The 144179-nt window shown below is 35.6% G+C and overlaps 7 protein-coding genes and 2 non-coding genes across 9 annotated transcripts in view; 4 read left to right on the top strand and 5 right to left on the bottom strand.

Annotated features, from left to right (window-relative positions):
• Positions 1-31863: 31863 nt before the first annotated feature.
• On the top strand, positions 31864-44100 carry Smp_123570 (hypothetical protein; the record flags this gene model as incomplete). Its single annotated transcript, XM_018799368.1, has 7 exons — positions 31864-31913; positions 33045-33190; positions 38008-38136; positions 38936-39122; positions 40957-41063; positions 42648-42789; positions 43698-44100. The coding sequence occupies 7 exons, from the start codon at positions 31864-31866 to the stop codon at positions 44098-44100; spliced, it is 1164 nt and encodes a 387-aa protein (XP_018651164.1).
• A 134-nt stretch (positions 44101-44234) lies between these two features.
• On the top strand, positions 44235-45571 carry Smp_123580 (hypothetical protein; the record flags this gene model as incomplete). Its single annotated transcript, XM_018799367.1, has 2 exons — positions 44235-44394; positions 45414-45571. 2 exons carry the CDS (start codon positions 44235-44237, stop codon positions 45569-45571), a joined length of 318 nt encoding a protein of 105 aa, XP_018651163.1.
• Positions 45572-47698: 2127 nt separating this feature from the next.
• On the bottom strand, positions 47699-53793 carry Smp_123590 (hypothetical protein). The gene is made up of 5 exons (XM_018799366.1): positions 53749-53793; positions 48295-48358; positions 48172-48261; positions 47894-48143; positions 47699-47856 (listed from the first exon to the last, which is right to left on the bottom strand). Exons 1-4 carry the CDS (start codon positions 53790-53792, stop codon positions 47976-47978), a joined length of 366 nt encoding a protein of 121 aa, XP_018651162.1. The 5' UTR covers position 53793; the 3' UTR covers positions 47699-47856; positions 47894-47975.
• Positions 53794-63605: 9812 nt separating this feature from the next.
• Smp_123600 (putative RNA-binding protein) lies at positions 63606-68622 on the top strand (the record flags this gene model as incomplete). The annotated part of the gene is made up of 2 exons (XM_018799365.1): positions 63606-63940; positions 65767-68622. 2 exons carry the CDS (start codon positions 63606-63608, stop codon positions 67751-67753), a joined length of 2322 nt encoding a protein of 773 aa, XP_018651161.1. The 3' UTR covers positions 67754-68622.
• Positions 68210-121724, bottom strand: Smp_123610 (serine/threonine kinase; the record flags this gene model as incomplete). Its single annotated transcript, XM_018799363.1, has 20 exons — positions 121567-121724; positions 115154-115246; positions 113644-113839; positions 112396-112722; positions 110697-111076; positions 106597-106657; positions 103111-103292; positions 101436-102038; positions 94877-94931; positions 93147-93380; positions 89730-90172; positions 88413-88665; positions 80764-80977; positions 79401-79470; positions 78345-78755; positions 76529-76820; positions 74886-75207; positions 72404-72645; positions 70018-70439; positions 68210-68507 (listed from the first exon to the last, which is right to left on the bottom strand). The coding sequence occupies exons 1-20, from the start codon at positions 121692-121694 to the stop codon at positions 68210-68212; spliced, it is 5226 nt and encodes a 1741-aa protein (XP_018651160.1). The 5' UTR covers positions 121695-121724.
• On the bottom strand, positions 77929-77998 carry Smp_tRNA_00449_Pseudo_TTG.1.1. The gene has a single exon. It is a non-coding gene (tRNA).
• Positions 106175-106244, bottom strand: Smp_tRNA_00425_Gly_CCC.1.1. Its single transcript has one exon. It is a non-coding gene (tRNA).
• An 883-nt stretch (positions 121725-122607) lies between the features above and the next one.
• Smp_123620 (C85 protease (C85 family)) lies at positions 122608-126734 on the bottom strand. Its single transcript, XM_018799362.1, has 2 exons — positions 126541-126734; positions 122608-123802 (listed from the first exon to the last, which is right to left on the bottom strand). The coding sequence occupies exon 2, from the start codon at positions 123704-123706 to the stop codon at positions 122825-122827; it is 882 nt and encodes a 293-aa protein (XP_018651159.1). The 5' UTR covers positions 123707-123802; positions 126541-126734; the 3' UTR covers positions 122608-122824.
• Positions 126735-140811: 14077 nt separating this feature from the next.
• Positions 140812-144179, top strand: part of Smp_123630 (ubiquitin-specific peptidase 44 (C19 family)) — a gene marked incomplete at both ends in the record, with an annotated part of 5928 nt that continues 2560 nt past the window's right edge. Inside the window, 8 exons of the mRNA XM_018799361.1 lie at positions 140812-141000; positions 141035-141075; positions 141111-141269; positions 141305-141361; positions 141394-141451; positions 141490-141617; positions 141657-142609; positions 144140-144179. The exon at positions 144140-144179 is cut by the window's right edge and continues 312 nt beyond it. Coding sequence (XP_018651158.1) covers positions 140812-141000; positions 141035-141075; positions 141111-141269; positions 141305-141361; positions 141394-141451; positions 141490-141617; positions 141657-142609; positions 144140-144179 — 1625 coding nt within the window. The remainder of the gene's footprint in view (positions 141001-141034; positions 141076-141110; positions 141270-141304; positions 141362-141393; positions 141452-141489; positions 141618-141656; positions 142610-144139) is intronic.

Raw genomic sequence — 144179 nt, 5'->3', positions numbered from 1 at the left:
TCAATGTAGAAATACAAAGATGAACATTTTTAATTTCTGTCAAGTTGTATGACTTTTATTCAATCTGATTGGTGTTTTAGAAATACCGTTCACCTGGATAATGGATAACTCAAAAATTTAAAATCAAGGTAAAAAATATATGCTTTGCACTATCTTCTCTAACTTCATGTTTTTTCAATTAAGAGAACCTGTCATGGAGTTTCAGTTTATAATTAAAAGTTCAGTACTTAACTCGAACACTTTATTATTGTGAATTTGAGCTAAAAAGATCAACACACTGCATCCAATGAGGATGATAACCCTTAAAAAGAAAATTGTTTGCAATATTTTTAACAAACTAGTAGATGTAATTTACAAACAAATGTAAAATATTATACGAAATGTAGGTCAACGTTTTGAGAACAACCTTCGTGACTTATGTACAAGGCGATTGATTACTTGTCTTAACACCAGTACATTATACATTTATCAGTAATTTAGTTTTCAAGGGTGTGTCAAGTTATCTATGAATTAAGTACTTCAACAAATGAAGATCCTCGTGTAAATAGTGTCTTTTAATTTAAATTGTCAGCCTATTGCAAAGCTCTAGAAGCATCTATATGTATCTTTGGTTTCCAACTATTAACCATTAACATGTCTAATCCAACTTTAAGGCAATTTAATTGATTACCTGATAATAACTTTTCAAATTTATGTTTATCTTTCTGTCTATCTACTATACTTTCTTTTACTACATTCTTAATTCTCAAAGGTAAATTTCAAGTTTTAATGTGAATTTTAAATGAATTTAAGTAGTAATGGATAATTTTATTTATTTTGTATTTTAAGTTTAATAGTCAATATACTCGTATTCATTATAAAAACAGATCTACATTTGAATAAGGAACCAAATGTTAGAAGGCAGACTAAAATTGATGAGCGGGATTTTAAAGAGTCAAAAGAACCGTAAAAAAGAAAAGAAGAAATAACAAAAATAGTGAAAATGTGTTAAATGTTTCTATTTTTTTCTTTTAGCAGTAAACTAAATTATTTACATAATGCTACTACTACTACTAATACTACTATACCTGATCAGTAAGTTAGAACGTTTTAATGTGTAGATTTGTTCATATAGATGTAAATAGATTTTCACAAGTGATTTTAAATATTTTTTTTCAATGGTGAAATATGAAGGAACAGTAAAAACATGTATTAAATCAAAAAGCGGCACTTTATATTCCGTTAGAACTACAGAGAAATAAAGAGATTTATAGGCACATTATAATCTCTTATAATATGGCTGAATCATCATGGGATTTTCATACATACTTAGTTCCCCTCCCCTACTTGTATTTCATTGTTTCGCTACCTTTCCCCCTCCATATTTGTATTTTACTGTGTATTTATTTTTCTTGTTTTTACCTTTTGAAAATTTTGTTATCAAAAAAAAACATGTTTTCGTTTTTTTATTAACATTGAAGGAAAAAAAAAAGAAATATTGTTGGTGGTCACTTGATATTGAACTAATGTTAGTGTCTTTAAACAGATGTTGGGGGAAAAGAAACGTTAACTTAGCAATATATGAGTTAGATGAAAATCAATTCTTCAATTTTTTTCAAAGTTTAAAATCTTGTAAACGTTATTATTTGTTTATATTTTCCCATATGACATAATCAAATTTTACTAGTTTACTGCTTAATTATCTTCATTTGATAGTAACAAGAATAATAGTATTAGTATTGCCGGTAATCATAATAGTAAGTAATGTATGAAGTAAGATAGATAACAGAGGAGAAACTAAACATCAGCAAGAATTATTCTTGTTCCCTTCTTCGAATATATATACATATATATTCCATTGACTTTTTCCATGTTTTAACACTCCTTAAACAACATAAGTATAACGACAGCAACAACACAAAAACCCCGTTTATATATATGTATATAATAAACTTATGCAATAAATATACCTCCCCAATGTATGTATTTGACAGATAGATTGTTTTGCAAGATGATTTACTAGTCTTTCCTATTTTCTATTTTTCTCTAGTTTCATATACAATACATTTATTTCTCTTTATAATATGAGGAAAAGGGATTGGTAGAAAGGAGAGGATGGGGAAAGAGGAAAATTGAACAATGAACCATTTATCATTTAACTGTTGGCATTTTACTTCCTAACAAATATATGCATATTGTTTTTCTGTAATTTATTCTCCCCATTCATGTTATATCTGTTTGAAAAAGATTCTAACTAACTATGAGAAAATCACATGACTTAGTCATTACTATTGTTTAAATAACTAATAATTAAGCTTAGAAACCAATAAACCATACTGATATAAGTTCAGTGGTATTGAAGATAATAAGCGGTGAAATATAAGGGTCACAATTTCGTACTCATATAGTGTTGGCATGACTTTATCCCATTCAATTATAAATAAATCAGTTATAAAATAAAGAGTATGATAGCACCGCCCTACTCTCCAGATTATTACTTTTTCCACTTGTACAATACAGAATATGGTGTCAATCTAATTATTATCTTTGGATTCTCAGTGCCTTTAATAGGAGTTTTAACCAGACGGAAATCAAAACGCAAACTTAATTATTGAGAAATTTGATGATTGAAATATGTATCATCGATAGACAATGTCATTTTTCTGAACTAAAATACATTCCAATGTACCATTTGCTAACTAGGTCAACTTCATACAAGGTTTTTAGTTCATTTTGATCTAGCTAATCAACAACATTGATTTATCCGTATGGTTTTCGATATATTGCTTGAAAGACATAAGTTATGTAGACCTCCTGTTCACCGTACTGATACTAATATCAATTTCAAACAGACTATGCACAATATTCAAATCAATTTAACTACCTCAGGGAATCATACTGGAATGTATTAATAGGGTTTCACCTCGACATGCAGGGCATTCAACTAATCGTTTAAATTTAACGGCATTAATCAATGTATACTTTAAAGAATCAAATAATAATTGTTTACAAATATTGTTCAAATGTGGATTTGCCGATATATACATATAATGATAGGATAGTTTGAAAACGTCCCAACGAATTTCTCCACCCTGATGGCACTTCTATAGATTTCCATCATATCATATGCCTGAAAACAAACAAAATTCATGTTTCCTAAAACAATCTGAACTTGAGATAATTAGGTTAACGCAACCACTGGTGTGTCTAACCACTGATGTAATCTATTAGATCATTAGTAATATATATATATATATATATATGGCCTTAATTAATTAGTAAAGGTAGTCTATGAAATCAAGCAACATAGAACGAACATTTGAGATAATCTCATCTTTCTCAGTCCATCATAAAGAACTTGAAACCTAGTACAAATATACTTTGGGCCAAGTAGCTAGATAAAATTAGTGCGATGAGATTAATACAAAAAGATGAATTATAAAGGAGATCCAAAGAATTAGGATCATTCGATAACGAGAAAAACTATAAATTGAAGACATGGTTACAAAAGACAATGAATGGGTATGTATAGAGTGAATACTGCAATTCAAGATCGAGAAGAAGGTCGATAGTGAATGTATCTACGTCAGTATTACCAATTCTTACATATGTAATCCAATGCCTTTAACCACTAATTGTGATTATTGAGTAAACCCCGACTAGGTAGTCTGAAGCTGCTAATTTGGCTCAGATCATTTGCACCATGATAGTTACCTGCTACTTGAAACAATGGGTTGTAAGTTTGGGTTTAATTACCAATCTAAACATCGAGTTTTAGGTCTATTCATTTCCCAAATATGATGATCCACTTATCGTGTACATCACGACTAACCACTACCTAAAGAATGATAGTCAATTGTATTCGTAGATACTCTCCTGACAGTAATATTTTAGAATTTAAAAATATGTAGTTTTAAGATAACAAGTGGTGGTTCATATTTAGCGTCCCTTGGGTTCTATTTCCTATTGCGGGATCGTGGATTTGTACTGATAAGGAGTTCCATACTAAGACGAAACGGCAGTTCAGCTCTTCCAGATTTTCAATAGTGATCTAACATTGGTTGGTTCATGGTTTAATAAATTCATTGACTTTGATATCATAGTTAATTTACTAGTCTTCTTTAATTAACTATCCAGTCAGTCTTTCAACTTAAAATAGTTAAACCCTTGTTCTTTTCTATTCTTTTCATTTAATCTATACCACTATCAGCCAACATTTTAGATTTTTTCTTGTTTAATCATTTAAATAATGAAACAAATATTGCCTATTTTGTTGAGGTAATCATTTCAGAAGTGTAAGGAGTAATTAGCTTAATAACAGTAAACACTATTATTACTATGGTCACCATTACAACTGTCAATGTCCAACCATGAATGAAGTAAGAGCTTAGCATCTGAAAACACATTATTACTATTATTATCATTATTCTACATAAACCATATCATAATGAAATGTAATTACTGTTTATTTGTAATTTAAAAACTTATTTAGAAGGAATGGATTTCACAGACTTGAAAAAGGAACATATTAAAATATATGGAAAGTAGATTACATTAATTCAATTTTAGGTCAGTCTTCTATGAGAGAAAAACTTAATATATATAACTAGTTAGTTAGTTAGACAATAGTAACTATGTTTAAAGAATCGAATTGACAACTGTTAATATTGTAACATACAAATCAAGGTTACAACGTTACTTTCACTTCTATAAAAAAATATATATGTATGTAGTTGTCAACATTAGCATCTGATTAACCGAAGATTCTGAATACTGCGCTTCAGATACCATGGCGGGAAAAAAACATCGTTAAATGATGTATGTATATACACATATATATTGGTTGATTGGAGTTAATAGGCAGTAAGCCCAAGACTCAGGTTTCGCGCTAGCTGACACCTGTCAACAGGATGTATTCGTAATCTTGCGAGAACAGATGATGATGTCAACTAAACACACTTGTATATATTGGGTTCATATATTGACCCGCAATACTTTTAATGATTCATAAATTAACAATTTAATTATTTGCCTACATATTTTATAAGGCTGACCTTGTTTAATAACGATGCATGTTATTCTTCCCTACTCAAATTATTCCAGTCTGTACTGAGACTCCGTTTAGACAACGAAGTTTGTTATTTCATATCAATGGATCAATAAAGATAACACAATCAACATTATTGTGAAAGACTAATTTGTCTAATAAAGTATTAGCGGTAAATAAACTTCTGTTTTCTCTAACGATGTCTTATTTAAAACGATATTTTTTTGGTTTTGCGTCTCAATAGAAGCATCAACAATCTTATCTGCATTCTTAATCATCTGATAAGTTACAAAACATAGAACATGGGTCTTGGGATTTTATTGGGCACTATTATTAAATACAATCAGAGTTCAGTGCATCCTACAAGTACCAGGAGTAGGCTGTCACGTTCACTGAAAATAAGCTATCAGTCATTTTGTAAACAAGTAGTCTGACAAAAAACATTTCTTAAGGAAACTGAAATCATTTGATGTAGTTTTGTTATTTTTTTGTTATAACTAACACAATATTAGAAATTTTCATTTCGTATTGTCAGTTGGAATAAGAAGAAAGAAATACATGTCAAGTCAATAAACTGCAACTTAAACAGTAATAATTCTACCTTTTGTGATACCCCAATAAGTAGAAAATTGTATTTTCGACATTCTGTAACTTAATGTAAGTTACTTCCTGAAAGCAAATAAAAAACAGTCTATTTGAGAGTGTCGTGAATAAAATATGTATATATGGGTACGTCTTTAAATAATCGTTATGTCGGTGTTTGCTTCAGTAAACAACCTGTTATTATTTGTGGAGGTTGATATGGTTTATTGATAGCATTCATTGTGAGCCAATGTCAGCTCATAAAATAGTGAAAACTAAGCTTCCGAAGTACGGATCCCTAACTCCAGGCATGATCGGACCAAGAAAATTGAAGTCCAGCAGTGAGCGTAATATCCCTAGACAAGTAACTGAAAATTCAGTAGTTTAGTTGACAACCATCCCATTGCATTTACAATATCACCTTATCCTCGTTCAATATAATTGGTAAGTCACTATCTCACTCTTAATCTGGTTAGACAAACAAGTGACAGAATTCCACTGGAGATCATGGGCTAATTTTCAAAAAAATATTCACTAGTGATCAGAGCAGATGTGGTTGGTCGTTCATGAACCTAATCACTGTTAGATTAAAACCACTTTATATAGGTTATCAGATAAATGAAACTATAAGATCCAACAGTTAACTGGATCTCAGTTTCATTCCATTAATGAGGCTAAATCAGAATAGATGCACATTTTTTATTCATATTCTAATCAAGCACAGTGTACGACAAATAAAATGGAGCAACGTTTCCTGAGTCCAACCTTCAATCACCTAACACAAAAATCATCCACACGATATCTAATCATATAGATTAGGGGATACATTATAAATTGAACGATGGAACCCCAATAGCATTATAAACTAAGGAAACATCACATTTGCCACTACTTAAAGATCAAACAACACAAGACACTTGGATAATCATCCATCAGTTGTCCTAAAATTTAAAGAAACCATTGTTTCACAACAATATTCTTTATGAAAATCTTTTACAATTTAATTTAATCTCCCTCTCGGTTCAGAAAATACTTGTTATAGTTCATTTTCTTAAAGATCTATTCAAATGACCATAACTGTCTATCATTGATGAATTCTAGATCATGACAAGATAACTTTCCAATGTTTCTTAATTCATCCATTATAATTTTGCAATTTTATTGATTTTTTAACAAAAATATTTTTTCATATCTTTATGAGAATGAGTAACTAATTCAGTAGTATTGATTATTATTATTATTTGATTGTAGATCATGCAATGAATGACAAAATGTAAATACTAAATAAAGATCTATAACTGTTCTTCTCCTCTTTTTTTCTCTGGAAGATATTCATATTTCAATCTTATATTATATCTGAGAGATAGAGGGGAAAGTGTAGGTGACAATAAATGACATATGGAGATATTTTCCTCTTACTTAAGTATTCATTTGTTTGTCTATACTTTTTTTGGTAAAAAATCTGCTCTCACTTACTTTCTAGAATGTTTTTTTTTCCAATGAAATTAAGGAAAAAACAAATGAAAAATAATAATTTGTTTTGTTAGTCAAATTATTTTATGATATTAGAATGGGGATTTATAGAGATAGTTAAATTCACTAGTCACTAGACCACCATTGAAAACCTGAAAGCAATGGACGTCCGTTTCGTCCGAGTTTAGGACTTCTCAGCAGTGCACATCCGCGATCCTGCATGTGGAATCCGAACCCTGTACCTTCGGTCTCGCGCGTGAACGTAAAACCTCTAGACCACTGAACCGGAATCCAACAATTTTGATGTCTAACTCCAATGGATTTATGATCTTCTGTAGCCTTTCAACTATTGTCTCAGGTGGATAACTGTCTCACACTTGACACTGATTAGACTCCACTGGTCACGGCTTCCGACTAGAACTCCATGAAACCCATCTTAAAGTTAGTCACTAGTGAGCACATGATTACTGTCAGAAATGGGATCTGAGGAGATAGTATTAAGTTTAATAGTTGAGTTCATGAGTTGATCTTAGCTAGACCACCACTGAAAACCTGGAATTTCTTTAATGGTAGTTTAACAATAAAATTAAAAGTAGAAAATAATCAACCTTATGTTGTTCATATTCAGTAGTGAAGATCACCAAACCATATAAAAAGGAGAAATTTATTTATAGTTTGAATTCGTCACGTCGATTTCCACAAAACCCCTTCATCTAAACTGAAATAGCCTGCTCACTTATGATTTACTTCAAAATGTTCCTGGAATCCCTGTGAGAAGATTTGATTGTTGAAGTTCAGATATCCTGAAAGTAAAACACTTGTCTTCAGTGACTTTAAGTGATCATCACTCTGTATCGAAAATGGATTTAAATAGGAGTTGCAATACTGGATGGTAACTTAGTGCTCCTAATGGTAAGGAGTTCACCAAGAGACTTGAAAATCCTGAGTTTTATTCTGGATGCGTTCTTTGGTGAACACCTGTAAGAAGTCACATGGTAGGGTAAAACAGATATCCAATGCTTCTTAGTTATTGATGTCATCTAAAATGAGATCAGTACGTTGAAGAATATTATCTGGCAATTAAATCGATCTCCTTGAAACTCAACAAAACTAGAAATCGATTTGTTGAATATACTGAACCTCCACTACATTGGATGATTCGTGATAGATTAAGTCTATAGACTTAAATGAGTCATGTATTCGTTTAGAAAATTTTCATTAGTGATCGAATCTATTCTTTACTTTTCCTTTTCTGTTAAGTTTTTTTTTAAAATAACTGAATAATGTGTAAAAAGTTGTTTTTTCTTTCACTTCAACTTTTCTCAAGTGATTATTCATGTTACGTAATGATATAAAAAAGTCTAGGCGACTTTCATAAACTTGGAGGTTCTCAGTATGGGGTTATGGAGATTGTTAACTTTTTAGTTGAGATCATGAATAGATTGGTGTTAGACCAACATTGAAAACCCGGAAGCAGTGGACGGCCGTTTCTTCCTAGTATTAGACTCTACGATACCGATCGCGAGATTTATGACCTCAATCACAAAATTAACAATCTCCGCAACCCCACACTGATAATTACCATGTACTCGCTAGTGACAAGCTTCGGGAGGGAATTCTCGGGGTTCTTGTGAGGAATCGTGACCAGTGGAGCTAATCCATGTCAGGTAGAGACAGGTATCTACCTCAGTACAATGGAAGATGGTTGCGCGATTCCGTGGATTGGTAGAAGTTAGACATTAAACTATTGGACGCCGGTTCAATGGTCTAGAGGTTAAGAGTTCGCGCACAAGACCGAGGGTCCTAAGCTCGAATCCCGAGAGCATGACTGTGGATGTAAACTGCTGAGTGGTCCCATACTAGGACAATGGTGGTCTAACGCAAGTCGATTCATAATCTCAGTCAAAAACTTGAAGATTATTAGGTTATTTTAGTAAAGTAACTGTTTTAACTCTTGATAGTTATAATGGTGTGTTTACAATCCATTTTATGCAACAGTAGACTAAGTAAGACTATCATAATAATTCCTACATTCTGTTAGTGAGCACGATACTTACGGAACCCAATGAAGGTCATATAACATTGCAGTATATTGTTCTATTTGATGTTATTATGATTATTTCACTCATTGGATTTTGATCAAGAAACTAAATACCGTAGAAATGTTTCAGTGTTTTTTCACAAATAATATTATTAAACAACAGATAATACTCATCTTATTAAGTAATTGGAGGTAGTCTCAAGAAACTCCTAGACCTAGGCCTCGTGTACGATGACACTCGTCAGTAATACAAACCTGAAATCTTGAGGGATTGATGTTTCCCGGTGGATTCGAACTTGGTTCCTACAGGTTTATGATTTGAGATATTGTCACTTGGTTATTCAGAATGACCTATTTCAGGTGATTAGTGGTGTTTACTTTATTAAAGTTAATTCATTAGATACCGTAGCCAAAGATGTATACAGATTCATAGTCGCCTTACCTTACACATGTATGATATCAACAAAAATTAAAGCATTAGTTTACTTTTATTAATGTAAGTGAAATAACTTTTCTCACGACTAACTGAAGTCAACTAACCTTTCTAATGTAAAGAATCAAAAATATAAAATATGACTAGGCGAATCATTTATATCAGCTGAAGAATTATTGAAATCAACCGATAGTCGGAAGTGTACAAAACAATAAATGGTTAATACCGCTAGATATGATTTAGAAAATGAATGAATCTAGAAGGTATAAATATAGGCCAAACTGTAATGTGTATCATGCTTACATTAAAACTTAAATGTTCCTCATTCGACCACGTTTGGTATAGTGTATTAGCATTGCTGAGAAGTCACCATTTCCAGTTTCAGGTCAACTTCGGAAAAGGTGTCATTACGTAATATAGCTCTACAGGTTTTGCTCCATGAAACTATAAATTACTTCAGATTACTCGACAGTTAAATATAAATGAAAGTATTAACTTGTTAAAATGTTACTAAGTAATTCGAAGATTAAAATATTCATAGTGAAGAATTATAATGGTCCTACTTTAGATTTCTTAAAAATTTATGAATACAGTTTGCTACCAAATTATCGACATAATTTAATACAATTGTCTATCAGCCTTTAAATCAAACTATTTTGAAAACTATTTATATATTTTAATCCATTTTTGTATTGGTTGTTCGAATCTTCCCATTGACTTTTAGGACTACAATTGATCAGTCTCTTACTGGCATATTTGCATTCTGTGCTGACTGCTTTGATATTTTCTTTAAATCACAAGCATTACAAGCAGAGATGGATAATGGTTAGCAGTGGAATAACGCGAAGGCGTTTGAAGCTAATGATACTGTGTTCGAGTCCCGTAGTGAACATTAACTCTGTGATGTAGATGCACCCGGCTGACGAGTCCTAAATAAGACGAAACATACGTCCTGGATTCCACTACTAGCCACAATCCATCTCTACTTATTTAAATGTTTATTATCAGTTTCCTTAACTTGTCAACTGTAAATGGTCTGTATTTTTCCAGTGAATTGATTATCTAAAAATATAGATTTACGACAATTGTTTGCAGTTCATATTGGAATCAAGAAAATATATATTTGTAGTTACTACTTTGAATTTGTCATCTAAACATGTAGTATACATATATTGGGAAGTGTTAGTAGTTAAAGCATTCAACTCTTTATTACTTTCCTCGATATTCATCATTTAATAATTCATTCTTCATAGAGTCAAATAATCTACAGTGATTTACACATCATTTAATTCTTTGTTTTTCTAAATTTCTTATCTTTGATTTGTAATTATTAGATAACTGAACCATAATAAAGTTAGATCACAGTTGGAAATTGAAAAGGTAAAGTTGATTCATTCATAACTATATAGTTGATTAGTTTACGTGAATAAAAGATAGATGTTTATTACATGAACATTAGTAACCATTGAAATGAACAATGTAAACAAGTATAAAGGGAGAGAAACAAAAGTAATCATTATTCACTAAATATTAACTCTTAATTTTTACTGACTATTGTCTATGATCATCTCAGTATTATAAAAGAGTTAATCACTATGTCATTTTACCATAGCAACTTAATATACAAGTTGAATTTACGGTTGATTAACAAGGATTTCTATTCTTTCTTTTTTTCATTTGTTGAAGATAAAAAAAAGCCGATAGTAATAATATTATTATTATTATCAGTTTGGAAAGGTGACAAGTTGAAAGATATAAAAAGAAGAAGGAGAAACAGTTATCATTGACAATTCATTCTTTTTATATTTCGATGAATTGAATCTAACGAAATTCATTATATGAATTGATTTAATGAATAAATGCGTGTAGTAAGTGTGTGTATGTGTGTGTGTGTGTTCGCACTCATTTACATGTATGTATTCTTTCATAAATTGTCAACATGTAGAGAATATTAAGAGAAAAGATTCAATGCTCTACTTTTTTTTGTTGTTGCTTGCTTCTCATTGAAAAAACATTCATGATTCTCCCTATTCAGTTTAAGATGCTTCAAACAAAAAAAACAAACAAATAATGAAGAAAATTTTAAAATAAGGAGTTCAAATAATAGAACACCAAGTAAATTAAAATAATCACTAGGCTACTTTGTTCTTAACATCTTTTAATTTATTATCATGATATGATTATTTCCAGTGTAATTTTAAATCAAAATCTCTTTCTACAGTAATTGAGATTAGTGTTAATATATATAAATGTTTATAATAATTTTGTTAGAATAAGGAGATTTGTAGGGATTATAGAACTTCCATAGTTTGAATCACGAATCGATCATAGTTAAACTACGGTAAAAACAACCTGGAGACACTGAATAGCCGTTTCGTACATCCATGAACCCATATCCTGGAATTGTGAATTTACATGTGAAAATTCTACACTCTTCACAAATTTTTCAATTCAAATAATAACCCTGTGCTCACCAGTAACTAACTCCAAGATGCAACTCCTGGAGTTCAAGTAAAAAGTTTTGTTCGGTGAAGTTGAACCGTGTCAGGTATGAAATAGTTATTCATATCATTCAATAGATGATGGTTGTACAATATCGTGAATTGATTGAATTTATACATTTACACTGCTAAATGCCGACTTAGTAGTGTAGAAATTAAGCGTTTCCTCGTAAGGTTGAAGAATCTGGGTTCAATTTCATGTCACGGGGTCGCGGAAACTCTCTTCGGATGATTAACATGATGGGACGAAACGGCCGCCCAGTGCTTTCTGGTTTCCAGTGATGCTATAGTTAAGATCAGTTCGTGGTTTAAACTATAATAGTCCATTTGAATGAATATTCTTTTCATTTGCTTAATAATAAGCACAGACTTTAATGTGATTCAGTCTTTGACTAAGTGTGTTGACCATTAAAACAAGCAATTTATGTAAAGTCATGTTAAATTCATGTAATTACACTGAATATATCCCGTCATAAATAAGTAAGTAATGGTGTAAATTGCACTGGATGAATTAAAATATATTTTCTTCTTAAGATACATCCCTATAATCTATAAAGTGTTATGACGTAAAACTTTACTTCTGAATATTCATTTCTAGTGAACCAGATGACTTGATACGGGGTCGAATGTTCAAACTTTAGCTCTCAGATTAAGCACAGAACATTAACAATGGTACACATTCATAACTTGTTCATTTATAATATTAGTGTGATAGTCATTTAATACTACTGGTGATATTTATTTTACACTCTACTTTTGTTACAACTAAACTGATGACTCCTACATCTCTTTATTTGATTGTTTCACTTAAATCAATCAAACAGTAGTCAATCAGAAATAAGAAATGGGTAGTATACGATCATGATTACTAACTGATTATTTTGACTATGACTTTTAACAGTTCTGCATGTTTCCATGTCTCTAAAAGACAATGTCAATTAATGAAGTTGTACATATGATTGAAACAACATCAGTTTCCTTAAAGTTTTTTTAGATGCTAATACTATTGGATTAAGAATGAAACGTATATTCTCTAGGCGATACTGATATTCAGCAACTAATTATATCCATGGATTATGTAGTAAATGTCTAAGACTTTACGAAAATCAAGCGAAAAACAGAAAACAACCTTGTTTTGTCACTGTTAATGTTTTTGTTTGATGAAAGGATATCGTATATTTTGGTTACTTATTAATACTAACGTCAAACTTGACGTGTTTTGTGTTTATTTGGTTCAGAAATAAAAACACAGAATTATGCCGTATTTTTTATTAAAAGTAGTTAGATTACCGTGAGTAGTTAATTAGACTGTTTATATCATAGCGAATAGAATGAAATTTGAAGACAAGTAATTAACGTTGATTATATATGTGTGTATGAGAACTTCTATAAAGATGATCATAACTTAAATGTCATCATCAAGATGGAATTTACTGCTTTGAATTATGAGTAGTCTTTTTTTGTTAAAGCAAGGAATTTGTTATATTGAAGATATAATGGTCTAAACCATGAAGTAAATCCAACGTTTCGCCTGGCGATCTGGTTCAAGCTTTTTCAAGGAAAGCTTTTCTTCAAATTCATTCTCTGAGATTTTACATATACATTATTCTTATTTAATGTCTTACATCGACTCGGCGTCCAAATACTGTGAAACTATTCGCTTTAATTTAGACGCAAATTCCTATATAAAGCATATATTTCATTATTTCCGTTAATCAAATACAGACATTATCTTTATTTTCAAAAAATAACAATGTAATATCTGGTATTGAATCACATGCTATTCACCATAATGATCAACATTTGCCTATCGACACATTACTCATATTAGCATCTTTAAGAAGAAATTAGCTCAAAACTAAGGTTGTTCTACTGAACTGGTAAGTTTTCATCAGAAATATAAACTGGAACATGAAATTAACTTATAATCATTAAATGATATCAATCTATGTATATGACCTCAATCATGTTTAAATTAAAATAATTGTTTACACTAAATCTTATCATTACTTCTTATTTGATTATATGTAGTCAAACAAGTATTTAAATCATCAGTTTAGTTATGAAGAAAGACAAAATTTTGACTGGCTTTCACTCATTATATTTCTATCCTGATCGATTGCCTCAGTTACTTTCAGTGAGTAACAAAAGGTGAATGGGAATTATCCAGAATTCAACAACCCATTCTAATTCGTAACACGCAATATATATATAGTATGATCAAGAAGATAATAGGGAACAACGGTTTTGATTTTGTAAAAGAAATGATATTAATTGTTGTTTTCAATTGTATTCAAAAGAAATGAAATGCTGTCGATCTGATTTTAACAATCAAAACACCAATTATCATCTGATTTCATTTCCATTGTGTTGTTGTTGTTATGGTGATATAGGTATACATTACCCTACTTATTGATATATGTTGTTGAAAGCTGATGTTTTTTGATCCATAGTGACTTTTTATTTTGAATGAAAGAATTAAAAAAAGACAAAGAGACATAAATATGTTTACTAAGAAGGAGAATAATAAACACTTTAATTTTAATAATATCATAATCCTAATTGACAAGTGAATGTTAATGATACTCAGATAGTTTTAACCTCTACAACATTGCAGATACGCTTTGTCAATAAGTGTCAACTAAAAAGACACTTCAATCTAGAGTTTCCTTCCTACTAATTCCAATTATCTGATAAAAAGATATAGTTCGAGAGATAGTGAGGTACTTTGATTTTCTATACAAATTAACAAAAATGAATATTATGTGCTAAAACTAATTAGTTCTTCGTTATTCATTCCCAATTAAGAACAGGCTACTGTATAGACTTACTTAATTTTCAATGACAAAATACCAATATATGATTCCAATCTTGTAAATAATACTGGTTAATGCTAGTTTTATATCTCACGTCTGATGAAGCGAGAAAAGCATAACAAATGAAAATAAATTTAGTCATTAGACAGAAAGGTATATACTTTTTATGAAAAGTGGATAGATTTACTTTCATCATCGAGTCCCAGAGTGAACATCAACTCTGAGATGTAGGTACATCCAGCTGACGAGTCCCGAATAGGACGAAACGGGCTTCCTGGATTCTACTGCCAGCCACTATCGATCTTTGCTTACCATACTTATGAATTTAGGCTATATCGAGGCAATACGCACAGTATGCACATATGCCAATTAGAGACTAACCAGTTACAGTCCTAAAACATCAATGGGAAGATTCAAACAAACAATACTAAGTGAATTACTTCCATCTCATTTAAAGATTAAATATGAAAAGTCTAATTATTTCTGAACAATGTTGTAATTCATTTCATCTTTGGATACCACTTTCATCTTCAATTTAGACTTGAAATTCTACTTTTCAGTGAATACTAAAAAAAAACTTGAACATTCTAATATCCTGTAGCTTTACTTCATATTTTTGTTTACGACTAAGACAGGATGTATTCTATCGAATGATTCCTTATCGATTTCTGTGATAAAAGTTTTCAGAGAACTTACTCAAGGTTAAAGATCTTCAAGCCCTACTACTTAGTAACTCTGGGTTATTTAACAAACAACTCAATCCAATAATATAGCTGCATTTTATAATAAAGCCATGAGTTCATCTAAGATATCATCGAATATATCTAAGTTAAATTAGAGTTTTAAACACAGGATCTGCTTAGAAGTCATTGTCCCTTATTTCCTGTTCATTTCACTACACACATATCTATCTCTTTTTTATCAATGACCTACATATACCTACATATATATATATATATAGGTGTGATAATGATCTAACTCAAAATAATGCTGTCCACTTGTACATATTGTTGTCAATTACTACTATTACTATCATTATCTATACTATTACTCAGTTAGATAAGACAAGTACAGAATACTACGAATGCTAAAAACTCTCGATAAAAGATTTCACAGTACAACTTCATATGACGATACTAATAAGTAAAAAAATACAAATCCGTTGTTCAGTGTTTCCTTAGACTCTTTTTCATCTTGTCCGCAACCACGTGATGATCTGAAGCTATGTCAGCTCTTCTCCTGGTTTTCACATCTTCCATTGTCCTTCGGAATTTTTTGTTCATACAAATATGATCTATCTGGTTCTGTGTAGTGTGGTCCGGTGAGATGCATGTAGCTTTGTGTATGCGTTTGTGTGGAAATTTTGTGCCGCCTATAACCATTTTGTCGAATGCACATAAATTTACAGATCTCTCCCCATTTTCAGTTCTCTTCATTAGTCCATGTCGTTCCATTATATCTTCACATCCTGTGTTGTTTATTCCGACTATGACGTTTAGGTCTTTTCCCGGTCACTTCGCTATCACTGATTGCGGCCTCTCGCAAAATTGATCTTTGTTGTCGTCATTGCTATCATTGGTGGGTAAATAACATTGGATAACATTCATTGTAATTCCCGCCTTAGTTTTGAATGATGTTTTGATGATTCTGGGTCCATGAGGTTCCCATCCTCTAAGTGCTTTACATGCTCCTTTGGACAGCATCAGAGCAACTCTCTGAGCATGCGGACAATTTTCTTCTTCGTGATCAGAGTACAACATCTCTCCCATGTCTAGCCTTTGTTGTCCAGCTTGTGTCCAATGGATTTCATTGATTCCGAGTACTGACAAGTTGTATCTCCTCATTTCCGTTGTTATTTGACTGATCCTCCCGGTTCCCCACATTGTCCGGACATTCCTTGTACTTAGAAAAATTGTTGCTCTGGTTGTCAGAAGAGGCATCGGCTTAGTGACTTCTGAAGAATCTCGACTTTGATCCTGAGGCGTCATAGTTCTTCCTTCAACTCCCAGGGAAGAGTTTAAATGGTTTGTTTTTTTATTCTGGTTAGGAATTTTTAGCAAGGTTGTTTTCTACGGGATGGGGTTGCCGATCCCATTCTCAACCCTTCTCCTTTACCCGGTTTTGAGACCGACAGTAACTCTAGAACTAGATAATCCTAACCTTTAAAAATTAAATTAAGATTATTAGAATTTATTTTCTGTATTTGCTTATTACTGTTATTGCTATTATTATTACCACCAATATCAGTAATGGTAGTGGTAGAAAATGTGTCACCAAAAAATTTTTGAGTCAAGCTAAAAATATGCTTGCATTATCCTTTTCTTTATTTGAGCATAATGACAAGATGTTTGAGCATATACTAGAACATGCACAAATGGGTAGACACACACACACGTGTACACATAGTAATATACTCACTTGTAAGTACATACACTGATTCTAACAAATTATTCCGACTTCTAATATGCTAACTAAACAGATGACTAAAAATAAAATCACTGAATGATGATATAGTCAGTTTTACAACAGATGATTACTATCCTATTCGATTTCAATTAAACACTGCACGAATCAGTTAAACAACATCATTGTTTAAATTGAACAAATTTGGATACGCCATATGATTTTTACATAGCTAGTAATATTTTCAGTGTAATACAACAGACAACAAGTTGGTGGTTCGCTTCTTCACTACCCTCCTCTTGCTTCCTTTATCATCTACTTCCCTTTAAAGATGGGTGTAATCTTTTGGTAGACAGTTTAAAATCAACTACATACACCTGTAAAATCTTATCTGCATATATATATATATATATATATATATATATATTTGCAAAAATCGGGTTTTATCTTGTTGTTCCAGGGGTTTCCTCCCTCTCCTTACATGAATGTCACATCCATTTACCTCGCTCCATGGTATCTATACTTCACCCTATCTCCTATCTTATGTCTTTTGTCTCAATTTCAACTACCGCCACCCTGAATATATTTACTCAAAAAAAATGTAATTGCGTGTCTGCCAATAATAGTATGATAAGTAGTAAATTGACCTTTAAAACTATTCTATGACTATTTTATTCTAAGGAAAAAAAAATGAAAAACTGAAAAAAAAATAATTAGAACGATATCGAGTTTTCTATGATGCTTATATCTTCAACAAAAATTTCATTTTTCTACTTGTTCTGTGAAATCTTATCAAGACGATAATATTTCAGCATTGCTTCTCTTTGGCACACATACTCACACTCTGTAGTAATATCAGTATACTTTTTCTTGGATGTTGTTGTTGTTGTTGTGTTGTGTTGTTTTTTTCTTCATTCAAGACAGTTGTGCACGACTTATTATCTAGTATGTTATATGACAAATGAATTTTAATAATTTCTTATTTAAAATAATCAACTATATCATTGGTATAATATCATATTGCATTAAATAGTTTCAAGATGTACACGTAAACAACTTATGTACATTGTTCAATAAATCTATGGGAATAAACATACCCACACACACACACACACACATCTATATATATAGATAGATAGATACATAGAAGAATATGAATGCAGGAATAAAGAAAAAGAATTCTGAATTTTTCATAAATTATTTTGATAAAAATACTTGATTCCTCAAATTTTTTTTCTCTTTTTCTTTTCTTTTTGGACTTGTTGATGAACATAAGAAGATAACTAACTGATTTGTTTAGAATCTGTCTTGATATTTTCAATAAAGAAATTATATGAATAATACGATACATAACTGTTAAGAACAACAACAAAAAAAGGTAATTGAATGTTATGAATTAAATCAAGTTAGGTTTCAAGTATATTGATTGTTGTTGTTTTGTTTTTTCTGATATTAGCTAGAACCAATTAAGATTATCAATTCACTTGGTATTGTTTGTTTGAATCTTCCCATTGATGTTTAGGTCTGCAACTGGTCAGTCTCTAATTGGTATATGTGCATACTATGTGTATTGCCTCGATATAGCCTTAATTCACAAGCATTGTAAACAAAGATGGACTCAGTAGCTGAGTGGATAACGCGATGGTGTTTGAAGCGAAAGGTACTGGGTTTCAGTCCCAGAGTGAACACCAACTCTGAAATGCAGGTACATCCAGCTGACGAGTCCCAAATAGGATGAAACACGCATCCTGGATTCTACTGCTAGCCACTATCCATCTTTGCTTACAATTATGTTGAAAAATCACTATTAGTCGTTTGAATTAAAAGAATTCATATAGAAAAGGTACAATCAAAATTTACAGACCAGGTAGTAATTTACATTCTGAGTCTTATTTTCACGTATAAATAATGATTAGTACTATGTTTTGTTTTTAATTATTTTTTTTCAATTATATGCAAATGTTAATTGAACCGAATTTTTTTTATATACTGAAGTATAGACCTACCGGTTCCATATAAATTCCTGGAAAAAAATTGTGCATTCTTTTATGATCAGTACTATGGAAAGTATTTGATTTTGCGATTTGTATATTGCCCAGGGTAGGGTTAGATAGAGAGTGCTGGTGGGCGGCCTATGTTTCTCCACGAGGGGTAACAAACGTAAGTAAGTAATATTGTTCATTGGACCATAGAAATGGTTATGAAACACAAAAGTTACAGGTTACGATTTGAACATTATATATTCAGACAACTAAATATCTGTTAATGTTCTTGACCCATATTTCTGGTTCTAATAAATCCTCGATATATGAATACATTCACAGATCATGGCCTTACACTGGAACTTCAAGAAATTTATCTTATTGGTCACTGTGAGACATGAAATTCAAAAGCTTTATCCATTGTAGAGTGGTCAGGAAGTACTGTACAGGAGTTAAACGTTAGAATAACAATTCTTTAATATATATTGGTTTTTAATGATTATTCAATTTTGATATTGTTTTGTGATGAAAATTAATCTCGAATAGTGTAAAATATTGACTAACAATAATTCATTTTATATTTCAGTCAACACAACTAAATGGATCTTCTATTTCTAATTATAAAATCCATAATCTTTTTTCCAGGAATCTAAATGGAACTAGTAGAGATAACAGTATAATATAGAGAATTGATTAAAACAACTGCAGTTAATATTCAGCTAGTTTTTAGTCAAACGAAAACCAGCTTTTGTAAATAGATAAAATTAGAAAGTGTAAACAGTGTTTACACAATTAATGAAGGATGTATAAATTCGTCCTTATGAATATTGACTATCTGTTTTTCTTGAGCCCTTAAAACGATCTAACTGAACTATTTGGTGTGTGTGTATATATAGTTTGATGTTAGGATTCGAGATTTATAGTTAGTACTAGGAGTTTAGGGTTATAGCTTTCACCACTAACTGAAAATGCTTTCTAGTCATATGAATGGACGAATTTCTCTCAAAAATTCAAAATTCGCTATTTAAATTATTTGTCTATAAACTATGCTACTACCAGGTAAGGTTTTTTTTCGAATTTAGTGTTTAGGGTTAAGATGTAAGGATAGTATTGATTTACCTGTTATATGCAGCCTAAAGAGACAGAATTGAACATTTTACACGTTTAAAACTATTATTTTTAATTTGGGATGGTAAAAACCTTTTCTACTGTCTTTCTAAACGTTTCGAGGAGTACGCTAAGGCATCTCTATTGCTCTTTATAGGTGGTATTTGAATTTTGTGCTAAAATCTAGAAGTCATGTTCTCCATTCTGACTGGCTCATTCTTATGCTACACTTTAACCCTAGTAGATTCATACCTCAAAGTATAAAAGAAGATAGTTTGATTAACAATTGGTTATAAATAAAAATAATATTTTATGATAAGATCCAAAATGAGCCAGTATTTCCTCAGAAAGTAAATTATCAAGCCAAATGAAAATAACAAGTTATGCTTCTGTTTGCATGACAGTTCACATAAAAAGTACACATTTATCATTAAAACAATTATATTTTTAATGATCAACACTTTCGCCCCATCCATTTTATTTTTCCTTATTCCCTCGAATCCGCTTATTTACCTACCTACATGTTAAGCTTTATGATAAATGGGTAGAAAGGTGTTTTAAATTCTTTGGAACTTCAATAATATGAATTATCTGTTTTTCAAAAAAGAATGGAAGAAAGGTCTATTAGTTGAATATTTATGTCTATTATAATCCATGATTTTGTGACATTATTCTAAATATTTTTCTCCCGGAGTAAAAAAACAAGTAAACAACAGTACTTCATGTTTACCAGTCGGTAAAAAGGGAAAAAACACTGACGAAAAGAACAAAATAACCTGTTGAAATATATATATCATCTTACTTTAGTGTATATTCACCCATTAAATCAAGTTCTTACATGAATTACCAGATAAGTAGGGGTACGAAAAATATCAAGAGAAGACATTTTAAGAAACAGACCAATTTGGTAATGTTTGAATATATCAGTATGCTCCTGTGTGTGCATTTGTGTGTAGGTGTTGTACGCGTTTTTTTTCAAATAGCGAAGGAAGTGAACAATGAATGAACACAGAAGTAACCAAAAATAAGAACAGCAAAAAGAAAACAAACTATGTAATCACTTTAAAAACAAAATAATAAATGGGTTCGGTTTAGATGGGAACGAACCGTTAAGGAATAAATCATAGGAAAAGAGTAAAATCTAGTAGGAAATCTAGAAGTAACTAGCATCAATAAGTGAAATGAATAACAAAACACATGACTTAACACATATGTATCCCCTCCACCACCACCACCACCACACTGAACCTCTGTTGAATACAGCTGTTTAGTAGAATAAGTTGTAAAAATTTACATAAATTTCTTTTCTTTATTTTGTACTCTGACGAGTGATTACTACATGCTCTGTAATAATTTATGGGTTTTTACAATGAAATATTTTAGAACATTAAAAGTCTCTCTCAGTCATATATTTAAAAATACATTTTAACATGTAAGTTCTAAGAATGATTATGTAGGTAATTGAATAATAATGTATTTAAGAGCTGGTACTTATTAGTTTGTCTCTTTTATTTTCCTAAAAAAAGATTATGTAATATAAAAAAAGAGTAAGTGAAACCCATTTATTATTATAGTATTAACGTTATGAGTAATGATGGGACTAAAGGTTAATTATTCATTTTTAAATAGTGACAGTTGGGGTCGATTAATTTATCATAGTTATTACAGTGTGACTTAATGAACACTTCTTGGTAGCAAATCGATTGATGGAGTAGTGAAACTTCATCAGTTGAGATGCCTGGGACACGTGTTACGTATGCTCAACCACCGACTGCCCTGACGAGCGATGTTTTATGGTGTAGGAGTAGGTTGGAAGAAAGAAAGTGGTAGCCAGACCAAAACGTGGCACAAATCCATGAAGTCACTGACAATTGGACTGAGCCATGTTGGTGGATGTAGACTACCTGGTTAGGATCCGCGAGATGATAGTAATCGATGGTTAGAGACCTTGAATGACATGACTCAAAATCGTTTGCAATGGCGCAGGTGCATCCACTCTTTGTGTTCTACCAAATTCTAATCCTCTGAATTCCTCATGTCCCTATTCTTTTTCTCTTTCCAAATTTATTTCACTGTACTATACTACTTGAATAACATCTTCAAACCCTAATCTTTCACATAATGCTTATACTCTTACTACTTCTACCACTATGGGATTCGAATCAACAACTTCATCTCTGTGCTGATGTGGTATGGCAACTCGAACTGATGTACGAAGTTCTACGTTTTGACTGACTGACTGAAGTACAAAGAAATAATTATTTAGTATAAATACCGCACATAGGAAAATCTAAACCAAGGTTCAATCATATGCATTTTGTCAAAAATGACGAACATACATCAAAATATGCCTGCACAAGTACTGAATAAATGTAAAGATATACGAAATAAATATGGAGGGCAAAAATTCAAAGTAAAATGGCTATATTGTAAAGTAGGACACGTAGATCGCTAACATAGGTGATCTGTGTTAAATGATTGGATGCCTTCTCGAGCTAGATGGTAATGGTGTGAACAACCAACTAACGTCAAAATCACACATCATAGTTAATACCCAAAGTGGACTACTTCTTCATCCTTTCCAGGTATTATGGCTACTTTGATGACTGCAAAACGTAAACAACTTTATTACAGAAATATACGGGTAAGAGTAGACACAATAAACACAGTGCGACCACTGGCGCATGGGTCGGTCCATAGTGTGCAATTAACTGACGTGCGTTGCTTGCCCTTGACCTTGATGAGGGTCGTCGAACTGTTCGACATTCATTGACTCGACTGCTGGATGATTTGGTTAGGGCCGAGTGACATTTCACTGTCCCTTCAAGCAATTTGTTGGGATTCCGAAAATATTTATTCTATCACTGTACACTTTTACAATGTTTTAGTCGAATATTTTGCTTGTTTTCTTAAAATATGGTGATTACGTGAAAAACACTTACTTCACTTGTAAATGTTTGTAAATGCGTTCGCTACTGAAGACTTTATAGTGGATATAATGATGTCTTTTTGCTTTTGATTTTCATTGGTTATGCTGCGTAGATCATAAGTAATTTGACGAAACAGTTATTACTTGTTTATAATCTAGACAAATCTAATCAGCTTTGATAAAACTGATAATCGCCTAGAAGTCCATTTACTTCAGACATCTCGTCGGTAATAATCGTTATTACCAACATGCCAGTCATAAATTGAATACCCTCGAGAAAGGACACCACAATATGGAATCTAACATAACATACTTCATTTTAAATTATTGGTTTTGAGATTTACACACATGACTAATTTCTTAGATTTATTAATCGAAAGGATAGATGAGGCTGGTTGTTTTTACACTTCCCTAACTTCTGTTGGATAAGCTACGGAAGTGATCTATCTAGAACGCTATTCAATCCTACAAAAGGTGCGTCTGAAGGATGAGATTGACAAGGAATCAACCACAGATAAAAGTTGTTTGTGTGATGATGATGATTCATTAATGTTTATTAGTCAGAATAGAATAAAAAACTGAAGAATATTTGTAAGATCATGTTTGGAAGTTCTTCATTGTGATGATCTATTCCTTTTTTATTATATTGTTTAAACTGACTAAAATAGCTAATTTTTTCGGTTGTGAATTTAGGCACACTTCCGGAGCCCGAAATAGTCAGTGTTGTAACAAACTTAAATATTGTTTTCCGAACAATCTGGTCTATCCAGAAAGGATAGAATAACATTCGTGTATTAATATTATTAGCCTTATTAAATATTATATTTTTGGTACAATATAGAATTCTGAGCACAAAGTAGGGAAGTTTATTTGTCGAACTCGATTTGATAGTTGATTGAGTAATTATTGGTTAAATCACTGGGTGGTAATATTTGTTCATAACGTTCTTCACCCAATCATTTTGTTTTGAATTTCGACCGGATAACAGCATAGGTGTCTAAACTAACCTCCACATTTGTTTATCTTCCTAAACTGCTTGAATTTGGAGGCTACAATATCATCATTCATGAAATTCTCATCTTCCTGAGAACCGGCTTTAGCGTTGATGAAATAGCAATAGACGAAAAGCTATACCGTTAAAGAAAATAATCTGTTATCAAACTAGCTTCGCTATGTTAAAAAAATTTCACGTTTAGGTGGTCAAATAGAATTAAATCATCTGCTCATGTCAACTCACGTTTTTTTGTCTACCCGTTTGCATGTAAGTACCAAAGCATATCCACTGAAAGGACAAAAATCAAGGTTACTGTTCATAACTTTGCCCAAAGTTTAAAAATATTGAGAATAAAAGGACAGTATACTTTTAGTAAGGAAACCAATCATCATTCTTTCGGTAGTGAGTACAATGATAATGTTTCAAAATATTTCAATATAATCAATGATCCAGTGACTCCAAAGTTATTGCCTCCTGCTACTATTATTAGTCTTATTTCGTTCAAGTAACCTCGAATTAAATCATTAGTTTCATAATTATGAATTCCTTTTGCCTCCTGTCTGCTTTTCAGTTGGATTTCAAACAATTAATCGATTTTGTGTAGTTGATATCACGTAATTTTTGTCTGTGTTTTCCATTTCTAAAATCCTATTTCCATGTTTTTGAAAAGAGCGAAAATAGCATGAATTCATTTTATTTCGTTGGTTCTCGTCAGCTGCTTGTAACATGAAAGAGTTTAGTTGGAAGTTATGTTACAAGCAGCTGACGTGAATCAACGAAATAAAATGAATTCGTGCTATTCTGTTAGAATCTTTGTTCTTGCTATTTTCGAAATAATAAAAGAGGACTATATGTATGAAACTACATTGTTTTCTCAATTTTATCTCACAAAATATTCAACAGCTGTTATATAAATAACCAAACATATAAATGGTTCCTTCAATTATCGCTCATTTACTAGGTTTTGTTTACTTATATCTATGTCAAACCCCAGTCTTAATAATTATTAGTAAGCGTGATATAAAGTGTAGGGCCAGTGAAATGTCACTGGGTCCTAACCAAATCATCCAGCAGTCGAGTCAATGAATGTCGAACAGTTCGACGACCCTCATCAAGGTCAAGGGCAAGCAACGCACGTCAGTTAATTGCACACTATGGACCGACCCATGCGCCAGTGGTCGCACTGTGTTTATTGTGTCTACTCTTACCCGTATATTTCTGTAATAAAGTTGTTTACGTTTTGCAGTCATCAAAGTAGCCATAATACCTGGAAAGGATGAAGAAGTAGTCCACTTTGGGTATTAACTATGATGTGTGATTTTGACGTTAGTTGGTTGTTCACACCATTACCATCTAGCTCGAGAAGGCATCCAATCATTTAACACAGATCACCTATGTTAGCGATCTACGTGTCCTACTTTACAATATAGCCATTTTACTTTGAATTTTTGCCCTCCATATTTATTTCGTATATCTTTACATTTATTCAGTACTTGTGCAGGCATATTTTGATGTATGTTCGTCATTTTTGACAAAATGCATATGATTGAACCTTGGTTTAGATTTTCCTATGTGCGGTATTTATACTAAATAATTATTTCTTTGTACTTCAGTCAGTCAGTCAAAACGTAGAACTTCGTACATCAGTTCGAGTTGCCATACCACATCAGCACAGAGATGAAGTTGTTGATTCGAATCCCATAGTGGTAGAAGTAGTAAGAGTATAAGCATTATGTGAAAGATTAGGGTTTGAAGATGTTATTCAAGTAGTATAGTACAGTGAAATAAATTTGGAAAGAGAAAAAGAATAGGGACATGAGGAATTCAGAGGATTAGAATTTGGTAGAACACAAAGAGTGGATGCACCTGCGCCATTGCAAACGATTTTGAGTCATGTCATTCAAGGTCTCTAACCATCGATTACTATCATCTCGCGGATCCTAACCAGGTAGTCTACATCCACCAACATGGCTCAGTCCAATTGTCAGTGACTTCATGGATTTGCGCCACGTTTTGGTCTGGCTACCACTTTCTTTCTTCCAACCTACTCCTACACCATAAAACATCGCTCGTCAGGGCAGTCGGTGGTTGAGCATACGTAACACGTGTCCCAGGCATCTCAACTGATGAAGTTTCACTACTTCATCAATCGATTTTCCATCCTTACCTTGTACCCGTTTCCTAACAACTACGTTACTTACCCGATGGTCCCAGGATATACGAGCAATGCCTCTAAGACACCTATGGTCGAATACTAGCAGCCTACGCATATCCTCTACTCTTACCGACCATGTTTCACTGTCATAAAGTGGGACGGAACGAACTGCTGCTCAGTAAACCCGTTCTTTGGTTGATAGATGGATATCTCGCCTGCGCCATAAATCACTCAAACAGACGAAAGCTAATCGAGCCTTCCGTATCCGTGTTGAGATTTCGTCACACACCAGACCACAAGGGCTGATGTGACTCCCAAGATACGTGAAGCGATCAACACGTTCAACTACTCCACTTCCTATCGTTAGTTCAGGTGCAGATGCAACCCAATCCTGAAGTAACATTTTGCATTTCGAGGGAGAGAATCGCATCCCGAACATGCCTGCATAATTGCTTATAGTGGTTAGAAGACTCTGCATTTTGTCAGTGTTTTAATCAAATAGAACTATGTCAAAAAGTGAGTCTCCTGGCAAAAGTTCAACTCCTGGAGGTTTAGATGATGAAAGTGTTATCTCTAAAAGCATGTCAACGACAAAGTTAAACAAGAATGGGGAGAGTAAACTGCCCTGACAAACACCACTTGAGGTAACCAATTCTGATGTCAGTTCGCCGTAGGCTCTAACTCGACTAGTTGTGTTCGAGTAGAGAGCCTTTATGAGGTTAATGTACTTCTTTGGTACTCCTTTCACTGACAAACACTGCCATAGAACCTCACGATCAACGGGGTCAAATGCCGCCTTAAGGTCGAGAAATACTATTATTGTGGGACGTCTGAATGTATGTCTATGTTCTAGGACCTGACGTAGAGTGAATATCTGGTCTATACAACCACGTCCAGGTCGAAAACCAGCCTGGTTTTCTCTAGTCCGCTCTTCACGAGCTTTGGTTAGGCGACCTAGCATTATTGAAGCTAATATTTTAGACACTATATTAGTCAAACTGATCCCTCTGTGATTGTCATAAGAGGATTTTTGTCCTCTCTGATAGACCGGCACAATCAGTGATTGGGACTAGTCAGATGGAGTTACGTCCGGCTCCGAGATTCTACCTGAGACCTCAGTCAATCTCGCTGCTAGTATTGGACCACCATCCTTAAAAATCTTAGGAGTAAACCTGTCAGGACCTGCTGCTCTCCCTCGCTTTAGATTTCCTATAGCCTTTTCAACCTCGTAGAGAGTTGGAGGACTTACATCAATTTTCCATTCAGGACGACTGGGGATCGTGGGTAACTGAAGTGTGGCTGAAGGCCAGTAGTACTGGTCCTCAAAGTGTTCCGACCATCGATCCAATCTCCTGGATTGAGAATGAATGATATGTCCATCTTTCTTCAAGATAGTTTCGCTAATAGTTGGGTTCCTAATACCGGTTTCTTTACCAAGTCTGAACAGTTGTCTGCTGTTGCCTATTGCCACTGCCTTTTTCATCTCTCTTATTTTCGCTACCCACCACTGTTCACGATCATTGTATTAGCTTCTTATTAACCTGCGCTTAAGCTGACTCCACTCTTCGTTATGTTCAGAGTCAGGTGGGATGAGTTTTCGAGCATCAATCAGTGCGGTAGATGCTTCTGAGATCCAGTGTTTCTCCATAACCTTATGGTTTACCGTACTAGTAGATGTCACTGCTGTTTCCACAGCTTTCTGGATGTCATCCCACGCTGCATCGGGGTGTGCACAGCTTACATGCCTGCCTAACTGCTTTTCCAGTTGTTCCTCGAATATATTCTTAGCTTGCACATCACAAAGTAGAACCCCAAGAGGCTTCCTTGAAGCGTCTTTCCTATGTCCAATAAGACGCAGAGAAATACGGACTCACACTAGAGCATGATCTAAATCTAAGCGTGTGCTCCAAAACGAGAAGTAGTCTTCTATCGAGCCCCTCCACCAGTGACTGATAGTGATGTGGTCTAGTTGAGTCCAACATTGGGGCGAATCCGGGGGTCGCTATGTCAAAAGATGCTTCTCCTTGGGCTTAAAGTTAGCATTTGCTAGAAACAGGCAGTTATCTGAGCATAGCTGCAACGTACGGTCGCCATTATCTGTTCTTCAGCCACGACACCATAAGATCCACCCAGGTGTCTTTTCCTTTCGCTTAGTTTACCAACTTGAGCATTAAAGTCACCAGCCACTATTACTACATCAGAGTGAATAACTTATCAGAGAAGGTCTGAAAGCTTTCTGTGAAAGTCATCGTTTACATCATCTGAGCTGCAGTCAGTGGGAGAGTAGGCATAGACAACGAAGAGGCAACTATGAGTGTCCCTATCTTTCCTAGTCCTTAATGTTCCATTTAGTCGGACAGCGCACAGACGACTGTCTACTGGGATCCAGTCTAAAAAAACTAGTTCTGCCCCAGGACTCAATGCTATACCTTCGCCAGCGAGGCCACAGGAAGCAGCACCCGGGCTTCCAGAGACACGAAGTGTGAATCGAGTTGGTTCTTTATTCTGACATGGTGAGGTCAAATGAATGACGCTACTCGGATCCTGAATATGCATTCCGGAGACGCAGCACACATCGATTGTGTGAGATTCTGAAGTCCTAGCTAAGGAAGCCGGTTGTCTTATTAAGCACAGTGTTCAGACGCTAAAAGCTCCTACACATAGTTTAGAGCGTGTTTTCAGGAGACCGGGAATATCTTTACGCGTATTCGGATCGTTTGCATGACTGCGTGATTCTGAATACAAAATACGATACGTTATTTTGTGCTCATTTATTTCTACTCGCTGCAAATTGTATTTTTTGAAAAATTCCTCATTCTTATAGTAATTGAAATACTCTTAATTATTACAAAACGATTGCTGCATTATATGGTTCTTGAGAACAGAATTTCGGGTACATTCTATTGAGAATATCCTCAGATAACTGACAATTGCATTTAGTGACGACATTTTTTGGCGTATAGTAAGTTGTTTCGGGATAGAGAAAAGTTCGACCTTATTATGATCGATTGGTATAATGAATTTATCCTGCATTGTTTGGTTAAATTTGTGGGGATGGCACCACAGATTATAAAGCATTTTAATGTTTATTGAGATCGTTGAGGTATAATTGTTTACTGTAAATGACTCATAAAGTCTTGTAGACTACAAGAAAGCTAGTGGATTGACTGAATAAAATTAATAGTGGTTTCCTCATTTGAACAATTATATTTGAACTTTGGTTGTTGCATATACGGCTACATATATACTCTCGTCGGACAGAAAACGCCTCTAATACGCAGGCCTAAATTCACTCAATCTAAAAAGATCAGCTCAGGTGATAAAAATGGATTTCAAAATGCTTGCTTCATATTCGTTAAATTGGTACGTAATATACATAATGTATTACAACAGTTTTCAAAAGGATAATCTAACATCTTTGAAGAAAAGAGACGATACTAGTTTCCATGTGTCTACCAGCGATTTCTACCTCAGATATACAAGGAAGAGTGCTCTGATAACAATGAGGGAATTAATTCTCAATCAAGTACAGACAAAAAATGAGAAACCTCTAGGCTGGCTGTCTTGAGAAGTAGATGTGTTTCTCACAGGTCCATTTTGTAATTTAGAAGTTTGATTTACCAAGTGCGTTTTCCCTAATAAATTGTGCATTAATTTCAAATGCTTGCAAAAGCACTCATTTAAAGTATTTTTTACAAATAAAAATGCGTCCTTAACACATGCACATATTTTCTTTCTCTTAAAGACTGTTACGTACATTCACTCCGAACATCAACATTGAAAGGTTTATACAGTGTGCATGACCAGTACTTAGAATCAGGTTGTAGCCACACGTCCTACTATCTTAGATTAGTTACATTTAAAAGCCTACTATTGGTTATTAAAATTCAGGTTTTTTTCGAAGACCTTAAATAGGGAATTAACATTGTCTACAGCATACATATTCAATTACTAAGCCATTTTTATCTCATCCTGATTCCTTTACATAAGCCCCTTGATAGTCCATCAAAAAATGACTCACGATTTGTTACATTCTATCCATACGTATTAAAATAACTGATTGTTCCAAACTAACTAATATTTGGTATTGAATTTAGAAGAAGGTCGTATTTCGGCGCATAATTAGACCATCTAGGTCGAACCGGTGCTAAGTTTATTTAGTCTTCAGATTAATTGACTGGGCTCTTGTTATCCAGTGAGTATGTTCATATAAGAGATCTTTATGTATTGAGAACTTTTATTGAGCTAGTTAAGTGACATTTATTTACATAAGCTGTCGACCTCTTGATACAGAGTACTGTTACTATCTCCGGATAATTAGAAACTTAACTTTCAAACACATATTTTCTACCGTAATACCATTTTCCGTTTCTTTTGACTTGGTGAGCAGTCAGATATCCACTTGTTTATCGCGTGGTGATTACGCAATGAAAGGATGCTGCAACGGCTGTGTAGTTTTCCCATATTCGTATGCACTTATCTTTGCTTCACATAATAAATTAAGACTCAGCAACATATTTTCCAAGGCTAAGTGACTTTCAACCTTATGTTCATTCGTCTCCTATGTCAGCCCATTTTAAACGTGTAGGCCAAAATATTTGTAGACAATCTATGTAGTACGTGACGGTGTCTTAAGAAATTTATCACTAGGATCTCAGTATTAGTTGTTTTCAACCATTTAGTTATTTGCGTTTCACTTTTCGCCTAATCTTGAATATCTCTGCTAACATTTTCCCAAGTTTCCACTGGTCAGTAAATGCTTCATTTGTAAGCTTTCTAAAGCCTAATGTGCGCTAAACTGACTAGTATTGGTGATGGTTGGAAGAGAGTTAGGGGCAGCTAAACTAAAACGTGGCATCCCTGCTTGAATTCACTAACCTCTAGTCCGAGCCATGTTGGTAGATGCAGACTAATTTGTTGGGGTCCGCGTGACTGTCGTAACCAATGTGTGGAGACCCTGTATGACATGGCACAGAATCGATCACAATGGCGTAGGTGTATATACCCCTTGTCTCCCCTTGAAAAATGAGATTGAAATTGCTTCACACCTTTCTTTCTGTACTATATCCTTATATACAATCTTTCCTTTATATATTGCCACCATTAAATTAACTACTATGAATTTGGTGTTCATCTTGGTGTGCTAATGAGGTGTGGCAACTTGGACCGATGCATATATCCGTGGGAGATTCATTAAATCCCAAAGATAACACTGCGCAATCTCTTGTTAGTTCATTGCCTCTCTACAGTTTTAAAAACAAAATATCATATCTAGCTTATTGTTCGTATTATATGTTAAATTAACCAAATTTTATTTCTCGCGTAAAAGTTTCATATCAAACTGGTAATTCTTATCTCTTCGCTTGAACTTTTTTAAAAAAACAAACTTACTTATATAGCCAAAATTTACACCTCTAAGGCATGGAAAAGGGTCAGACGTTTCGTAAACAGAATAAAGAAAAATTGCAAAAGTAAGACGTTTTTTTATTTCTCACTCTGTAAATATTGTTTAATGTGAACTTATGTACTAACTCACAGATTCAAGAGGAATCTTAATTTCATTTCTGTGCATCACCTACATTTCACCTGTGAAATATAAACTCCAAAAGATAGCAAGCTTTAATTATAATCACATTATTTCGAGTTGTGTTCTATATTCTACTCAATTAATCTAGAAAGTATTTAATGAACAGTCAGTTGGTTAATCTGTTCGTTCCTTTAGTAATCAGATAATAGATTTACAACTTTGATTCAGTAGGATTTTGATTATTTTCTAGTTTTTACAAATTTCTTGTCATGTATGGTTGGAATATCTACTTCTAAACGGGATCCCCTTCTCTTCCACATTGTATTTTTTAGCTGTCAATAAAAATCTATCCAGAAGAAACATTGAACTCTTCATTCCTTAATTGGACACATAATGTGTTTTATAATTTATCTTCTATAGATCAGACAAACTAATGTTTGTAGGAATTATTAATTGTATGACTTAAATGTTATGGGTGTAGTTTTTTAAGGTCTTTAAATGGCCAAGAAAAGTGCAGTTCCTTTTAGTTACATCTTTATTTGTTCATTTTATTTATTAGTATTATCATTACTCTTTCGCAACAGTATTACTTCATTTCTCCTGTTCTGTATCCTGACATTATGTTATAAGTTTATTCTGTATGTTTCAACCACTCATTGATTACTGTATAAATTATTTACTCTTTATTTAGTGTTTAGTTCTTATTATTGAGTTTTCTAGTTCATTCAATAACAATCCAACAGACGTGCCTAAAATCAATAAATAATGAAATAGTTTGCTGAGAATTTACATTTTAATGTCTAGTGACATGCTCTGTTTTATATATATATATATATATATATATATATATATATATATATGGTGATGCGTGTATGTATATATCTACTTGTCTATGATCTCAACACATGACAAGGGAAATCCACTTTTAAGAAAGTGTATTATTTAATAACTTGAAACATGCAAAGTTTTATTAGTCATAATCATTCATTATATTCACCACTTATTTTATTATTATTATTATTATTATTATTATTTGGATGTTTAATTTCTTTATTATGTCGTTTTTTTCATACAGAGAAAGTCACAGTGAAATTGAGAGGAAACGACGTGAACGAATGAAATTAGAAACAGAATTTCTACACCGTCAAGTACCACATTCACAATGTAAAGATAAATTATCCATTTTTCTTGCTGGAGCTGAACGACTTATTCATTATAACAGTATGTTTGGTGTTTATCAATTACAGTAGTAATTATAATGATTATTATTATCATTATTGTCATTATTCTAAATATACTGTATACTTTGTTTAGATAAATTGGGGAAAAGGGAATATATCATCAATGATGAAGAGTATTCACGAATTGTTATCAATGTAAGACTTGTTCATTTCACTTGTTTATCAAATATATATATATATATATATATACATCTTTAATACATATATACTATTAGACTATTAATGGATTTGGTATACATGTCAAATGTTCCAGTGGTGAAATATTATATGAAGAAAACTCTGAAAAAATACTTGGTATTCCTCAAGTTAGTTTTTCAATGATTATTTTCATAATTGTTGTGAACTGTATTATTGTTGTTATCAATTTTAACGAAATGGAGTTCATAAGCAAGTATAATGTATTTGAAAATGTAAACCTAGTCACATAAGTGTTTAGATTAGCATAGTTTAAAGAGTTGACTCTCAAACACCAGGGTCACTAGTATTTTTTTGTATCCACCCCGAACTATTTCAGTCCGAGTAACTTCCGTTCAATATCCTATGTCTTTACATAATAGTTATATGACTTGACACTCATTGAATATGAAACTGTACACATGATCACTAATAATAACTTAATGGTCTAGATTGATCCTAGAATTCACTTTATGGCTTTTATCTAGTGACTGTTTAACTGAATGTACCATAGTGAGTAGTAGCTTAACCTACAATTATGCGAATGAAACTTTCGAAATGAAATTCCCAGGAAGAATCTAAGTAAAAACTATCAATTTATGAATAAATAAAACGATGATTCCTCAATCAGGTCTACTTTTACATTTTAAGGTTGCTAATCTAAAAACCAGTGTTTTTTCTCTAATATTTTAAGTGCAAATCCACAGTTTTCAGTAATACACAGTAACGTGTAGTGATTTTCGCGTCTACATCAAAAAAAGTATTTGTCTGACAAATAGCAATTTTCTTAAAGAAGAATAAGGGTAATTCCACGTAGAAAATTTCCTTTTCGACGATCTCATTTTCTTCGCTGAATCTCCTATCTTCTTTAGTGACACAATGGGTCTTTTTCGTTATTACCCATTTTCTTGTTACAATTTAAATGACTATTCAGGAAATAAGTTACGTTTTATTTAAGCATCAAGACCTGGTACAATATTACGACGAAAAATACATCACACAGTTATTTAGCATCAGACGGTCGTTTATAAATAAAAAAACAGTCAAATTTTACTGAAAAAACAATCCCACTCTATATTATGTCTAGTTATTATAGAGGATCATCGGCAAAAATAGAATGTATTACAATTAATCCCTGTTGAACATACATTTTACCTGTACAAATTCGAATAGTCTATTGAATGAAACTTTCACACTAGTGATTATGTACCGGTTATCTACAACCGCACAGGCTTTTAGACAGTTCTGTTTTTACAATATGTCTCATTGCAAGATATGGATTTCGGTCACAGTATCGTGAAGCCTTTGTATTGTGTGTTTTACAAATGAATATCAATATAATTGTGTCTTTTTCCTCCGATGATCGGTGATTTAGTGGTTATAACATTCAATTTTCAGCCGATCAGTCGTAGGCTGGAATCTCGATTCATCCACTTCATTTAGGGTAGTTGAATGCAAGCTGACCGCAAGCTCACATACACACAAATGTGGCTTGAAATAAATAGAGAAAACTATATGCGATTAGTAATTGATATAATTCTTACAATAAATGGATAAGGAAGAAAATGTACTAACTAATATGATGTTTCCGCTTCATAAACTTAAATATTTAGCATTACGATAAGTTATAAGGTTTGGTGAACTCATGTTTACATTATGAGTTGAAAATAATTAATTCGTTAAAACAATTCGTAAATCGAAAAATATATTATTATATTTAAGCAATTGAGCAGACTACTGAAATCAGATCAGATCATGATCCGAAATTAAAAATTATTAAGTTGCATATGTTTTTCGCTAGTTATCATTAGAAAATGTTTTTTACCATTATCAATAAAGCTATCTGACTACCAATAATTTTTTCAATTGTCTTATATATTATGCTAATATTATGTACTGTTTGCTTTTCATTTTGTTCTAGAGTAGTTTTCTAGGCAAAACAATTTATGATTTGGCTGAACCAAGTGTTAATACAAAAAGGATTATCACTGATAGCCTCATGTTTTATGGTTCAGAAATGCAACAAGCCAGAGATGGACGTAAGTAATAGTAAAATATATTTGTACCATTGTAAAATATGTATTCATATTTAAGTTGTTTTCGTGAATATTCTATTTTCTCTAATACTGATGAGTCTCGAACGAACCAATGAAGCTCTTTTTTCCTAGACTATAAGCTACAGATTGTGTAACATTTTTATGTAATCTAAACCTATGATCCAATGGTTATGTCGTTGAAATACAGGTCTGTTTTAACACAAAAATTTTTCACCAAACGATGTTAGTATGTCTTATTTTCCATACTCCTGTTAACATACAACGTTAATTAAGAGCCTTATTTTTACTGACCTGATTGATACGAAATATCAAGTGAATATAAACAAAACCTTTCAAATCATATACCGGATTTCTTTGAATTTAGCTCACAGTTTACGCATACATCTTTCATATATATATATATAACGACACACTTTTTTCCTAATGTTTTTTCCGCAAAAATTCCTTGTTTTTTTTTTTCCGCAAAAATTCCTTGTTTTTTGTTGCCACAAAACTGTAACATTCACTTCACACATATGTAACTGGTATCAATATTCGACTTATCAGTCCTCGTAAAGTATTCTCTTATATTATATTATTACTTACACCTGTTACTCTTCATGGGGCATAAACTGCCGATCTGGATTCTACAACTTACTCTATCCTGGGCTCTCCCTCCCAGTTGTTGCCAAATGCTATTCATTCTTTTGATTTCTTTCTTGAATTCTCGGTGCAGTATGAGTTCTCTGGTATGCTTCCTCTCCTTTTACTCTGAGGATTTCAAGTTAGGGCTTACCTCGTGATGCAGTTCGATGATTTCCACAATGTGTTTCCTATCCGCCTCCAGCTTCTTTTCTTAATTTCTTCTTCAGCCGGAATCTGTTTTGTTATTTGCTTCAGTAGGTTGTTGCTGTTATATTATCTTATGCGATGAATCAGCTCTATAACTACATGTGTGTCAATTCATTCATTTAATAATTATAGTATCTCTCTGAATAATCACCACCGTATCCACCACTCCATCTTCCAATTAATTTGTCAATCACTCAATTATTTTCGTAAACACATTGTTATTATTATTATTATTATTATCTAATACTACCAACTTGGAAATCGAAACTGAAAGTTTCGAGTGCACTACTGAAGTAAGAGCAGTTAACTGTTTTCGAACACAAAATATTGCATAATAGATTTCGTAACCTTTTAATATTGAGAAATAGCACAGTTCAAAAAGTTAACACCAAAAAATTAGAGTAAGATAATCGCTTTTTATAGTTATCTGAATATTTATATGTTCCATAGCTTAAACCACGAATTGATCTTAGCTAGAACACTATTTAAAACTAAGGGACACTGGACAACTGTTTCGTCTTAGTATAAGACCTCTCGATAGTGCACATCCACGATGTCTCCATAGGGGACAGGAACACAGGATCTTCGGTCTCACAAACGACCACTCTACAACTGATTTGGCATCCAATGGTGTACATATATAGCATCAATCAACTTACAATGTTACCTTATCATCATCCATTGCATGCAGTGGATAACTGTCTCACGCTCGATATTGTTGAACGTCGCTGAATGCCTGGAGTTGTATCTTGAAGTCAGTTATTAATAAGCATATGACTATTCTCAGTATAGATAAAATCATTCAAATGTCAGAGGACTTTCCGAGTAACTTAGTCCAATGCTACTAGGTTTTTAGTGGTGGTCTAGTTAAAATCAGTTCATGATTTAAAGTATAAAGGTTCTGCAATCTCCACAAATCCCTCTACACTGATATTATTCATAAGTGTTTATGATTTATAAATGTATACAGTGTGCAGTCTCAGAAAATTAAATAACTCATGTGTATGTGAATATTTTCCAAAGAAATTATAAACTTAACAAATTACCATTCAGTGTGTTGCGGTTAGATTTGATGGAACAGTATTTAAAATTACATTGAAACTCTCTACAAGTTCGAGAGGTGTTTTTTTGCAAGTAAAAACAACTGTTGGTCTAATTTTTAAGTTTCTTGCGGATTTTTTAAATGATATTAGTCGGTAAGAAAAGCTTTCCTCAAATTAATCCATTTTTAAAAGCTACCGAATTGGCTAGTAACCTACCTTTTGTCGATTAGTAATTCACCTAAGGAAATTATTTTTCTCAATATTGTTCCTAGAAATTTCGCTGTGGGATCCAGAAAACGGTCAATCTACAGTAGATGTTTACTGAAATAAAAAAAAATAAACTTTATGGTTGACCATCGATCTGTTCATCATGACACCCAAAAGACATCACTCCATTCTCTTAAGGTATGGATGCCGTACATCACATAGTACCGCTGTGTCTTGGTTGTTAATTTTTTCCACTCTACTTTATTTATCTTGGTATATGAAAAGTTTTCAGATAGTTGTTTTATAAGCTGAAGTAATTCAAAACTTATTTTCCCTAAGATTCGATAATAAATGACTAGTTACACTAAAAAGCAATGCCTAAAAATTTTAATATTCAGTGCGTAACTGTAAACAACAAATTCATACATTTGCTCATTCTCCTCTCGTTCTAGACATTATGAATTTCTATATTTACGCATTTATAGACCTTGTTTCACGAAATTTCATCATTGCCATGCGTTGCGGATCTAGTATTCCAGTAAAACATTGTATACGCGGTTGTGATGGTCAACTATATCGGTTTATAGAATTCTGTGGGGACATTGTTTATCAAAGTATGTTATTGTCTGTTCAAATGCGTCACTATCTTTTGAAAAAACCAACACATGTTTCTGTTTACTGATAGATTTATTTTTCTTGTTTATATTTTCTCCCGAAAATCATTTCGAACCATTAGGAGATAATTATTATAATCCAAAAAATGTGGCCAGGTTTGAGGCAAAGTATATCGTTTGAATATCGTATCATATGAATTTAGGATTGTTGAATAGAATACAATTGTTAATGTTGAGATGACTAACTTCCAGTATTAACTTGAACCAGCTTATACGTTAAATGAAATTATGAGATTCATTAACAGAATAAATATGGGTCAGACAGGATGAGAGAAATAATAATACAATTACCAATTCAATCCAATCTCCAGTGGAAGACTATATTGTGTATAAAGTTATATGAAAGCAGTAAGAGGTGAGTGCTAGGTAGATTAATCATGTGTTCAAGAGAATAATAGTAATGTCAAACCAATAATAATAATAATAACAAAGATGTGTGAGTAAAAATAACGAAGGGTATCATATCTAAGTAAGAAAAGCTGTAAGTAGATTGGTCAGATTAACTAATTCAATAGTTAAGATTACTATTAATTAAATAGCCCTGATGTTGGTCATGGTAAGAGAAGAGGTTGAAGATATTTCTTTCGTACACACAACTACGGTTTTTTAATCCTAATTGCTTTCGCTTCTGCCGGTTGATCAAATTTGACTTTATGCATTCTAAACTTAATCATAATGTCTATTTATTATAATTATTGTCGTATTCATAATTTTCGAATTCTTACTCCTGTAAACTTAGATGTTAATGATTGTTCCGAAGCTTACTATTTATTCCGTGGTGTCTGTCGCCCTTTGGATATAGCCTGTCCAACTGTTCCCGATAATTCATTTGAGAAACCCACATCACGTAATAAAACTATCAATTCTGATCACGTTACTTTACGGATTGGAGTGAATACTTTTTCAATAACAGAAGTTGTTGGAAAGTAAGTACTATTCTTCTTCTTTCTTATGAATAAGTTCTTGATTGTTTTCATTTATTAAATAATAGTGTGATATAATCAATAAGCATTAGGTCTGATGGTCGAGTTTTAATTAACTGCAGAGTGAAAAACCCACAGAGCTGAACCTGGAGGCGCTAGACGGCCGTTTTGTCCTAGCATCCACAATCCTACAGGCGGGACGCGAACTAAGGACCCTCGGGCTCGTGCGCAAACGCTTAACATCTAGACCACTGAGCCGGCATCTAACGGTGTTAATGGTTAAATTCGATCGATCCATGATCTTGCACAACCCTTCATCTATTGTCTGAAGTGGATAACTGTCTCACACCCGACACGGATTGGACTCCACTGGTTATCGATTCTGAACTCCAGGAAAACCATTTTAAAGCTAGTCATTAGTGAGAACATAATTATTGTCGAAATGGGGACTTGAGATTGTATTTTTAAAGTTGAATTCGCGAGTCAATCTAAGCTGTTAATATATTTGATATACAAGGATATTATTCTATTAGAAAAAAAGACTTATTCGTCTGATTAGTAGTCTTGTCTTTAATCTCAATTCATTTGAGGGCTCATATCATTAGCTCGGTTTTTTCAGCAACCATCACTCGGCCGTATGGTATCACGGAGTATCACCTATCAGCAACCATTCTATTTATTCATTTTTGCAACCGGAAATTCGTTTATCAAATCAAGTTTTACTCTTAGTTACAGTAATGTAGAAATCAACTGTTAAAATGTGGATTACATTGGATAAGTGCAAATAATTATGTATTTAGTTAATCCAATCCCGAATACGACTTATTAAAACACTCCTAAACAAATCTAATTCTGAATACCCCTCATGATGTAAAATAAAATGCAAATGAAACTTTCAGTTCATGCAAAGATACCGTTGTATAACCGCTTTTTCAAAAACTGCCACAGGTCCTGCATCTACTTTAACTTGAGTGTCAATTATCCAACAAGTAAATACAAATATTATTTTCTTCAAGCTGTACTTAGAATGAATAAAGAAAAACGCATTTAAATTCCCTACAACACCGAAACAAATTCGTCTACAGTACACTTAGATTCATATAAACCTATTTCAGCTCCGTAACCGCAAATCAGTCCGCTTTTAATGTTAAATTGATACACCATAAGTAAAATGTCTTTCAATACAATAAATCATATACAGCTGTCCTCTAGTTAGCTGGAACAATTTTAGATCACAAGGCCTTTTTGCAGCATAGCCTAGTTTTATCATAGTCCAGCCCCTTCTAGATAGTTTAAAACGTTTACCCAATATAAAGTTTTACCAGTACACTCGACCGACATCAATTTATCGTCAATACCATTTATTTCACCTTCTTCGGAAAACGTGTTGTTTTGAATATAAACTGTTATCCTGGTGTTTGTTCATTCACCGCTAGTTCGTCGATATTACCAAGTGTTTGTTTAAAGCCCCTATACTTTTGAATATTGTGATTTTCCATCATCTCTCTGTAGGCCTGTTTTATGCAGTGCTTCGTTCTTGCGTATCTCGGAGTGGGACTAAACATTGAAACTGCATACACTACACTACCATTTAATAATTGCTCTCGGGGTAGAAATACGGTAACAATATCTAACATTTTTAACACAGCTTCCTGAGTTTATGTTTTTGAATAACTCAACCATCAATGTTCAGTGTATACAAATTAGACACATTTCTTATTCACTTTCCCTTGAGTTTTTTCAACTACTTCAATTCACTTTTAAACATATGTACGTGGTTATTCCTGATTGTATTATGTTTTCCATCCTATATTTATTTTTGCCCAAATTTCCTCAGTTCACAATCAATACTTGGTTGGGATGCTAAAGATTTGTTGGACAAACATGTTGAAGAATTTGTTACCATTCCTGAACAAAATATTGTCACACATGCAATACAAGAAAGTAAGTTACAGCCCTTTATTTACGAGAAAATCTCTTATATTTTATGGACATAAATCATATGTATCACTATGGATACCGAGTTATCCTGACAATTCAACTATGTAACTGACGAAAATAATGTTGAATGTAACACAGTAAAAATTAGTCTGTAATGCTATGACGAAACAATTGACTTGATAAAATACTACAATAAGGTGGGCTGAGGTAGTAGTGTGGTGCGTACTACTTATGCCGACTGACATAAGTAGTGTATAGCAGCAGTCGGAAGGGGGAGCAATTGGGGTAACAACAGAATTAAGAGGATTATGAAGTACGTAAAGGGCAACTAATGGAAGATGTGCAAATGATGTATTTATAGTTCACATATTTTACGAAGACGCTGTAATTCTGCTTTAAACAATATATTGGTTTCCCCACCAAGTCTTGTTTACTACAGTACGACCACTAGGTAAGCACCTAAATATATGTATTACAAAATCAAAAAGCTATCATTCAATTATAAATTATTCAACTAAGATAGTATAATTTATAAGTTAAATCACAGATTATAGCCATGGTCAAAAAGCATTCACTTTGAAACGTCTTATCAAATGGCTTCAGATTTTCGTGAATCTTAAACAGTCAGCGAGGAGTTAAGTAAAGAATATAATTCAGATAATTTTGGTTGAAATAACAGTGAGCTATTCAATTTATTACAGGCTTACATACTTTGCTTATCTCATATTTCAATATGTTAGTTTTGTGTATCCTCGCTCTAACCCATCATTACACTATATATTATACCAGAGTAATAATGCCGACCGTCTGCATAAACTTGATAATACTTAGTAGACGATAGGATTCAGTAGCATCGGTAATCATGAACTGCCAAAGTTTGTATTCCGTTGGGATTACAATGAAAATCGATGTATAGAAATATATAAAAATTTAACTTTTCTCCCCAAAAACTGGGTTTTGTCTTTCTAACAGTCAAAAATTATTAAAATAAACATCATTGACAAAGGGCACAGGACGGATGTGCCTTGCCACGTCAGCACGATGAGATGGGAACAAAAAACGGATTGTAGGAGTCTGAAGGGATATGGTAGTAGTGAAAGCCAGAATGACTAAACACTGGAAATATGGTTTAAAAAGATAGCGGAAAGATATGTATTGACGAATAATGGGATTCAAGATCCAGAGGGAGATAAAGGGTGAACGCATCTGTGTCATTGTGACAACTACTGGCCGCGGTTATCATATGGACTTCAATCAGGTAGCCCGCATCTACTAGCATAGTTTAGACCAACAGTCAGTCATTTTATGGATTGATATTGTCTTGGTTTGGTCTTTCCAAAATTTCCTCCACCCTACTTTCACCAGCTAAAATAACTCGTCTTGGTAGACAGTGATCAACCACACGTAACACATATCTCAATCAGAGAAGTCTGTGAAGTTACTGATGGTTGGTATGAGCCACGTAGAGGTGCAGAATTCGAAACAGTAGGAAAATTGTAATCCAGACTTGGGAAAGAAACCTGAATTTCACTGAGTATTGAACTTGCTTGCATTCATTAATTATAATTAACTTTCTTACTATTATAGCTGTTAAAAATGGTTTGTCTACAATATTCATTAATTGGTTAAACTATGGGAAAACAAAGTCAGTGTACTTGAGAGCTGTGTTTACAGCCATCCAATTGAATACCTTTCTTTACTGTATTACTTGCAAGCTATATTCAACTGAGTAAGTTACTCTTCTTTCTATCAAATATGTATTTAATTACTAATACGGAAGTTGAAATCAACAGAAAACACGGATAACTGTATTATTGTAAATAGTAAACTTTAAGTAGATAAACCAAAACTTGTATTTTCTATTCAAAATTAACCATGTCTAGAATTCAGCCTGTTAATTTGTATTGTTAATTATACAATATGTGTACTTGTGTTGTATGTATGTGAATCGAATCTTTATAGCCTAATTTATTTAAGCTCACATAACACTTATTCTCAACTAATAAGCAATTTCAACTATTGGGTATTTTTGGAAAGTGGTCCAACATATATTTTGTCATTATAAGATTATATAGATTGTTGAATTTCATTGAAATCACGAACTAATAAAAGCTGGTTGTTTAACTTCGATCGCTTCGTGATTTCAATATATTTTGTTTTCAGGTATGTACTAGCAGAAAATGTCTACACTCCAAAAGCTTCGTATTTATTATTAACGAGACAATTAACACGCAATTAACATCGTTCTATTTATCAATCAGTTATACTCACAAATTAGTTGAGTGCCATTGTCACGTTTTGGTAGGCTGATCAGTTTCTGTGACAAAAGGTTTCCGTTCTAACAGTGTGAAATATTTTTCAGGATGACTCTCGGACCTGTAGAATTTTTTATGACAACCGTACTTTGTCTAAAATCTTCTAAGCAATTGAAAATCACTATTCCAATGAAATGATAACCTAGTGGTTAAGGTATTCAACCTTCAATCGCTGGGTTATGAGTTAGAACCCTGCCTCACCCATTTTATTTATACGAAGTATTGCTGAAGGACGAATGCATAGACCTGTATATGATAAAGTTACATATAAAACAATAATGAAGCAAAAAATATTTGAATAGTATACATCTCTCGTTGTTAGATTTCCTGCGTTAACTCAGTCCGAACCAGAACCACAGACACCGGTTTTCAAATCACCAGACTACTCAAAATTACAAGTAACTAATAACGAAACAATTGCTCCGTTTGACTGGAACGATTCATTTAACTACAACACTACAACTAAAATAAAATCAACTGAATTTTCATTGGGACCATGTCAGCATACAACTAACAACAGCATTAACAATATACCAATCTGTAGACCTGATACACTAAACGTTACGGATGGACATCATATTGATCTAACGAAAACCAACGGAAATGGACATTCTCATACTTTGGATGTTCCTCATAGATCTACGCAGGTAATGAAATTTCATTTGGTCCTATATAACTTTAATAGAATATTAATGATTATTAAGTTAAAATACAATTTGGTGTAAATGATAATCTAATAATTATAAATCACCATTTCTGTATGTTAGTTTTTAGCGTTAAAATAGTAAAATGCATTTTAAGAATATATTTTTTAATATTACTTTATTAGGAAACAAATGGACAATGTTCAGTAATTAGTATGTCAAATAAAAGTGACACAACGCATATTGCTCCATCTACATGTACTTATGGTGAACATTTCGAAACACTTCAACATCCTATTTTCTCTCTTGATGCAGATGACATGATTCCTGTTGAAACTAGTCAAACAAGTGACTCCAAATACTTACCAGATAATAGTATGTTTTGAAAAATATCTATGTTACATCAAATTATTTATATTTACATGTAAATACTTTATGAACCCATATAAAACGAACTGAAATGCAAGTAGCTAATAAGACCGTATAATGGACAGCCTATTCTTGACATTATAATTTTGTTATTTAAAAGGAAGATCAGTGTAAAAGATGAAAACTGCTTATCTCGATTTTATCATTCTAAAAATATGTGGATAGTTTTCTAATTAGCGATAATGCATAACAAATGTTAGTGCATAAACTTTTCAAGTTTAACATACAAATCAATAAAATGTTCTTCCTTTTAAAATAACCTCACAGATATATGAATAGTTTTCTTGAAACTGACTCCATGTAATGTAGTACATTCATCATTAACAAGTAAGGTAGTAAGAAACCATTGATGAAATACAGACTGTTCGACCGTGAAATTAATGTACTTTAAGTTTCATTTTGTTTGACAAAACATCAGAGTAGCTAAAGTTATCGAACTAATAAGTTACCCATGAATCAAATGACAGGATTACTGAGCGACTAACTAACTTTAGTCGAGGATAAAAGTTGTCAATTTTTGCGAAACCCATTGGATGATAAAGGATTGACCAAGAAATAAAAAAAATACAAAGCGACTAACGATTCGCGACTCTGGACTAATAAGAGTATACACAAAATATCTTTTAAACTCATGGTGGTCATATTTCTAATAGTATATTACAGTAGTTAATTAATATGGTTACTGCAGAAAGTCATCTTATCCTAGTGCCCTATAAAGTATTCTAGTCTAACCGATTATTCTGAATTTCCTGGGTCCTATTTTGTGCGAGCACGCTTGAACGGTCCTAAATTAAGATGAAACAACTGATCTAGTACAACCTGGTTTGCAGTGGTTTTCTAGCCGATTTCAGTAGTATCCTCACATTTGTTATTACGTTTACGTTTATATGAATGACTCACTGTTCATCTTATTCATTGATAATTATTTGACTCAACTAACTGAACTAATTCATTTTTTAATACAGTAAATTATTCAAAATATAATAATAATGATGGACAAGACTGGCGCCAACTTCCATTGAATACTAGTTTCAGTAGTATGCTTTCTGAAAGTGGACTACCTGAATTATTCAGTTCTGATTATATAAAAGATTTGATCGAAGAAGATGTGACCGACCTATGATATGTTTCTTTTCAATAATTTCAAAACCTTTACTACCTATGAAGTATGTGCAATCATCCTTTTTCTTAAATTTTAAAACTTGATTAGAGAACAATCATTATTTTTCAAATGACTGATTTCACTGACTGCATAATTATTCTCTGTACAACATACAAAAATATTCTTATGAAATGAGAATTTTTCATTTGCTAATATATTTTGTATAAAATGATCTTATGGGTGATATTTGCAAATCGGTTAAATGGATTAAAAACAGATTACCTTTACTACTGTTCTATTGCCGTATAAATGTTGCTACTAGACTTGAAGAAGTATGTTTAGTGCTCTTCTGGTTATCTGACACATGTAATTACTATAGATTAAGAGGATAATGATTGATAGGCTCGAATCCTCAAAATCAGTAGAACATGGTGTAAAGAGGTTGATTAGCCAACGAAAGGAAGTCTACGAAACAAGGTCAGTAGTAGATGAACTTTCAGAATGACTAAGAGTATGAAATGTGGCAAAGAAGTTGGATTAGTCTCGATGGTTTTACTAATCTGTAAGCTTGACTGTTAAAATTAAGGGAAGACTAGTTCATGTCAGTCAAGCACAAAATGCTGGTGGATACTTATTTGATTCTGAACCACTAAAAAGCGACCATGATCTTTCCATTTACCCTTTACAATATATATGGCAAACACTAACAATCTTACCGGAATCATAAGTCAAAAACATATCCAGTTCATGGGAATTACGCACTGAAATATTTCTGCAGTAAATTTTAAATTTCGATAAATATATTGGTAATCCCTGAGCTGGCTCAGGATAACATGTCAGCTTTGCAGAATTTGTACTCTTCAGCTAATGACATGGCTCAAAACCGTTTGCAATGGCGAAGGTGCATCCACTCTTTGTGTTCTACCAAATTCTAATCTTCTGAATTCTTTATGTCCCTTTCTTTTTTCTCTTTCCAAATTTATTTCACTGGTTTATACTCCTTGAATAACATCTTAAAACCCTCATCTTTCCGATTAGTGCTTATACTCTTACTACCTGTACCACTATGGGATTTGAATCAACAACTGCATCTCTGGGCTAATGTGGTATGGCAACTCGAACTGATGTACGTATGTACGAAGTTCTACGCTGTGACTGACTCTTTAACTAAGTTTTACTTCTAGTCATAATTTCAAAAATATTTCCCACAGTTCTTATAAAATATTTTGATAGTGTAAAGTGCTAATCATACAGATAAATGTTATCTCTGAACACAAAGACCAATAGTTTTATACATCAAAACTATAGTGACTGGCTTGTGAACAAAAATGCATTAAATTAAGAAAGGTTAAGAGTCACAAAATTGGACGTGGTCCGCATAAATATATTTAGAGAACCTATTCTAGTGGATGCAAGATTTAATAAAGACGAATCATACTGCCATTAAATGTTTAGGAGGGACTGAAGCCTTCTACACCACTAAGATTGTTGGAATCTAGTTGCACAAAATGGAGGGTGAATTTAAGCCTTGGGTGGAAAAATGACCTTAATGAAGTCTCAACTTTACGACATACCAACTTTTGGTTTTTATCTGTTGCTAAAATCCTTGGTTACAGCACCCAGAAAGTATGCAAGAGAATGTTTTTTTAGAGATTCATTACCCCATAGGATAAAAAAGACATTATTGAGAATCCAAGTGACCTAAAGTAACCTGCTACTGCCGGTTCGTTTTAGAACTGTTTAAGACACAAGCTTCAATGTGCAATTATTCACACTGCATCAAAAGCTTACTTTATACACGCCTACCCACAATGTTAACTGGCAAATGGTTAAGCTTGATACCTTACGGACGTAACTCGCGCAATATTTGGAGACCCTGGGAAACAAGATTTGAAATAGGTTGAAGTGGGACAGATGCAATCATTTAACTTCGCTCTAAATCTCAAGTTTATTGTTATCCTAAACTTTCCACCTCTCAATCTAGTTTGCTCCTTTGGAAGTAATTTATTACATTTAGCTTTCAACTCCAAATGTTATTATCCCTTCTCTTCTTATTCCCATCTGGTCAATATCCTATTATTGTGTTGATATGACATGTGGTCATTTAGACTGTTATATTTTCGTTGTCTAAGACTGACTAGGACGTGAGTACTTTGAAAAATATAGACAAAAGTAAGCAAAAATGAAAAGTTACCAACTGTAAAACCCCTTTGCCTGAGGCGTTTAAATTTGACTGTCTCTAACAAACAAGCCTCTGTTTATAATAAACCGTTGAGCGTGATGCAAACCTAAACATACTAGATATACTTTAATTGCATTTACATATTTAAGTTGAACACATACGACTAAAGCGAAGTTTTTTCTGTAAATTACGAACCACATCGGAGTGTGAATATGTATTATATAAACCGTCGTTTGTCCGATACTACAATCCTTCTGATTTTAGTGTGATAGTAGCAGGATCTATCCCCACTTTACTTAATATTTCTTGTTCAGTTGTTTTTTCTCCAGAAAAAGAAATCAGTTCGTATAGTGCCTTCCAAGCTGCTTGTTTCCATTTGTTTGTAACTGTTTCTAAATTTGCCATTTCATTCTAAAGTAAATTGTTGTTTGTAACTTACCTCACTATCGTATCGACACAACAGTTGTAGCTTTCTTAATACTTCTTTTTTATCATCGCCGGATATCCCTCTGATTCTTGGATTAGCGTACTAAAAATAAGTTGAATATATACGAGTGATTACTGGTTGCTTTTTTGCACTCGTCATATTTTGGTCACATGTGTGATTAACAGATTTAGACTGGTTTCTAAATGGAAAAAAAATTAACCGAAGATGACTTTGTACTACTCACGTGAATTTGATGTAATACTTAAACTATTCATATTACACTAACGCAGAGAGCAATTACGATAGATTTTAAAATAAAAGCGATGAGTGGCTACATGTGAATTATTGGTTTGAATAATCAACGAGAACAATGAAATTAAAATGAGCTTAAAAGAAACAACAATTCGAAAAGAAATATTAAGATATAGATGAAAAGGGCGTAGTAGAAGCATCTCGATTCCTCTGTCTTCTGAGATAATTACATAGCTATTCTTGCTACTTCATTATCACAGTGAGACTGTCAACTCGAAAAGCTATACCAGAAATGATTATTTATTATTTTATTTATTTAATCACATATATATTGGTACAAAGGGCACCGGATACATATGCGCCACACAACATAATGAGAATGGGAGGAGAAGGAAGAAGATGCGTATATATAAAGGAAGGAAAAAAGAAAAGAAGAGTAATGATGGGGGGAACTGAAATGTACAACCAGAAGAGCTCTCTCAGTTAGGAAAGTTATAACTACTCTTTATGAAGAAAGTAAAAGAAGGTTACAGCAGGATCGCCACTGGCTTCTATTCTGAGCCATATCTGATAACGTCTCTAGCCACTGTGTTGCACCATCTCTCGGACCCCAGCCAGGGAGTCGTGAAGGACCAACAGAAGCTAGCCCTTTGCAGCTTTCTTTCATACCACGACACCATGCCGTACACTGACCTCTCCGCTTTTTCCAACCAGTCCCAGAGTCGGCAAATAATGCACGACGTGGAAGTCTCTGGGACGACATTCGTAAAACATGTCCAAGCCACCGAAGTCGGTGTTTCAAGATGGTGACACCAATTGAATTATCGTCTCTGCGCCCGAGCACACGATGCCGAACCTCTACATTACTAACATGGTGTTGCCACTGAATGTCAGCAATCCTTCGGAGACAACGATGATCGAACACAGAGAGACGTCTAACATCCTCAACTCAGAGAGGCCAGGTTTCACAAGCATAGAGCAAAACTGCTCTCACCGACGCGTTGTAGATCCGACCTTTTACAGCCAGACTAACATCACGAAGGCGCCAAAGATGGCCCAGATTGGCATAAGTCGCTCTGGCTTTCATTATACGTGCATCAATCTCATCACTCACGCCACCACCAGCACTTATGTAGCTACCTAGATACACGAACTTCTCAACTACTTCAATCTGCTCACCATCTAGGGTGAGTACAGGATGAGAATCCTGCTAGTCTTGTAGGAGTACCTTGCACTTGGAGGGTGTAAAGCACATGCCGTACCTGCGGACACTGATTGCCAACTGATTGAGTGCGGATTGCATGCCTTGGGCATTATCGCACAGTAAGACAATATCATCCGCATACTCAAGGTCGAGAAGTCGTTCTCCAGGCAGCAGATCCACACTGCCATTACTTACATCCATCAGAGCTGTTTCCAGGATGTCGTCGATGGCAAAGTTGAAGTTTCACTCACACCAGACTTCTTGCTGCCAGTGGCTCGGATGAGTTGGAAGAGCTTCCGGCAGTTACCAGATGCAGCTGCTGCTTCCATCTCATTAGCACGCTCCGACCACCAGGCTTCTCGGTCCTTACGCAAGCTTTGCCCAATTTCACTACGTAACTGTCTTCGTTTGTGGTCAAACTCACGGTCACCCGGAGTAGACCGACGGGCTTCCATCAGTTGTAAGGAGCCAGAAGAAACCCAGTGCTTGTAAGCGGGACGTTTCGCGAAGCCGCAAGCGGCTTTACTCGCCATTTTCATGGCGTCGTGAAGATGTAACCAATGCTCATCTATACTTTTCGGTGGGATGGTAGCTAGCCTAGAAGCTAGCTCCGCTCGATACTTACTTGCAACAGAAGTTGCAACCAGTTTACTAACATCGATCCGTTGATGGCGGTCAATCCTTCGGCCACTGAAAAGTAAGGTGAGATTGGCGCAGACCAGGGCATGATCAGACTCCAGATAGGTACTCCAAAAGGAGCGGCAGTCTTGTACACAACCACGCCAGCGGTAGCTGATCGCGATGTGATCAATCTGAGTCCAGGCTTGGGATGCAGAGGGAGGACGCCAGGTGGCACACCGGCGATGACTGTGCCGGAAGTTAGTGCTGGCCAGAAACAGGTTGTGGTCTGTGCACAGTTGCAGCAAACGGTCCCCGTTATCTGTCCTGCGACCAACAAGTCCCCATCGGCCAACTAAACGAATCTCTTCTGTGCCTAGACGCCCGACCTGTGCATTCAAGTCTCCGGCTAATACTACAATATCTGTCGAACGCGCTTTCTGGAGAAGAACTGTTAACTGGTGGTAAAACTCATCCTTGATTGCATCCGGGCTGCAATCTGTCGGGGCATAGGCGGAGATAACGAAAAGACACCGTTTCTCACGCCGGTTTCTTCTCACTTTGATGGAACTTTCTAATCTAACAGCACATAAGCGACTGTTAATGGGGATCCAATCGATTAGTGCTGCCTCAGCTCTAGCGCTTAGTGCAACACCAACGCCAGCAAGACCGGACGAAGATGCCACAGAGTCCCCGGATAAGCGCACGTGAAACAAGCTTTTCGAGGCGACAGATGGAGAGCGGATTTGTAGTACTTCACTAGAGTCTTGAATACGGGTCTCGGATAGACAACAAACATCAACATTAAGACTTTCTAAAGACATAGCCAGCCCCATCTGTTGTCTGATCTGCATTAGTGTGCGAACGTTGAAGGAAGCCAGCTTGAACGGCGTACGTGGTTTCAGAAAGACTGCTTCAGTATTCATAATCGGTGGAAGCATTCACTTTCAACCAGATAGTGACTGGAGATCGTTTAGATAGGACAGATTTTCCACCAAGAGCGAGCTGCTGCATAAGTTGAAAAGTAAGGTTACACAAATTGGGGATAAAAGGGGGTGAATTAGCGATATGGTAAATAATAATAACAATAATAATAATAATAGTTTAATTTTTCTTGCTTCTAATATGAGCGAGAATAGTATCGTCAATAGAATTCATCATTTCATTTATTTGTGTATGGGCTGTGATACTGCCCGGGTGCCCAAACCGAAGCAGGTGGTTTTCTTAGGGGGCCACACCCCGAGCCTTTGACATAGAGGTCTAACCTACAAGGCAGTGGAGCATCGTGAGGAGATGCAGTCCCATGGTAGCCGGTGACCAATAACTGGTTCATTCGCCATTTGCTCCCTCAGGATACGGGAGCCCATGTGCACCATTGGTTTGGAACCAGGGTTTTCCAACTCCCCTAGGTGGACACTCCACATCCACCAACTCGGTTATAGCGCCTGACATTCCAGAAATCAACATGATAATAATAATACGTGAAGAGTAATGGATTCAGATTAAGCCATTTCTTAAAAAGGAACGTCTCCATCACTACTCACTTCTTACTAACAATGATCGAAAGTGATTGACTTACTGACAGAAAGCGTTTTAAAAGATCCTACGTTACGGTTAATTCTTGCTTCGAGTTTCTTATTAAGCATAGGGTCTCTGCATATTATATATGGGAGGTTTTCTAGGTTTCTTTATTTTATCTACTGAATTAACCCCAGTATTTATTTAGTCATTATTAGATTTTAGTATTTTTTGGAGAACAAGGTTAAGAAGGGACTGACTCTTTACTTCCTTGTCTTGTTCCCTTATGGATTGTACAATATAGTTCGATTAACTTAGGAATTGCGTTATAAAGCTTATCAGCGCGGTAACGCAAACGACCTCGGAGACGTCGGCGAGAGTTCTGGGAAAAGTTCTTTTTTCTTTGTTAGGAGTGCATCCACCCCCTGGAATCGGATTGCCCGGAGATAGGGAGCTAGCAAATAAATAGCCCTTAAATGCCCTGGTGCGGCCGAGAGTAGGGAAAGTCCGCTCTCCCTCTCAAAATGCTTTCACATGGCCACGCGTATATAGCCTCTGCCAGGGAAGACCTACTCACTGCCTTTTCGTGACAGGGTGTTGTTTACGAAATTGAGAGGACGAAAAACGAATGTCCGGCCCGTTAACCGGGTTGGTGGAAACGGAAAGTTCACCTAGGGGAGTTGTAAAACCTTGATTCCAAACCGATGGTGCACACGGGATCCAGTATCCTGAAGGAACTAATGGCGTTTGAACCAATTGTTGGTCACCGGCTACCATGGGACTGCATCTCCTTACGATGCTCCACTGCCTTATATATCAGACCTTTAGGTCGAAGGCTCCGGGTGTGGCCCTTTAATAAAACCACTTATTTCGGTCTGGGCACCCGGGCAGTATCATAGCCCCCACACAATGAAATGAAGTGACAACTTTTTGTGTGGAGCATATATATCTGGTGCCACCTTGTACCAATATTTATGTGTTCAAACAAATAAATGAAATTGCTAACCTATGGTCCGTTTACACTGCGCGTCCTTGTTTGTCTACCCGTTGTATGACTGTCATTTATCAAGTTTCAAAACAATTTGTCCCGCAGACCTGTCAATAGGGCAATGATAGTACTCAGGAAAACTACAGCATCCGTGTTGCACATAACTCATACCCACCTACGATCCGACTTGCTGAGTCTGTTGTGGGCAATTGTTGTGAGATCTGTGCACGCTTTGTGGAACCAACCTTTGCAGTTGTCGCACTGCATGCCAGATGTAACAGCAAAACGGTATTCAGGTCGCTTGCATGAATTTTTCATGACTATAATGATATAAACTGTCTTATAAATACATGCAGAAAGCCTAAGACCGTTAGAAGAAACAGTACACTAAAATGGGTAAAAATCGATAAAAACGTAGAAAACTGAAAGAAAAAACCGAATAGTAAGCTGAAGCAAAACCACAGTTAACTATTAAGTTGGGTGAAAATCAAAGAAAGTAATCTACCGAACGGATAGATCAAGGTACATTCTCTGGATCAGAAATGGTACTTTTGTGCGTAAGAACACGGCAAAAGTTTGACAAAGGCAAACTACGTTGTAAGCAGCTGATGAGAAACCACGAAATATAATGAGTTCATATTATTCTGCATCAATATTTGTTCTGTCTTTATTCAAATTACGCTAGGTCTAGACTTCCCGTACGAAAAGCACACTAATACAAATTCCATATGCCTATATAGCATTCTGGCATCACAGCTAATGTAACATCGTCATAAAAACACTAAAAGGGATTCGCGACACTGAAGTCTTACTATGAATTCTGACCCCAAACTCTCGACCGTTCCAAGTAGGTGAATTCCTCAAGTTCACTTTTAAAGCGCACGAAGGTCGTTCGTAAACAATCTCACCAAAAGAACAAAAGGTAAACTGACGAGACAACTTTGTAAGTAAACAAAATGTGAACGATTGACAACAATTATAAATGATACCATCATGAGACTAAGATAACCTGATAACCAAATTTAGGTGTCGATGATGTGGGATTTTGGACAATTTCAAATAGTTTCCCAAACTTTAAGGCTATATGGAACTAAGAATTAATAATATTAACAAAAAGTGAAAAGTTCCCATGTTCAGTATTTTCGGTATGAGCTTACCTCGTTCTCGGATCTTGGTGTTAAGGCAAGGTTACAAGTATCTCCCGATCACGGTTACTAAGATTTCCAATTCCTTTGTCACGAAGGATTTTTAGTGACAGTATAATAACACTGTTTTCAGGTACATGACCACTAAAACTGAATATATTCTAGCTTAAAGAATAACCTTTGGCCTATGGATAATGCATGATAAATGAGAAGGTGAAATTAAGGGCTGTAATGGAAACATTATCGAGACTGTCGGCAACTCCAAAATGTTATATGTGCTATGAAATCTACTGTATTAGTCGAGTTGTGATACATGACCTGTCCCTAATAGATACGTTGATTTAAGTTTTATTCAAAAGAATATAATCGATCATAGAAATAATGGAAAGAACAATGTGAAAGTTATCTCGTTTTTTGGAAGCTGATTTGTGATGATAAACCTGTGGTCGAGATGTTCCAGTTCCACTTTCAGGTGGTTAAGTGAGACAAGAAGAGTAAGGGCATGTGAGAAGAAAATTCATCACTAATTTGGAAACTGTGATCAAGTCACCTCCGGTCCTTCTGTATGGCAAATGGAATAGGCTTAGTTTAGCCAGTCTCTCGTTTTTGCGTTTCAAATTAAAACATAACAAAAGTCCATGAAGTAATTGGAAGTTGGACTTAACTATGCTGAAATGTGTAAAACGACACCCTTGTGGAGACAGGACTATAAAACATATTTCGTAAACAATCTTTCATAGTTTTGCATGTATTTTGTGTATTTTCATATTCTGTACATTTAGCATTAAACAATTGTACTTGTTGTTTAAGTGTATTACTTTGAACACTTGTAATTTGACTTCCCTCCGTTTTGAGTACAACATATCGCGACATTGTTACTGCTCCCCAATAAATACACTCTAACTCACATCTGCATCGTTCTGCCGTGTCTGCTAATATGTTAAATGAAATATTAATTGCATACCATCTACGTTTATAGACAATTGTGACATTCTTATTGAATTCTACGCTTGGTAAACCCACTGGATCTATATCGTCCATATTGGGATTACTAATCTTTTATAATTGTGGATTATCTGGACCAAACTCAGCTGAACGCGCAATAGCCTGAAGAATTAAAAAAACGTCCCTTATTTTTATCTGTGTGTAATTAACTTATTAACTGTTAATTGATACATAAACTTTAGACGTAATATTTTTGTTGCTACTTTTTTGGTTATCATACTTTTGGTCCACCACACCCTTTTGGTTCGTTTGATTATGGTTACCAATGGTTAGAGACTTTTATTATTAAGGCTTGAAGTTGTTTGAAATAGTGCAGGTGCATCCGTTCTTTGTCTTCTAAATCTTGGAATTCCAAGTTACTCATAACTGTTCTTCAATAATTTATATTTATTTCTGTAGTGGAACGTTAAGAACCAATGTAATAGGGCTGTAAAATGTACAAACAGGAGAATAGTTTGACAGATTTGTCTTTAACTCATTAACATGTAATCTCTTTTGAATAAGCCAAAACTAAAGTTTCTCAGCTGTTAAGTCATTGTGGCTGACAACTCGAAAGTATGAAAAGAGAAGATTCGGTGGGTATCTTGCAAGAAGGATATGCAATGTCACTCAGTTAAACACTTAAAGACTATAAAATATGTACGAAGACTGTACATTTAGGAAGAAGACCGATGATAATAAATTATGCGATGAAGTCGTTTGTTGGACACTGAAATATCAACCTGGCCACTCCACAGTGTGCCTTTCACCCTTTCGCCTTTCAGTATTAATTCTTCAGCACACAACATAATCGGTTATTTACTTCACAAACACTAGTATTTATCATGTGTCCGCAGTTAGGTGCAAATCAGTCTTATGAACAATCATCAATTCGGTCCTATCATAACTATCATTCGGCTGGACCTTAACCGTAAAACTCTTATTATCTGAAGTTCTCTAGACTTAATAATAATAATTTATTCTCAAATAACAGATTTTTACATGAGGAATGCCAGTTTACAAGCAACATCAAATTGTTACAGAAGCTACAATCTTCATTTTAGCAAATTACCCAGCTGAATTGATATTTCATAAGACTTTAGTATTAATGGTTTTAGTAAGAAACGTATTGCAAATATCACAATTGACGCACTTGATGAAGGTTGAGTTGCAACATGCAACTGGTTGTCGTGTGAAGTTGGGGGCTTCTAGAAACCGCGACCTTATATACCTCTTGATTATCTGAGGCTTTATTAATGGTGAGGGACAAAGTCACCCGTTCCATATCTATTTTCAGTGGCGTATCTCAAGGGTGCTGAAAAAGGGTGTAAGGAAAAGAAGTGACGAGAAGCAGGAATAGTTAAAGTATAACCACTTAGTCTATTTCTCTGCTATTAAGGTATCTATTAAGCAAGAGCACTCTAATATGGTAAAGAAAATAGGTGAAACCAGGTATGAGTGAATAAGGAACCATATAAATGAAGGTGGTCCAGAAAGAAGCTTGAAGGTATGGGATTATGTGTATTTATAAAATATAGTGCTCAGAACAGTATTCTGATATACAAATGTCTATCTCCCTTCTTTGTCGAAGCTATTTAAGCCCATTTTTTTGTTTCTAGAATTAATATGGTATTGGGCAGGCTTTGTTTTTAGCGAATTGTCTAGTTTGCTTGTAATAAGATTACTGAGTAGGAAGTGAGACCGATTCAGCATCTTAAACACGATTTAACAAGGTATTTTGAATAAATAAATCCGCACTTGGTTCGTGGCATCCCACTTGACATAAGGGGCCGTAAGTTAACATATTCCGCCCTATAGATACGGTGGATTGAAGTTATCCCCCCACCGTCATGTTTGCTGGTCAGTAACGCCACCCTCCCTCCTCTTGTGATGTTAGGCTCTCTTATGTTTGTGGTCAGTATGAATATTGCTTTAATCAAGGACCATAGTTGGAATACACTGTCTCTACTAGTTCCATATTACAAGCAAATCAGATGGCCAAATCATTTGTATTATGGGTTAGACATCCACTAATTATATCATACCGCTATGAAGGTAACTAATGTTATAAACTATAAGAGACAGGTCAGATTATATGCGGTTAAGAGATGGTAAGAATTAATAGCAAGTCCAAGGATATGGGGGTAGAAGATTGTAAAATTTTCAGGGTTGGGAAATTAAAATACTGAGAAACTCACAAGAATTTAGGACATTTTGAGCTTCTTTTGATCGGCCTTAGTTGATCAGCATCCATAAGACTAATGAGTTAGGATCAGAAGGTAATGATTAATAATCAATGAATAGTAGAAGAGGATAAACCACGTGCCCTGTAATTTGGTTATATTCATTCTAACAACAATGGGGTTCGTTATATTCTTGTCCCGTCTAGATGTTAGGTGGTCCATAATAAAGTGCCTTAATGGTGGACGGGAGCTCAAGGAATAGTTAATGAAAATCTTTAGAGTCTGGCAACAAGGTTATTAGCCTTTTGAATTTGGTGAAAGTGTCACAGTTGCGGATAGGTATTGGCAACCTGTTCCACAATAAGCTGTACCGCACTGTAAAAAACTTCCAACGCATTTGTTTTTGGTGTTCTACGGTAAATAGTGTATATGAGTTGTTTCTTAGCCTATAAGCTGGGTCATGGATCAAAGTTGGGCAGGAGGTTAGGAATGGTTGTCCATTTATTGCTTTGTAGAGAAATATCAGATTGCTCCTTAGCCTACAGTGCAATAAAGGTTCTAAAGAGAGATGCTTACATCTGCCTGCGTAATCGAGAATGGAGTCACTTCCTAGCAGTTGACGTGTGAAGCGTGTTTGAACATCTGCTCTGATTTTGTCTGTAGTATTCATATTAGAGAAGACAAAAAGGCAGTATTTTAAGGAAGTTCGTACACATATTTTGTAAAGGGTAAGCTAATCCCCTGTTGTGAAGAAATTTTTCGTCATGAAACCAACTAGCCGTCTAGCTTTAGAAATAACAAAGGAGGTATGTTCTTTAAAGTTTAGGCCTCCTGCGTAATTAATTTCTGGATCATGTACTAACTTAACTGTCTGGACTTCACTTTTATTTGAGTAAAGTTCATAGGGATGCTTTCCAAAATGCATGATCCCGTACTTGTTGAGGTTAAATGGTAACTTCTTGTTCGTTATCTTTCATTACGTAGTTAGTAAGTAGTATGAACAATAAACTTTTCTTAACACTTGGCCTTCGCCGATGTCGTGAGATTGTCATGCAACAACTAGGGCTTGCTAGAGAATAATAGCAATACAAACCTGTTCGTAGATTTCAGCGTGATCTATCGTAATGTGCTTGCTTTACAGCAACATGACAGCCTTTTCTGGTTTTGAGAATCAGAAAAATTTGCACTGTATCGACCGAACACAGAAAAAGTAATAGCAATCCAATTTCAATTTAGCGTCAAACACAGACGTCACACTCTCTTTTCTTAATTTTCTTTTCCTGGGTGTGACCGTGAGCCACTCATCTACTTTAGTTTGTGTCGTGATCACATCATCTATACCGCTCAGACTTGGCTCCCCCAAACCTTGTTTTGTGTTGAGATGTAAATCTGAAAGTGAAACCGTAGATTTGCATACCTTCGCACTATCTATAATTAATTCTTTCTCCGCACGCTTTTCTTTTTACTTGTGACAATGCCTACATCCGTATGTTTGTTATCTGCTTCCCTGACGGGGTCCACCTTAATGGTCTCACTCAAATCCAGAGATGGATTTCATGATAACATTCTCTATTTCCTCCAAGGCGGAATTCTTCTCATCTACTGCTGCCTGTTTATCAGAGGGAAATTTTCTAGTTATGTTCAGAAGCTCAGTCGTTTCTAGAATCAGCACAGGCTTTGTAGAACAACACGCTTTGCACAGCCAACGTGATAAGGACTTGCAACACTTTTTGTATTCAGCTGGTGTGAGTCCGGCACACACATTGTGATACTACTTATTGCAGTTGCCGTGTTGCTTTCCATCACCGACACAGAAATAGCATGCAGGTCTGCCGCAACGATGTTTTACTTGCTCCGTAAATTTGTTTTGTGATCTCAAAGCGAAAACTGATCTTTTGATAAAGTGTATTTTAAAGCTTGATAGGTGATAGACACCAAACACGAACAAAAACAGAGGATGGTTCACAACTGTTGACATCAGTGGTTACAAAAAAGACCTTGACACCTATGGATACAAACAATACTCAAAGGTATACTCAACGAAGAAAAATAAATACCAATGCCCCTAGTTTTTTTGTATTTGTACTGGAAATGTACATACGATCGACTTCTCTGGAAAAAAAGGCGGTACTTTCGGGTATTACTTTAGCTGAAATAAATTCAGTTAAACAGAACACAGTAGTCTTGATGCGTAATTTGACGATCAATAGAATAATATATACTCAGAGGGCAAATACCACAGTCTTTTTTCAATAGCATCTCTATGTCAAGTTAATAGATCACCAACGTGAAATATATTTATGGTTGTTTTAGGTCTACTTCAGATGGGGAAGAATGGTGTGACTCACTAGGTGCTTATGTCAAAATCAAGCTTCGCGGTTAATTCTTATTGATGTTTAGCCGAGAGTTAGCAGCTGTTGACTTACTAAAACTGTTAATAACGATACCGAGAGATTACAAGCTGTCAAGTTTTTGAAATTACTTATCATCACGTCTTTAACCCTTTTCAATACATGAGTCTATTCATTCTTGTTATTTTATTGATCGGTTAAAGCGGGTTAGAGCAACCGAAGGTCATTCCACAGGAGTCAGATTTGTGTAGTGAGGACAGAACCCCTACAGCCTATGTCACTACTTCTCCGGTAAGCTTCTGAGAGTGTCTAGTCTTTGACTGAATGAGTCGACTAAACAGGCGAACAATACTTCGGATAATAGGTTCCGAAAATTGATGACGGCGTGAAAACTTATATACCACGGGCACTTTGTTCGTTCTCGGCTTTTTTACTCTCCTGTTACTCCCTCTGAGTTGTTCTGATCCGGCAGGACGAAAATCAGATTACATCTTATGAGGTCCTAAGCTCCCTATTTTGAGAAAAATGTCATCCATTTTGGGGAACTTTTGGGTTCTACCACAATATTCCTCCAAAACTTTGTGGATCTCCCCGATATTTCCCCAGAATCTTATAACACTGAGGAAATCCGTAGACATTCCAGACAAAACCCTGAACTTTTCCACAATTTCGGGGGAATTCTCTAAAATGTGTCATTTTAACGCAATATTTATCCACAATTTTCGACAGATATCACAATAGCCTGGCGATTTAATAGGTACCCAAAAGTTTCTATTAATGTATTCCGGTTTTTACTGTCAACTTTGCACAGTAAACATAGTGCCAAAGCCAATTAACTACAATTGATAACGAGAACCGACCTGTCGCCGTAAAAAAAGAGACTGATTCGTCACACATTCAAATGTTTATTGAAGTTTAATAAAGTACGAACTATCCATTAATACATAACTTTGGGGAAGGCCGTTAAACTCTGAGGATTCCCCCCGAAATAGGAAGATTAGGGTAATACAGAGTAAAGATGTCTAGCTCACCAAGCCGTTCTTTGTGTGGTGAACACTGGAGTCCTGGAATTACAAGGGTATCTACTTTTTCAAGATATACTAGTCACCTTCCAATTTTGGGTGTCATTAAGTTTATGTATACTGTAGTGAACATATAAGTTTCTTATTTGGTAAATGTCCGTCTTAAAGCCTATATTGTTGTAAAACCTTTAGCTGCTGCCACACTGTAGTGGGCTGTAGTCTTAAAATTATGATTCATTGTCGCCCCAGGATCATTGTGAGGCCGGACTGCAGGGACAGACTCTTCACCTATGCTGTACCTACTAACCTTTGTATCCCCAATGTGCAAGCAGACACACTTGGCTTTGCTGATAGACATTAGTCAGCGTCTGTAATTTAGTTTTGAGACTTCGTATTAACCTACAGAACTCTGGTTAAGTTCATAAAACAAGATATGCACTCAAAGTAACTAGTATCCATTTTATTTGTCTGTTTATTTTAACACAAACATTAGTACAAAAAGACAAAATATATATGCACCACACTTCATCGTTCGATTCGTATGAGGGCTGGGATACTGCCCGGTCGCACAAACCGGAACAAGTGACCATATCTCGAGTTTTTGACCCACAGGTCTAATCCACAAGACTGTGGAGCAAAATCAAGAGATGCAGTCTCATGGTAGCTGGTGACCAACAATGGGTTCATACGCCATTTTTTACCATAAAACCATGGAGCCCATGTGCAGCACTGGTTTGGAATCAGGGTTTTCCAACTCCACTAGATGGACCCTCTGTGTCCACCAACCCGGTTAATGCGCCGAACATTCTCTTTTTTTTCCATTCCGCAAACAACACCCTCGCTGATAAAAGGCAGTGAGTAGGACTTCCCTATCAGTGGCTGTATACATGTGGCCATCTGAGAGCATTTCGAGAGGGAGTGCTGACTCTCCCTATTCTCAGTCGTACCAGGGTATTTGAGTACACCTGTTCACAGTATATAGAGTGGTACATATGTGACCATAGAAAATAAATTGGAAGATTGTATCCAGCTCTGCATTACGTGACTTAGGTCAGAAAAGGCCATTCTAGTGCAGGGACATTTAATCCTTATCTTTGAATCTTGTATCCTAGCATTTATTTTTATCCCCTTATTTCACGTTTCAAATATATTCTCTGAGTCTTTAGACTCGAAGTAAAACTATATTTTCTTGCACATTATACCCAATTTTCTTACAGAAATTCATTCTCTATGCTAGTGTATTTCGAGGTCCAGAACTCTCTGGTATGCTAGGATTATTGCATTTTCAATCGGTTTTAGGAGCTATCTATAGTGGTTTTCTCTTCTGGTAGATCTTGTAGAACTTGGAACTTGTTGATGAGATCTATCCTGAATTTGTATTAATACAACAACTGCAAATGGCGCGTTTCCTTCTTTGTGATTGGAATACAACAACCTCTTTCTTGAAGTCAGTCTTTTTTGTCCAACTTAGTCAAAGAGTCGCCTATTCTAAACACAGCCAGATTTTATCCTGGTTGTATCACTTCTTGAAAAGCCGTCGCTGCGCCTCACGATTTCCGGACATTTCATGTACTTATTTTTATTATTGCTCTGGTTATCAAAAGGAGGGTCGGGCTTGTGACTTCCGGAGATTTCTAGCTTTCAGCACAAGAGGAATCATAACTTCTATATAAATTCCTTGCAACTCTCAGGGAAGAGTTATATTGTTTACCTCTGATTATCGTTTCTTCAGAAGTTTTCACGAAGTGAGGTTACTAACTCTAACCTAACCCTACTTTACGCACTCTTGGGTCTGACAGCAACCCTAAACAGTCCTTAGGCGACATATCTCACATATGATTAAATTACTCACTATTTTGCTGTTTAATATTGTCAGAGGATTTAACTACTGGGGCTACTCACCAAGTGAAAATTTGCTCAATCCGGAAAAACATTCTGTATCTGAACTGTTTTCGGGGTAAATGAATCACGTGGTCAGAATTGATATTTATCTGTATTATTACCGTTCCTTAATAATGCTTCTCATTTAATAGACGAATTCTCAAAAGTTTATCAATAGACTCACTCGAAATAGATACTGTAGGATTTAATTTGCCTTACGGATATTCTATTAGAACTGTAAACAGAATTCAAACTGTTGATCTGGAAGCTGGGTATATGCTGAATCTTTCATTCGGTTGTACAATATTGTTGAATTTTTTTTCCCGGTAATGATGGTAGTGTGATGCATCTGTAGTTCACATACTTTATGGAATCTCCATTTCTTGGTATTTTTATAAAGTATCCTTCATTCCAGTCTGCCGGCACTTGTTCTTCTTCCCAAATCTTTCTAGATAGAATGTGGATCATGTTTGAAGTTACCTCTAAGTCTGGCTTTAGTGCCTCGACTGGTATGTTGTCAGGTCCTGCTGCTTTCCCACTCTTGATTTGTCTGATGGTCATCTTGATTTCTTCCGTCGTTGGTGAAGTGACATCTATAAGAAGGTCTGTAGGTGCTGCTTCGATATCCGGTGGGTCCAGTAGGGCTCACCTATCCAAGAGTTCTTCAAAGTATCTTACCCATCTGTCCCTCTGTTCTTGAATCTCGGTAATTGTCTTGCCTTGTTTGTCCTTTACCAGTCTCTTTAGTTTACAATACTTCCCCTGCTAGTTTCTTCGTTGTGTCATATAGCTATCTCATGTTTTCTTCTCTTGCTGCTTTTTCCTCTGTCGTCGCCAGGTGTTCCACATATTTCTGGTTTTCGACTTTAATGTTCCTCTTCACATTTTTGTTTGCTTCTGTAAATTTGTCTGACTTCAGTGCTTCAACTGTTATGTTGTCTGGTTCTACTGCTTCTCCACTCTTGATAGATGGTAATACGTAAATCATGTAGTCATTTTGACTGTCATAAATTTTTCATATTATTAACCTACAGTGACGGCTGTAGCGACGTGCCTCTCATTCATTAGTAACGTTATTTTGGAATATGTCTTGTTGACTCTCACATTACTATCCAGATTACTATTATAGTCGGTAATTTATGCGTATTATATACTCGTTATTTAAGTGCTTTTCAAAGGTCAGGATAAATTCACTGGCTATCTTGAAGTGGTAAGGTGTCTTCAATTTTTTTTATTAATTATGCCACTGTGTTCTAACTTACCCCATATCTGTGTCTGTTCTGATTTAGGCCTTAGTGCGATGCGAAGACATGGAGATCAGGACTTTTCGCCACCGTCGAAGCGACACAGAGATAGATCAGGATATTCAGAGAGACATCGATCAGTATCTCGAAACTCTCCTAGTTCGAGGTCTAAGTATTCTCTCTCAAATAGACACTCCTCAAGACCAAAGAATTCAGAAGGAAGGACTCATGGGTTAGATCATTCCAGAACTATATGTGTAAGAAACATTTCATCTAAGTTAAGTGCCGATGTTGTTGAACAATGTGTGTACCGGGAACTAGGAAAGTATGGAGATCTTTCTATTAATGTTGGGCATTTGGGTGGCGAACGCGTCGCTCTGGTTACCTATCAGTAAGTTTTTCAGGTACACATTAACTAATTCACATAAACAGTGGTTTTTTTAAACATTATTCTGAATCTATATTGTTTTTGACGGTATTTTTTTCGTTTCCGTACTACTTCAGTAAAACTGGTCCAAGGAGCCTTTTATAACGTAGGTGTATTGTTAAACTTTTTTGGATCTTTAGCAAAATTGATTTAGCTTTAGGACTGAACCATGATGAGTTTAGTGATAAACGTTGAGCTGATTAAATTTCTTAATTCCATTCATTTGAAACTCATTTATGAGGCACACGTTTATGTATTTGGCTTTAAGCCATGCCGTTTGCGTAAGCGGTAGTTATACTACCTAGTTGTCTAAATCGAAGTAAATAAACAGAAACTTGAACAAGTTTCTAATGGTTGAAAGTCAAGCACCTTAAACATTAAGCTACTACTTTACAGATTTCTTTTAAGATACTTTGATGACTATTGAAAACATGATGCTTCTTCTGAAATGACAAATACACATTCAACTTTTTATTCTATATATGCCTTATATATGTTAACAAACTTACTGTGTTATCCACTCGTGCGTAATCAGGATAGAGATAGTTTGTCATGAAATTGGCTACTGTACAGCGGTTATTCGACTCGTCATTCTGATTGACTTAGCCAAGTGAATTTGTAAACTAGCTGTGAATCAAGTATTAAGTGGCAAAGTGAATATCCCTCTGATAATATAATTAGATAAAGTAATTACAAATCAGCTACTTTCCAGATTTATCCTGAGATTTCATTACTAGTTTGTTTTCTCTTACTTTTGTAACAAATAAGATAGACTTGCTCATGAGAGGAGAACCTCACAAACACAAATCATTCTACTTGTGACTAAGAGAGTGAATAGGGAAAAAATGAAATACATACCTACACAAAAAATATGGACCAAAAGCGAAAAATATCTAGACCTAGAGTGTTTAATATGTAGGAGACAAAGAGTAAAAGTATTCAGACCACTATAAACGGTTTGTGGTTTGTCACCTAAGCACTGAAACCACTAGTTTCTGCCACTCCCTTTACGTTTGAGAGCGAAAGTCAGTGATTCCACAGGCAGCCATCGTGTCTTGTTCTGCCTACTTTTAATCCTTTTCCAATCGCATTCTACTTCAACCAAAATCGCTTGTGGTAGACTGCGAGCCGGGGTAAGTAAAATGTTATATTAGTCAGCCATTAGGTTGTTCATCTCGACCACGCTTCAGCTACTTTAATTTGGACAGCCAGGTATTGCCCGTATTCGCCACACAGGAAGTGTGATTTAAAGTAAGTATAAAAACCTGTACTTTATTAAAAATGTAACCTACTGGATATCAATACAAGTTATATATCAAGAGTTGAATGACTAGTGTAAGTACTTTTAAAATTATAGGATAATTCCACTGGTTGTACTACAGTTACGACTGCAAACAATCGTGGTACGAAGCTTCGGAACAACCGTTTGCTAAATAAACGATAATTATAAAAGATAATGTGTGTAATGCCTAAAGGTTTAAGATTCAATAAGGTTTGTGCTAACTAACCATATATGTAAAGGTACAGAAGAAAAAAATAACCTCTTTAATATTCATGTTTGCATTGTTATCCTTACGGGTCACATATGGACTGATGTAAATAAAGATTTCAATTATTTAATAAATGATTCTCAGCATAAGACTCGGAGTATACATCGAACTCATGCATAACATAAATTACGCTTCACATAACGTCCCAGAATAGATATAATTAATTTCTATTAGCTTATCGTTATGAAAATTGTTATCGCTACTTTCCTGTGTCATGTATTATTAACTCTTCATCTTCAGATATTCTGAAGACGCACAAGAAGCGCTCTGTGATAGCCCAATAATTTACATACTTGATCGCCCTGCAAATGTTACCTCATTAATTGATATTGCTAATGAGGGTGATACGCGTAAAGTAATTGCCAGTAAAAAACGTCAAGAAGGAATGGAAGCTGAAGATATTAATGACCGACGACATCTTATGCACAATATCCCCGGCAAAGTAGAGTCCACTTTCCCCGATTTTTTACCTAAACCAGCTCCACTAGGTCCATCAGGTACTACAAGCTTACTTGGTATGCCTGGAATGGCATCTTCCGCCATGATGGCTGCTGCTGCAAAGGCTCTTGGTCTGAATGCTGTCCCTGGGGTGTTGCCACCAGCGCAGTTAAATACAATCACTTCTCACAATCGTTATGGCTCTGCAAACCTTCGACACTATGAACATAACAGAAGTGGGTTCTCTCCTGGAGCATCCGATTCAGAAAAAGAGTCTAAAGCTACAAGGACTTTATTTGTTGGAAGTTTAGAACCAGATATAACGGAGAAAGAGGTACTCTCAGCTTTTGAGAGGTATGGTTATGTTGAACAAATTGATATTAAGCGTTCTCCGAAACCTGGTGCTCATTCTTATGCATTTGTGCGCTTTCAGAATGTTGATATGGCCAGTCGTGCGAAAATTTCCATGTCTGGTCGTTTTATTAGATCCCTACATTGCAAAATAGGTTATGGTAAGGCAATCCCATCGCACTGTCTGTATATTGGTGGATTAGAATCGTGGACTTCCGTTGATTCACTACAGCGTATGCTCTCTCGTTTCGGACAACTAACTTATCTTGATTGGTCTCCTAGACGTAAATATGCAATCGCCGTTTATGACAGCTGCGAATCAGCACTCGAAGCTAATAGACAATTAAAAAGTCTCTCAGCAACCAGTCGTCCGAATTTAAGACTTCGTGTAGATTTTATAAACCCGGAATTAGTCCAACCAAAGTCACAGATTTTAAACAAGACGGACTCTAACACAGAAGGTGACGGTCAGGACAATCAAATGTCAGAATCACGAAATGCTATAATTAGGTCTGATAATGGGATTCCTGTAACCGCAAATAACTGTCGTATTCGAACAAATGATCATTTTGATGGGGGACCGTACACGACGAACCAGTATTACATAGAAGATCCCGCCGGTGATAAAAATCTCACTACTGTACGACACTTACCTTATGTAAAACCACCTTTTCATATATCTAATCGATATCACACATATAATCGGAACACATCTCGCTACTCGGACAACCACGGTATACTCAGTCCAGTAGAAGATATTCCATGTAACCTGAAATCGATCGTCACCCTTCAAGAACTGGACCAGTATCTACAACCGGATTTGTGGAAAGGAAAGTTCTTATTGAAAAATAACCATTTTTATTTTCGCTGTTTGATGTTAATCGGTAATAAAGATATTAGTCAAGATTTACTGGATTATAAAGACAATAACAGTAATTCCGAACAACTAACTAGTCCAACTTTACGTATTTCACGCCGGGGCACTCTTGATGCTTCATGGATGGCCGAAGCTACGCATCGTATTCATAATGTACTATCTACAGCACGTCATAACTTATGCCTCATGCTAATATTACCCGATACGGAGCAAACTAATAAGTATCTGCACAAGGAATCTAAACTGAATAATCAGTCGAACACTGAAATTACGAATGTAAAATCAACAATAAATGATTGTTTTTCACTACACGCTTTAATTGCTTATTTAAAATTAAAACAATCAGCTGGTATAATCTGTCCAAAGGAGGAAAAAATACAACAAGAATCATTGGATAATAATTCCGAGAAAACAACCACAACACAACGTTCATCTTTGATAGTATATTTATTTGCACCAAGCAGTTTTGCATTAAGTTTATTAAAACAAGCAGCACCTTGCTTAAGTTCAGACTTGGCAACAACAAGTGATTATATGATCCTTTTAGCACTTAGGCGGTAATGCAAAAAAACAACACACTTTGATATCTTATTTTCTTTATTTTGTACAAATTTGTATGTATTCACATGTTTATTTATATTGTTATGCAGTTCGAAAAAACAAACAAATCGTTTTTGTGAATCACAATCCTATTGCGCTGTATGTGTAACAATTTGGTGTTTTTTTGTCTTTTTCGGTTGAAATAAAATCGAAAATAACGCTTAGACTAGTGTTTAAAGTTCAACTTTAATAAAAACAATTAAGGTTTTGACAAACGTACACAACTTCAAATTTAGATAACTGATATTTAAGCAAAATTTGCAAGTATGTTTCATTTATGTTATAAATATATAAAATAAAATAGTGTACAAGTAGTTTGTTCTATCATCATCATAATCACAATCTATAATAATTAATAAATTAATGAAATCAATTGATAAAAAAATACTTTATGAATAAATTTATGATTGGTATATATTATCGCCAAATTTTTATCACACCATCCATTGAAGCAGAGACTAAAAATGCTTGACCTGCTTGAAGAACAGTTAAATCAGATATAATATTCTTATGTCCTTTGGTTGATTCACGTAATTCTAAACGTCCTGATACAGGGAATGCACTATTTGATACTTCTGTTATATTACTTGATGATTGTAATTTTTGTGATACTTCTGTGTACATTGTTTTTGTTAACAAACTACTTGATGTATCATTAACGGAAGAAGTATCAGTTTGTTCAATTAAAATATAGACATCATTTACATATATTGACCTATTAACAATCATAACAATAAAGGAAAATGATCAATTTTCGAAAAGCTTTTTTAGAAGAAATCTGTGTAATATTAGTTCACTTTTAGTGTGGTAATGAAAATATAGTTATGTAGAGACTTTTTTTTGTCGAAAAAGGTAGATTATTTTGTCATCTTGGTTAGGAGGGTGGGAAAATCAAAACGCTGACATCAGTCCATAAATCTAATGAGTCTTGGTCTAAATCATGCTAGTAGATGCAGACTACTTGGATAAGGTCTACACAATAACTGCAATCATTGTGGTTGGACACGTTGGCTGACATAGCTCAGAACCGATCACAGTGGTCCAGACTCACTAGTTCTTTATCTTACTCAGGATTTCTGGTCCCAGTATTATTCATTTATACATACCTTTACATCTTGTTTTTCGAAGCAAATTCGCAGTATTTAGTTTTTTTTTTTCAGTAAAACTACGATAACGTGACTCGTCACCAATAATCTTGTCGTGATAGTAGGGTATAACAACTTGGGCTAACAAATATTTGTCCCAGGATTCATGTTGATTCTAACTATGGAATGACACTGGCACCATTCAGGTCACATTTTAGTGAAATAGTTTACATCCTATTATTGATGATAAAATCCCAGGATACTTTTTTGTTGCAAAAGTATTCACATTTTCTGTCTTAGTTTTCACAGGCAGTAAAAACATTTTTAAGACGAATAGCACGATACTATCGCCATTTGGTTCGTGATTTGTCAACCAAAGTTAATGCGTACCAAATTATCACCTCCATCAATAGATCCCAGTGTTACACTGATTGCCTAGCGGATGTAGTATTCGATACTATTAAATCATCAGTTCATAATTTTAGTTAAACAGTACGACAATGCGAAATAGAAGTTCGCAAGTGAAGTGAATGATATCGATACGTAAAACCAGTGTTGGCTTTGTTTAGTCATTACGATAAGTAGAATTTCCATGTAGAGATTTCAGCTCGTGTAAACAACTCAACCAATTTATGGGCTCTTATTCAAGTAAACTGTGGCATACTATTAAAGTACTATGGTTCAGTGATCAGTTCTTACATCATAGTGTATGGAACCCTATATCATAACCAAGCTTCGATGACTTAAATCTCACTTACGAACTGTGGTGCCAAACAGATAGTGCAAAACATTCAGAACAAATGAGACGAGATTACACTTTTCACAATGTATATTTGTTAGCATACTTGTAGCTACTTCTCTGCTTGAAGTTGTGGGATGACGTTCAGTCTAACACAGCGAAATTAGAATCGATCAACTAAAAATGTTTTCATAGAGCTGATTTTCGAATTTTTTAAAATTCAGACGGATTGGTTAAGATTATTTTACGGAGTACAGAACCTTACGTTAACCCAGAAGATACATTCAGCGTTGTTAGTAGAATGTATGAACATTAATGTCCACATCAGCGTTTTGGATATACGCTCAATTTCGATGAATGTCATCGTGTCACTGAATATAAAAAGACAAAAATAAATTTACCGGTAGGTAAGTCGAGGAGGGGTAGCTTCATCAATCCCAGCCCAAACTAAAACACACGAATCCTCTGGTTTTCGGAAGTTCCAATACCGTAAACGTGCATCATTACCACCGGCCACTATAGCTGGTAAATGAGTAACTTGAGAATGGAGTTTGTTATATTCATTAAACTGCATAACACTGTTGTTAGGAAGGCACAAAATTGATCGGACTGATCGATGTGGTAGAGAACTATCAAGAATAAGGGGTGTTTTATTGCCTGGTTGAGCCCATGTCGAAGCTAAACATCCTGTACTGCGAACTGGTGCAAAAGAACTGGGAAGTCCATAATTACAGGATGAAATGGCTGCAGATGATGACGCTGTGGCTGAGGACTCCAAGTCCCAAATTGTCACTTCATTATGATGATCGGTTGCAGCGATAATCTATTAAATAAATTTTTAGAAGTCAGACTTAAGACTAATATAAAAAGTTACAAGTTACTGTAAATAGGGCTTTAAAATTCCAATAAGACACGTCGACAAATGAAGGAATCCAACCCTTAATCATACAGTTCTGAACAGACTATTTGGCACTGCTTCACCCATTTTCATTTTGTATTGTTTACAAGCAGATGATTTAATTGTGTTCGTATCCCATATAGGGATGACAAGAACGCTGACAACGAACTAGTAAGTTTGAGGATCGAACGTAGAGTTGATGCATCGTGTGGGGGTAAGGATTTTATTGATAACACTGGATATTTCCAGGATCAGGGTAGGATTCTTAACTACCAGTCCAAAATACTTCACTAATCGTAAAGGTAACATTTTTCCTATCGTAACCGGAATCAGTGTTTTTTTTTGATGAGATTTAGTACAGCTGTAGTTCTGCTAGTCATGTCACCACAAGTGTATCATCCAAATAAAAAGCTACTCTTGTAATCCCGGTTAGAATAGTGTTCATTAGTTGTTGGGAAATCACTAGTCCCATCTTCACTCCCAGTGGTAGTTTATTATACTGAAATAAATCCAGATGAGTATTTACTATCATTAATTCTCGGCATGAAGACTCAACCTCTATCTCTAGGTAAGACTCAGTTAGGTCTGACTTTACAAAATAGCTTCCACTGTTTAGAATAGTAGACAGATTATCCGGAACTCATAAGGTATAGTAATGTTCTAGAGCAGCATTCCATCCCGTTAAAAGTCTACAGATTTGCAGTGAGCCATTTGGTTGCTTTATAATGACTATAGGCGTTGCCTTGGCTGAGAATAATAATGGTGTCCGGGACACTGACTTGGCGTCGTTATACAATATAAGTTACTCTTCATCTATGGCAAAAAGACCGTCTTATTCTTCATTGTCATATGTAGACGTGCAACTCCAACGTCTAGAAAATCAATAAGGCCTCTAAAATAAGGTGTTATTCCAATCACACTTTAATTAACAATCTAAACAGTTAATATTCATTACCCATTGATAGGTAAGAACCTCCGGTTTTTAGAGATCTTGGGAAAACAATAATTCTAAACGAGCGAGAGAACAGTATGACTTTCTAAGCTAACATTCCAGAGGTCTCGAAGTATGATGATCCAATATTATCACTTAAACTGACTGAGTAGGATGTAATTCTATCTAATGGGTCCCAATTAAGAGTTTCGGCTTTGGACGTAGATTTGTTGGTTAAGTCGTTACATTGACAAAATCCTAAAACAGGTATGCATACCGACGCTCAACTGCAGTCATATTACTTAGCCCAAATGCGACACTGTCAACCAAGAAGTCTTGTGGCAGTGTACATAAGTGGAATGAGTGTCAAGATTGTTTTACATCTGAAAGCTTTACGTTGGAACATTATTAATCGAATCAGCGATAATGCCAAACAGTAATCTAAATTAGTAATATCAAACGGTGTTCGACAGACGTCCCTCCAGAAATAACACTTTCTAGATTTCAATTTCCAGGAATCGACCACCTACATAGAGATCCAATCATCAAGTTGGAGTACGCGGATCATATTGTTCTGCTTGATGGGGAAATCTGACAAAATTTCAGTCTTCTAAGTACTCTGAATAATATTTCGAAAATATTTAGTATAAGTTCTCGCTGCTCAAAATTTGTGGGAAATATGTCCTTGTTGAAGATGTTTCGACCTAAGAATACCGTCATGTTACAAAAAACATGGTAAATTTATAGTTTATCCCAAAATCAGAGCCCTGTAATTTTATCTTAACGTAGAGGTCTCTTTCAGTGGAATACCAATACAATATGACACCATCCGTGCACAGACCTAATATAGCATAATAATGGTCAAATAGATAGCTCGCGCTATGTAACACTTCTTACTTTTTATCATGCGTCATATTTCATTCATAATGCAGGATATCAAATGAAATTAACAACTTACCAAAGTTTGTCCTACTTGATATGGTTTTTCGGATGATTGACCAGCATACTTCTTATCCAGTTCAAACCGAGAATGGGTTTCAGCTATTTGCAAATCTAAAATACCTATACCCGGTTGGTATGGATGTTCTGTATAAGCTATTTGACGTTTATATCTTAAATCCCAACATATAAGATGTCCACGACTAGTTCCTGTAACAAGCCATGTATGAAAACTATGTACTGCCATCGAAAGTATTAAACCTAAATAAGAGGCGGAAAATATTTGTTAATTAATAATATATCAAAAGAATTACGAGAAGACTCAACTTATGAAAGTATGGTAATATATTCCCATTAACTTCAAGCAATTAATTTCGACCAATAGCTTCTACTTCGACATTACCAGAATTTATGGTGTAGGAGTAGGTTGGAAGAAAGCTAGGGGCGGCCAGGCCAAAACGTGGCATAAATCCATGAAGTCATTAACAAGTGAACTGAGCCATGTTGGTAGGTGTAAACTACCTGGCTGGGATTCGCGAGATGATAGCAATCGGTGGTTAGAGACCTGGAATGACGGCTTAAAATCGTTTGCAGTGGCGAAGGTGCATCCACTCTTTGTGTTCTACCAAATTCTAATCTTCTGAATTCTTTATGTCCCTTTCTCTTCTCTCTTTCCAAATTTGTTTCACTGGATTATACTCCTTGAATAACATCTTCAAACCCTAATCTTTCCGATTATTGCTTATACTCTTACTACCTGTACCACTATGGGATTTGAATCGACAACTGCATCTCTGTGCTAATGTGGTATGGCAACTCGAACTGACTGATTACCAGAATTTCCTGTCTCATTTACCTAAATTTATAATCCTACTTACTAACCAAGTACAGAGGATCTGTAATTATATTTGAGTCGTTCCTATAGTGTAAGAGTTGATGATGGATTGTCTTCCATACGGTAGACAGGAAAGTAAGTAAACGAGAATGAGAACCCCAGTGGTTTGAAGTCAAACTATGGCTCCACTACTAAACCATCATCCAAGTGTACTAGTTGGAAAATTTTCCTTTTGAAGAGTACGAGAATTGAACGTACTTACTTTTACAGAGTTTATAGATTTTGACAGAAGTGGCGACAAACGGGGTTCGAACCCAGAGACCGAAATTTCGAGTAGTTCTGCCTTATCACAGTGACAGGAATTCAAGTAAAAAAAGACTAACTAGAGGAAGTTTACATTTCACATTGACCAATTAGTTTCAATGTTATGCGGCAAGGTGAAAACAAAGCTTGACAGAAAAAAACAACTGACTCAATCTTCAGTTGGTCTCAGACGTATATATCCTTGTTTAATTTCGTACATATTCAATGGCTTATTACGTATACGAGATGCAAATTCGAAATTCCAGTATGATATGGTATTAGAGAAATCACATTGCAGACAATCGTTTAACCAGATAAACCAATCTAGAAGGCAAGCACACTCAGATGGGATTGGTAACAGTCAAACTTAATCATGCATAATTTCGACAACACATAAAGTAAGTAATGTATAAAATACCGATAAATAATCAGATAAACAAATACGAGTATACACATAGAGATGTAGACAGATGATCAAATGCCTGGGCTAATATTATGTAATCAATGGATGGGGTTATAATGACTTATTTATTTGACACGCCTTTCTTTTAGTAAGTGTATATAAATCGATGAAGCTCGTTACAAGCTTATCCTCACGTAATACAATACAATAGGAAACAACTAAAATACGTCAACCAATATATGACCGAAGATGAATTCAGAACAAACGTGTGATAATCCAGTATATTATCATAACTCAAGTGAATAATTTTGAAGTCAGTGCGTTCTCTGAGCCAGAGTAGTTTAATTGTGAAATTTTAACTGTTTTATTTAAACGTCATCAGTATAGTCCTCGAGATGCATTTATACTGACTAGAAAGCTCATTTTAATTGGGACAGATACGTAAAAGACATCTTCGCGATGTGAAGTTAAATGGTGAACTTATCATTGAGCCTGCCTTAAACTTACGTCACTGGTAAAATCTTAACTTTAATTAAATAAAATTCGTGTCATATGAGATTACTAACGATACTTTTATAGAATAACTGGTGTAAAATTCAATTCACTCCAACGGCGTTTATCAGAAAAAAATCCATTTCAGTAATCAAGTACAATTACGTTTGATCCAACTTGACTGAGTTAAACAATGTCAGTCTAATACGAAAAAGTTGATAATTAGATTAGGAACTGTAACCTGATGACTAATAGTTAGATGTGTAGACGACTCAACTGAGCAACAGGAATTCAACATGTTTGTCATATAGCCTTAATAGATGGGAAAATGATATTATCTAGGAAATAAATTAAAACAGTATAAAGCTGGGTAGTTTAAAATGTTGTTTTAATTATCTATCAATGTTTTCACTGATTTTTATAGCTTTTAAAAAAATATTTTATTCACACTACAGTTTATTTTCTTACCATGACTTCTGTCTTGTTTTAAAATCCATACAGGTGAACTTGAGTTTGGCACACGTAAATCACGTGCAACGATTTGATTACTAGTTGTAGCATAAGCAATTGAATTAGTATCACTTCCACCGATCATAACTTGATTTATTAAATTATACTGAGAAGGAAAATGACAACATGTTGATGTTTTTAAACATACAGCACGACCAGAATTATTTATTTTTAATTGACTTAGTCCATTAGATTGTCCAGTAGCTACATCAATTTGTTGTAACAATTTTCCATCAAGTATGGTGACTAAACAAGATCCATTCGATGTCCATACAAGACTCTAGAAAATAAAATAATTTGTTTTCTATGAAGTCTAGTGCAGAGAAGCACCTTTAAAGACAATAAATCTATTCAAAACATTATATCATATTGTAATTTGAATGTTTTGAATTTCTAATCCTTTTTCCGATATTTTCGTGGACTTTTTTTGTTGTTTAAAACAGTTTCATTGCCTTGCATTTAAATACGTTAAATGTTATGCGTAAATTATGGTACAACAAGGTGAAACTTCACTGAGCAGATTTCAAGAAAGGAATAAATGCTGCTAATGCTTTTAAAATTATTCGTGTAATACTAAGCATGTTCATCTCTGTTGACATTGAATTTTTAAAAAATGATCCCCCAAATACTCTGCTATGGAAAAAGGTGGGGAGAGTCCAATTTCCTTCTCGAAATTCTCTTATATGGCTACATGTACATAGACCCTGCCAGGGGGGTACTAATCACTGCCTTCTCGCGGTGGGGGTGTAGTTTACGAAACTGAGAGGACGAAAAGCGAACGTCCGGCGCTTTAACCGGGTTGGTGGACACGGAAAGTCCACCTAGGAGAGTTGGAAAACCCTGATTCAAAATCAGTGGTGCACATGAACTCCAGCATCTTGAGAGAAAAAAAGGTGCATGAACCTAGTCTTGGGTACCGGCTATCATGGAGTAGCATCTCCCAACGTTGCTCCATTGCTTTGTGGATTAAATCCCTAGACCAAAGGCTCGATAAGTGGCCCCTCTTAAGAGAATCACCTGTTTCGATTCGGGCACCCAGGCAATATCCCAGCTCACACGCAAACTGAATGATAACTACTATATATATGGAGCATATATATTTTTTGGTGCTCCTTCGTCAGTCTTCATGTGTTTAAATAAATAAACAGATAAGATCGTAACGTACTAGCGTGCTCCTAAGACCGACAACCATTGTATGAATCTTGAAAACTGACAAAAATGATTAGAATTTCGCTATGAGGTTAGTTTTGGTATAAAAATCAGAAGTTATTAGTATGACTTACATATAACCAATAAAAACTACAAAATACGTAATAATTTATGATTGGCACAGAAATTTCATGGAATTTTTAGTTTACCTCATGTAGTAACTTTGTATAGACAATCGCTGAAAACTAAGAAGTACTGAATAGATATTGGGTATTATAGAAATTCGCAGCAACGCACATCTACAACCTACCTCACTAGAAGTTAAATTTATGACCCTCATCAAGGTTCTATAATTATAATGAAATAATCGATCCAGTGGAGTTGCTTTTATCATTTAATTACTCAGTTGTGGGATGAAAAATAGCCTGCAAAACATAAAAATTCATACTTACTCGACATATTTTAATAGATGAATCAGTTGAGTCCTGTTCACTACAATTAAATGTCCAGGATGATCGTGTAGGTAAACAATAAGCCAACCCAAGTTCTGGATTTTTTAAATTAGATGATTTTTGGACTAGTTCAGATGTTGCACTATTAACACGACTAGAATGATTACCGGTAGTTGACTGGTCTACATAACCATCAGATTCAGTAGGCCAGAATCCACAATTCCATAATTTTACCAAACCATCCCCACTAGAGCATGATGCAAATAGTCTACCAGAACTATGAGTTGCTAAACTGTAAAAGTAAGGAAAAAATGAAGGATAGGAATTTCTGTACGGATATATCAAGGAGTTAATAATGATTAGAATGGTGAAGATTGTAGGTGTAGATCATACTACATGTAAACAATATAGGAGCAGTGCTTAAAAATCGAGTGGTACATGACAATTCTCTTGTTTGATTCTGAGACTTTTCTACACTCTAAATTAATGGGACATCATATAATTAAACAAGCGATTTCTAGCACATTAACCTTTTAATTATTTAAACCGAATTTCAATGCCCAAAATTTTAAAAATCAGATAGTCTAGTGAGTAAAAAAGCTAAACATATAGTAACGTAAGTTATTCTCTTATCTCAGAACAATCAATTGCTCCATAAAAGCATAATGTCTCATTAAAAAGTGAAACAGATTAGTACATAAAGCTTTAAGAATTAACCCAACACAACTTATCACAAAAATTGCGTTTCAGATGAAGTGTAAACAGACGATTCTCAGTAAGCGAGTAAAGAGTGGAGCGAGATAATGAACTTACCTCAGCGACCATATTGAAACATTATCGGCATATTCCAACCAATACGACACTGATTACTACTCAATGGCTGGTTATTGTAAAAATTCCGGTCCTACAACATGTTAGCTAAAACTCGAATGCGTCAATGATCATATTTCCAACTGTTGCAGTGAATGACGAAAATTGGGATCACTGAGGAAGCGTGAGTTCCCTGAAAATTACGAAAATGTCTTGCCGACAAGCGCTAACAAGCACCCCCCCCAACTAATTAATCTAACGCGAAACATGCTTTAAAAATCGTAGGATATAGAAATGTAAATTAGCTGGATGTTTGAGTACATCGTTAGTTACAGGTTATTAGATGGCATCGAAAACAATATGAAGTATCAAGAAAGCACATTAAGCTGATAGTAGATAGGCAGGAAAAAGAGGTCCAGAGAATAAAGAAGTTTATTCACTGAAACAAAGACCACTACAAATTACAGTGCCTATAAAGTATAAAGACTATTGTAAGCAGAGATGGATAGTGGTTAGCAGTGGAATCCAGGACGCGCGTTTCGTCCTATTTGGGACTCGTCAGCTGGATGTACCTGCATCTCAGGGTTGATGCTCACTCTGGGACTCGAACCCAGTACCCTCGCGTCAAACGCCATCGCGTTATCCACTCGGCCACTGAGTCCTGATAGCCACTTGCTTGTGCGAGGATTTATTATTCATCACTAGTCAAAGTATTGTATTTTATGTATATAATCAAGTGAGTTTTTAGGTCTGAATGATACATGGTGCTTTGATGGCTTTTCCGGTGTTCTAATCGGGAAACTGAAAACAGACCAGAATAAATAGGAGGAAATCAAGCGCTAGTGCGTATGGTATGTAATAAGGGACTCAGTGTTAGTGACATTATGTGGAAGTGATAATAGTATGATAGACGTGCTTGTTTTAAAGTGCACCGGGAGTTCATATTCCAAATAAACGAGTCTTACTTATTATTTAAGACAGCTGAAGGCAATCTCGTTGTAATTACCTGATCATTCCCGCACGATGCTCTTGTAGATTTGCTAACATAACACCTCGAGGACGTGATTCTGGCCAAATAGGCATTTCACTTCGTACTTCAAACATACTTTTCGGAGTTGATCGAATACCAAACAATGGATTCATCATTTCAGCAAACGATGATGATATTACTTCACCATGTACTAGTGCACCAATCGTTCCCATTTTTGTTAAATTTGTATTCGATGTATTTGCCGATGCATACGAAGAATTATCTCCACCAGTGTTAAGTAATGTTGATGGTGGAGATAAGAATAAACTACGTCCGACAATAATTTTTTTTCCAGAATCAAAGGAATCACGGTGTAATGAAAGACGACCAGAAAGTAAACGTTCCTGTAAGAGATTTGCATAACGTTTCACTGGTGAACTTAATAGCCTAGAACATGAAAATAAGAAAGGAAATGACATTAAATAAAGGAAATATGATTAAACTGTAATTATAGAGAACATAATGTTTAGAGTGAAAGGAACTGGGTTCGAGCCTCAGTGTAAACATTAACACTGAGGTGTTATTACATCTACTCGAAGGGTTCCAAATAAAATAAACGAGTGACCTGAATTCCACTTCCAGTAACTATCAAGCTCTGCTTAAAAGTGCTCGTGAATTGACAGTAGTATTAAGCCAATCTAATCAGGACATATAACAGCCAAAGAAACTAATCAATTGTAGTCCATAACATCAAGAAGGTCAATATTCAAATCCTTACAGTCAAAATTCGTAGTAAATTATAAGTATTAATAAACATTAATCATTGCTTTGACATCTATTGTAAAAATTCACTCAGTGTACTCGGAAAAGATGACAAGTAATGAAATCACCAGACGTTAGCTTTGGGTTACGTAAAGCACTGTTTATATTTTGCGTAAAACGACGTGAAAAATGACATGCGCTTATGAGGCTTACTCAGATCTTATATCAAGCATGTCTGCCACTTAAAATATAAACCGAAATCAATCTAAAAATAAAGACTAACAATGTAAAGCTTCGAAATGACAAAAAAGACAGAAAAAACTTAATTACCATTGTAAATGAGAAGGATCTTCTAGAAAATCTTTGGGATTAATACACTGAGCATTTCTAGGTTGTGAACCTAAATTACAAAAAAAGAAATTGAAAAGCACAACTATTAGAAACATACATTCATAGTGATAATAAAATATAAAGTAAACTCGTCAGACCCTGATTGACCTGTAAAACTGTGATGTTTGGCAAAAATCACTCACTAGGTAATGTAATCAATGTCATGTTGTCTGGACCTCAGTGGTAATCGAATTCTACCGCTCAGTTTGAAATGTAGCCACCAAGGTAAATGATTCGACTTTGCAGCACATTTCGTTTAATGTTGAGTAGTTACAGTCAATTGATATGCATCTATGTATCAAAGCTTTGTGCTAGTTGACACTCATCACTAAGGCCTACTTGCAATTTAGAGAAAACTGACATTCTTCGTCATATATTATACCAAGGACTGAAAAATATCCAAATATAGTATTTTTTGAATTTCTGATTAGCGATAAAATCCCTTCCCTAAAAACGGAAAGACTATCAATCACAACTAGACTAAGTAGAAAACTCCCTCAAGATTAGTGTAATTCAGATTTACATAATCCTCTTATTGTATGATATTGTACAAAACAAAGAATTCAACGATAAAACAACAAATATTGAACACAATTGTTAAATCAAACACTATATAGAACAAAGTGATAGCTTTCTTTTCATATGTTTAAACAAACATCAAGGTATGTCTTATTGTTATTTTAATGTATATAGACAATCATTAGAGAAAGAGGTCTCAGATATTAGATACAAGTTAATTAATATATTGGCGAATGGAATCAAATAAACTCCAACAATCAATATATGAAGGAAGTGATGAACGACCACAATATTGAAGATGAAAGGTAATCCAAATATATGCCAACAGCGACGATGGAATTACCAAGTAAAGATTGATCAGAAACCCGGACACTTAAATACCAGACAATTAAGCAGAATTCTGACAATTCAATTGCTTTTTCTTTATGTCAACGACCTGAACTAACATTACACAGTATAAATCATACATTAAAATCATCTTTTTTGCAGATATTCAATAGGTAAAGAAACCAATTCAATACTACTGATGTTTATCGTAGTCCAGTAACTTAGTACGTGACGATTTGATATTTAAAGAACTGGTGTTCCCAATCCCAATGAGAGTAACGATATATGAAAACATATATACATTTTATTTATGGATTTTAAGTAGAACAAAGTGCATATTTTGGATATCACTGCTAGTCACCAACTGGTATAATCACATAAGGTATTCCATTCACGTAAAAAGTTGACGAAATTAAAATTTCATTTATTTATAATATTAAGACATAGAGACACTTACTTAGAAACATTTTATCTCGGTTCTCAATGGCGTAAACTTGGTATTTTGGAATAATACGATTAACTTTCGGATTAGATGAATGGAAGGCGCTTTGAGGACGACCGTTTTGGCATAAATTTACAATATAACTAGATAAATTTACCAGCTGAGATTCCATTAATTCCGTTAGACCCAGCGATTTGAGTTTTAAAATTAATGAATCAATGAATTCATCCTGTAGAAAGAAAAACAAAGAGATAAGACGAAAGAAAAAAATTGAACTAACGATGATAATGATTGAGAGAGATCTATTCAAATCTCATTATGCTCATAAAGAATGTAACAGTTGATTTATCAATTATTGAGGTCTAGAAAGTATGTACAATTTACAGCTTGGTGCACAAAAACGCATACGATCCTTTGAGTTATAGTAAATTATCTATTGATTAAATAATATAAATGTTATTAAACCATAAACTGGAACCAAGAACTCGTTGAACACCTGTTAATTTACCAAAAAGTTCGCCAGTCTTGTTATGTAGAGACTAATGATGAAATTAGACAACTCAAAGCAGGAGGCTCTGAACTTTATCAGATGATCTGTATCACATCAAGGTGTATTTTCATACTTGAAGGGATTAATGTAACCCTTTAGCATTTTAACATATGCCATTTAATGTCAAAGTCAGAAACATTACCACTGCCAACTATCTCAAACTACTTAGAATGAAAACAGCACACCCAGTGTCGAATCTTTAAAATTAGAAAGTATACTTCAAATAAATTGACAGAACTCCAACAGGACTAGAAACAAGATAAAAATAACGTTTTTAATTACTCGGTGAGTGATTAGTATTACTACAGATGAAGTTTGATTTATCAGAAGAGTGTTGGATAATAATAATAACACTCGAATATTTGTATATATATATATATATATCCATAAATTGTTTTTTCGGGATGAAATTCAAATTATGACCGCAGAAATGAATTTCAGGCATCCAAGTTTCTTTCCTAGTTAATAATTACAATAAAATCGATAAACAACAATTAAAGTAATCATTAACATAACAGGACACTTTACAAATCAGTCGAATAGATTACAATAACATTTGTTAACAGATGAATAAAGTACGGATAAGTAGTGTTTTAAATATACTGTAGGCAGAGACGTGAAAAAACCCACGACATCCACAAAAATTGAAAGTGATAAAGAACAGACTATGCATCAGGAAACGCTGTGGTGTGTGCTCCTGATATCGACAGATATAAGTAGTATATATCATCAGTCAAAATTGAAATGCCTGGTGGCAGAAACGAAGGAACAATCAAGTCTGAGAAAATTGATTGACATTTTGCAAATGAAGTATCCACTATATGGTTTTCAGATCTTATTAGGACATTCTGTAATTTTATGTTCAAACACATTTGGTTGTCCCCACTGATGTTCTCGTTCGCTACAACGTAGCAAAATTGATCTATAAAACAATTATTATTTTAGTTCACGCTGGAAGTTAACTACTAAATTCAAAGATGAAAGTTTGACATAAAGTCATTATTAACTTTGGAATTTTGGAAGATGACGTGAGAAAAAAGTTGTTAGAAGGAAAAAAACACTCAAATATAGAATTGACCAAGTCGGAAGGACTACAGTTTATTGGTTCAGAATCCAAATAAAATGAAATTTAGCTTCTAATAACAAGATTTTATACGTGAAGTCCAAAGGTTGTAGAGAAAGAAAAAAAAGGAAATATGAAACGTGAGCGGCTACAATTTGGTAAAGTCGGATTATAAATTTCTAATGAATACTTATCAAAAGGTTAGTTTTTGATATTCTTATGTAGTTCCAATCATAAGCCACTTTTGGCATGTTGACTATTGATTTATGATTCTGTCGTCCATAAAATTACTGCCAATTAACTAGGACTCCGTTATTCTGGTTTGGATTACAAAATCTTTTGGTCACATGCCTATTTTCATTGATTAAATGCAGTATGTCGTGGTTCGATATTTTACCTGTATAGTCACATGAATTACGAGGCTAAATAATACGGGTATAAGTGACCACTTATCTGACTTAATTGTGCTATTATAAGAGATTTAGGAATGTGGGTGGAAAATCCATCACATGACAATTATAATAATAATAGGGTAAGTGAATTTAATGTTAGCTATGTAGAAGGCGAGATCACAATACAAACAATGCATGTTATGTGGTCTCAAAAACCATGCTATGGGAAGACCACATTTCCGCTTTATATATATATATATATATATATATATATATATATATATATATCACAAAAAACACTATGATAGATATTGACCCAGAAATGTACTATGTTTTTCATATAACCAGGTAGGTTCTGTTGTCCAAACAACAGTCTGTTATGATGTGATGGAGATTTCCAGTTAAGGTGGATGATTTTCCTGATTTTGTCTTCTCTAAGCTAGACGACTTAATTGTGAAGACCTTACAGTCATTCCGGACTGCATCACCATCATATGTAAGTAGATGCTGATGATGTTGAACAAAACAACAGCGAAAGACAAACAATTAGACAATTTGACTTTAAGAACATAATATCACCGAAAGAACCCATTATCTATTGACACAATCAAAACTGATAAGAGCCTAAAAACATAATGATAATGCTAAATCTATAGTATACTGATGACCTTGAGTTAACAAATCAAAGTTAAGACAACGCTATATGTATTTCGTGTTATTATTACCGGGTGAAAATTATCAAAATTTGGTCCTTAAAATCCTTGAAGTCAATCAAAATATTTATCATGCAGCTGGGAGATGAATTTTAGATTGGACATAAGCTATATTACATAACATACTAGCTTCTAAGGCACTTTGTGTGCTGAAGTACATGATGGGTAATCAAGAGTGTTTAGTGAAGCTAGATAATGTTCTCGCGTTCTTACTCTTACTTTAAATATCAACCCTAAGTTTCTTAAGTTTGTAAACAAGAAGGTGGCAAGATATTGTCTTATAGCTGATTTCAGTTCGTACTGAAAAACTTGACCCCAATTTGTAAACCTTACTCAAAACTCCAGTTCGATTCCTAATACCAAACCCTAACGTTTCTGCATTATAACTGACGTCAGTTGGTGACGAAAATTTTATGAGCTGATAACTCTAACTCATAACACTAACCCAACTACTAATATGTATGTATGCACGCAAACTTGCACCTTTATTTACTAGAAAAGATAATTTGACTTGTGAGGGTTAATTATTTTAACCAAAGCTGTTACCCCACTAATATGACATTACTTTATATTGCTACTCGTAGAAATAGGCAGTGCTTCTCGATGAGTTTAGTGCAAGTACATCCTGCTGACGAGTCCCAAGTAGGACTAAACGCGTATCCTGGATTCCACTGCTAGCCATCATTCATCTTTGTTTACTAATGTTGAAAGTTGTGTAATAAGAACTGAAAATAATTAAATTGACAGAGTGAGATGAGTAAATCTTAAAAAATTTCAGTCAAGAATGAGGAAAGGGAATTTATAATTGAGATCATGAAATAAAATACTAATCAATCAATGGTATCACTAGTACAAATATGATTGGTTCTGTTGAATCGGGAAATGACTATGGAAATTAAGATGTTTCCCTGTCCATATCGGCTTTCTATGATGATGGTTCTATCGAATTCCGATAATCTTCATCTTACTGCATTATCGAAATTTACTAAAGAGACTAATTGTTTTAAATACGATTGATTAATATTTTATTTCTAGTCAGTGTTTTTTTAGTTAGTTTTCTATGGGATGGGGTCGCTAACCCCATACCAACCGTCCTCCCTTATCCGGGCTTGAGACCAGCAGAAACCCCAGAGGAGTTCCAAGCGGAATTGTTTACTTACTCTCACCCTTTCTTTTTCTCCTGGTGATCGACTGAATTATAAAGAAGTCAACATCTGGGGGAAGCACGGGATACAGTAGACAGCTAGGATGTAGCTGGACGATCTAGACTTCGCGGATGATCTGGCTCTTCTATCGCACAAGCAACAACAAATGCTGGAGAAGACGACCAGTGTAGCAGTAGGTCTCAATATAAACAAAGGGAAAAGCAAGACTCTTCGATACAATACAGCATGCACCAATCGGATTACCATTGACGGAGAAGCTCTGGAGGATGTGAACACTTTTACATATCTGGGCAGCATCATCGATGAACATTGTGGATCTGATGCAGATGTGATGGTGCGAATTGACAAAGCAAGAGCAGCATACTTACAACTGAAGAACATCTGGGACTCAAAACAATTGTCAACCAACACCAAGATCAGAATTTTCAATACGATTGCCAAGAGAGTTCTAATGTATGTGGCGGAAACGTGGAGAACTACGAAAGCCATCAGGGAGAAGGTACAGGTGTTTATAAGCAGTTGTCTACGCAAAATACTTCGGATCCGTTGGCCAGACACTACCAGCAACAAGCTACTGCGGGAGAGAAGAAACCAGATTTCAGCAGATGAAGAAATCAAGAAGAAGCGCTGGAAGTGAATAAAACACACATTGGGGAAAGCAGCCAAATGTGTCACAAGGCAAGCCCCCACATGGAATCTTGAAGGCCAAAGGAGAAGAGGAAGACTGAAGAACACATTACACCGACAAATGGAGACAGATATGAGGAGAACGAACTACAACTGGATAGAACCAAAAACGGAAAGCCCGGGACAGAGTGAGTTGGAGAATGCTGATCGGTGGCCTACGTTCCATTGGGGTTAACAGGCTTAAGTAAGTAATAGTTTATTTCGTGATCTCAATTATAAATTCCCTTTCCTCATTCTTGACTGAAATTTTTTAAGATTTACTCATCTCACTCTGTCAATTTAATTATTTTCAGTTCTTATTACACAACTTTCAACATTAGTAAACAAAGATGAATGATGGCTAGCAGTGGAATCCAGGATACGCGTTTAGTCCTACTTGGGACTCGTCAGTAGGATGTACTTGCACTCAAGAGTTGATGTTTATTCCGGGACTCGATTCCAGTCCTATTTGCTTCAAACGCCACCGCGTTAACCACTGAGTTTATAAGTTCCGATAGCCACTAGCTTGTGCAATGGGGGTGAAGTTTTAATTCATTTTGTATTGTTTGTTTGAATATTCTAACTGACGTTAGAGCTGCAATTGATCAGTCTTTTATTAACATATGTGCATCCTGTGCAGATTGCCTTAAATTACAAACATGCACAAGATGCACTTCCGCCAATAAGAGGCAGATCAACTGAAGTCCTACACATCATTCGGAATATTCAAACAAGCAATACAAAATTGAATTTTAACACCACTGTTTTTATTTTCTAGAAAGTTATCTTTGTATATTTTTTAAAAATTTTTCTTCTGAAACTTTTACACTAGTTAACATTATAAATAACCAATAACAGGAATATTTTCTAAAAAATAATTCTTCCATATTTATTGGTGACATTTTAATAATCTCCATTAAGATAATATAAAGTGTGTATATTGGTTTTGAATAAAATATTACTATTATATTTCTCTATTTTAAACCACTGAAGAGAGTCCGTGAAACAAATGAATTCATACCAGTCAATCGGTGTTTTTGGTTTGTTTAAATTTATCAATGAGAAAAATTGTAAGGAATATCTATAAAAGGTCAAATGCAGCAAGTAACTTTATGCTTGTGAGGTAAAGAGAGTGAAATTGAAGAAAAAGTATAATGTTATAAAAATATGACAAGCTATTGGTAAGAAAATAGGACGGATAGTGGTGTGGTAAAGCCCAGAGTTATTTACAAGGTAGACAAATCAGTCATTTTGGTTGTGAACCTAAACAAACTGAAAAGGTACAAAAAAATTTAGAGTCAATTTATTTCGTATTGTATGATGCTTTCTAGTATTATGCCCTGGGAGAACTGTAAGTTTTCTTAAACGAATCATTGACATGATGTTTGTTTGTTTAAACACAAAAATATTGGTACAAGAAAGCACCAGATATATATGTGACACACAAATCGCATTTGATTTGCGTGAGGGCTGTGATACTGTCCAGGTGTCCGAACTGAAGCAGGTGATTTTCTTAGGGGGCCACACCCGGAGCCTTTGACCTAAAGGTCTAACCCACAAGGCAGTAGAGCATCATGAGGAGATGCAGTCCTATGATAGCCGGTGACCAATGATTGTTTCATACGCTATTTGTTCCCTCAGGATACTGGAGCCCATGTGCACCATCGGTTTGGAATCAGGGTTTTCCAACTCCCCTAGGTGGACTCGCCGTGTCCACCAACCCCGTTAAAGCGCCGGACATTCGCTTTTCGTACTCTCAATTACGTAAACAACAGTAATGCCACGAAAAGGCAGTGAGTAGGACTTCCCTGGCAGAGGCTATAAACGCGTGACCGTGCGAGAGCATTTCGAGAGGGAGAGCGGACTCTCCCCACTCTCGGCCGTACCAGGGCATTCGGGGGCTAAAAGAAATTAGTAATCCAAGATACCAAGTAAGATAGCTTAACATAGACAAATATTACATTGAATCAGTTATCTCGAAGATCTTATTACATTGTCTCTAGTTGTACGCTGTATATTCATGTATTCCTTTGCAAATTAAACATACCTTATTTTACATTAATCCTCTTATCACTTAAAAGGTTATAACAACTTAAAAATTGTAAAATTTGTGAACGATTCTGCAATGTTGCATCCATCTATCAATAAGTCAGATAAAGACGATGAGTAGAATTTTCGGCGAGACTAAACTATACTGCCGAGCCAATCAGAAGGTTTTCAAGGTCACGGCGATGCTTACGAATGATCGGTTTACAGCGGATTTTAGGGAAGACGTGATAATTCAGCGTCTACAAGAGAAGTGATCATAAAATTTTGGCGCGAAATTCAATTATCCATTTGGATAAATAGAGTTTTGGCATTATAGCTGATGTCAATTCGTGATGAAAACCCCAAGTATAATTTCTAGCCTTAACCATGAACTGTAAATCATAATTTGAATTCTTCACACAGGTTTATAACCCTCATTTAGTCTTAGTTATTATGTTGACACTCTCAGGATCACTCTAGCGTCGCTCAAAGGTCGTCCATAACTTATAGTCTCACCGTTAACCCTAAACCCTCAACCTTAACTCTAACCCTAAACCGTAAACCATACCAACATACCAACAACATTGAAGCTATGTGGTTGAGGCTAAAAGAATCTTTGAGACTTTATCATGGTTTCAGAGGTCGACTACCATGGAGCCATATGGATGTGTTCCTGTACCGTATGCACTATGATATTAGAACTTCTGAACCTATATCTGACCTTGATAAGTTTTTGAGTCATGTAAAAGAACAGTATCCCCTTTAATTTTTGAGTTTTGTATTATATATTTCACAGTATACTGTTTTCTGATTAGCTAATATTTCTCAAGGTCATTTAAGAGTCGTTCAAAGGTCGGCAGTCTATAAGACCCTTAATGAACATCAATTCAATTTGTTCAGTACAATTTATTGCCAGTCATTGTGTAAAATTATCAACGTAACCACTTCGTCTACATGAAGTTATGAGGATAATGTATTTACATTAACTGAAAACATGATTTATATTAAAATTAATGACAAAAGAAATTCATAAAAACAAATGCAGAAAATTAAGCAACCTTCACACAAGGAAAACAGAATGCTTACATTAGGTGAAGTATAACACGGTGTTTCACCACTTCGTGTTACAGCACGTGAAGAATTTCTTTCTTGAAATAGTTTCAATATTTGATTTAGTCTATCTAAACGGGACGACTGGGAATCATTGGATGTTAATTGTTGATTAGAATTAGATGAATATGACATAAATGCTAAAGCTTCTAGAACAGTTCGACTAATTGGTGGATTTAAACTATGCAAAAGGACTGCATCATTTGTAAAACAAAAGTTTACAGGTCGCCTAAATTCGATTCCAAAGAATGACAAAGAAATAAATAATGGAATAAGCGAGAAACTATATATGTATATTGTATGCACATATAAATAAGGAACTAATTTTTATATGATCATTCTGGATTGAAACTGAGATCTGTTCACCATTTATTATATAAAAGTGTAGAGAGAAACTTCTAAATCACTTAAATTCAAGAATCAACTGCAATACTTATCTTTAACAATAAGTCACTGGGACAGAATACCCTGAACACTGCAGGTTATAGGTTGGAGATAACAATATAATCAGACTACAGGTTCAGGACTTAACTTGACCTAAATTCTGCTTGATATATCAGTACGTCTTGATGCACAAATTTGTTAAATAACAGTATGAAATTAGTAATTAAACTAATCTGATTCTGCACAAACCCATTCTATTTGATTTAGTCTGATCGATCAAGTATCATTAACAAACCTCATATAGAAGAAGTATATGACTCAAAGTGAAGTAGTTCGTCGAGAACTTGGAAAAAGAAATGAAAAACTTCCTCAATTAAATCAACATCTCTAACCATAAATCACGAACACTACGTTGACTTTAGCCAGGAACTCTACATCTGTTAGTATGGCTTAAATGGATCATCCACAATTTTTTGAGTTGATGCCGTATTTCAATTAGTTATTTCTAACTTTCTTCCAACCTAATCTTATGCAACCGCACATAAAGGAAAATGGTGGCTAAACATTTGCTGCAAAAGTCTCAACCCGATAGGTTAGTAAAGGTTTTCAGACCTACCCTAATCATTTAACATTTCTATCAAGTATCTTGGGAATAACCAAAGTAGTCCTCATTTGGTGCGTACACCATACGTCAAAAATGTTTCTAAGGCACATAGTCGAATACATTCAATACTTAATCATTTAAAATGACTAACTTATTGAAGAAAAGCTTCTTGAGAGAACTCTCGTCACATAAACAAAAGAAATATTCCGAAAGGATTTAACTGATAAATGTTAACATAAAATGCCATAGATTACAAAATAAATCAACCTGAAAAAACTATTATATTTCTGGATTCTAGGACTTACCGAAAAATAGTCTTTTTAACTTCAATATTAACTAAACGAGCATAAACACTTGCAGGACTACAAATACCTGGCCAAAAATGATGTACCATAGGTACAGTGTCTTCATCTTCAGTTGGAACTCGTGATTGAGACTTTTCAGCAAAGTTAACAGCTAGTCGAGCAAAAGATGTAATATAGGCCACAGATCCTTGACGAATTCGTAAACATGGATGTGCGGTTAATGCTAAAGAGCGAGTCAAGAATGAAACTGCGATGGGTGCACTGAGCAATCGTCTTCGTAAAAGATTAGTTAGACAGTGTAAACACTCTTCAATAACCATATCGTCAGGATCTATTAGGCCTTGTTCGAGTAATGATCGAAGAATCGTAACAAACTGTGCTCCAGTCAATGTTGCCAAAGGAGAAACTTGTCGAAAAAATGCAGCTCGTAATTCAGGTTTACACTTTAAATATGAAAAAGACAGCATACAGTATAATAAGGAAACGCTTTATAATTACAACATACAACTGAAAAAAAACACACAATAATAACACACAAAAACATAAAAAGCTAACTTTCAAGATTCTTTATACAGAGTAAGATGTGAATAACTCAACTTTCAACAAACCTCAAAAATATGATATAAATAGTAACATTTTTAGGAAGGGGATAAGAAAGGCCATTGGGTAATTTAATTGATAAAAGAGTTGACGATTCTGATTTCGTTCTCGGATAAAATCATAGGCTTGGGGTGCTTATTTAATAAAATTGAAATTGAAACTAGGGGAAACAGTCAGTTTACTTGCTTTCGTGGAGCAGGTTGTATTGGCCGTACAAACACTGAACTTGATGAACGAATATCCGAGCACTACTCTCGAAGAGAATGCAAATCAATCAACAGTTCAATCCTCAAACACATAGCGAACTCCGACCATAAGGCATAACTCGAATTTATGTCCGGGTTAAGCTCTAGCAGTTTATTGTTTTAAACCAGATTTCTGTACAAAACAGTCATGTCTAATAAATTATTCTTCCACTGTTTTAGCACCCCTTCTAATTTTTATAAAACTTAAGTGCTAATTATATTCTTGTTCGTCACTTTCTTTTTCTCCTTTGTCAATAAGATAGTGTTGGGGTGATCTAGAAAATTTCTCGCAATAGACATGACAAGCTCAGGAAACATTAAGAAGCATTTCATCCAATCAGCGTTTGACTAGAAGTTTTGCTAGAAACACCACGATGAAAAGTCACATGTAGAGTTTCTGATTGACTGATTACTACACTGCTATTATGTTTACAAGCATTCCAGATTCTCACGAAAACCCAAAGACTTCTAAAATACTATAAAAACCCTATATTTTCTGTACATGAATGAACCTTTGGAGTAAAGTGCTTATCGCATATTTTACGCCTTTTCTGTCGTGTTCACGTCGCTGTGCAGTTCTAGCTTAGGGGTTACGAGACTAGCTTAGGATCCGAGTATAGTGTTAAATCAACAAGACTTATCAGATAGTAGTCTTTTGGATTTGTTTTATAAACTATTACTTCTCATTACTTCTGAAACTATTACATGACTTTATTTCTTAGTAACCTTTGATCTAATTATTCAATGATGTAACACTACTTCATTTTCATAGACTTTTATATTCATTAGTTGAATAAATTTAACTAAACCATTAGGTGTAAAAAGTTACCTATAAATATGACTGTACAACTTAAGAAAATGATATTATTGAAAAGATTTGCAAAACTGACTGAAAGAAACACAAATTATTTTGGAAGAAAAATTCATTATTTGATTATCTTTTTCCTGCTGACCTTACAATTATAAATGGAATCGCCTCACCGTTTATAATGATGTATAAATACAAATGTTTATAACATCGGTAATTATTTATGAGCATTATGGATGAGTTTTAACATGTAACATGAAGAATGATTTTGGGAATGCAGAGATAAAGTGTTGTTCGGTTGAATTTCTATGAGCGGTTTTACATGGGTAAGGAAATGAGGATAGAGGAGAATCACAGTTTAAAAAGTAAGGTAAAAAAAAATACAGAATAAAGAATGGATTTAGTTGTGGACAAAACGAAGCTGAGTAATGGAACCATCACCACATTCCGACTACGCTTACTGTGGATGTTTGGATGTGTAAATTAACACTAATTACATTGACATTGAACATTTGATTTCATTCATTTGCCAGAATATATATATATATACTCGAACCCTGGTATTAGCCTTTTCCCTTGCCTCACTGTGCCTTGGTTCGATTTGGCTATAAATTAGCCTCTGTATTCGCTCGATGTGCTTATAACTTTGTTATCTGTGCTATCCGATAATTAACTGTAGCCGCTGCTTCCTATTGCCCTCTGGTTTCAAACACCTTTGGGATTTAAATAATAAAGGTTATCAAGGTAATCGATTAACAAAGTCACCACAATTGAATTAATATACGGCAATTAATTTAACTTGAGTGTTGAGTACCGTTCTTTAATCTGTCAAAAAAATCAAGGATTACAAAAATCAGACCAAGTGAAATTTTGTTACTTCAATAAGTAATCTTGTAGTTTTAGAGGCGAGAATAACAATTTCATCTACAATGTTGTATGAGGGACAATTAATGCATGACTAATGTTTCTAATTAGTATAAATCAATGGTACCTCTGTGAGCTAATTTGCTACGATAATTTTCCGAAATTTAATAAATTACTGTGCAGTAATGAGAACGAATAATGATAAATTGTTATAGACTATAGACTCTATTGGTGAAACCGTTTAAACTGACAATGGAACAATAGGTGTTATGTCCGGCGAAGGCAAAATGGACGGTAACCCTCACGTTTAATCTATAGACTATTATTAAATATATTCCTTTTTATAATTACTAAATAACTAAATTTTATATATTTATATTCCTCTTACTATAGGCTTTCGTTTGACCCACTAACTACAATTATATGATGTACTATACTGAACTTATTCCCAGTATATTCTTTGCAGTTTTCTCTACTTACAGCCACTTTCAGCTTGATCTTACATAATTATTTTTCATGTTATGGTGTGATACGGTATAAGTTGCTTGTAAGTTTGTTTGAAATAGAATGTTCATATAGCAGAGGCTGGTTGTTGTGTTCTGGACTCAACGAGGAGACCAAGGCGAGATGTTATTATATCGAGGACCAATAAGAATTTAGAGCTGACCCACGGTTACTGGTGCTGGTTGGGGTCTCATTGGCTAATTCAAGGGCAGAGCCACAGAAATCGATACTCTAATTGGTGGTTTCGTCATATGACATTTGACAGGGTCATAAGTCATAATAAAAGCCAATTCAATTCTGAAATGTTTATACTATTTGAACCACAGCAAGTATTATATTAAATAATGTACATAAATTAAAAATGAATTAAACAAAGATCATAATATTAACACTTACTTTATCATTTAGAAATGTGATCATATGTGATAACAGTGTGCCATTTGTACCGGATCGACCAAAAAATGATGCTAAACATGATAAACCATTTGTGTTCATTAGACCAAGACGAACATGTGGATGTGGATCGGAGAGTAATGCAACTAATCTTTCTTGTATATGTAATCTTAAAATAGACAAATAATTGTCAGCAGTTTTTTGATCACCTTGACAATCATGTACAAAATCAGGAGACTTGTTTTGATGGTAGATGAGAAATATTTTTATAAAAAAAAGAAGGTAAATTGTCTTATTGATTTAAAGTTAATACAACCCATTATATATATATATATATATATATATATATATATATATATATATATCAACGATTTCACACATATATGTCTAAATCAGCACTATAGATACAAAATAAAAATTTAATACATTCATTATCAACAATCTACAGCATAAATGTATATGGATTGAAGATGCCTTACTTAGTATTAGCATAAAGGACTTTGAGGTGTGTAAAAAAGGAGTCAAATTACTAGTTGTATGTATGATTCAAAAGAGTCGATATAGAATATACGGTTCAAAAAGAAGGAATGAACTTGTGTAATAAAAAGTATGATAAAATATTGAAATTTAAGATCCAGAGGAAAATAAAAAAGGATATGTCTGAATTACGGTGAATAATTCTAAGTCATATTACCAACGATCAACAACCAGTGGTTTGGATTATCCCATAGACTCGAATAAAGTAGTATGTACTATCAGAAGTGAGAATATTTCTCCGCGATTCGTTAAGAGGTTATTCATCAAATTAAAAAATGGATAAATTTCAAGATAATACTTTTTGTATTGTTTATTTGAATCTTCCCATTGATGTTTAGGACTGCAATTGATCTGTATCTTATTGGAATATGTGCATCATGTGAGGATTGCCTCGATACTGACTTAATTTGCAAGCATTATAAGCAAAGATGGATGATGGCTAGCAGTGGAATCCAAAACGTGCGTTCCGTTCTAGTTGGTACTCGTCAGCTGGATGTACCTGCATCCCAGAGTTGATATGCCTATGAGAGACTGATCAATTGCAGTTCTAAACATCAATGGGAAGATTCGAATGAACAATACAAAATGGATTTAAACTTCACTCCATAGCACAAGCTATTGAATATCAAGACTCAGTAGCTAAGTGGACAATGCGATGGCGTTTGAAACGAACACTGTTGAGTTCAAGTCCTGGAGTGACCATCAAATCTGGAATGCAAGTGCCTCCGGCTAATGAGCCCCAAATAGAATGAAGCGCATGTCATGGGTTCTACTACTAGCCATCATCCATCTTTGCTTATAATGCTTGCAAATTAAGTCAGTATCGAGGCAATCCTCACACGATGCACATATTCCAATAAGATACAGATCGATTGCGGTCCTTAACATCAAAATAATGCTATTTAATTCAAATATTAACTGAATATGTTTACTTTTCATAGTTGAAATCATGGGCCAATTGAAGCTAGACCACCATCGAAAACCTGAAAGCACTGGACGGCCGTTTCGTCCTATTATGGGACTCCTCAGCAGTGCGCATCCACGATCCCGCACTCGCGAGATTCGAACCCAGGACATACCAGTCTCGAGCCGGAGCCCTTAACCGATAGACCACTGAGCCGTTTAGATGAGAATTAAAAAAAAGAAATGACAGTATGCTAAGAAAGCAGAAACGAATAAAAGGAACTTGAACTCACCTTATGCTTGACATCAGTTGACTCGGAACGCAACTTTGTTATGATATTGAGGAACCTATAAATATATGTGTATAAGACAAAACAGGATAGTAACGAAAACTACGAATCAGACATGAAAGAAATAATAGTGTTAAGTTTTAGTAACCATGACAATCGTGTGGCTTATCATAAATAAGTGAAACTCACCAAACTATTTTGACCTAAATACAAAAATGCGGATATCTTTACCATTGTTATATCTAGAGCCTTGAATTCTTAATATGCCGCGAACTACTTGACTACTTGAACGATAGAACCCGCAACGTCGCAAAAGAGAGAAGACAAAGACTGGTAAGCAGGAAGTTTATTGCCCCGAACAATGTCAAAATATAGCACAGAAATCTCGTGTATTTATAGTTTTTGGCTGAAAGTAAATTATCATTTAGGTCAACCAATAAGCACATAGGTATCAAACTAATCCATCCAATGGGGAAGCTCCACGTTGGCATTTCTAGAACATTCCCCTAGCCCTGATTGGATGGAATGTCTGCGGCTCTTCCTGGGCTTCCTAGAGCCTCCTCGACTTCACCTGTGGACCATCCTCACAATTATAAAAGTTGTTTAAGTGCATGACCCATAACTTACTCTTTTACATTTTTTGTATTCCTCATAGCACAACACACATTGCTAACTGCTCATAAATACACTACTTCACACACACGTCTTTCGTTCTCAATTGTCTGTTGTCATGATAAATGATCTATAAAATATCTACTATCTACATGAAATGACGTGAGCTTCTATTGTCACATACTGAGAGACAGAAACAGTACAATCATTACTAAATATCAAATACTTACCAAATGAGATTCAGATTGTTGATCAGTTCTCTCCAATTCATTTCTTAAGTCAGATGCACTTAACCTTGGAGTTGTTGTAGCTTGTTCCACAACGATTGGTGTGGTCGAAACGTTAACATTCGAGCTATTCTGAAGAACGAAACAGTGGCAATATTACTGAACACCAAATATTAATCAAATAATTCATTATCAGTATCGATGACAGAAGTGAATCCAACAAATATTCACATAATTTACATTTGCACAATATGATCAATGAATAATGATTTAGAATATCTGCTACCGATTTGAAAGTCAGTGTGATAAGTACACATTATCCAATAACTAACTGTGGAGATAGGCACGACAAACTCATTTTGTGAATAGACTTTGTCATCATTATTTGCATTTCCTTTGTCAATTCTCATAGTTTGTACGTTTACCACAAGTGATTATTGTTATATCTAGAGCCTTGATTCTTAATATGCCGCGAACTACTTGACTACTTGAACGATAGAACCCGCAAACGTCGCAAAAGAGAGAAGACAAAGACTGGTAAGCAGGAAGTTTATTGCCCCAAACAATGTCAAAATATAGCACAGAAATCTCGTGTATTTATAGTTTTTGGCTGAAAGTAAATTATCATTTAGGTCAACCAATAAGCACATAGGTATCAAACTAATCCATCCAATGGGGAAGCTCCACGTTGGCATTTCTAGAACATTCCCCTAGCCCTGATTGGATGGAATGTCTGCGGCTCTTCCTGGGCTTCCTAGAGCCTCCTCGACTTCACCTGTGGACCATCCTCACAATTATAAAAGTTGTTTAAGTGCATGACCCATAACTTACTCTTTTACATTTGGAATTGAGTTACCGCGATTCTCTTGCGGCTCATTACTCTCGAAGGTTGTGTTGCCTTGCTCTTGCGTCTTTTATCTTTTCTACCTTCGTGCGCCTGAGTGCATTTTGGAGACGAATCCATGAGCAAATGAAATGGAAGCCGGCTTTGTGGCATCCATGTTCTGCCATCCCTTCGAATTTGATTGATGTGTCTTATACAAGTATCGACATTTCTTCGGATTAAATACAATACACTTCCAATTCGACGTTCTATAATACCTGGTTCCCACCTTTTTCCACCTTGATACGATTTAACGAGTACCCTTTCACCCACCTTGAAGCTACGAGTGACCATATGGTTTCCATTCGTGGGTTTTCTTGTCTTTCTAGGTGGCAACATACTGCTAAAGATTGTTCGAATTTTCCTTCCGAACATACACTCGGCTGGTGACTTACCTTCGGGTACTGCCGGATTGGGGGTAACTCTGTAAGACAAAAGGAACTTGCTGATTACTTGTTCTGGGATGGCCTCTCCTCCCCCTTTAACTAGAGCTCGTTTTATAGTATCCACGATTCTTTCTGCTTGGCCATTCGACTGAGGATGGTACGGGGGAGACTGTAGATGTGATATGCCATTTTCAGTGCAAAACTGTTTAAAGACAGATGACATGAACTGGGTGCCGTTGTCAGTCACTAAGATCTCAGGAACCCCAAAACAAGCGAACAAACCTGTCAATTTTCTTATAGTACTCTCTGACGTCATTTTCGGCATGTCGTATACTTCTGGCCATTTCGTGAAGGCGTCGACAACAACCAAGTAATTTCTGCCTTGTATTGGGCCGGCAAAATCAGCATGTATTCTTTGCCAGGGACCGTCTGGTTTTGGCCATGGTTGCGGTTCAGCTTTATTTGGGTTCTTTGCAGCCTCTAAACAGGACGAACAACTGCGACATTTTTGCTCTATATCATGGTCCATTGATGGCCAGTATGCGTAGCTTCGAGCTAACGCTTTCATCTTATTGATCCCTTTTTATCTGATTCATATGTCTGGTACATTTTCCGTCCCTTCCACGGACTAAATAAAGTACTTTCCCGATACGCCGTACTATGACACCTGGTTCCCATTTCTGACCGCCTTGATACTTTACAAGTACCTTTTCGCCGCGGTCGTTCGTCTGATACTCTTGTACAGGTTTTCTTCTTTTCTTAGGTGGCGATTTTTTTCCAAATATCCATGGGTTCTTTGCCTGAACTTCTGACTCACCTTCTCCTGCGGCAATGAGTACATCTTCTCCATGTTTTGCCTGGGGACCGATCAACCTTGAGAGTGCATCAGATCTCACCGGACTACATATATGATTAATTGGCTGGTTAGCCAACTGCAACATTTCTATTAGGTCAAGACCAAGCAAATCTAGTCCTGGGCTTTCAGTGAGATATACTTTCACATTCTTCTGTACATTCCCTTTTTTAACTGGGCAGCATATCTCTCCAGCAATATTTACCTTCTCTCCAGATGCACTGAGTGCTAACTGGGTTGTAGGGAGCACCGAGGGTTTGCCAATATGACTCCATGTTTTGCGGCTGATCAGTGAAATATCTGAAGCAGTGTCAAGCTGTAAACGGGCACGGCGTCCATTAATCTCTAAGGTCACATATTTTCTTCGATTATGTTCTGTTCTGGTATGTGCTACCATTATTCTATTGGTTGATGAACAATTTTTACGTCTTCGGTAATGAACACTCGATGAGCGACGGTGCATCTTCTTCTTACAACATGTTTCTTTATGTCCTTTGAGCTGACATCTAGTGCACCGGTAGTTTTTGTATGGGCAGAACCTCTTGTAATGCAGCTCTCCGCAAAACCAACATGCGGATGGAGGCTTCTTAATGGTTGTGTTCTGCTTTTGCATATAGGAATCTTTCTTCCCACTTACTGCCTGTACATAAGGTAGTCGACCATTATTTTCTACCATTGAAGTGTCATGCTTCAAGTTCACCAGATGCTGACATTCAGTAGTCACCTCTTGAAGGGTGATATTTGGACACTGTTCAATTTTGCTTAGAATTCTGGTTCTAATGTCGGCGTCTTCTGAAGATTGTAAGCTGCATACGAAAACAAGACATTTGAATTGGTCTTCTGTCATTGCTGATAGTTTAAAGCGCTCACATTCGCGATTTATTATGCTAGCATGTTGCACCCAGTCATCATTGCCGGCTTTTACTATTTTCAAGCACTGATAGCGAATATTGAACAGGGAAGACTGTTCACCAAAAATTTGCGACAAAATTTTAATTGTTTCTTCGAATGAGATGTCTCTTGGGTTCTTGGGCAGAATGTAATTAGTATATCGTTCATGTTCAATGGTACCCAGCTTTCGTAGTAGCACCCTGACCTTGGCGGCATCATCAAAAGTTTCTAGGTCGACATTAAATACATCTTCATATTTCTTGTACCAAGATTCGAATGTTACACCAGCAACACCATCAAAATGAAATTCGTGAATGGAATCAATGATACAATCAGCATGCGATTTGGCAGAAACATCTGTAAGTCCATTCTTATTGAGGTTCATCTGCTGGGTTAGTTTTTCGAGTATGCGCATCTGGAATTGTTCAAGCCGTTTTTCATGGCGCTCTAGAAAAACTTCAAATTGGTCAAAGGTAATAGACATCTTGATAAATTAACCCGTCGCCAGTTGTTATATCTAGAGCCTTGAATTCTTAATATGCCGCGAACTACTTGACTACTTGAACGATAGAACCCGCAACGTCGCAAAAGAGAGAAGACAAAGACTGGTAAGCAGGAAGTTTATTGCCCCGAACAATGTCAAAATATAGCACAGAAATCTCGTGTATTTATAGTTTTTGGCTGAAAGTAAATTATCATTTAGGTCAACCAATAAGCACATAGGTATCAAACTAATCCATCCAATGGGGAAGCTCCACGTTGGCATTTCTAGAACATTCCCCTAGCCCTGATTGGATGGAATGTCTGCGGCTCTTCCTGGGCTTCCTAGAGCCTCCTCGACTTCACCTGTGGACCATCCTCACAACCATATCATAGGTTAGCATCACTAAAGAACATAACTCATAATGTCTCAATAATACATATGTGTTTATTTTTATCTTCCATCGGAATTAATGTGCCGTGTAACGTCTTACTAAAATTCCAAAGTTAACCCCGATGGATAAAATACAGAAACATCTGAACCCTAAAATTTAGCTAGTGTGACAAAGTTATGAGTTTAAATTTCCAAACGAGCCTGGTGAATAATTGTTGTCATTTATAAATATTAAATAACAACTTTATTAAATGCCTTTCCATTATCAATACGAATTCAGATGGACATCATTAATTTATTTGTAAAGAAATGTAAATTCTTAATTGTTTCTTATTAAAACTGTTACTTCTTTTAACAGGTAAAAATATAAAACGGACAAATCAGTCATATATATGTGATGTTATGTGGTCTTTTTTACAGTGATTAAGCCAGAAATAAGTGTAGAGTGGTAGCTTAATGCTTAAAGTACTAGAATTTCAGCAGGTAAGTTGCAAGGACAAAATACCACTCCACTTGCATCAGTTAACACATGAAGTAAATCTCAAAGCCCAGTAGTTAAACATGTACTTGATAAATACCTTTCATTTAAAGACAATTTTATGAAAACCAAGCATACTCAATGAGTAATGTCTTTGAGGAGTTGCTAGTGTTTGATGAATCTATACCAAGCGATAAATTTTCATGCTAACTAGATTTTGCGTGGGGCAATCAAAATAACTAGAAAATTAATTAAAGCACTGCCTATCAAACTTTTATAATTTGAATATATATATATATATATATATATATATATATATATATATATATATAGACAGAGAGAGAGATGTGGGCTTTCAGATCGAAATTCTTATCAGAATAGTTTAGCACAATTTGGAACGTTTTGTGATATAACTTATGGTTGATTACATTCAAGAAGATGTACAGACATCAGTGTGAACGTCAACACTTGGATACAGATACATTTAGTGGACGAGTCAGAAACAGGACAAAACGCGAGCCGTGGATAGCAAACCTAATTACTGTGTTACTTTGATAAAATCTTGTGACTAAATGACAGTGACGAGGAGATCGGCTCAGTATGTACATATGCCGGTAGTTGATTTATTTATTTGAACACATAAGTATTGGTACAAGAAGGCACCAGATATATATGCACCACACACAGAAATGTTATTTCATTTACTTTTGTGAAGGCTATGATACTGCCCGGGTGCACAGATCGCAGCAGGTTTTTTCTTAGGAGACTACAGCTCGAGCCTTTAACCTAAAGGCCTAATCCACAAGGTAGTGGAGCATCGTAAGGAGATACAGTCCCATGGTAGCCGGTGACCGACGATTGGTTCATACGCCATATGTTTCCTTAGGATCCTGGAGCCCATGTGTACCATCGGTTTGGGATCAGAGTTTTCCAACTCCCCTAGGTGGACTTTCTGTGTCCACCAACCCGGTTAAAGCGCCGGACATTTGCTTTTCATCCTCTCAATTTCGTAAACAACAGTAATGCCACGAGAAGGCAGTGAGTAGGGTTTTTCAGGCAGAGGCCGGTAGAGACTGATCAATTAAAGTCTTTTAAATCAACGAGAGGCTACAAATCCATATAAATCAGATGATTTATTAATACTAACAAATGCATATACCTTCTATGTTTTCGCTTCCCTAGTTTTTTATATCATTTTGATTATTACTATCACATTTTTACTTATTGAATTATTCTCTACTTTATTGTGTTAAACAAGTATTCTAGGAATCTCGTGATAAAATTTTAAGTTGAATGTGTATATCAACATAAAAAGCATATAAACAAAATACTTATTAAACAATTTACAGGAGACTAACTTTAAAGAGCATGTTGCCAGTATAGGTAAACATCGTGCCAAAGTTAACCGTACTTCTGGTTTGGGATCCATGCTAAGAGGTGCTAAATTAGGAAAAAGATATTCTGCTAAAAATGTCTCCTCCAAAAATGATGCAAATTCATTAATTTTTTCACATTTCTGTATTACTAATTTGAAAATATGTGTCAGTGATTCAATAGCTAAGCTGCGTACTTCACCAGAATGTGATAATGTCGTTAATTCCATACAATAGGGTATTACACGATCCATTAATAAATTGGGTTGCATATGGTTAGCAATCTCGAGCAAGCATATTAATGCATTAATTTTACCAGTTTCACTTAAACGATTTGATCGTGTTGAATATTCTTTTTTGTCAGATGAATGCAAATTGTTGCGTATTAAATTAAAGGGATCAGTAGTATTGACTCTATTAATTTGCGTTAAAGTTGGTAAATCGGCAGCTGTGATTGGAGTTTGCGTATTTTGACTATATGATGTAGGTCGTAGAACACTAATAATTAGATTGCATATGATAACAGCAACAGTACTTAAATTTTCTGACCCTGAATCAGTAACCTGCTGAAGGAAATTTGTCATAGTTCTGTAAAGAGAGAAAAACGGAGATAAGGTACTCAGGAAGTTGCAAACTGGGAGATAGAGCGATTAAAAGATGAAAAGTAGTGATAAAGATAATTGACTCAACAACATCGACGTGGATTGTGGTAAATGAGCTTGAAAATGATCATACAGAAAGGATCCATGTTGCTAACAACTAAGTACAAAAGTGTAACTTTCATTAACTATACGTGAAAGGATCGGATAGAACTTGTAAGTATTCTAATAATCTTTATTAAGGCTCCAGAGAAATACGATAAAAAATTAACTGACAAATATGTGAACTATCAGAATAAAATAAATCCTTCTATGAAGTGAGTGTCTAGTGTAACCTGTCGATTATTTATTGAACGATAAGAAAAGTTACCGGATTATTTCATGAAAACTAAACCTTGATGTTATCATGAAAACTGCTATGACTATAGCACGGGGTTCCATAACACAGTAACTGTATGTGTTAGTAATCGAATTACTTCGCAGAATACACATCTGTTTTGAATCTACCGATTGGGACAGAGAAAACATCCAAACACTGTGTATTATTCAGACTCAAAGACTAGCATGGTTATTGCATAAAATACAAGACTGTGACGAACGATAAGTACTAAATCATAATATGTACATCGCAAAATCTTTTATGGCGCAAATTTGAGTAACAAGTTTCTAATCAACTTACTTTAACTAATAAACAGTAAATGAGATGACACTGGCTAATGAGTTGCACAAAAGTTTACAATCAGAACAATTCATGTCTACAATTTCCCATTTTCATCATTATGCATATAAAAGTACATTACCTATTCATGAAACACTATGTTTAGCATTTTCAAACAGTTCACCTTTATTCATTTTCGCCATTTTAACCTGTTATTTACAAATTACTCTTAATTTCCCGCTTTTTCTGTTAGGTAATCATGCTTTTTAGGATCAACAAGAGTTCAACAATGTGTATAGTAGTTTAAGACTATAAACTATTACATGACCACAGTCTCATCAATACTTTTTGTAGTCAAACAAATGTAGGAAAACTAGTGTACTGATTAATATACATAACTTACAATTTAAGAAATGATATCCTTGAATCAGGAGAATTAAGTATTGGATTCAGAAAGTTTTGAAGATATGGTGTTAAATGTGTATAAAAGACGCTTGGAAAAGTTTTGCCTCGTTGTTGTTCTAAGTGTTCAGCAGCTGTACGGCGTTCTTCTTTGTCCAATGATAACAAGGTAGAGATTAGAAACTAGAATTACACAAAACATTAAATTTATATAAAACTGTAATAAAATGAAAGGCAGTAAATTAGACTGAATTGATACCTAACATAAAATCACTAAGTGAATACCAGTAAAATTAATGAAAGACAAGAATGAAGGCAAGTCAACCTATGAGGCTTGATACCTTACAAAGGCGTTGAACCTAACGTCGAGGTAGTTTAATACTTCACATATGACTCACGATGAAAGATAAATTAGAAGACGATCAAAGGCAAGAAAGTTATGATACAGAAAATAGAAGAGAAATAAAGGAAAGTGAAATCAGCGAATGGAAACAATGAATGCAACTTATAGGATAACAAAAGATGTAAGATTTAGACAAAATAAACAATAGACATATGAGGTACAGTGGGAGAGTGATATTATGTACTGATTTAATCAAATTCACAGACTTTAACCACAGCAACTTCCCAGAACGATAGGATAATGTCATTTGAAGACCATCAGTCCCTTTTTTAGTGGTTTTCAGTCATATAGACTCTTTGGGTAGGCGAAATATTTTATTTACAGAACACTAAGCTAGACAATTAATAAAGTAAACAAAGGGGTTAAGTTCCTTATGATTTATCGGTTTTTATGAACGTACACTCAGCAAAACATTGGTATAATCCTGAATAGTCATCAAGCTTTAAGTGTGAAAACATACAACTGATACGAAACCAAACAAAATCCAGTGACAATTCCAAGGTACTACTAACATTGGTGAATTGATAATTTATATATTAAAAATCACATATGTAAAGCTATAATTGTAATCATAAAACACCAAATATTGTTTTCTTAAGTATGTTCCACATTACTTTCTGTTACGCTGATTTACACTAAACATCTTAGCAATGAATCGGAATATTTTACTGAACGTGGTTAGGCAGTAAGCAGTGGTTGTCGTAAACCTTTTTCTAAATTACAGCAGCTCCAATGAAGATGAACAGGATACATATTAATTAGCGTTACAAGTCTTTCCAACTATCAATAACATAAATATCATCAGACAAAGCAGTTAATAGAACAAAAGTACGGATGCAGTTATTTTAAACGTATTTCAAGAAATCATTGACAGTACAGACATTCGTTACAGTGAAGTACATGCAACTACATCTATAGAGAGTTTCTTTTATTTGATTACAACAGGTATATTATTCAGCAGAGGTGAGTTAAATATTCACGATGAAATATTTGCATATGTTTTAGAAAGTCATTAGAGTTCAGTGAGGGAGGAATAGGTTCGAAGAAAACTAAGAGGGCCCAAACCAAGACGGAGGATAAGCTCATAAAGTCACTGAATGTTAGACTGACTCGTGTGGGTAGATGTAGATAACCTGGTTGCAGTCCGTGTAGTAACCGCGATAAGTGGTTGGAGATGTTGACTCAAAGCTCGTCACAGTGAAGAAGGTGAATTCACTCTCCATTTCCTTCTAGATTTTCAGTTCCAATATTCCTTCATACACACTACTCCATCCCTTCTTGTCAAACATTAGCGATTGTTAGTCGTTCTTACCGCCACTGCTACTACATTATTTCGGCTCCATTAACACTCATATTATTAATTTCATCACACTGTGCTAATATAATATGACAACTTAGAGAGATGTACATTTATGCCAAGTTCTATGTTACGACAGAACGATTCTCATGTCTGTGTTTTTTTTAAGTCGTTACTTGCAGAAGTTCTGTTCCTGATATCATTGCTGGAATATAAACACTCCAAAAGTTTGGGAACTCGGAATAAAAAAATGAATGTGACACGAAAGAACCCGGCTGATATGTAATAACACTTCACGAAACCAGTGAAAAACTATCATCAACTATAAGAGATAGGAATTCCACTAGAATTATGTTACAAAATCCATAATTGAAATCACATAGACAGCAATATCGACTTACTTACTGGAATTATTTTTATTTATTTAACGACAAACGTTGGTACAAAGAGGCACCAAATAGAAATGAACCCCATAAATTATTTGATTAGTGTGAGGGCTGGGATATTGCCCGAGTACCCAAACCAAAGCAAGTGATTTTATTAGGGGGTCACACCCCGAGCTTTTAACCTAAAGGCCTAATCCACAAGGTAGTGGAGCATCGTAAGGAGATACAGTCCCATTGTACCCGATGACTAACATTAGGTTACGCCTTTTGATTCCTTAGGATCCTGGAGCCCAGGTGCACCATCGGTTTGGGATCAGGGTTTTCCAACTCCCCTAGGTGGACTTTCCGTCCTCTCAATTTCGTAAACAACAGTAATGCCACGAGAAGGCAGTGAGTAGGACTTCATGGCAGTGGTTGTATGCACGCGGCCATGTGAAAGCGTTTCGAGAGGGAGAGCTTACTCCTCCCACTCTCGGCCGTCAGCCAGTGAGTCAGCTACAACGTAGGACCAGGCACATATATGCATCGGTCCAAGTTGCCATACCTCATTAGCACAACAAGATGAACACCAAATTCATAGAAGTAGTCACTTCAATGGTAGTAATATATAAAAGAAAGACTGTGTATAAGGATATAGTGCAGGAAGAAAGGCAAATATGAAGCAGTTTTAATCTTAAGGTTTAAGGGAAGACAAGGAGTTTATACGCCTACGCTATTGTGATCGATTCTGAGCCATATCACACAGAGTCTCCAACCATTGGTTACGATAGTCACGTGGACCCCAACCAAGTAGTCTGCATCTACCAACATGGCTCAGACTAGAAGTTAGTGAATTCAAGCAGGGATGCCACGTTTTGGTTTGGCCGCCCCTAACTCTCTTCCAACCATCGCCAATACTAGTCAGCATAGCGCATCGTGGTAATCGGCGTCCAGGCATACGTAACTCTCGGCCGTACCAGGGTATTTAGGGGCAAGACGTGTGCCAGTCGGGAGTCGAACCCAAGTCGCAACCATGGGAGGGTTGCGTGATACCGCTAAACTACTGAAATAGTTAAATTTGTAAACTAGTGAGCAAGAATAAGCTGCATTAAGCACTGCACCACAACTCAACATGGCTGTCAGTTTGAGAAAAAACATGACCGCACAAACTACTGAATGAACTGACGGGAATATATCTGCAAATTTAGACTGATTGTATATAACTAACACTGTCATTAATTTATGGAATCAATAAAGCTTTTATATATATATATATATATATATATATATATATATATATATATATATACTAGTCAAATTATTTCTTCTATCCTAACGTTTTAAATTATGTTCAAAATCATTAAGTTGACATTTACTTTGGCATGTTCACATTATGTTCAAAATCACTAAGTTGACATTTACTTTGGCATGTTCACATGGAACTTGTTCTAAAAGTTTCGATAAACGACTTTGATCATTTCGTCTGTAGGCCAGTAAATCGGCCAATGTCGGCCAATGTGAAGGCTATTGATCCGTCAGTAAACAATTCCAACAGAACACATCTATAAAATTTAATAATAATAATAATAATAGTAATAATAATAATAACAATAATAATAATGTGATACGCGCATATTCAATACTCTAAATATTAAATGAAAATGGGACATACTGAACATTCAAAATGATTGATTAATTAGTAAACAACGTTATGGGTTAGTTTGCAGATATAACTCCAAGTCTACTAATGAAGTCGTGTGACTCAGCGAGGAGACAGATGACTTTTAGTTTTCTCAGTTCATTGATATTCTTTCTGACTGTAACATTGAAAAGTTTAGATTATAAATTACGTGGGAAATATGAGCTTTTTGGGTGGGAAAATTAAGAAGTAAGGAGGTTTCGAGAAGAATATCTTAATTTGCCGAAATTTTGCAAATGGATGTTTATTGTACTCTCCAGAAAATGATGGTGAACACGAAACTGATAATTTTATTGAGATGAAGGTTAAAAGACTATTATATAACATTTGTTACCTAATATTATTATATTGGTAATGGTTTCACTAAATGTTGTTTTTCTTAGACTAACTTATTTGATGCACATCAAGATTGAGTGAATATTATAGAAAAGGGACATCTGAACGTTATTTCTTCATCGCCACGAAACTAACTCCTCAAACATTATTGTTGTTTATTGCAGACGATCAGTATATCACAAAAATTTCGACATTCCATTTTAATTTGTAAGACTGTTATTTATGATCAGCAAAATTAAACTTATTAATTTTTCAAAATACAGTCTACAATAGGGAGTATGTAACAATGATATAAAACAAATTTCGTACAAATAATCTTTGGATTAATTGAAATAATTAAATCAACAATAATTATTGATAATCCCCTTTTCTCACGTCCTAACAATTACCAACTTACTTGATAAGCTCAAAAACAACCACTCCTTACAGTCTTTGAATCTAACCTTCATTTCACATGGATTTCGCCCACTATTATGACCTGAATTCTTTGGAAATTTCCTAAAGTAGTTTAAGCTTCAGCACCAGTGTTACCATGTAAGTACCACACACCAACACCTAAGAACTTCATTTCTACGGAAACCTCAAGAGTTCGATACAACAACTGGATATATAATCCAACGAAGAAAATATATTGGTGCTGTTATAGTTGGTTAGTCATCTGCAACGTAAGACCAGGCACAACATATGCATCGGTCCAAGTTGCCATACCTCATTGGCACAACAAGATGAACACCAAATCCATAGAAGTAGTCACTTCAATGGTAGTAATATATAAAAGAAAGACTGTGTATAAGGATATAGTACAGGAAGAAAGAATTAGTTCGTAGAAAGGAAGATATAAAACAATTTTAATCTCACGGTATATTAGTTAAAATAAACCCTCCATGGTTATTACAGGATGATTTTGACCCCTTCTTATATATTGGGACAATCAGAGATTGTGACCAGTCAGATGGAATTGCGTCCAACTCCCAGACTTTAGCCAGAATATTAGTCAACCTAATCGCTAAAATTGGACCACCATGTTTAAAGACCTCTGGAGTCAATTCATCGAGACTGGCTGTTCTCCCACGTTTCAGATTAGCTATAGCCTTTAAAACTTCAATCAGAGTCGGGGGACCTACTTCAATGTTCCATTCAGACTGTTTCGGAATGGTGGGTAACTGTAGAGTAGCTGAAGGCCAGCTAAACTGTTCTCTAAGGTGTTCCGCCCATCATTCTAAACGTCTGGACTGAGAGAAGATAAGAGTCTTGTCTTTTTCCGAGATCGTTTCGCTCACACTTGACTTCTTAATTCCGGTTTCTTTTATTATTCTGAAGAGTTGCCTAGTGTTGCCTACAGCCGCTGCCTTTTCCATCTCTTTTGCTTTCGTTGCCCACCACTGCTCACGATCGTTCCTTAGACTTTTAGTTAACCTAGATCTGATTTGCTTTCGCTCTTCATCGTGTTCAGAGTCTGATGGGATGAGTTTACGAGAATCCGTTAGTGCAATAGACTTAGAAGAAATCCATTGGTTTTTCGTAACCCTTTGGTTTAAATTACTAATAGATGTTACTGCTGTTTCCACAGCTGTTCGTATACTCTTCCAAGCAACATCTGGGTCAGCCTTGTTTACAGAACTGCCTAGATATGAGCTTAGTTGTTCCTGAGACTTACTTTTGGCTTTCTCGTCACTCAGTTCAATTCTAATGGGTCTTCTTAGTGTAGTTTTTCTGAGTCCAGTGAGGCGCAAACAAATGCGTGCTCGTATCGAAGCGTGATCAGAGTCTAAACATGTATTCCAGTATGAGCGATAATCTTCTATCGAGCCTCTTCAACGATGACTGATGGCAATATGGTCTATTCGAGTCCATCGCTGGTTTGGTGCAGGTGGTCGACATGTTAGACGATGTCTCTCCTTGTGCTTAAAATTAGTGTCTGCTAAAAATAAACGATTGTCTGAGCATAGTTGCAACAGACGATCACTATTATCTGTTCGCTGAGCCTGAATACTAAAATACCCACCTAAATGTCTTTCTGTTTGGTTTAAGCTACCTAATTGGGCATTAAAGTCACCTGCTACGAGTACCATGTCTGAGCGCTTAGCTTTTCGAAGAAGTTCAGAGAGCTTTCTGTAAAAGTCATCTTTCACTTCATCTGGGCTTCAGTCAGTAGGAGCGTAGGCAGAAACGACGAAAAGGCAACGACATGTGTCCCTATCCTTCCGAGTTCTTACGGAGCCATTTAGTCGAACAGCACATGGGCGACTGTTAACGGGGATCCACTCTAATAGTGCTTGTTCTGCTCTCGTACTAAGTGCTATGTCTACACCTGCAAATCAACGAGAACTAACCATCGGGTCGCCAGATACACGAAAGGTGTATCTTGTCGGCTCTCCATTTTGGCGAGGTGAGGTCAAGTGAATGACCACACTAGGGTTAGAGTTGGTCTTAGTGACCTGAGAGCGTGACCGCAGTGCCCAAGGGACAACTGATTGAGGTCGGTCACACCCGATCTTTTTGTGAGTAATTTTCGTGTTAGCTCCGTACTTGTTGAGACCTTACCACCGGAGACGGATATCCGTGGGATGAAGCGAGGTGTGCATTTTTAGATCAACCTTTTCTAACTCCACATCTCCTTGTGGGAAGGCAGCATCGCTGTTATGCTGGTTGTCTGAAGGAAACACCTTACTGCTGTCACACCTCTGTACAGTCAGCAGTACGACTTCGCCTTCGGACCTTGGGTTTGCTGCTTTCGGTTTGACCGCTCTTTGACCGACCTGTCTGGCATGGTAGGACCTTGAGAAACGATTGTTCCAGCCAGTATAGCTCGACTGGTTCATCACGATAGGCAAGCCCGACCATCGCGTCAAGGTAGCAGCAACAGTTTTAGTAAGACTTTCTTAAAAGATAAAATTTTTATTATACAGTTTTAAGATACGAAAGTTCGAAAAAGGCTAACTAATAGCTTGTAGAGACCAGTTTTACAGTCATCAAGAAGACATCTTACTTCTTATATAGATATGAAAGTTAATGAACCATGACAAACATTTTCTTGACCCAGGTAGATGGGGCGTGTTTTATATGTACGGTAACACTGCTTTCTCCAACTTTCAATGGCTTCTATAAGAGTGGTTTTCAAGACAGTTTAGTAGAAATCAAACAAAAATACGGCTCCAACCCATCCAGCAATTGACCGTTGAACTAAGGTGAGTGACAAAGTGAAAACGTCCTAGCCATGATTAGCGTGGTAATCACAAAACGATAGCCATAAGCATTAAGTGATGTGATTTGAAATCGATTAGTCGGAAAGTTAATGTTCATTTTTTATCTTTCTGTACATCTTGACTAATAATGCAATTTCATACTTCTTAACTCTTAACAGATTAGTTGCATATTAAAACACTGTTTGTCAATTTGTTTCCATCTCCAGCAAAATTAACTGCCGACGAGAACATTTACCAGTAAACAACAATAGTATAAAACTTTTTTAAACAAAAAAACTTACCCAATCGAAAATAAATCCATACTTGGTGTTAAATGACAATCTGAGTCAAGTAGATTTGATGTCATAAATTTTGTTCGTTGCTTCAAATCAATCACTTCATCAGTAGAATTTTGTATATCACAGTCTTCAGTGTTTAAGATAAGCGAAGGTGATGAAGTTACACTGAGTTGAGTAGATAGTTCACTGGAATTCGCAATCAAATAAGACGATTCACTTTTAGAGAAGTTATTATTATTACTACTACTCAAATCGGAAATTTCAATGGTGAGTTGTTGTTTACCAGAGTCGATATTGTATTCTTTATTTAAAGGATTCGATTCGTTTAACGTAATAGATTTTATTAAAGTATTATCACACTCATTTACAAGCATGTTTACATTCTAGAGATGAGGAAAAAACGTAGTAAGAGAAAAGCAACCAATTAGGACGGAATAGATGAAGTGATGTAAAAAAAGATATTGGTTTCATTCTATGCTGGAAATAATCAACGGTCTACAACGAACGATGCATTAACCAGTTGCTTATTAAAATCGTCAATTCTATTTTCGTTGATACAAAATGAATCAACAGCCGTTAGAAGTAACCGGTTTAATTTGTTTTTTAAATTTTCTTAAGAGTTAGAATGAAAACACTACAGACCTTTGCAACTAAATTTGTAATGATTTACTGAATATTTAATTATAAAGAAAATAGTTATTATACTACATAAAAATGTGAATTAATAACTAAGCGAGTTACATGTTCATCTAAACAACATTTTAGTTTAAATTTATTAAATGACAGTTAAAGTTAACACACAATAACGGTTTTTGAATTTATAGAACTCAAGTTTAAAGTTGAGTGTTACACAGTGATTCAAAAGCGCACTCTACAACTTTTACATACACTTTTAAGATTTAACTGATCAATTAGAATAAAGTCAATATCACCGATAGGTTGTAAAATCATACATTACATATATAGGGTAGACCTAAAAGGATATTTTTGGTTGATCACATTTAGTCTTTTCTTTCCTATGATCAAATTACAACTGACATAGGTGTATGACAACAATAACAACACACTTGGGTAGAACATTTAACTAAAATAAGATAAACCAGCAAACGAAATCATTTTAAGTGGTATGTGATAAGTGAGCAGTTACATTCATTATTTTATAATTTAAAACAAAATATAATTCGGATGGAATTTGATCAGGAGGTTAGAATTAGTTATTTTCATATTATTGTTATTACATTTAAACTATATCCCAAAGCACAAACGATAACAAGTCATTTATATCGGTATTAGAATTTTGTTGAAATTAAAGAATATATATAACTTAACCATAGAATTTCATTATTATAGTTAACCTTTTTCAATAACAATGGATCAATTAATTGATCCTTAAAATTACTTGTTCATTTGTAAATCAGATGTGGAATCGATTCAAAAGACTGTTTGATTTTTACATATGGTTTCGGGAAAATTACTCACGAGGCCAAGGAAAAATTACTAACTTATTACACATAGCATAAAGTTTTGACTAAATTTCAAATGAAGACATTAAAACCATTGATCCTAATGCTAGGCTAAGAAAAATTGGGGAAAACTGTAGGGAAGCATCTTAATAAACTTATGAGAAAAACATATTTCCTTAATAATGATAAGCAATATGGGCAATGTTTATTACAAAAATCATGGATTACTCCAATTTTACGTTTTTTGTTTCTTCAGAGCATATAGTTACATCTTCCAAAAGACTATCCAGATTTGTTGCTTCAGAGCCAGTAACAGTTGGAGTGGTGGTTGTGGTAGTAGCAGCAGTAGTAGTAACAGTTGTCGTTGTACAACTGTGTACTTCGACAAAGCGTTCTGGTGCTAAATAGCAAACACGTCGACGTGATGAGTCAAAAAAACGTGTAAATTCACTCGGATTATCAGATGGTAACCAAACTGGTTTGAATGGAGCTGGATCAGCCAAAAGTACCCATCCCCAAGAAGTGATTAAAACATTTTCCGCTTTAATATCTCCATGACAAAGAGACTGAAATATAAAAATGGAAATAAAATTAAAGATCATTTGCAGGAGATTTTTACAAAAAACCCCAGTCAGTTGTTAAAATGCTTTAAAAATCATAGCAGTCTCAACGTCCATTTTATATCTCTAACGAAAACTGCAAAACCGTATAAAACAGTTTTATTCTCTTCTAGACTCAACTACTCCAAAAGACGAATTTTGTTAGGAAGATTCATTGGACAAGACCAAAGAAGATAAGGATTTATATGTAATACAGTGATATACTTATATGTACAAAATATTAATACAAAATGAACATGATAAAATATTACATAAGCAATTGGAGAAATCATTTTGTATGTTGCTTACTCTCCAGTAAATTTAAATCCAATTTCATTGAAATCATGAATCGATCTAAGTTAGATCATAATTGAAAACCTGGAAGAACTGAACGGCCGTTCCATCCTAGTGTTGGACTCCTCAGCATTGAGCGTCTACGACATCGCAACTGGCAATCGAACCCAGGACCTTTGATCTTAGCTACTCGATCGATGAGCTGGCATTCAATGATGTTAATGTCTAACTTCAATCAATCCACGACAATGCGCGACCATCTACTTTCTTCGGTGGATAACTGCCTTACAACCAACACGGACTGGACTCCACTGGTCATGGCTTCTCACTAGAACTTCGAAATTTCATCTCGAAGCTAGTCATTGATAAGCACATGATAATTGTCAGTAAGGGGTTATGGAGACTTGAATTTCATCGGTTCATGGTTTTAATGAAATTCAACAATTTCCACAACCCTTCACTGATAAAACATAATTGTTAGGCTTAATTCTTGGGCATCGTACTAATATTTAAAATACGACTCATTGATAATGAATCCTTTAAAAAATCATGGTTATTTTAAAAAATAAGAATCAGTCACGTAGCTCTACTTACTGAATAATTAGTTCTAGAATGTTTACTATAAGCTTTGGTTGAATAACTATGAAGCTGATCAACAGCACATAATAATTGATAAGCGATCCATCTTTTATCTTCAATACATAAAAATGGTCTTGTACACAGACGATCAGCTAATGACTGATCAATAAAATCCCTGATAAGTACTCCGCTACGTTCAGTTATATATGATCTAAATTAGAAGGAAAGAGATAGAATAATTTACTACATAAGAGAAGAAACATTCTACTATAAATCATTTTTAAAAAGTTTTTAAATGCACAGCTAAGAGCTGAAAAAATACCAACTAATACCTTTCTCAATTATGGTCATCAAAAAAGGAGTTCAACAGTACAATTTTTAAGCACAGAACACTAACTAGATAGATATCTTGAAATTTAAAAGCCCAATCAATTCAAATTTATTATGCCCTCGGTTAAAGTAATCTTTTGTATACAGTCTTTGGTTATATAGTCTATTCGAATCTTCATTAACTTAATTCGGAATCTTATATTCATTTTGGAATATCACAGGTTGTAGGTACAGGTAATGAAATGTCACAAATAAATTTACTGCATACTTTAGTTCCATCCAAATAACTATTTTCCTATTGTATCGTTCATCAGATTAAGATAGAAACAACAAAAAGAATTATGAAAGCAGCTGGTTGATTGATACTAGACATTTTGTTTAGATAGATAATGTTTCAAAGAAAATTCGTAGGGTTGGATTCTAACTCTCAGTTTAAAAACGAAAATGAAGCAAAAGGATGTTCAGTCAATAAAGGTCTTCAAAAATAGATAAAACATCAAAGAGAAATCCCATCCATGTTAATCTAAATTGTCCTTTTTTTAGAATCCTTTATAGTTCGACTATTATTAGCCTTTAAAGATGAAATATCCTCTTTTAAGATTCCACTAATAATGAGCAAAAATAAACATTCACTATCCGTGATATTGTGGTGTGTGCTACTGATGGCGACAGATATAATTAGTAAGTATCATCAGCACAAACTTCTACCCGAAGTTTGTTCTGATGATGTCGTTCATAAGGACGATGAAAGCTCCACGACCAAACCATCCAGCTCCGAGAACAAAACTCCATCAAAATCATCCACCTGAGCTACAAATCTTCTCCACCATTAGTCGAAAGTGAAGGTCCTGGCGGTATAAGGTTAAGAAAATCAAAGAAAAGAGAACGGGAACAAAGAATGATTAGTGTGGAAACGAAAGAACAATGAAGTCTGAGACGACTGGTTGAGATTTTGCATATGGAGTATTTACTGTACAGTCCTCAGATTTTACTATGTTCAGTAATTTTGTATTCAAATACAATCGATTGTCCCAACTTGTGTTCTTGTTCACCAAGATATAAGTTAATTAGCGTTTCAATAACTGTCACGTTCATGAAAACAATACAAGTGAAAAAATCACACTAGAAACTTTATACTTACGTGCTAAAAAGTAGTAAATTATAACCAGAATTAATACGATGACAGTAAGGCAACATAATAGCTTGATAGCGCCATAATAATTGGGAGATATTTGGATTGGGAAATATTTTCGCTACAAGTGAACGTGGATTATCTCCATCAACAGATCTAATAAGAAATTAACCAAAGTTGATATATAATAGAAAAATCTCTCTTATACCCTTTTCAATAACCATAAATTATAATTAGCTAAACTCAATACTTACTTACACCTATTACCCCTCGTGGAGGAGCAAAGGCCCTTCTCCAGCATTCTCCATCCAACTCTGTCCTAAGTAATCCTTTCCAGTTGCTATTCATCCTTTTCATGACTGCTCCCAACTCTCGGCACAGTGTGTTCTTTGGCCTTCATCATTTCCGTTTCCATTCAAGAAAACAAGTTAGCGCTTGCTTCGTGATGTAGTTTGTAGATTCCCTCAATGTGTATCCTAAGCACTTCCAACGTTTTTTCCTAATTTCCTCTTCAGCTGGAAGCTGCTTTCTTCTCTCCCACAGTAGATATCCGGCAAACGGGTATTCATTATCATGCATAGACAATTGTTTATGAATAAATATACCTTTTTGATGGTGGTTGTGGTAGTTCTCCAAGTTTCAGCTCCATATACTAGAACTGTCTTGACGCTCGTATAGAAGAGTCTGACTTTGATGTTGGTCGACAGTTGTTTTGAGTTCCATATGTTCTTCAATTGTAGGAATGCTGTCCTTGTTCTGCCAATCCTCACCTTTACATCTGCATCCGACCCTCCATGTTCATTGACGATGCTACCCAGATAAGTGAAAGTCTCCACCCCTTCCAGAGCTTCTCAATCAAGTGTGATTGCGTTGGTGTTCTCCGTGTTGCATTTGTGGATCTCACTTTTTCCTTGTGTATGTTGAGGCCTACGGACAGAGAGGCTGCTGCCACATTAGTTGTCTGGGATAGGAGGGCCAGGTCATCTGTGAAGTCCGAATCATCTAGCTGCATCCAACCTATCCATTTTATTCCGTGCTTCCAGTCAGATGTCGAGGTCATCAAAGTCCAGTCAACCACTAAAAGAAAGAGGAAGGGAGAGAGGAAACAGCCTTGTCTGACTCCAGTCTTTAGTTGGAATGAGTCTTTCAGCTGTCATCCATGAAACATTTTGCAGTGTAGTCCGTCGTATGAATTCCGTATGATGTTGACGATCTCAGGTACTCATACCACAGTGTCGAAGAAGTTTCCATGACGCTATCCTATCCACACTGCCAAACGCCTTCTCATAGTCAAAGAAGTTGATGTATAGTGATGAGTTCCACTCAACTGATTGTTCAACGATGATCCGTAGCGTCACGTTTCGGTCTGTACAAGACTGATCCTGACGGATTCTAGTCTGTTGATATGGAAGTTGAGCGTATACTGAACTTTTTATCCGGTTCAGCAACACTCTGCTGAAAACTTTTCCTGGTACTGACAACAGTGTGATGCCTCTGTAATTCTCACATTTGCTCAGATCGCCTTTGTTATCGTCTTGTTATCTTGATGAGGTGTCCTTCTTCCCAGTCTGTCAACACTTCTTCTTCCTCCCAAATCTTCCTCGATAGAATGTGGAGCAGCTTTGCAGTTAATTAAATGTCTGACTTTAGTGCCTCAGCTGGTATGTTTCAGGTCCTGCTGCTTTCCCATTCTTGATTTGTCTGATGGCCATCTTGATTTCTTCGATCGTTAGTGGAGTGACATCTATAGGTAGGTGTGTGTGCTGCTTCGATGTCCGGTAGATTCAGTGGAGCTGGTCTATTCAGCAGTTCCTCGAAGTATTCTACCCATCTTTTCCTCTATTCTTGAGTCTCCGTGATTGTCTTCCCTTCTTTGTCCTTGACCGGTCTCTCGGGTTCACTATATTTCCCTGCCAGTTTCTTTACAGTGTCATATAGTTGTTTTATATTTCCTTCTCTTGCAGCTTTTTCCGCTGTCGTTGTTAGGTATTCCACGTATTTCTGCTTGTCAGCTCTAATGCTCTTCTTCATTTGTTTGTTTGCTTCTGTGTATTCAGCTTGTTCCCTGACTTTCTCTACTCGTGTTTGACTGTTGTTAATTGCTGTCTTCTTGTTCTTCCACTCTTCAATCTTGTCCAGGGTTTCCATAGAGATCCATTCCTTATGATGATGCTTCTTGTGGTCAAAAACTTCCTGGCACGTTAAAGTTAATGCTTCTTTGATCCCTTCTCAGTTATCCTCCATAATAATTTCTTCTTCTTTCAGTAGACCTTGACAGGCTTGTTATCTGTTGATAAGGGTTATCGTGAATTATCTGGTTCTCTGTGGTGTGGTCCGGTGAGATCCGTATAGCTATGATATCTGTTTGTATGGGAATATTGTGAATCCTTGAAAGTAACCGAAAAATCCTCGTATCCGGATAGGTTTACGACTACTTTTGGCGGTGTTGTGATCTACACACAGTGAAGGTCAGGATTATTTATTCTTATATCTCCTATTTTGACGTCACTGTGACAGTGATTTGGCTGTCAGAGGTCCAGTATACAACGTGTCGGCGAAAGTTGTTATAATATAGGTTTGTAAAAGTTAGCCCTCCCTTGAACTAAGAATATTTAACAACTATGTGTTTAATCATCTCTGTCTGAAAAACACTACTTACACTCGATAGCAATATTGTGTAAGTAATACTGATATCTGTCAGTGTATTTTTGGACTCGATGATGACAGATCCATTTTTGTTATTATCTTGGAACATCGGGTTCGTTACCTTGTAAATGTTCTATAAGTGTTATCTTAATGGCTTCTTCACTGTTCATTATTTGGTCACGTTGGAACTAGATGAGAAAAGTTTCCCATGGTACCCGGATATCATGTTTATATAAATGAGAATTGCTTATTTTGATGGAGTTTTGTTCTCTGAGCTGGATGGTTTGGTCGTGGAGCTTTCATCGTCCTTATGAACGACATCATCAGAACAAACTTCGGATAAAAGTGAGGTGTTCGAATTTCTCCACATATGGTTCACAGCTTGTCCTGTACACCTCGATGTTGATTGGTTCTTGATCTTAAATCTGTCAATGTTTACTTCTTTGTTTTGGTTGGATCTCCCATTGGTTTGATTTTTGTTCCTATGTTTCTGCATAATTCATAACAATCTACTCAACGAGTTTGGATTTGATTATTGAGTTTAAACTCCGCTTGTAGTGTGGTGTGGGCTACTTATATCGACATAAGTAGTACACGTCGTGAGTCAGGCATAGAATATCTGGCAGCAGAAGATTGAGAAGATCGAGAAGGGAAGAACAGAAACAGAAAGCAATTGGTGTGGAAATCCAGGAACAATGAAGCCTGAGACAATTAATGAACATTTTGCAAATAAAGTATCAGAGTATGGTTTTTGTATTTTATCAAGCAACTTTATAATTTGTGCTAAATACATAATTGGTAGTCCTCACCGATGTTCTCATTCACTACATTTGGTGTCGCTGCCTCCACCAAGGATGAAGATCCCACGGCCGAAGGAATTTGACAATGGGGATGTGCTGAGCTTCCTGAAGGAGTTTGAAACTGCAGCAAAGCTAGTGGTAGTGAAGGAGCCGAAGGCGAAGGTGGTGGTGCTGGGGACGCTGTATACGACAGCTTGGACGATGCTGGAGGGAGGACGACATGGGAGGCAGTCACAGAGCGGTTGATGGCGGAGTTCAACAGCCCAGTGGACAGGGAAGAAGCACTGCAAAGGTTCCGAGTAGCAAAGTTGCCGATCGATGGTGACCCACTGGTGCTGGCCGTGGAGCTTAACAAGTTGTTGCGCCGCGCGCTGCCGAATCTGGATGAGGAGTCGGAGGCATAGTTGTTGACGACGCAGTTTGTCGAGTGTATCTGAGGAAGCGGACAGCCCGTATAGCTTACCAGTACTCTTGATAAAGAAACCGAATGGAAAGTATAGATTTTGTGTCGATTTTGGAGAACTGAATAATATAACAGAACTGAAACCATATGCAATGCCAACAGTAGTGGAAATATTAGATCGGCTGCAAAATGTTACGGTGTTTACAGTGCTGGATCTGCCGTCAGGTTATTGGCGACTGCCTATAAAAAAGAGCGATCGAAGCAAGACAGCATCTACTGTACGCGACAAGCAGTACCAATTTAGACGAATGCCATTTGAGTTGGCAGGTGCACCGTTTACGTTCAGAATATTAATGTCGCTGCTGCTTAATGATCTAGATAATGTCGAAGTGTATGGCGACGATGTAGTTGTGTACAGCCAGACAGAAACAGATCACGTCAAGCATGTGGAAGAGGTCTTAAAGGACAATGACAAAAATTGGGTGGCTGTGATCCCTAAAGCCTGGCGACGTAAGATGATACACGAGTGTCACCAGGTAGCGCATACAGGTACCGCAAAAACGACGGATTTACTACGGCATAGTGCACACTCGCCACGTATGAGAGACGATGTGGCCCAATATGTGATAACTTGCCAGCAGTGCCAACTAATGAAAAGCAATCGATACACACAACCGTCATTGCAGTCAGCCCCAGTAACCTCAGTCGATGACCTATGGTCGGTGGATGTGATGGAACCGTTTCCACAGACGACTAGAGGCAACCAATACCTGCTAGTGACGACGGAACATGATACACGGTGGGTGGACCCCGTACCGATTGCAGACTAGGCGGGCAAAAACAGTGACCGAAGTAATAATCTGGCATATTGTAGCGTGTCACGGAGTACCGAATATGATATTAACCGATCAGGGTCGCTGTTTTGAAAGTGGCCAGTTTAAAGCCCGTCTAAAGCAGGTTAGTATCAAGAGAATACGAACTTCACTGTATCACCCTCAGACGAACGGGCTTACAGAAAGAAACAACCGAACGTTAAAGGAATGGTTAGCATCTAAGGGAGGGAATCGGGAGAAAGAGTTACCACTAATTTTGCTGGCGCATCGTGCTTCCATACAAGGAACAACCAGGAAATCACCTTTCCTATGTATGGTATACAACCACGACTTCCAGTGCATAATAAGACCTGGCCACAACAGCAAGATTAAGAAGAGAGAGGAGGGAGGCAATGAGGAACGTGGAAAAGAAACAAATATCAGACACAAAGAAGGCGGAACAGCAAAAGAGAACGTGGAAGCTTTTTGCAGTGGGGGACCTGGTAAGGTATAAAAAACGGAAAGGCAGCATAGCAGGAGGACCAGGGTCAGGAAAGTTGATCTCTAAGTGGAAAGGATCGTACATTGTCACGGAGAGAGGTGTCTCGGTTTACACGATCAGGAGAGAAGACAAGCAGAAGCGTGTAGATGCCAGTCAACTGCAGAGATGGTTTCAAGAGCATCATGAGTGCGAGTCACGAACAGCACCAAAGAAGACAGTGGTACGGCGATCGGAAATATTGCGAGAACAGCTTATTAAAAGGGGACTGTGAATTGGAACATTATATATTCAAAATAATAAACAAAGGATCCTCAGTCGCACATTATACTGAATGAACAGAGAAATCAGACAGCCAACACTTTTGCTTACAGAGTGAACGACAAAATGGAAGTAAAAAAAACTAAAGTATAAAGTAATCAGTTAATTGGACGTTGGTAGGGAATGCTATCAGTGTGTTATGTCCCGATAACAATAGCGAATGGTAACTTTGGGATCCATTTATGGACCAATGTTATGCATACAATTTTTATCGTATAATTGCTAAATAATTAAACTATTCATATTCATGTTCCTCTTATCATGAGCTTTATTTTAAACTATAAACTATGGTTATACGATTTATCATTCTTGAATTATCCCTAGTCTATTAATTACTGCCCCCCACATTTGCCTAATTCTTGTACAAACGTTATTTTTTATTTTATTGGTACGATGTGATCAGTCTGTTTGGTATATAAACTCAGTATGCTTGAAACATAATGATTTACACCCCAGAGGTTGTTATTGGTGTTTTGGACTTAACTGGCTGGGCTAGGCAGAAAGCAGGACCGATACGGACTCTAGACTGCTCGTACGGTTTTCGTGTGTCACTGTTCCAATCGATAATTCGCTGCTCTCTGATTGGCGGCTTTATCACGTCATACGTTAATAGGGCATCCACTCGGCCAACAAGTTATAACACAGCGTGAAGTGAATGGGCCTAAAGTACTACGTGTTGTACTACTGACTAGTTGGTACACGCACCTTAAGCTGCGTTGAGTCTAGTTTTCAACCTTGGTTTTTGCTGTCTCGTACATTCGAAGCAAGAAACGTACAATAACATAAGTCATTGGTTTGATGATCTGGTGTCTAAGCTTTTTCTTAAGAAACTTTACATCTTGTCCATACGACCCTAATTATTCTAGTGATTACGGCCGAAAAAGATGAAAGATAAGCATCAACCCAGATTACAGTAACACTTATAAATAAGAATTAAAGCTTTACAAAATATTACCAACATAACTTCAAATAAGCGAAGTCGAATAAACACTAACCTTATTTTAGCCACTTTAAACAGTCTAGAACCGCAGAGTTCTTCTTCAAATACAACTAGGCCGGATAATTCAGATAAATAATCTTCAACGACTGGTGAAGGTGATAATCCAGTAAGTTGGTTACCCATCCCTCCCTCACAAATAAGTATCTAATTTTGTATTTTTTTAGTATAAGATACACAAAAATCTAATTGTTGGAAATATAGAAAAAAATAAGTCAGTAAACACAGTGCATTAAAACACATAATGCAAACATGAGATATGGTTATTTCTAACAAGTCGTGGTTGAATTAAAACAAAGCATATATATTAAAGAATATCGAACTGATTATCTAAATAACACAAAAAGAACATTGTATTTCCTTAACAAGGTTCTAGAAATAAAAGGAATCAACACCATAAAACTAAGCGTTAGCAAAAGAAACATTCCTTATGTGTATTCATCTAAACCTTAAGTATCATATCGGTCTTTATGTTTTCGGTTGCTTTGCACATAAATCATTTCACACTCCCTTATTTTATGTGGGATTATTTCTCGTATGTTTTTTTGCTGACATTGGGGGATGTAAGTTTGGTACTACTTAGGAATATAAACCAGGTCCCAATTCATTTACGCGTATTTTACTTTCAACTGTGATTACAATATATATATATATATATATTTCAAAATATCTCTTTATTGACTAATGAGCCATGACAATAAATATGCTAAATAGTGTTGAGGACGAGAATAGCTAGCAAAAACTTCGTGAGATATTAAAATGCAGAAATAACAGTAGTGTCTTTAATTACAAACAAAAGCATCACAGCTGTAAATTACGTAATAAAAGTGCCTATATTACTTAACAGGACTCATTTGCTTTCTTGAGCTCAGACTAAACTCCTCAGAGGAATATTAGAGTTATTTCGTTTCAAGAGCTGAGAATTTTAAGAATATGTCTTTTTTTAATGTCTTCATAATATGGCTGGTCAAAAGTGAATTTCAGGAGCACTTCAATTCCCAAACACACAGGGCAATTTTCAAGAAAAATTTATTAATAAAAAAGAATGTAATCTGGAATAAGTACACTGCAATCCTATATTCGTGAAAACTACATGGTTGTAAAATATGAAATTATAAATAAAGTCCAGTAATCGAGAGAGAAAAAATACGAAAATCTCAAATATACAATTTTTCAAGAACTTGTTATCTAGTATGAAATAAGAAGCAGAAAAGTCGTTGCGACAAGTAAAAAAAGGAGTGAAAATCAGTTACAAATTATATATGTAGAGCGGAAATAGATTTAATAACAAATTCCGAGTTAGACAATTCAAGAGATCTACGTTTAAGTTGACGTTTTTCTTTTTTACTTAATTTTCTGTGAAATGGAAATGTTTGGAAGTAGTCTGTATTACAGTTAGAAATTTCATTAGACCATCTATCACAATTTTTACATGAATGAATAGAGTTTTTATCATCCGAGCCATCAGAAGAGTAGTCCACACATTTCCTATCAGATATATTGCTTGCACATGAAGCAGAATTATCAGTTGAAAGACAAATCCTTATTCTTGTAGGATTACTGGAATTATCTCCGAAAACTCGTACGCTTGAATAATGTTCACCATTATGATAAGCTAAATGTAATTGAGGGTAGGTAGAAACGTTGACATGTGTTTTGTCAATAACAGGAGTTCCGGCTAGCCAAGGTTTTTGTTTCAGTTGATGTATGATAATATATACAGAAAAATATCGTGATATTGCAATGATACACTCGTGACCGCCGTAAGTTCCAAGCGATCGAAGTTTATTTAACTTATCTTTGACATCGAAAAATGCCTCAAATTCTTCTTTATGTTTTTCTATATAAAGTACAGCTTGTTCACGAACTTCTTTATGATTAGTTATTGTTCCATATAATTGATCAGATAACGATGAAAATAAACAATTTCCATCTGATGGTACCTCCCGGAAATCTAAACCAAGTTGATTTAATTGTTGACGGAATTCCGGCGCTGATGGATCATTTTTCAGATAATAATCATTTTCATCATTTCCCTTGCAACATACTTTAGATGTCCGATCCTGTTGAGCTTCTAAGTGAACATTATTCTTTCTAGACTTTTTACGATTCCCATTAGCTCTTGACTTTGAGCCCATACAAAGAAACAAATTTAGATGTTTACTCCACAGTCTCACAATAATAGATGTATCAATTAGTAATGGAAATTATTGTGGACAAATCCGATTTTTAGGCTATATGGGAAGAAATAGAAAGAAAAATATCAGAAAAGAAGATTAATCCATATTCCGTGATATAACATGACTCAGTACTATTCACTAACCAGACACAGACTCATGTATTAATCTAACCTAGAACTGACGAAACTAGTTAGGTGGAACTATTATTTACTTAACTAAACATAAACATCGATACAAGGAGGCACCAAATATATATGAACCGCACATATCATCTGATTTGTGTGAGGGCTGAGATCAACAACCAACAATAGGTTCATACGCCTTTTGTTCCTTCAAGATTCTGGAGCCTATGTGGACCATTGGTTTGGAACCAGGGTTTTCCAACTCCGCTAACCCTGTTAAAGTACCGAATATTCGCTTTTCGTCCTCTCAATTTCGTAGACAACATCCCCGCCACGAGAAAGCAGTGAGTAGGACTTCCATGGTAGTGGCTATACGCGTGTAGCCATATGAGAGCGTTTCGATAGGGAGATAACTCTCTCCACCCTTGGCCGTACCAGGGCATTTGGGGGCTTAGGTAGAACTATGTCGAATCGGTTCTTATTTGGAACTTGTATTGAAAACTATGTATTAGGACGAATATGATATCACAATAATAGCCAGGTACACTGGAATGTCCATAAAAATATACTGTTCTTCAGTAAATTACCTAATATTCTTAGTTGAAAGCAACCCACAGGTGCGAGTAGCGAATCCACGCTTCATTAAGTTCGGTAAGTTTATTTTCGGATAATGTTTCTACTAAATACAGAAAATTCCCTAACACAAAACTTCCGGAATAAGTGGATTATTCATTTCGTTATTAAACTAAGACTCGATGCAGACTATCCTTGAAGCAACATTTTACATTTAGAGAGGAATAAACGCATCCCGAACATGGTCGAATTGTTGAGGTCGAAAGACCCTAGATTTTTTCAGTTCTTACCAAAGAGAGCTGTTATTAACGTATTCTAAGTGCATTTTTGGGATGGACATCAACCCGTATGTAACCAGAAGGATAAAGCGTTGTCTGTAAAGGCAATGAAACTATTTCCACTCACCATTACAGTAGCCAAATGATTAAAAAAATCACTAAACAGCTGTTGGACACCAACTCGAAGAGAAAAGGCTTTTTAACTATGAAACTAAACTGATCACATAGAATTATTTGTAACTAGACGTTTGAGACCGAATTCAGGTCATAATGACAACAAAAGTGACTCAGGTTGATAAAGGTGTATTTTGCTATCAGCAATCACAGGAACATGCAAGTGTACAAACTTATCGACTATCGCTAACGAACCACCAACATGACTGAGTAAAGGAATGGAGTTTCGTTGGTTTTTCTGAATTTACCTTACACCTAAATAGTGAGGAGGGCATAGAATCCCTTAAGTTGATCATTGATTGACAAAATGCAATTTTAATGACATGCATGCCGTCACACAACCACACGAAACCAAAATGTTAAAAAATGAGCAAGTCTAATGAATCATCGGCAATACTGAAAGAAATTGAACACAATTTAGAAAAGACAATGTTCTGCTTTTCATTATTCAGTGCAACTATATCATACTCCCAAGCCAATCGGAACCACTATACGAGTTTTAAGATTTTGCACGAAACTAAAGAACTGCCGCAAGAAGCTTGTTTATTGAGGGTAGAGTTTTGAAAGATCTCTTTGTTTAGAGATAAAATTACTTAGGATTGGCAAAGACCTTAGAGTGTCAAGTAGCAAAATTGAAGATACGGAAACGAAACTCCACGCATCGCTCATTCTTTTCGATGAAGATTTAACCCGAAAAATTATTTAGTGGTTGATTATGTTTCTTATTTTGCCTAAGTAAGCTTAACCAAATTAGATCACTAACAATCCATAGAGCATTGGGGGCTTTGTGAGGCACATGAGCGACTGGTTAGGGTTTATATGATTTCTAGGTCGTTGTTTAGTGAAGTAAGAACGGTGAAAAAGAACCAATAAAACTACTTATAACCCGTTTCTAAGCCCAAACTTATACTGGCCTCCTTAGGAATGTATCTGGAGTGAAAAAGCATGCTCGAAAGTAATGAATACGTTTTGTAGGCCTAAAGAATTCGTAAACTATGCGAATAAAGCAGACCATATTGTCACTACGTCTTTAGTAAGAGATTTCTGATTCAGTTATCTGTGTACTAAGGCGGTAATGAGGCTAGGTACTTCAAGATCAACTACGAGCCTCTCAATCTTGGTAGTGTGACACAGTATTACTAGCAGTTTACAACCAACTGCAAGAGTCTAGTATGTTAGTGACCACAGGGTATACAAAAATTACCAATTCGAAAACCGACTCAAAAATATAGAATCCTGACCATTTTATTCTAAACATGTCGTGGGAACAAATTCGGCCAAATAGAGTCGATTCGCGCAAAATTACTAGGTCAAACATTCATATGATTTGGTGTCTTCTCCTACATTCAGTTTTAAGCTATCGCTCCAGCCAAGATTGCATTGCCATAAATTTCCACCAGGAGAATGTGTTCTGTTAGGTGTATATGAGTTGCCCAAATGCACCATTTTGCGATACACTATATTATTCTTTCAGGATCCAACGATGTTAAGTGACGTGTGATGCATTTTAAATTTATCATAAACGCATTTAGCATCGAGCGCAGCATCTACTTCACTAAAAGATTCATTGGCATTTACAACCAATGAGTTTTGAAAATGTTCAGGAAAATGATAAGTTTTCCGAGAGTTATGAAGAAAAACCTACTTTAACAATATGAGAATGTTGAATCGGTATTGCAAACATATAGAAACGAAAGAACACTTTCCATGAAGCGAGTTTTCTGTATCATAATCCTTAATTAGGAAAATTTTATGTGCAGCGAATCAGAACGCAGTTACGAGGAGGCTATGCTCAATAGGCGTTAGGACGTCCACACAACAAAACTGTACCGCAAAAGTCAACTTGACCACGTCCAACTATATCCAATGTATCCAATATCCTTGTCTTGAGCTTGTACAAACCAGCTGATTTCTTTGCGCTTGCTCCCTGTTGTTTCGGAACGGTTTCAGGCATTTTTAAATGTCCAATGGGTGGTGGTCTGACTATTTGGCTGCACTATTTCTTGTCACTGTGGTAGATATTTGTGGATTTTTATATCTTATACTTGAATGAGTGAGTTTGCTTCAGGGCAACAGAGACTTTGGGCACCAGCAGCTATCACATCACTAGGCGGGAGGTTGGTTAGTTGAAATGTGAAGATAATAAAGTGATAATTTGGGTGCTAAGAGAAAATGGTTGTTCCAAGAATAAATAACTAGGTTAAATAATTGGTGATATGTAAGGAGACGGAATTGAGTGAATAATAGTAAGTAGTTAGGAAGTTGTTACTGGTATATGGTAATGATAACCATGTTAACTTGTGTGATATACATCAGACAGCTGGTTCAGGAGATAGATGGTAATCCACTGGTGAGTATGCATTCGACAAGTATGCTCTTAGAGCCATCCACTGACGGAACTGTGGTCACTTCTGATGGGAGAACACTTCAAATAGGGTTGACTCTTCGTCAGAAAAAGTGAGAGCATGTCTGAGTGTTCGCCCCTTAATGTGCGAAATGTCGTGGGTTGCCTTGATGAGTGTGTTGATGTTCTGGTACTATGCTCGTGTTGAAGTGGCTTGAAGTACTCATTATATTGTATTCTATCGTGAGATCACCTCACATGATTTCTAACGGTTCTGGACAGAATACAAGCTTTCGCTTAACGAGCTTCTGTAACCTGTGACAGTGGATCACCGATGCTGTCAGGTAGGAACCCAGCTGTTTATAACGATATATGATACTCAGGCCGTTACTTAATGAACGACGGTCAGAATCCTTCTGGAGGTCTTACTACTTGTTCTGGCCTCTCCATTTGTCCTCCAAAGATCATTCTGTGCCTCGCTTAACGCAAGTTCTCTTTTCGGTTTTGTCCTCAACTTGAGGTACGTTATGTGAGATATCGTTCCGAATGACATCCTTCACTACTTTCCAGTGGTCCTCTACTGTTGGCTTTCGTTATTCTCGTGGCCATGGGAAGTAGTGAAGATACTCTCCCATTGTTATTTCATCTGCTCTAGTGTGACTGAGTTAGGGAACATGGTCGCTGCTTCTGATTGGTGTTTAGATATAGATATCGCTAACTGGAAGCCGTTCATTTATCAGTAAGCATTCTATATCTCGAGATTTTCCATCCGTCTCATGTCTCATGATAGCACTCCCATGTTCAGCCTGTCCTGAAATGATGACGGTTGTGAGAAGTCGCTCATGGAACCACAACGTTGGGGTTGTGTCCTCCTAGCTGAGATTTAGGGATGGAGCATTTGTGGCTCGAGACCTGACACCAGGTAGGTCGTTTGCTGCTTGTTGTCGACTTATACATATTGCCGATCCTCATACATAATCACCGACCTCAATCTCATTGGTGAACAACGGAATAAAATAAGTCAAATACAAGAATGAAGTTTTTGAGTATGTATATATTGTATGATAGTTGATCGGAAGGCGAGGCAAAACAAGATAACGCGCAATGGAGAAAGCGAGCAAGCCGACTCGATTTAACCATACATGAATCGACATTTATAGACAGACAAAAAAAGATACCAACGTGATGAGTGAAATAAGTAATTGGCAACACATGATTACGTAAAAAACAGTCAGGATTAATAAGCAAATAAGTAACAGGGTAAAAATGTGGCTTGAGAAGAATAAATAGATTGATCTGACCAGAGGCTAGAACAACCTATGTGGGCTTGACATGATAGCCACCCCTACAGGGTGTAGAAATCTTTAGCTATTATTACTTGGTCAAACCCAAGATATGGAAGCTTCAGTATCACCTGATTCTGTTACCTCAATTCATACAGCAGAGCGTGGTACGGCTTTGAAGTGACTGTTAATGTGTGTCAACACCCCCAATCCTGCCTTGTGTGCATTAACGTGCCTGGAAATTGTCCTGCCTTGCAAGCACATTTCTTCGTCCACAGTGTCAGGCGAAAGTCATGTTTCAGTTATGGCCTGGTCTTCACCTCTAAATAAAAGCACATGTTTCTGACTACTTTTAGCTCACCCCTTCATCCTGTCATGTTACTACGGAGGCATTTGATGGTTTGTATTTTCTTGACCGTAGATACCCCTCCGCCTGTAGCTCCTCCAGGGGCTACTGCCGGTCCCAAGCCCGGGTAAAGGAGGAGGGTTGGGCATGGGGTTAGCGACCCCATCCCGTAGAAAATCAACTCGCTAAAAAAACGCTAACCAGAAAAAATCATTCAAACCATTCAAACTCTGCCCTGGGAGTAGAAGGAAAAATGACGTCTCATGATGAAAGCCGAGTTCCTTCGGAAGTCATGAGGCCGATGCACCTTCTTACAACCAGAGCGACAATTTTTATAGGTACATGGAATGTCCAGACAATGTGGGAGACCGGAAGAGTCTTCCGAATTGCTGCAGAAATGAGAAAATACAACCTGGAGGTGCTTGAAATCAGTGAAACACATTGGACGCAGGTTGGACAACAACGACTATCTTCAGGGAAACTTCTGTTATACTCCGGTCATGAAGAAGAAAATGCCCCACATACACAAGGAGTTGCATTGATGCTGTCTAGAAAAGCACAAAATGCACTTATTGGATGGGAATCTCATGGACCAAGAATCATCAAAGCCTCCTTCAAAACAAAGAGAGAGGGCATTACAATGAACATCATCCAATGCTATGCGCCTACCAACGACTACGATGAAGACGCTAAAGACCAATTCTACGATAGGCTGCAGTCAATCTTCGAGAAGTGCCCAACCAAGGACCTGACCATTCTGATGGGAGATTTCAATGCCAAGGTTGGAAAGGACAACACTGGATACGAAGACGTCATGGGACAACATGGACTGGGAGGAAGGAACGAAAACGGTGAGAGATTTGCAAATCTATGTGCCTTCAATAAACTGGTCATAGGTGGCACCATGTTCCCACACAAAAACATACCCAAAGCCACTTGGATTTCACCGGATCACACTACACAGAATCAAATCGACCATATCTGCATCAACAAAAAGTTCAGGAGGACGATGGAGGATGTGAGAACCAGAAGAGGAGCTGATATAGCATCCGATCACCATTTGCTGGTCGCCAAGATGAAACTAAAACTCAAGAAGCACTGGACAATGGCGCGGACAACATCACAAAAGTTTAATACGACCTTTCTTCGAGATACTGACAAACTCAACAAATTCAACATAGCCCTCAGCAACAGGTTCCAGGCCTTTCATGATCTACTCAATGGAGAGGGAACGACCATGGAGAACAACTGGAAAGGTATCAAGGAGGCAATCGTTTCAACATGTCAGGAGGTTCTGGGCCAAAAGAAGCACCATCACAAGGAATGGATCACTGTTGGTACACTGGATAAAATTGGAGAAAGGAGGAACAAGAAGGCAGCAATCAATATCAGCCGAACAAGAGCAGAAAAAGCCAAGGCACAAGCCGAATACACAGAGGCAAACAAGCAAGTGAAGAGGAGCATCAGAACCGACAAACGTAAATATGTGGAAGATTTAGCGATGACAGCGGAAAAGGCTGCAAGAGAGGGAAACATGAGACAACTGTATGATACAACCAAGAAACTTGCTGGAAATCACCGCAAGCCAGAAAGACCAGTGAAAAGCAAGGAAGGCAAAGTAATCACCGACATTGAAGAACAACGAAACAGGTGGGTAGAACACTTCAAAGAACTCTTGAATCGACCAGCTCCACTGAACCCACCCAACATCGAAGCAGCACCCACAGACCTCCCAATCGATGTTGGCCCACCAACAATTGAAGAGATCAGCATGGCCATTAGACAAATCAAGAGCGGCAAAGCAGCGGGACCAGACAACATCCCGACAGAGGCACTGAAAGCAAATGTAGCAGCAACTGCCAAGATACTCCACATCCTCTTCAGTAAGATTTGGGATGAATAACAAGTACCAAAAGACTGGAAAAAAGGACCTCTGATCAAGATACCAAAGAAAGGTGATCTCAGCAAGTGCGACAACTACAAGGGCATCACTCTTCTCTCAATACCAGGAAAAGTCTTCAACAGAGTATTGTTAAACAGGATGAAGGATTCCGTGGACGCCCAACTTCGAGATCAACAAGCTGGATTTCGTAAGAATAGATCATGTACAGACCAAATCGCAACTCTACGTATCATTGTGGAACAATCAATCGAATGGAATTCATCACTCTACATCAACTTCATTGACTACGAGAAGGCATTTGATAGCGTGGACAGGACGACACTATGGAGGCTTCTTCGACACTACGGCGTGCCTGAGAAGATAGTCAACATCATACGGAACTCCTATGATGAACTAAACTGCCAAATCGTCCACGGAGGTCAGCTCACCGACTCGTTTGAAGTAAAGACCGGTGTCAGTCAAGGTTGCTTACTCTCACCCTTTCTCTTTCTCCTGGTGATCGACTGGATCATGAAGACGTCAACATCTGGAGGAAAGCATGGGATACAGTGGACAGGCAGGATGCAGCTTGACGACTTAGACTTCGCGGATGATCTGGCTCTTCTATCACAAACGCAACAACAAATGCAGGAGAAAACTACCAGTGTAGCAGCAGCCTCAGCAGCAGTAGGTCTCAATATAAACAAAGGGAAAAGCAAGACTCTCCGATACAATACAATATGCACCAATCAAATTACACTTGGCGGATAAGCTTTGGAGGATGTGGAAACCTTTACATATCTGGGCAGCATCATTGATGAACACGGTGGATCAGATGCAGATGTGAGGGCGAGGATCGGCAAAGCAAGAGCAGCATATCTACAACTGAAGATCATCTAGAACTTAAAACAACTGTCAACCAACACCAAAATCAGAATTTTCAATACAAATGTCAAGACAGTTCTACTGTATGGGGCGGAGACGTGAATAACTACGAAGGCCATTATCCAGAAGATACAAGTGTTTATTAACAACTTTCTACGCATGATACTTCGGATCCGTCGGCCAGACACTATCAGCAACAAGTTACTGTGGGAGAGAACAAACCAGATTTCAGTGGAGGAAGAAATCAGGAAGTAGCGCTGGAAGTGGATTGGGCACACCTTGAGGAAATCACCTAATTGTGTCACAAGACAAGCCCTCACATGGAATCCTGAAGGTCAAAAGAGAAGAGGAAGACCAAAGAACACATTACGCCGAGAAATAGAGACAGACATGAGAAGAATGAACAAGAACTGGATAGAACTAGAAAAGAAGGCCCAGGACAGAGTGGGTTGGAGAAAGCTGGTCGGCGGCCTATGCTCCATTGGGAGTAACAGGCGTAAGTAAACGTAAGTAAGTAAGAGTAGATTGAATCCAAGTTTTCAGTAAACATCCACATTTGCTTATAAGCACGTATACGAATATTTGTGCGATCATTTCAGCGATAAACTATTTTTCAAGTTAGGATCTTTATAGTTCAATATTTTAGAAATTGAAATATTGTACTCTTGTTTTAACTAAGATAAAATAATCTGTCTGTTCAAAAGTTTGTAATTAGGTAATATATTTACTGTTCGTGAAGACGTGTATAAGCCAGTCTTACTTTCTAGATTGAAACTTCATAAAACAGGGTTGAAAATAAGTTAAACCTAGGTATCAACTCCATTCAACATCGTAAGTTATTTATTAAATGCTTCATCAACTTAGTCAAGTTATTTCTGTTTTTGGCAGACATTTCTCTTACTTTTCAAGTGATATATGTATTTAAAAGGTAGTAGAGAGATGAATAGCTTCTTAGACCTAGTTTGAAACATCCTCCGTCTTGCATACTAACAAAAATTAGGCTGAATGTCACGACTGACTTATTTTACCATGAGTGTAATAACTTCAAAAGAAATAATTGGCAAAGTAATTTTGAGGGTGTTAATTATACACTGATTTTATCTACTTTTAAGCATACAGAATCATAAAAAGATGATTATCAAAATATATGGGATAATATAATCGTTTTTAATCACTTCAATAAGAGAAAACAGCTAAACATAAAATAGTAAGATGATGAAGTAGTTAAAATAGTTACATGGCAACATAATTTAGTTAAATTCTGTATCATCTGATAAGTTCATTACAAAAGTAAACCAAATTTATAATAAAACTAATCAGATTAGTAATTTATTTTCCACAATTAGCGAACAATCATCACCTTTAACATGGAACATGAAATGATAATACAGTGATTTATCAATATATAATGTTTTTTTCTTAGACAATAAACAAAACTTAAATTATTTAGTATATAAAATCACATACGTTTGTTTAATGTAAGTTTTAACAGTATTCACAATATAAGCAAAGATGAATAGTGGCTAGCAGTGAAATCCAGGGTGCGCGTTTCGTCCTACTTGGGACTCGTCAGCTGGATGTATCATAAATTTCCAGGCTTATCTGACTTTATTTTCCACTATAATATATGAATACATAGAGAATATCAGAATGGGTCTTGTGGATATTATAGTAATTTTAATAGTTGAGATGATTAGTCAATTGAAGCTAGACCACTATGGAAAACCTGGAAGCACTGAACAGCCGTGCGCGCGAGACTGATTGGTCCTGGGTCCGAATCTTGCGAGGCGGGATCGTGGACGCGCACTGCTGAGAAGTCCCACAATAGGACGAAACGGCCATCCAGTGCTTGCAGGTTTTCCATGGTGGTCTAGCTTCAATTGACTCATGATCTCAACATAGAGAATAATTGTTAAAATTCTGTTAAGGTTATTTCTTGACTAATTAGTTGAAATAAATGAAATATTTTTAAATAATAATATAAAATTTTAAGAAAAACAACTAGTCATTCACTAATCTGTATTAAATTATAATTTATAATTCATTATTTTATGGTATATATTTGATTTCATTTTATTTAACAAAATGTATGAATTAAAATTTATATTTCCAATGTTCAATTAAACGGATATATCTGCGGTATACAGATCATATCGAATCATGAATGATGATGAACCATCAATTAGCACTATTATAATCCGTGACAATGAAACAAATAGGAGTGTTTTAGTATGTGATCATAGATATCTTGGAACAGCTTGATGAATACGCTATAATCATCAAACTAATAATAAAAAGTGTTATCTTCTAGTTTTACCTAAAAAATTGTGAATTAATTGATGAAGTTTTAAGGATTTATCAGTCAATATGATTCGGCAATATTTATTAAATACATAACCACCAACTAATCCGAAATCCAATAGCAACCAACATAGAAGTAGATTGGAAACGATTTAATGGAGACCAAAATATGATATGACATAATCTCATAAAATGATCATTTGTTAGACACACAGTCATGCCATGATATCTGAACTTACTAGTCAAGATTCGTGATATAACTATAATCTGTGAATAGAAGCTTCTGATGATATGAATCACAGTCATTTGGAATGATCTAGATGGATGTTCCTTTCAAAGTTCTCATTCCATGGGTTCATTAGTCATTTGGAATTATTTCCTATCTTTATTTCTCAATAGATAGTGGAAATTTATGCTTTACGTTCTATATATTAACTTTTGATCATTCTTCATGGTTTTATTATTTCCACACTTTTCCTTTCCAATTCTTTAAATTTCAATTCTTGTATTGCTAACATCTAACTGGCAATCATTTAATATTTGTCGTCAGGATAGATTAAGAAAGGGAAACTTGTTGAAATGCTTTGTTCTGAGAATTCTATATTGTACCAAAAATATAATATTGACTAAAGCCATTAATGATAATAATAAATAAATGACAAAATAAATAAATAAATTGATTATTGGATAGACAGTTATTAACAAATGTAGTATTGTGATCCCCTGACATGTAGAAAATTGGATTTCTGACGTTTCGTGACTTAGTATAAGTCACTCCTTCATAGTAAATATAAAAACGAAATAGTATTAACACAAGTTTAAATAGTACAAAGGAAACAATGCAGAATATTTTTAGTACTGTCAAAATCGAACTAGAAATGAACCTGTCAGCGTCAAGTTATTTTAGTTAAGGTGATTCTGTATGAAATATTACTGTATTGATTTGTGTGTAAGAAGGTGGATGTGAAGAATGCATACATTTGTAATACAAAGTAGTGGGGTTAAAATTGAGTGTGTGTGTGTGTGTGTATGTGTAGATTGCGTGGAAAATGAACAGGGTGGTTGTATGGAAAAACAGTCTAGGTTAGATGAATAGTCAGGCCTTCTTTCCCATTGAGGGGAGAGGCCTTTAGCGTTATGCGAAAAGCTCCAGCAGCTCGCTTCTCTTTATAGTTAGAAAAACCTTTCTGAATTATTTTGATATATTTAATACCGATTTGGTGTTTACTGAAAATAGCATGTGCTGCTGTTGCTGATTTTCTAATTCTACCAAATTATTAACGGTCAGGTAGCATCAAGTTATTCAACAGCAGATACTCTCTCAAGGTTGACAATCACGATCTTTCTTAGGTACCATATGAAGTGAGGATGTCTAAAGGCTACTTGAGGGACGTAATATTCCTGGTCGCATAACGTCCTCGAATTCGGCTTTACAACGGCAAGCTTGTCTGATGGTAGTTGATGTGGACCTTTAGTAATGATGTATTACTGAATGTTAGTATTTTCAATGTAGACTTGTTTCGTTGTTTAGGTAGTTTGGATAAAATATTGACGAAGATACAGTGTCATGGGGTGTTGATTTTATTACTGTGCATGGGATAGTCTGACTGAACTCTCAGAACTTGAGGTTTCGAACAAGAATCGGTTCATTTTCGTTCCTTAATATCAACTACGAAGTCTGGACATAATATATAGTGACAGATATGGGGAATAATAAACACCTAGTTTAAACGGCTTCTTATTCCCGGGTATAATATCAGGAGTTGTTCTACAAACGTCTTTGTTCCAGTTTTGTTAACTGCACTTAAGGAGTATTCTCCATATTTTGCCATTGGTCTTTTGGCTAAGATAACTAGAATAATAATGACTTCAGCCCCAGTGTCTACTGGGAATTTATAGCTGGTGATCTTGTCCGGGAGGCGACCGGGAGCACGACCAGTAGCAGTCGTCTCCACTTGCCTGGTCGGTGAGTTTCCCAACAATGAAAGTGACTCAAGTGGTTTGCAGCACGTAACATGCTATCTAGTTTTATCTCAATATTTTCTATGGAACTAAGAAATGTAGTCATCATAACTGTTTGTCCTCTTAGAATGCTGGCTTCTACTCTCTCGAGGACCACTACGGGACCTTCGCGATGTCAGACTGGAAAGTGAAAATTGTAATGCATCTAGCTCGCCCTCTAGGCTAGCCACAGTCAACGCACAATGTGCACGTAGGTCGCCCAATTCAGCTGTCATTGACTCTGTGGTTGGGGTTCGTGTGCTACTTGGAGTGTTTGATATCATATATACCATGAAGTAATATCGGGACCACAAAAGAAACATCTGGTTGGTTAAATGTGAACTCAAGATAATGGTTTTGACAAAAAATACAGACACACCAGATTTTTTGTGGGCCTCAGCAAAAGAACACATTCGAGATCTAATAATGACCAAAGTTCTTAATAATGTGTAAAAAAGAATTAAAGATGCCACAAGCATTTGGAGTTTGACAACACCTTGACCAGTTACACCTTTACAGTCGAAGAATGCCAACCCAGTCTAAGTTGGGTAACAGTTGAATGTGATGCGAAGCACGGCTTACCCAATCGTGGTCTGGTGAGGATGCGTGGCCGATTACCTTCAGTTAGGTGAGTCCAGCTAAACTAATCCGGTCAGTATTATATGTTGAGGTCTTGCAGAGCTATTGATTCTGAGGATTTATTGACTATTACACAATAATAACACCACAAACAAAAGTGTGTGTGTTTATAAACAAAACAAAACGGTGACACTATGCACTTGCAACAAAACAGCATATTAAATAACAAGATGATAACAACTGTTACTAACTAAATGTCACCTGTAACTTCCTTTCTCAGACAATATCACAAATGAGTTCAATTGATTAATGAAGGTTTCTCTGCACCTGGCGGTGCCGGTGGCATGAAGCGAAAAATACATCTAACAGTTATTTAAAAGTAAGCCGGGTCAAATTTCAAAGTAGTGCAGAATGACTTAGAAGATTTTATAACGCTTTTATAATCTTCAATCACAGGCCGTGGCCAATAAACCGGAAGAAAAGATGACGGAGTTAGCGTTCATATGAATATCAACGTTAGCATGAGCATTATACAGCTAACTGATTTTGTCCGCTTTACAAATTAGACAGAGTAACAATAGATGTTGATTCTAAATGCGATTGTTTATTAAGCGTTGCGAATTGAGACGAACTGTGGTCTTTGTTTTGTCGTAACAAAAATCACTGAATATACCTGTCACAAGATAATACCATCAAGGCAAACAGACTAGAAGAATAACAACTCCAAGTAGTCATAATAAAGATGCCATAGATATTCAAGGTTTGACATTGCATTTGTCTGCAACATCTTTATATTCAAAGGAGATCAAAACGATCTAAGTAAAACTCAGGGATAAGTGAGTTCGATGAAATATTTAGAAGGTTTTCGATGTGTTGAGGAGCGTTTGGTTCAATCTGGCTAGCAGTTGCGAGGGATTTGTAAGACGGCGTAGCCACTCGTGTTATCGTATGGATACGTGACCGCGCACCTTCAGTCAGGGTATGTACAGTTAAACTAATGATGTCAGCACCAATGTCGAAGACTTGCAGAACTATTTAAATTGGGAATTCATCTACATCTACAGTGACATTAGTTCACATAGGTTCTTACAAATTTACTGCCGATAAAACAATTCAATTCGAACTGAATGATGAAAAAATCTTTAAGTATAAGCTGGTTACTTATTTGTCTGCTATTTCGTAAAAACGAATTCTTAACCGTCGCTGGTTAATTGTACCCTTGACACAGGATGGAATTTATAATGCGCTGGTTTTAATGCTCAGTTCTCTGGTTTTCGTTCCTAAGGTTAGTTGTTGTGGTCATCTGCCATTTGGATTGGGTATCAGCAACAAGTTAAGTATTTTCTGTGGATATAGTTTACAAGGCACTTGTGTGACATCTTCATATAGACTAATACGTATGTAATATAGCTGGTAAAGTCAACTTAAATATTTAGTAGTTACTTATGTACGACATTATTTATGACCAATATCATCATGACAAGCTGAAAAACAGTATTTTCGCAGTCATTATAAAAGAGATTCTCAAACTTACTCCAAGGTTCCTAACTTGAGCATAGTGAGGCCTAATCCAAACCTCAGTAAACCATTTGTTGATTATTAACTGGTCATATATGTCATGCTGGTTTCTGAATCTCGTTAGTGAACTCGTTACAAATTTATTCTGTTTAATTAGTTTCAACATTTCTTTATGCCACACTCGGTACTTGCGTACGCAAGTCTCAAAGATTCATTATCAAAGTAACATTGTTGCTACTGATATTTGTGTGTTGAACTACAGGAGTTGGCTTATGAATATATCGTTGTGTAGTTTCACTTTTTATGTGTGAAATTCTGGCTTGGTAGTAACAAGTACTCAGTAGGGTCATCAAAAAATAGGCATAACTATAACAATATTCACTCGATACTAGATATAGTATTATTTTTTCTTTTAATCAGGGTCATCAGGTCGTAAGTGCGTCAGCCTTTTTGTAGTCAAGGAGTTGCTGTATTTTTACAGGCGCAAGGGTTATGGGTAAACTTAGTCCCGCTTCTGAGAATGCATAATGTCTAAAAGCTCCGATAAGCTTCACAGCATTCAGGTAAAATAATACCTTCTGTTTTACTATGACATTAAATAAATACAATGATCCAAATAGCACCTGTGGGTAAAAGTCAGGCGGAAATCAATCATGAGTTGTACTTTGACCATATTTCTTAACCTTTGTTTAGTCATAAATAACAGACTATACCAGACTTGCAGTATTAGTATTGTAAGCGTAAATTGTATAAAAATGTATGACAAATGGAATAGCGTTTCTCGCTACGACATTCGCACTCTTATAATCCCTAAATTTCTTCAGACCTCGTTCAACACCATGGTATTTAGTAGTTCATAAAAGAAACATTAATTTTGCGTGAACCATATAAAATTTCAACTTTCGTAGCATTCTTAGACCAAGCAGTTGACTCATTACATGTATTGTGAGCATATTGATTGTTGCTAAGATACTAGAGTGTTTTGGATATTTATAAGACATAACCAACCACTCCGAACCCCAACGAAAAATAATGGTTGGTATAGGAGTAGGTGGGAAGAATACTAGATGCTAAACTAAAACGTGGTATCAGTTCATGGAGCCACTAACCATTAAACTGAGCCGTGTAAGTGCAGACTACCTGACTGAGTTCTTGGCACTTACCGTCATCAGTAGTTAGTGGTTATAAGTTGGGATGAATGGTGGCTAGCAATCGAATCTAGGGTGCACGTTTAATTCCATTTAGGACTCTTCAGATGGATTTACCTGCACCCCAGGGTTGACGATCATTCCGGGACTCGAACACAGTCCTGTTCGCTTCAATTACCATCGCGTTATTCACTTAGCTACTGAGTCCAGGTAGTCGCTAGTTTATGCAATGATGAAGGTTAATTCATCTTGTATTAGTTGTTTGAGTCCCCCCTCTGACGTTCAGGGATTAAGGGAATATCGAGGTAAATCGTACAGAATACATATATACCAATAAGAGACTGATCGATTGTAGTTCATAAACATCAATGGAAAGATTCAAATAACTAATACAATATAAATATTGTTAGAGACTTTATGTGACATGGCTCGGAATCGGCCGCAGTAGTGCAGCTTCATCCACTCTCGGCGAGACTAAGCTATATGGACGAGCCAATCAGAAGCTTTCGCGGGTTTTCAAGGTCAAAGCGCTAAGTTCGGTACCTGATGCTTACGTATGGTCGGTTTTCAACGGATTTTAGAGAAAACGTGATAATTCAGCGTCTACATGAGAAGTGATCATAAGATTTTGGCGCGAAATTCAATTATCCGCTGTATAAATAGGGTTTTGGCATTATAGCTGATGTCAGTTCGTGATGAAAACCCTAAGTATGTTTCCTAACCTTAACCGTGAGCTGTAAATCATAATTTGAATTCTTCACACAGGTTTATAACCCTCATTTAGTCTTAGTTATTATGTTGACACTCTCAGGATCACTCTAGCGTCGCTCAAAGGTCGTTCATAATTTATATTCTCATCCTTAACCCTAAACCATAACCCTAAACCTTAACTCTAACCCTAAACCATACCAACAACATTGAAGCTATGTGGTTGAGGCTGAAAGAATTTTTGAGACCTTATCATGGTTCCAGAGGTCGACTACTATGAAGCCACATGAATGAGTTCCTGTACCGGATGCACTATGATTTTAGAACTTCTGAACCTATATTTGACCTTGATAAGTTTTTGAGTCATGTAAAAGAACAGTATCCCCTTTAATTTTTGAGTTTTGTATTATATATTTCACTGTATACTAACTGTCTTCTGATTGACCAATATTTCTCAAGGTCATTTTAGAGTCGTTCAAAGGTCGTCCATATAGTTTAGTCTCGCCCCACTCTCTACCTCCCCTTAGATCTAAAGTTTCTCAATTATCTTTAAAACCCTATCTTATTGCAGTAATTTGGTGTGGGAACTTGAATCGTTACACATATGTTCCAGGTTCTACGTTGCGTATGACTGGCTGAGACATCGTAAACTATGTTCAGGGCTGTTATTTCGTGCGGAAATCTCCATAATCTGAATGTTTTGTTCAGCTAGATGATATTAAGTTGCCTACGGAAATATTTCTCACGCAAAAGTATAAAACAGGTTGTCGAATACCTAAGATACAAAAATGGTTTCCTCAATGTTGGGACATTATTTATGTTTTAGACTGTAGTTAGATATTGTGTATCTGTATTTGCAGTCTGTATACGCACATCTTACGTAGTTCGTTTTTTCTGTTTTGTTTATGATGTCCAGTTTTAATGACGGATAATTGCAAACACGTCCTCAAAGTAAAAACAAGCATTCAGTTAGGAATACTCTCCCCCGAACACTGGCATTGCAACAATTGCCATACAACAGAAAGTGTTTGGGCCTGTCTGTCATGTAGCAACTTTGCATGTGGTCGTTATATTTCTGAGCATGCGTTGCAACACTTTCAACAAACAAATGTGAGTTTTCTACTACACTTTTATTAAAGAGTAGCATCCTCTGTGTATAGAAGTGAATGAAAAATTTGTGTACTGGTAAGTACTGTTTCTCCTAACCGTTTGATATTAAGTTATATATGCGATGATTTTGTTCTCAATGATAACGCACCGGGTGATATTAAACTTCTCCGCATGGCTTTGGATGCAGTCACTACTCAAGATTTCGGCAAGCTTCTCAAACAAAAAGGGGGCAGACGAATTCTTAGATTCCGTGGTAAAGACGCTGAAAAGTAAGAATGCCACTCTATTTTTTACAAATAATTAGGAACAGTTTACGTCTGTTAAAGGCAGATGATATACAAACTGCAGTTGTCCGAAACAGGTAACACTTCTTATAAATCAACAAGTTTCAAGAACTTCTTGTCTTTCATGGGCATTACATCTTTGGTGGTCAAGATATTCTGAATCAAGAGTAAGTCATTACTAACCAACTATATATAACGTTATTAGCTTAACGCAGTTAACTACAAGAAAAAGACAAAAAGCAGAAAAATACCACTGACACTAACTCCTGCTTTTACAGGTTTGCGCAACTTGGGAAACACCTGTTACATGAATTCGATACTGCAGATTTTGCGGTAACACAATTTTATAGTTGTTAATAAACTTGATTTTAGTCACACTGCTCCTTTCGCTAATTATATCATGAACCATACGTTGAGTGAAATTAATTCTCATTCAAGGAAGCGTCACAGCCACCCTGATGACTTATCTATTGGAGACCCAGCGTGTCCTGTCAAGCGACAAGCAACGACATCATCATTTTCGAAAAATCAAATTATAATAACTAACGACTGTGAAAATTCATGGAGTTCACTACTTACCAAAACACCCTCATGTTCTCCAAATACAGAAAATAGTTTTGGTCATTATAGTGAGCCAAATTTAGTTTCTGTAAGAAAAAATATCATTCCTAAGTGCAAATCCTTTGGTGGTTTAAATGGCGGCCAGTGCCCGAAGTTTGTATATGACTGTTATCAGCAATCACCTGCGTCATCGCTAGTTAACCCGCAAGTATCATCAATACCTTCTCTTTATGAAGAAATAAATAATTTATTTAAGTTATTATGGTCAGGTCAAAGGTCTGTTGTCAGTCCAAGTAACCTCTTAAGTGCCGTTTGGGCCACCCTCCCAACATTTAAAGGATATAAACAACAAGATGCTCAGGAATTTTTGAGTTTGTTACTTGACCGTTTACAAGCAGAACTACATGGTGTCCCAATGTCTGTACCCAGTGGTTGTGATTTTATCACTCGTGCTTTCCGTGGATATTCCGTGAGTCATATACAATGTTCTACTTGTCATGTAACCGCTTGTACTGAAGAGCCGATTTATGAACTTAGTCTTTCACTACCCACCAAATGCCATTCCGATGAGTCATGTACATTTGATATAGTAGATTTACTTCGTCAATTTGTTAGCCCCTCTCCAATTGATGGAGCCAGTTATGCATGTGTTAAATGCAATCAGTGTTCAGAAATAAATAGGAAAGAAACAGATTTCACGAGACCGGTATTCAATCAGTGCAGTTATGATTCAAATGATCAGTTAGGCAATTTGTCTTATCCTGGTATGTTTTGTTAGATTTATTTTTATTGTTGCTTTTTTTGTTCCTAATTGATTCTGCCGTTAATTTTGGTAAATACAAAAAAGCATGAATTATCGCTCGTACATATCCATACCCTATAGTCAAGTGGAATAATATACACGGGATTATGTAGTTTTACATCTTCGTTTCTCCGTCATGCAGAGCGCTCGAAATGTGACATTTTTCAACGAGTATATTACATGGTAAAATTTTCTACATGTGTTCTCTTATGTCTGAATACCGGTAAAATGTTAATCAGTAATATGGATTTTAGGCCTACACGTTACGTAAGGTTAGTTATCAGATAGTAACTTTTTGTTATAACTTGTGGCCGAGTGGATGCTCTGATAATGTTCAACGTGATAAGACCGCCAATCAGAGAGCGGCAAATTATCGATTGGGACAGTGACACACGAAAACCGTACGAGCAGTCTAGAGTCCGTATCGGTCCTGCTTCTGCCTAGCCCAGCCAGTTAAGTCCAGAACAGGCTCTGCGGTGTGAATCATTATGTTTCAAGCATACTGGGTTTATATACCAATCAAATGGACCATATCGTACCATAAAATGGAAAATAACGTTTGTACAAGATTTAGCCAAATGTGGCTGTGAATGTGGGGGGCAGTAATTAATAGATTAAGGATAACTCAAGTCGTTTAATAATAGTCTATGGGTCAAAATAAAGCTTATAATAAGAGGGACACGAATATGAATAGTTTATTTAGTTGACAATTATACAATAAAAATATACATGTAGTATTGGTCCACAAACGGGTCACCATTCACTATTGTTATCAAAACATAACACTTTTAATACTAGCTACTTAGTAGCTGTCAGTATCAAATCACATGTATGTTAATCGTTTGTTCTCAGCTAAATGCATCGCAGAAACTTACTTATTTATTTTCTCACCTTGTTTTCAAACGTGATTATAGAAGTTTTGAAGTTTCTATCCTTCATAGACATGGTTTTTTCGCTGTCAAATTTATGGGAGGTATATCGCTTCTATAAACTGTCGCAAATCGTTTCTCAAGTATTGTATTACTTTCGGGAGTTCACGCTTCAGTCGCCTGCTATTCTGAAAATCACAGACCTATTCACTGGAGGTAGTCTGTAAAAAAATGAGGTAGTTTTACGTAGCAGGGCTTTCAATTAGATATTGGTCAAATGTTAGTTCAGATAGGACTAATGATAGCAAAAGTATTAGAGTTGCTTCTGTAAGGAAAACTTTTTTTGAATGTTAAAAACCAGTAATTTTAGGTTAGATACTCTGAATGCTTACTGATCTGAAATATTTTTAACATAGTTTTATCAATACATTCTATTCCACAATGAGTTTAACATGAATCTTGAGTTATTGATTGTCATTGAAAAAAACTGATTGCTAGTTGTAATCCTGATTTGTGTACCTGTCAGTTGTGCGTTGAAGAATAACTTGGTTGTCTGTTTTAATTTTATGGCGTTTGTCTCAATCATACGACTATATTTTTAATATTTTTTTAAAACTTTGTAGTGAATAAAATTATATCTATCGCACTGTCCAGACTCGCATC

The sequence above is a fragment of the Schistosoma mansoni genome, chromosome 3 (assembly GCF_000237925.1).
Source record: "Schistosoma mansoni strain Puerto Rico chromosome 3, complete genome".
NCBI lineage: Eukaryota > Metazoa > Platyhelminthes > Trematoda > Strigeidida > Schistosomatidae > Schistosoma > Schistosoma mansoni.
Note: the sequence above shows the minus strand (reverse complement) of the source record. Positions and strands in the feature narration are given on the sequence as shown.

Coding starts and splice junctions, on each gene's coding strand:
- Smp_123620 (XM_018799362.1), bottom strand. CDS start 123,706: ATGGGCTCAAAGTCAAGAGCTAATGGGAATCGTAAAAAGTCTAGAAAG.